Source organism: Hydra viridissima, unplaced genomic scaffold (assembly GCF_058129835.1).
Source record: "Hydra viridissima isolate aposymbiotic clone 2 unplaced genomic scaffold, HvirCarnegie_v1 scaffold_15, whole genome shotgun sequence".
Taxonomy (NCBI): domain Eukaryota; kingdom Metazoa; phylum Cnidaria; class Hydrozoa; order Anthoathecata; family Hydridae; genus Hydra; species Hydra viridissima.
The window spans coordinates 10,069,373-10,213,551 of NW_028324314.1; the positions used below are offsets into that span (position 1 = coordinate 10,069,373).

The following is a 144,179-nucleotide window of genomic DNA, read 5'->3' on the forward strand; positions in this document are numbered from 1 at the left end:
AAATTTAATGAAGATAATTATAGGTATTTTTTGTTAATATATTATATTTTTTTGTTATTATATATTTTTATATAATAGTATATTTTTACATTAATATAAAATATTTTTATTATTATATAAAATTTTCTTATGCTTATAATTTCTGAAGGGCTTTATACAGATTGTTCTTTCAATTCATACTGCATACGCACAAAAATCATCTGAGTTATACATTAACAGATTAAAAAGAGTTTGTTGCATAAATTCAATTTTACTAATATTATAACTCATTTCTTAGGCTGTGCCCCGAATGCTTTAACAGAGAATGAAGTTCATTCGATTGTTGGAAACATTCTAAAACGTGCTCCAGATCGAAAAAAATGGTGGCGGAAGAAATTGTTCTTCCGTCTTATCTGCTAACAAGGATGATGTTAATGATTTTTGTGGAAGTGATGATTCACAGCATTCGTAGCATCAAACCATTTTTTGTAAATAGTTTTCTGTAAATAAATTTTACTTTACTAATTTGTGTGTTGAATTCGAATTTTTCTGCTTCTATTCAAAATGAATATGGTAGTTAAATTAAATTTGTTTAATATATATAATTAAGAAAAAATGTTTTTAGAAAAAATAATTTAGAGTTAATATTTAAACTAAAAATTAAATTAAAAAAAAACGAATAAGACGTCTTTTCGGCGTTCCATCTATAACGTTTTTCCGTATTTCCAAACTGAACCAATTTTGTACGTCCGATCGGGACGTCTTTTTTACGTTTCTCTAAGGATGTCTTTAAGACGTTCCACGCAGGACGTCTTTCTGTATTTCCGAACCAAACAAAATAAAGACGATGGGACGTCTTTAAGACGTCTTAAAGTCGTCCGTGTGCCCACTGGGGAGTATGGTTTCAACCAAATAACTATTTGTACTTTAGTTCTGCATTAAACGGTTTGATTGACGGTGCTTCTATAAAGGTTTGATTGACGGTGCTGCCAGTGAGAGCTCAATTAATGAAGTGGATCAAAGTTAAAATATCGCAACTTCTTATTGATGAAAAATATATTTTCACTATTCAGGTTGCCGAGACCGAAGTGTACACAATTCAAAACACACTTCCAAAAGAATTTGACAATGTTAAGGTGTATTTGAGTGATCCCTGGTATATCGCGCAACCAGGATTTATCAGAAATTTAGTTATCGTAAACTAATGTGTAGGTAAAATACTGTAATAACGATGTGACGTTTGTTTTGTCTGCCGGGGGTAACCGTTTTCTACTCTTTTTTTTCGGTTGATTTGTATACATTGTACAGAGTACTTATTACTTAATTTCTTAAATGCATAAATACTTAGATGCGTAAATACTTAAATACTTAGGTAGTATCGTAAAAATTAAGCCCTTATAATTAATCAATTACCATTTTGATTATTAGATAAACGGTAAGGGGGAGTTACAGAACATGTGACATTTTTGAAAAGTTACTTTGAAAAAAAAAAGTTGCCGAACCTAAAAAAAATATGTATAATAAAAACATATAACAAAATTTTTAAATCTTTACAGAGATTGTCTTTTTATTTATACCGCTCTATTTCTAAGCACACCAGTACACTAAAAGATGTTGATTTTCCAATCCTATTTTTTTTAATAGAATATTTTAGCATGATTGAAGAAATTGAGATAAAGAAAAACCAAATTGTTAAACTTCTAAATATCCTTTTAAAAGAATATGAACTTTCGTTTGAAGTAAAACTTCCTTCGTACAACTCTGCAGCATGGAAAAATATAATTCATTTAACTGAAGGAGATAACGAGGGTACTTATGGAGATAGAACCCCTGGTGTTTGGATTCATTCGGAAAATAATGTTTATTTTGCTTCTGCATTAAATGGATATCCTAATTCAGATTTTGAACCTAACTTAGTTATGCAATTGATGGATTGGACAAAGATTAAAATTTCTCAGCTTCTTATAGATGGAAATTATAATTTTACAATACAGGTAGAAGAAACCACTATTTACAACGTGATAAATAATGACACTAGGGTATTTCATGACGTTAACATTTACGTTGGTGATCCGTGGTTTGACGCACAACCAGGATATGTTCGAAATCTTGTTATAAAAAATGTGGCTAAGAATTGATATTAAATGTTAATAAGTTGACAGCTTGAAAACTATTTCTTCAAAATATCCATCTAACTTTAACAAACTCCGTTTAAATATTAAAATAAATAAGAAATTATTTAGAAATATTTTAAATTCAATTACCAAAGCTTTTAGGATTTGAAGAAATTCATAAAGCAAGATTGTTTGTTCTTAGTAAGAAATAGAAATTTTTGTTGACACCAATAGACCAATTAGTCGATAAAACTGTAATACGGACAGAGTAATTTAACTAAACACAACTTTCGACTTGTTTGAAAGTTGTTTTTGTTGGCATTCAAAACGTAATTCGGTGGAAAACTTTTTGAAAACGGTATTGCAAAAAGTAATTAAAAAACTCAAGCTTACATTTATAATAACAACACTTGCCAGGTTTAAAGAAGAATGATTTTAGATTTCACGACAATTAATCAGATTGCCTATTTATTTCAAAATGCTATAATCATAAAACTAATTTTTTTCTATTCCTTTCTCTTTTCCAAGTTAGCATTTTTTTCATCCATTTTACATTAAATGCACTTTTTTTTTTGTATTTTACATACAGCGGTGGCCAATAATTAAAGACCACTCATTTTTTAGTTGGTTTCTTAATCTTTAAATTAGAATTAAGAAGATTCTAATTGACATATTAAACTTTTTTTTTAATATCTTGTTAATTAAAACATACGGATTAAAGTGGTATAATTTTTTAAATCTAATTCTAATAAAATAGCGTTTAACTTATTAAAAAACTGATGAGTACTTATAAATCTTCTTTAAATAAGTTGGACGAAATTTAACGACCACTTTCAAATCTTTAATTTGCACTTATTAAAAATAATAATCCATTATTTTTTTAAACTGTCTTAACTGCTTATTACGTTGGCTATAAAATAAAATGTCGAAACCTGAGTTTCGATATCAAATAAACATTTATTTTTTGAATTGCAATAGGGATATAAAAATATTGCAAAAATGCGTGCAAAGATCGAAGAAAAAGACAGATACGCGGCTCTTGTATTAAAAGAAGAAGGCTATAGCATCAGAAAAATAGCAGAAAATCTCACTCTTGCATTATTAACATAATTCAACGATACAAAGAGACCCGGTCAATTAACGATCGTTGATGGACTGACGCAATAAAATTTCAAATGACCGTGATGTTCGCTCGTTAGTGAGATTAATGAAAGAAAACAGACAAGCATCATCTACAGACTTGTCTACGAAATGGACACTGTCAAATAATCTGAAAGCAAGCCCTAGAACTGTGCGAAGGGTCCTCCACAATTTAAATTATTTATGGCGTGCTGATGCAAAAAAACCACGCTTGAATAAAAAACAAAAATTTGCCAGGAAAGAGTGGTGCAAACTACATAAAAATTGGTCAACAGATCAGTGGAGCCGTGTGGTCTTTAGTGATGAAATGAAAGTTGAGGTAGACAACAGAAAAGGTTGCGTAATGTTGCGTAGACTTCCAAGCGAACGGTTCGATGAATCATGCATTTTGAAACAAACAAAACAAGGCAGTGGTTCAATAGGCATTTGGGCCTGTATGAGTGCCTGTAGAGTTGGCGTTTTTCATTTATTCGATGGTAGACTCAACAAAGAAAGGTACATCGAAACTTTGGAAAACTCGCTTATTCCTAGCATTGATTTATGGCAGTTGCAAGATAGATTTATTTTCCAGCAAGATAATGCGTTGTGACATAAAGCGCATGTTGTTAGCGATTGGCTCAATTCTAGTAAAATTTAAGTGCTTCCATGGCCTGCCAATAGTCCAGACTTGAATCCAATAGAGAATTCATGGTCGTGTCTTGATCAAAAGCTTGGTAAAGAGCAACTTTAAAATTTGGAAGATTTGAAATCTTCTATCTCACATCATTTGAAAAATATGCCTGATGAAGTAATCAAAACTTTAATGAATTCAATGCCAGAACGAGTACAAGAGTGCTTGAAAACAAATGGAGGAACAACACGTTTCTAAATTATTTTTTTATTGCTTTTTGAAATATTTTTGAAACTGTTCTTAAAATTTTGTCCAACTTTTTTTCCCATTTATATTTTTTACTAGTCAGTTTTTTAATTTTTTAACATTATTTTGTAAAAAAATTATAAATTTTTTTATAATAAATATAAAATACAATAAAAATTCTTTCTAAAAATGTTTTTCTTTTTTTGATACCTTTTTCCAAAATAAAATTATACTAAGGTTAAAAATAAATTTTGAAAAAAAAAGAGTAGTCTTTAATTTTTGGCCACCGCTGTATAAGCACTTCACATTCAGGACAATTAAAGTTAATAAACCAAATATGAAAACCCATTTATCATATATATCTTGATGATGAATCAGCGGACAATAACCACATTAAAGTCGCTATATTTTGTTGTAGGGGAAAATCTCAATGAATGGGACAGTTTTTGCAAAATGCTTTTTAAACGTAGATAAAATTGTTTAACATATATATTTAAATATGTTTGATAACCACCGACTCTTGATCAATAATATAGTAAAACAAAAAAATTGGATTTGCATTTGGCTACTGGAAAAAAGAGAGTTTTATTGGAGCATGACATTTGTCCAATTCATTAAGTATGTCTCATTGAATGGGACAAACATAAAAGAATTAAAAACAAACGTATTTAATTCAATCATTTTTCAAATTAGTTTATTAATTTTAAATGCAGTTAAATACATAGATACATACATAAAGAGCACACAAAAAATATTTTTAACTTTAAACATTTTAACTCTAATTAAATTTCAATCAAAGCAGAACTTTCTCATTTTAGAATATTACCCAGTAAACAAAAGGAAGTCTTTTAGTCACATAAGGCGTCTTTTAGTTGTCTTAAAGACGTCTTTTCAAGATCGAAAAAGACGTCTTAAAGATGTCTTAAAAAGCTCTACATTGTCCGTCGCAAAGACATCTTGCTCAAGGTTGTTTAAAGACGTCTTACTGAAGACAACCTAAAGATTTATTTAATCATATTTTAAGAAAACTGTGTAGTATTAATGGTATATTTAGGTTGCTACTACCGATTATAATGGGTATTAACAACATTAAAAACACTATTAAGCAGGTTCAAGTTCTTACTTTGTTTTTTGGAAACATTATTAAAGAAGAAAAAGAAAATTATTAAAAAAAAAAAAAACAACGCAAATAATTTAAAAAGGCACATATAATACAGTTAGTTGGATTGTTACCAAGTATTTTTCTATTTAACAATTTATACAACATATAATAATATATACAATATATAACAATAAAAAAGAATATTTTTTTATTTTGTTTTTTGCCGTGAAGGAGCACTTTTACAATACCGTCCAATTTGCTGTTTAATTTCATCATTTGAAACCTTTTCAAATCTTCTTTTTACAACTTCTAAAAATCAAATTAATCATGTAGGATATATTTATCAAATATATTGGAAATAAATTTAACTTAACATAGATTTTTAACTAAATTAAAAGTTGAATAATTTTAACCTATTTTAGATAACCTTCTATTAAGTCATACAGTTTAGTTGATAATAAACCAATCTTTCCACCAGAACCTTTTAAGTTGAACTGTGTCAACAGGTTATTTGTAAATAATCTAAGAAACATATCGAATAAATGATAAAATTTATGAAAAATATTAAACAATTTATAATTATTGATTTCCATAATTACTATACATAAAAAATATATTTACCACAAATACGAAAAATGATTGCTATGCAAAATGTAATAAAAAAACCTATTCATGACCAATCTTGTCAGTTGTTTAAAATCTTCTGCACCTAAAAAACTGAGCTGTTTAACCTAAATAAAAGTTTGGCAAAATAATTATAAAAAAATAACTATTTTCACTTTTAATTTATATGGATTATAAAGTTTTACATATGAATAAAGATTTACCAAATCAAGTCGAACACAATCATCCTCTAAACTTTTGATAAACTCTTCATACTCTGCAATAGTGTCTAATTTCTTGATTGCAAAATTACTATTGGGTTGTTTGTTTATAGCTAAAATAAGCTCCTGGTTCTCAAGAACCTTTGAAACCATCTTGAACATCATGTGTTGGTATTCTAAATTATATGAAGAAAATGAAAAAAGAAATATACAGAATGCAAAACATTTATTAATACATTTTCAAAATTGTTTACAACTATTATTCTTATACCTAAAAAAAAATCCAAATGTGAGTACAAATATTCTCCACATTTTACTTACTCCAAATAAAAAAAATCAAGTAAATGTTAAAGAGCTTACTTCCAACTTCCATAGGAAACTTATTTTTAAGTAACTTCTTGGGTCCAAGTGCTTCAATCATGGTTTTTTCTTGTATGTCTGTTCTCTGAAGCTTTTTGTTTGGTTCTGATGTATGAGGTATAAATAAAGCAAAAAAAAAATTATATATATAAATAATAAAAAGTTACTTTTTTAATCTGCAACAAATTTTTTTAAAAATTTTTGGTACTTTGTTATTATTAATACATTTTTTTCTTATTTTAGGCTTTAGCTCCTCGAGACCACAAAAGTTTAATGGTAAGAGGAGGGGGAACATACAATTTTTTAGTTTAGAGTCTATAAAAAAAAATTATATATAAAAAAAAATTATATATAAAAAAAAAATTTGATTGTTCCATTTCAGTTGATTGTGAAGGTAAAAATAAGTGAGGCAAAGATAAAGTTAACGATAAAAGAATATTCCAACTTTAATGAACAAAAAATATAGTAGAAAATTCAAAAGTAATACATACATAGTGGACCAGAATATGAAGGTGATCGCTCCTCTGTAGTTGAATGTAGAGGTAAAAAAATTTCAGCTTAAAATAAGAGTTTAGTAATAGTGTAAATTAAAAATATGTAAACTCTAATTTTGAAAAAATTGAAAATTAAGAGACAAAATGTACCAGAACACAGATTAGATTGTTTGAAAGTAGATACAGATGACAAATTAGAGTCAAAAGATCTTTTTAATGGATTTTTCAACACAGATTTAAAAACTGGCGGAGGCAAAGGAAAGTCAGGTTACTCTAAAACATAATAGTTTTATTTATTTTTCATTTAGTATTTATACAAACATATTAATTTACAATATAGATTTGACATTAAACAAGTAAAAATAAATAATTGACATAAAAACAATTAAATGTAATTATACCATTAACATTACTTTCCCCTTTAAAGGTATCTTTGGAAACACAAATATCTATTTCATCTTCTTCCTCTGTTGTTGTGGTGTAACAATATTCTTTTAGTTCCTCCATATTATCTAAAAGAATCAAAACTCTTATAAATCCAATATAAAAATCAGATATTTTGCCAGCACATACATGGTGGCAAAATATTTGATGTTTATATTGGATTTATAAGAGCTATAATATATATATATATATATATATATATATATATATATATATATATATATATATATATATATATATATATATATATATGTATATATTTATTTCATACCACTCTCAAATTTGATTTTAACAAGTTTATATTTGTCCCATGTCTCATCCATATCCAATTCTTCTTTAACAGCTCTATGATAAGATATACCTGCAGGCCAGAATAATATTTTTTTATCAGTATCTATCCACCTTCTAGGAACAACATCTTCTATTTCCTCAAAGTTCTCTATCAAAACAGTTCTTGCCCAAATCATGGTGCAAAACTAAATCATGAAAAAAAAAAAAAAAATTTAAGATATCAACAAAAGCCTTATATTAAGTTGGAATAGCAGAAATAAGTAGCAATAACAAAAGACAACTGTCTTTCAATTTAAAAAACTTATAAAGGAATGAAATGGAAAAAAAAAAAACAATTAGGCTAATAATTATGGTGATAATGACAAGGAAGAGCACTAATTTGTCTGAAAAAAAAGACAAAACGAAAAAAGGAATTAAAAACAGCGTTAAAATAACTGTGCGGGCAGTTTAAATAAACCTGTTTAATATTTTAAATATTTAAGATATTTTACTTCATCACTAACTATTAAAAAGGTAGTTTTAAATGAGGGAAGAAGGTAAATAAAAATTAAATAAAAACCAATTAACTTTTTTGTTATTGACGTTGCTAATCTGTTCCTAAAATATTAATCCTGCTGCTACTCGTCTTTTATATACAAAAGATAAAAAGGAAGTTTAACTTGCTATTGTGTATCTTTATACTTAGTTTATTGCTAAATATTTGCTTACTTTTTTTTTTGAATTCATTTATTATTAGTATTTTCATGATACGATATAATGGTATAACACATAGTACTACTTATTGTACAATATAATATATCAATTTCAATATATTTTACTAATATACCATGATATATAAATAAATTTAAATTGATACATATTGTTTGGTATTATGTCATTTGATACTGTTTATTGGTATTATTTAACAATATTTTAAATGGTTTATTGTTATTATTTAATATTATTTTTATATTAAATATATATACTGTATTATTCACTACAGTTCATTTTTATACAACCATAACGTTTATAAGCATATGCAGGCTCAGATTTTGTTTTTAAAATAAGCATATTTAAGCATATTCTTGAACCATTTAAATGATTAACAAAAAATAAATTTAAATTTGAAAAATATGTTTTTTTAAATTTAACCATTTAAATCAACAAAATAAAACTTGTACATTTTTATGTTTTACAAAGCAACGACTTCATGAATTTCTAATTTAAATATAGCTTAAGTTTGGTTTGACTTTTTTTTTCCTTTTGAGAGTTAGAAGATATTAATAACAGGAATTTTTTATAGCTAAAAGAAAAAGTCATATATTTTTTTATGAAGATGAAAATGAGGCCTTGTGTTACATAAAACAACACGAACTAGAACACACTGTTCGCTTGGTAGCATGGTTTACACTTAAGGGATTTGGTAACACAGGTTTGAACCTTTTTTTGATTTATTTAATATCAACTTTATGATGCAAATGTTTGAGTTGTCAAAAAATTCTTTAACGCAAACTTTTGAAAATAAGTGAAAATAGTTGGAAAGGTAAATGAAATACATTATAAATTGAAAGTTTATAATGTATTTCATTAAGAAGATCAAACGCAGTGATGAATTAAAAACTTTAAATGCCTTTTTCTCAGCTTTAAAATAATGTCTCTATCGATTACAATTAAGTTACAATTATTTTGCAGTTATTAATCTTGCTTCTCCTTAGGTAAGAAATTTTTGTATTTAATTTTTATCCAATTTAACAGGTTGTTTTTTAAAACTAAATAGTTCATGGCAGACTTCAGACTTCAACCTCAGATTTCAAACATCTTTTTTAAATTTTCTATAAACCAGAATTACTTTCTTTGATGTAAAAAATTTGATGTAAATGAAAAAAGTGGCTTCAAAATATAATATTCCAATACATGTTAGTAAAGGTTATACCATAAGCTACTGCTCTAAATCGAACATTTAGAGCAGTAGCTTATAGTAGCAACAATGCAATGACATTTAAATATTGTTAATATTTAAATGTCATTGTATTGTCATACTTTATTTTAATTTCTTTGTATATGGTTCTTTACTAGAATTTACGAAGTGAATGTTTGAGTTATTAAGTGTTTAATGTAAATCCAATGTTTCTCATTGAAGTTTGGTTAACTTATTGTATCATTTTTTGTATAAACGCTTTCAGTGTAAAGCAGACCGTATCACATTTAAATGTACATAGTGAAAATCACAAAGTTTTATGGGAAAATGAAGGATTTTATGCAGACGTGTCTTTCATGGTTTTAGTTTTTTTCTAAATTTTGAATTTAAAAAAAAATGAGTCTCTATAAAACCAAAGATTCAAATGCAGGAACTTCATAAAGTTACCCCGGAGTTTCCCAAACATAATGTAGAAATTAAAATAAATTAGACGCAACAAGAGTGGACGTATTAATTTTTAATGACAATATTTTTTTTACTAGAGTATGACAGTTGATGCTACTGTTGATATTCTAAATCACGTTTTGGAATTGATTTTTATGCTTGGATTAGCAATCTATAGAAAAGTGGATTTAAATGGTTTATGGGTTGAAGATGCTGGTTTCAGAGGTGGTATTACTGTTTTTGGTAACGTTTTACTTTTTTGATCTGCAGTATCCAGACGAATTGCGAGTAGTGTTTTCGTTACTTGAAAAAGTTTGTGGCATTCCAGAAACAATTAATACTTCAATCGCAAATGATGAAAAACTATATTGCATCTTGATTATTTGTAAATTTAACTAAATGTTCAGACAACTGAACATTTAGTTAAATTTGTAAATAATCAAGATGCAATATAGTTTTTTTTTGATAACATTTTTAGTTTTCTATGGGGTTTTTATTTGATTTTGACTTATTTTTATTTTGATAATTTATCTGGGTTATGTAATAAAAAATAAAAAAGTTAAATATTTTTAGTAAAAAGTATAATCATTCGTTTTATAAAATTTGTGTTTTTTTTTTATTTTAGTTTGTTTCTTTTTTTTAGGATAACAACTAAAAAAATATAAAGTTCCATTTTTCAAGTTTTAACTGATCACTCTTTATGTTATGCATCTTTTGTTGTGGTGGTTTATATTTTATTGATAGTTATAACATGCATTTTCTTGATGCTATATATCTATATTTTGATTGCGTTTGCACCTGTACTTTATACGAGAATTAAAATATATATTAGTACATTAAGTAAACATACGATAGTAGTTATATAATACAGTAAGGAAGTTTTACTCAATCCGCTGTCTTAAAATAAAGAAATACTCTCTATTATTCTTACAGGCATTTAACATTTTATTTCTTTATTAGAGGTAAGAGTCAGACATTCTTATTTTCTCAAGTAAAATTATAAAAAATTAATAATTGTATGTTTGATGTTAGCTATAGGCGTCAACACCTCTGGACCAATCAATACCAAACTTGGCACAGGCACTAAGTAGGCCTGAGCGGTGCTTTTGACCAGGTTTGGGCTACCAGCGGCCCCTCCTAACCCTAACCCTGAGAAACCTGCGCGAAGCGCCGGGTAATCCAGCTTGATTATATTAAGAAAATTATTACCTAATAATTTCCTTGTTTTAAGGCAAGAATTTTGCTTAAAAATTCGTTCCTTATTTCAAAGGATACTTTTCTAATGTCATATTTCAACTGGGCAAATAACCAACAAATTTTAAAACAACACATGTTAACTTTTTTTTTCTTAATTCAAACACTTAATACTATGCTGATTATAAAAAATAATAATGTTAGATGGTAGCTTGTTGCTATAGTAACCGATGAAAATAGCTGAAAAATACCAAAAAAAACTGGGTTTACGCTGTAAAAAAGGAAGGAAGAATTAGAAAAGAAGTGATAATGTAACTTAGCAAAACTATTCTAAATGTGTAAATTTTTAAAAAAAATATATATGATGAGTCTTAAAAGATGAAACACAGTGCATAGTTCTCATTAAAAATGATGAGTCTTTATAGATTAAACACAGTGTAAAGTGAAAAAAATTTGTTAAATGATTTTCTACTAATTTAGCAATAATTTTTTATTAATAATATTTTTGTTTTATTAAAATTTATTTTTATTTAAAAAAATATTTTTTTAATATAGTTGTTTACGCGTTTTGTTGTTTCATTTATATAAACGCAATTTAACGTTCATTTAACCACCACCCATATTTTAGGTACATATGTTGTTGTTGTTATTAAGTAATAACAACAATAATCAAGGCGCAATAATCAAGGCGCAAACAAGAAACAAGTTTCTTGTTTGCGCCTTGATTGTCCAAAAATTCACGCAACGTTAATTAATATTAGCAAGACGTAACAACAAAGTTCGCATAATTAAAACATATTTTAATTTCCTCATCGTGGGTCATAGTATCTTTTGCTAACCAATAAAAATCTCTATATTATGAGAGGTCATAAATCTTCAATTAAATTTTTTAGTTCTCATAACTTGGCTGCTTGTTCATTTGCTGAACAATTCTATTTAAAAAAAGCTGTATAAAATGTTAAAAATTTCTTTAAACAATTATTTGTCAAAAAAAAAAAGAAAAAATATATTTGAAGCATTAAAAAAGTAACTGTTAACACAAAATGATATTCATTTTTATCAATCGTCGGGCTTTTTATTAGGAATTAAAATCTTGGATTTTTGTTATTGGAATTGTAAAAAATGTTAATTAAATTCTTTTCCATTCTTTAAAAGAAGGGAAAGAAACTACTCGGACCGAATTAAGTACATTTTGCTTTCATTACTTACAAAAACACATTTTATTAGTTTAGAAACTAATAAAAAAAAGCACTGCATTCGCAAATCTAATATGTATTTAAAAAACATATTCACTTTTTAAGCTGGAAGCGGACTTAGCAAACCACTTCTCAAAGTAAACTTCGATGGATTGCTTTTAAACAGGTAAAACCAAACATTTTAAGTCTTTTTTTTTTCAGGTAAAAATAAACTTTCTGTTACTTTAAATATTTGAAATAACTTATCGCATATTTTTAGAAATTTCTTGATTTTGACCAACTCGATCACTTACGCAATTGAGCTGGGTGCGATTGCTTATGACTTCTAATGGGAATACACCTTACCGTTGTTTGCCAAAATAATTTCTTTGAGTGAAGCAAATGATTTTCAGAAAAGTGGTTTAAGGTTTATGTTTTAATTTAAAATTATACTTTTTAATAATAAGTGTTGAATAGAAAATGAATATTTTTTAAAGCATATTTGTTATTATATAAGACACCTAGTGCAAAGCTGTATATCATAATTGAAGGGTTTCAAGGGTTGCAATTGAAATATAAAATCTATGATCTCAAATTTATCTTTGAGCAATTACCTCCTACACTACTTCAAACTGCGTGTATTTTGTTTTCTATGAAGCTTTCTCAAATATTTATAAAATAATTGTTCTCAAATACATACTTGCGGTGTACGACATTAGCAATTGGTGGCCTCATTACAGCTTATTATCATATCATAATTATTATGTTATTATCATTACATAACTATTATTATAAAGTGGTTATCATATAGTTATGGCTTTAGCTGAACTTTTTCTCGCCAATGGAATAAATTTCTTTAAATTTCTCTGACTTTAAATAGTTAGAAACATTTTTATATCTTTTCTATTTGATACCTGGTACTTTTAGATTTGTTGGCGTAAACCATCGCCTCAATCTCACTTTAGATACAACCAGTTGTTCAACGTGAGATCATTTTTCTGTTGAAATACTCTTAAAGTTTTCGTTTCGAAACAGTGCAGGAAACTTTTGGTTTCAATACGAATCGTTCAGACAATCAATAAACACATGTAGCAATACAAAGCTAAAAATTGAGAGAGATGAAAACAATCTTCCGGGTTTGTCATTTGCTCAAGTTTCATTTTTTTTCATTGCTTTTAAACAAAACTGAATGTAAGTATAATCTCTTCATTACTAGAAAGCTATGCTCGAGGTGTATGGTGGGATGCAGTTGAATCTCTCTTTTATGTTTGTATGAATCATTATGTCAATAGGTAATGCTATACAAATGTCGCTTTTAAGACAATTTCCTGAGCAACTTGTAAAAAAAAAGCGAGCAGTTTATAATAAACGCAACCCTTCAACTCTGCGCAAAACACTCTTTAGACCAAGTTCTTAAATTTTGTCATTTCTTTTTAGTGATAATATAGCATGCTTTTATTCAAAAAGCGACGGCGTATATTGGTCAAGTAAATTATCTCTTAGTTAAATGATTATTTCATAGATGGTCTTGCTTTTTATTTGTGAGACTACATGCTACAGTTTAAGAGTTTCACTGTTCACTACTAGGTAGTTCGCATGAATTTCTTTTGTTTTCTACGGCACATACGATTAAAACCATGGCATTTATGTTCTTTGAATTACTTAATAAAGCTAATAAAAAATCATTTAGATTAAACTAATTACTCGTAATTATATCTTTTGCAGTTTTAAATTAGAATTAGTCTATAAAAAGTAATTGGCGGGGTGACCAAATTTTGAAAATGACGCACGACAGCGAACGTTTCTAATCATTTTGACTATTCGTGAATACCCTCGTCTTATAGTGTTAGATGTTCAGGTAGGTTTCGTTATTGGCCATCATAATTCTTCCAGGGAGTTATATGCAATACATAGAAACCGAAAAAGGTATTTGAAGTTTCATAGCACTAACAAGAAATGGTTAACGGTGAGCAATAAAGATTTTAAGAAAAATGTACGTAGCAAAATACGAGACGCATGCAAAATATTAGAAGGAAACGATGAACAAATTTTCACCTTAGAAAACCAACAGCTAATCGGTAAATGTTTATTAAATCAGCTCTAGCATAAGAAAACAAATTGATATTTTCTAATAGATTTGAAAATACCTTTTCTTTTTAAGGAAAGGACGAAGGATTATTTTTTCGAAAATCAATTAACTCTCCCTGGATTTTAAGGGTTAAATAGAATAACTGATACCCACCAAAAATATCTTCATTTTTATTTTTCAATACTTTATGTTATAAAATAAATTTTATTAGTTATTTATTGTTAATTATCATACATTAACGTATCGTGCATTTGCGTTTATATAATTTTTGAATTGCTTTTACGTTATTTCGTTTTCTTAGAATTTCAAACATTTTATTAACAGAATGACGAAACTAAATGGATTTATTATTTGTTTTTTCTAACTTAATTCCCTTATGACAAAAACGACGAACTTGTAAACTTACGAGGAGTTATTCAAGAAAAAGTTCATAATCTTGCTTTGTCCACCCAAGGTGCTCAGTCAAAGTACATTGATGAGATTTCCATATATCAAGGTGTTCCGGAGTATTAGTTTATTTTCTTTTATCTGTTAAATACGGTTCAACTTTAGAGACATAGCAAAAATGTCACCACTCCGGCTAAAACGAATAACTGTTCTCTTGTATTTTACATTTGTAGCTTTTTATAAATGGTTTAGTGATTTTCTTGTTTGCACAAACAAATAATAATTAGTTTCTCACCTTTTTTAATGATTTCATTTTTGAACTTATCCTCACAAGTTCAAAATTAATAACAAAACCAATATTAAATAAACTATTGAATAAGCTAAAGCCACTTAACACTCTTACAGCTTTAGAGCTGCTTTTAAGATCAATTTTTAAGTTACTTTGTTTTTAAAACAAACAGCACCATAAAAGGGTTTTTTTCAGTTTTTTTTGTTATGGGTTAAATAACGGTTATTCTACTTAGAAAAGATCTGCGCTTATACAAAGATTCATCTGCTATTGCTATATTGTTAAAAAAAAAAACATCTCTCCCAACAGATTATTCGAGAAATATTTAAAATATTCTGAAGACGATTTAAAGTTAACTCAGTTTTTCTACTGTTTTTTCAACCAGAGCTTCACAAATTATTCACCCACCCAAAAAAAGAGGACTTTAAGACGTATGTAACTTATCTTTAACTCGTCTAGACGTCTACAACAAGTTAAAGACCTGTTTAAGACGGCTTTTCAACACCTCATTAAGACATCTTCCGACAACCAGTTTAAGACATCCTAAAGATATCTTAACAAGATGTCTTTTAGAATAACCAGTTTATGACATCTGAAAGACATCTTAACAAGAAGTCTTTTGGAATAAGCAGCTTAAAATGTCTTTAATCGTGGAAGTATTAGAGATGGACGTGCAACGTTATTGTTTATTTGCAAACCATGCTAGTTGCATATTGTTAAAAACTTGTTGTTTTAAACAATAGAAATTCAATTTTCTTAAAGTCTGTCGTATTTGTCGAAAGTTTTTGGGCTTGCATAATCAATCTCATTAACTTCCTTTTACTTACTAAAGATAACAGCAATAGAACCAAGTTTTAAGCTTAACTTTATACAGCAAAGCATTCTTAATATTTTAAGAAATAATGCGGATGATGAAAAGAAATTGAGACCATTTACTTGAATACTTTAGTACATGTATAACTTGAGAGGTAATAGATAATACGAAATATCAAGAAGTTTTGTAGCTACCTTGAGCACAATGGTTCCATGTTTAGTGAACTACCCCAGCAAGCACATGACGTTGAAACAACGTTAAAACAACGTTGAAATAACGTTGATCAACGTTGTTTCAACGTCGTGTGCTCGCTGGGGCTCCATCTACTATATTGTTGCAGTCTTCCGGTTTATGAATATTATAGAATTTTTTATTTGGGCTTGCTCCATCAGAAACTATAACCCTTAGTTTAAGTCCAATGGTACTTTTGCTTCCCCCCCCCCCGCTTTTATTACAGATTATGAAAGATCCTCGTTTAATAATTTTTTTTTTTTAAATACAATAAGAATTAAGAGCTTTGATTTCAATATAACAATTTCAAAAGTAGTTTTTTGCATTCAATACTGAAAGTATTCCATCTCCTCTTCTCTTGTTTTATGTTCTTGCACACCGTGCAACTCCAGTTTTTTGTTTTCGAAGGGTAAAGGACGATAAACTGTTAGATGAATAAAACTGTCATCACCAGTGCGAACCTTAATGAAATAGTTCAGACCAGAGACAACTTGAGTTTTATACGAGACAGCTTCATATTTTTCTTAGGTATGGTTAACTTTACTCAAGACCTGATCTTTTATCTTTTCAATAATTTGCTGAACTTCAGCAGTGGCTTCTTTTACCGGGCTTTTGCCACCTGCTCTTGCCATACTATTTTTGTAGCTATTAAATTTATAGTAAAAAACTGAAGGTTGAACATTTTTATTGATAAATCCGAACTTCATGATTTTCAGGATAAATAACTTATACATAAAATGAATATAAATACAAGAAAGAAAAAATAGTTTGTCAATGTTTTAAAAAATTTAGCAAAGCCAATTTATGACAAACCACAAGAATAATTTAGTATTTAATATTAACATAATATGATTTACCAGCTATATGTAAACTAAATTTTCTTTGACAAAAACTAATGGGTTATTATTTACTTTATGATAAATGAAATATTATATGATATTTGAAAAACGAAAACATGAAATATCTGGCCGCATTTTGCAAGATAATTATAAACTTGAATAACTTTTTAAAAGGTTTTGAATTATCAAATAAGTTAAAAAAAGCCCATTAGAAAATGAACCTACTAATAAACAACTGACAGTGAAATATATATTGTGGAGCTTATAGAGTAGTCGACGCAAAAAATGGTGGCATATGGGAAAAAATACTTAAAAGATACATAAATTTAAGGCTGGTGAATGAAGGACCGAGGAATTTAATGAAACCAGATCTTGACAACAAATTATATTCAAGCTTTTTTATGTTTTGCTATACTTTTTTAGTCATTTTAAAATTGTTCTTACAGGTCTATTTTATCATTGACAGGCTTTGTTTAAACAAAAAAGTTCTCAAATTTACAAATGTTTATCTTGAAAAAATGATAAAATCTGTTCGTGCCGACAACTAATTTCCTTTACCTTGGTTTATTTGTTTAGTAATTTGTCAACTCATGCAGTTGTTACTTTATCCTGACCAGTCTTATTAAACAAATGCTACAAAAGTTTAAACTAATACAAAATTTTAAACCATAATAATAAGTTGCACGTCTACTCTTATACGTCCATGCTTTAAATCCTTCCTTAACTGCGTCTTTAATTCTGTACCTCGGAGGGATACAACACTATGTCCATTTTTTTCTATATTGACTTTATTACAGAGTTAAAATCAGCTTTTCTTATATTTCTTAGAGGAATAGAGCACTATGTCCAAAACCAGTTAGAACCGGATATAGCATGTTTTAAAACAACACCAAGTCCTGTGCCAATAACACTTTTTGTTGAAAAAAAGTTTAAAACTCCTCTCCTGTAAAGTTGTGAAAATGGACATAGTGCTGTATCCCTCCGAGGTACAGAATTACATGTTTAATTCCAATTGCGGAAGAATGACGAGAATTGTATGGTTTAAAGTTATGCGGACAATTTTATCTGACAATAAAATCAGTTGTACACACTGTTAAAGTTAGAGCATTTCTCTATGATGCTCCAACAAGATCATTTTTAAAATGAACTGTTGCTCATACTGGATATTATTCTTATGGAAGAGACATTATCAAAGGTTTTTGGGAAGAAACGATAGTGTTTAATGAAAAAAAGGAGTTTTGCAAGCGGACATATTACGAGATTAGCTACCAGTGGAAATATGTCTCCCCTTATAGCTGCCGGTTTTAAATATGTTTCCGGATTTCTGCCTTGAAAATATGCAAAAAACCAATTAGTAATTCAAAAAAATTTTGAATTATTTCTATAAAGGTCCTATGGCTAGTTTATTACAAGCACATATTTTAAAGATTTGCGAGTAACTAATCGAATTTAGAAAATTAGATTGTTCGCTAATGATTAAATTCAACATGGATGGACAGAGAGGCGGAAAGAGAAGTTTCAAAGAAACCCGCCTTTACAAATGTGTAATTGGTAAGTGTCTTCAAATGCTGCTTTTCAAAAAAGCAATTATTTTCTTGAACTATTATTGTTTAACTAATTTTCTCTTTTTAGCGGCTGTCCGAGAGACATATCCAAAGGAATCGGAGAAGACTATCCATAAATTTATTCAGAACATGTCCAAAACGCACCAACATAACGAAAATTTTATCAAAAATATAATCATGTGCTCTTTTTTGTGGATACTGTGAAATATTTCTATAGTAAATCATGTCTCTTTTTTTCATTTATTGCATTTGGGTAGTTCATATTTTTCACACCTTCCTATATTCTGTAACCACCTTCCAGTCTCTTTCCAATACAATATAAATATATATATTTAATCGTATTTGAAGGAGACTGGAAGGTAATATATATATATATATATATATATATATATATATACACACACACATAAATATACACTTTTAGAAGTGCATACACAAAAAAGAAGTGGGTCGTTATAAAATAATTGGACTATCATAGCACTTCTCATGTTTAAATAATCTTTGAAACTCTCTTTACCATCAACACCATTGACTGATGTTTTTTGCACCTCCAACAAGACAAAATGTAAGAATGTATAATATATGTATTCTAGTAATTTTCCTCTGATTCATCTTCAGAAAAGGCTTCCAATATTCCTTCTTGGAGCAAGACAGTATCAGCTTTCGCATTTAAAGAGGCAGCATTTGTATCTATGATTGTATTCCTTGGAAGCAGCAGTGCCGAAAGTAGGCAAATAGATTAAGCGCTGATTCGGAAACAACTTTAAGTTGGTGCAGCGGTGCCCTGCAGCGGTGCCCTGCAGCGGTGCCCTGCAGCGGTGCCCTGCAGCGGTGCCCTGCAGCATTGAAGCCATTTGTTTGCTCTTTAAACTGAGTATTGATAAATCTAGTAACAGTCACGAATTTTTCCATCTTGCTCGAAGCGTCGCCGATCATAATTAAAAGACCAAGGTTAATAACTACCTTCAGCGCCAAGGACAAACTTGTCAAATTTATTTTAAAGCTGCGCTATCTTCTATGAACTTTTGCCTGCCATAGATCCAAAGTTTATTCTGCTGGTAATAACATTCCGAGTCTCCACAAAATTCGTCTGTGACAAAGATAGCCATGTTTTACAATTATTTAGAGCACATAATTCTAACTTGTCATTGTTGTTTTGGTTGAATCTATTAACAACGATATTTATGTGTGGGGCTGGCGAAGTTGGCGGAATAACTGCCAAGGACACAACAGCAGGTTTTGCATCTTCAATAATTACTCTAAATATAGAGCAAAACGCTGTGACAACAGCATTAAGCATGAACTCCTTTTCGCAGAAGATGGCAGCAACTTTTCTCGCAATAGATTACAAATACATTTGAAATTGCTTTTGGCGCTATTCTAAAAAACTGACTCGCTTATTTGTTCCGAAGAACTTTTCAGGCTGTTTCTCTCTACAACTTCACAATTTTCTTTAAAGTCATTTAGTGTATCAATCTTTTCATCTAGGACTGTTTCCTACAGATCCATTTCTTCTATCTTTCCTTCTACTAAAGGTATATCTTCCTTCAGTTTCTGCATTTCCATTGTTATTCCAGCCAAGTCTTCAGAATATTTTAATTGTCACTTTTAAAAAATTTAGTAATTGCCGAAGTATACTAAATTTTCCGGACAAGGAAAAAGGTGCTGTCATTGTGGTTTTAGTATTACGTTTTGAGACTTTCGAACTACGCACTTGAAATACCCTATGTGTTTCTACTACCTTACCCAAACCTCTACACAAATCAATGTGAATTTTGTTGAAAGTTCTAAAACTTTGACCTTTTCTTTTTTATCATCAGAGTTGTTACGAGCATCTTTCTTCTCAAACTTTGTTTGTAATTTTCAATTCTCCATTTATAATAATTCAAGACGAAATATATACGAAAGTTTGTTTAAGGATCATAACCTGGACTAGTTTTATCTATTGAAAATTTAGATTGTATTTTGAAGTTCTTGTAAAGTTTATCTAAAGTCTCACGAGCTCGCGCTTCGTCTGCATTCTATATTTTTATCTCTTGAGCTGCCATCTGGAATGTATTCTTGATTTTATTTTTTTAATACCGTCAGTCATGATAGATGTAACTACCAACACAGTTTAGAATATTAAACTTGTGCTCTTATATACATTAATAAAATCCCTTCAAGTTCATCTTCAACATATAGTACTAAATTAAACCAATCGCAATCAGTTGTGACTCGACAGAGCTATACTGGTGAGTCTTAAGTGACCACTGTCTCTCAGAACTTGAGCAGCATTGCTAAATTATCTGGCCAGACATTCGTAATCTGCTTTTTAACGAGAGACGAGGATCATGTTGTAATGTCTTATACATTGTAGCTCCTTTATAATATAACTCACAAACGTGGAACTGATGTGAACTTTAAATTTGTCCACAATCTAGGGTCGGGGATCACATAAAAGCTGAGTATACGCAACCAAGAGCAAAATATTCAGTTTCAAAGGTAAATATTGAGGGCTTCTAGAAATGTACCTAACTACAATGTATACGTTCCAGCAAGGATGTGACGACCAGGCAGAGCCGAGAAATTTAGCTATACTCCAGAGCAACTCAAGGCAGTTTCTGCTACTGACCAAAAGTGTCTCTCGCCATCGTTTTAGGCAAAAATCCATCCTAATCTTGCTTACCACATAATTTTGAGCTCTTAACGAGTCGAAGACTCTTTCTTACTAGCTCATTCGATGACCACATCAGAGAGCAAGGACGCAGGCGGATACATGCGGAACAGAAGGAGAATTTATTAACATCACTGCAAAAACTTTGAGTTCCTAGCTTAAAATTCGATGCCACATGTTACAATATTCTCGTAAACCAGAACAAAGAAGATTGCTGTAAATCTCCGATGAAAAAACACTGGGTTGAAGCAGAGTTATGAGAATGAGTTAAGAACTGAAACAATCAACTTGTAAGGACCAACTGACCAACTATTCAGAACCTTCCGATTATTTGTTTAATAATCGAGCAGCGATTTGCTCTGAACCGCAAAACTGATTTATCTGTTCTGGCGTTGAATCCAGAAAGAAAGTATAAACGTTTGACAAAGAAGCACAATGCAGACTATATGATTTTTTTTGCGTGTGTACTTGTGTAATACAACTATTTTCGGTAATTTAATTAAAAACTGGTTAGTTTAACGGATAAATGTTAGAAACTTACAAAGTTGTTAAAAGCTATTGATATTTTAAAAGTATTGGGGTACCTCAAAACCAAATTGTTTATGTTCTACTTTTTTGATTTCTCTAACGCTGCCGTAGAGCAACTATTTAACCTCCTGCCTATTGTAGATTTCCAAACTTATTTTTTAAGCATACCTTCAACGGGTCTCAATTGTGAGTTACCTGAAATTAAAGAGTCCTTTAAAATGTAAAAAAAATTAAAAAAAAAAAAAACCGTAACAGTTAAAAATGCTATTTCTCCCTTCATTGTTGTTCCCATGATCGCGTTTTTATGTTTAATGCAGAAACAGCAAAGCTCCCATATCAATGAATTGGTTCTGAAGTTCTAAACGAGTCTTTTAGTTTTCAAAGATCTCCAGACACAAAAGATGCGGAATGAGATTTTGGCTCGCAATGCAGTTACTGTATATTAGAAAAAGTTGATTAGAAAAAAACAGTTGAGGGATTAAAGTAATATTCAATTTATCCCATTTATCACTTTCAGATACCGTTTTAAGAAAATCTTCAAAGCAACAAATCACTGTTTTCATTGAGTCCAAACAAATTTTTCATTAATATTTACAAGCCGAGAACTCTGCAAGACTTAAGGCACGAAATAACAGGTGATCTTAAATGTAGTTTTGTCATCATTTTTAAAGCCATTATTGTTTCATTCGTTTTTTTTCACCTCTAATAATTTAATTTTAATGCGTCCTCATTATCTTTTGCACTCTCACTCTTAACCATCGTGCACTCATTTTTACCCTCTGGTTTTATGGTTCGAATAGGTAGTGTAGTTATAGACTTAGTAAAAAACACAGTTAGCGAAATGCGGCAATTTGCTTTCCATGCTTGAGTTTTTATACGACTGGCTATTGTTTGATCGAGTGAAAAGCTTAAGTAAAAGTTTACAGCTGCTTAGACTTAGGAGGTGTGGAAGGCACCTAATACCCTTTGATTCTAACCAGGGTTTTTAAAGAACAGTCAGCCAGTGCGTTACACTTATTTAAATTTTCTGATGTTCTTTTATTGAAGAATAAATACATTTTTTTCTGCTTTTGCGGTAGGCGAGGCGAATTTTTGATTGCAGTTTTTATGCTTCATTTTCAAATATCTTTTGAAAAACGGTCATTTTCGTTATACAAATACTATTTGACTAATACTATGTAACAAATAGAATATCCTATGCCGGTTAAAAAAATCAATACCGGTATTTTGTTATTATAAAAATAAAATACAGGAGTACCGATATTAAAACCGGTATTAAATATTTAAAATTTTTAAAGCAAAGTAAGTAAATTTAAGAATCATGAAAACATGAAGAATTCATCTTCGAAGAGACTCATTACTTTTTTTAGACATTTGATTTTATCACCAGCGCGTTGTGGTTGTTTCCCGACAACCTTATTATTTATTTTTTTACAAATGGCCTTGTACAGGTCTTTTTTAATTGATTTCCCAGAATTCTTTCATTCGTCGATCAAAACTTCGCTAACCTCAAAGCGAAGAATTTCTCGGGCTCGTTTTTCAACAGCAGTGTCCCTCTTGATTTAAAATGCCCAAAAGTGAATTGAGATTACTCGCTTTTGAGACATGTGGATAATTAAAACTTTATAAGTTTGAGTTTCTAATACCATCTTCTAGACCTTTATGAAAATAAGAAGTTAAGTTAGACAACTTCTTGCAATAATACGTTGTTTTAAAGGACTTATAAATTCTAGGCTTAATGATGCCATAATTTCACATAGCCTATTAAACATGTCAATGCTGCAACTGCAGAAATTAAGTTTGCATTTTTGCAACAAAGTGATTCAACGGCTAATTTTACCAGAAAAAGTGCCAAGATAATAGCTGAAACTGTTTCAAAATCAGTTTCTGTAAAGTTTATATTAAGTTTTAAATCTTTATTTGATTTTTGAATGTATGACTTTAATTTGTAAAAACGTTCGAAGATTTCTAATTGGCTATTCCATCTGGTTTTGGAATCTACAGTTAAGAAGTCTTCTTTAAGAAATTCGAGCTTTACATAACTCTGTAGTACCTCATTTTTTAATGGTTAACGTTTGAATATTTGCACAATTTTCCTTACTTTTTGGATAAGGGGACCAATTTGACTATGTGCTATTTCTGTCTCTTGTTCTTGTATATCTTAATCCATCACTAATCCTTCCTCGAATGTATTTTAAATATTTTCAAAGGCACTATAGTTTTTGTACTCTTCGGCATCTGAATATGAGTCGAAGTCTATAGATTCATTTGAGCAAAAGGTTCTTTCTTCGGTTGTTTCTTTTTTACATAAAACATCTACAATTGCAAGATGAATTGCATGGGCCAAACAGAACTGCTGAGCAGCCGATATTAATTTGCCTACTTTTTGCATAACTACTGCACCATCATTTGTTAAACAAACAATATTCTTTTCTGATGACAAACCATACCGATTCAATTTTTCACCTAAAAGTAAGACACATTGAACATTGTAAAGTGACACCTAAAAGTAAGACACATTGACACAGTCATAAAACAATCAGTTTTTGAGCTAATTTAATGGACAGGATACCTTAGCTAATTGACACAGTTCTCGCTTAATTTATTTGTTTATTAATAATTATAACAATGCCTCTCTGTAGTCACCCTCTCTGGCATACAAACACTTTCTCCATAAATTCCAAGGAATAATGCTACAAAACTGTTTTCAAATCCAAGACAAATATAACATTCATTAATTAACTTTTTTACTTCCTTGAAGACGCTGATATGCATAGTTCAGCAAAAAAATCAAAGTTAAACTGCAAATTGAATAGACAAAGTTTCATTGTTTTTTTATGTATTGTGATAAAAAATATAGTATACACAACCTCATATAAAAGTACAAGACGTAAGTAAATTGAGAAGGGAGATGAGAAAATTTATAATCATTATCCTTATGTTTTACCCATTTATTTTTATCATTATCTTTTACTCATTAAGTTTTATCATTATCTTCAAGTTTTACCCATTAAGTTTTATCTTTAAGTTTTACCCATTAAGTTTTATCTTTAAGTTTTACCCATTAAGTTTTATCTTTAAGTTTTACCCATTAAGTTTTATCTTTAAGTTTTACCCATTAAGTTTTATCATTTTCTTTAAGTTTTTAAAATTTGTAAACACCTTTTAAGATATTCGGGAAAACCTGTTTTAGAGAACCATGACTCAGAGGTTAAAAAAAAAGAAAAAGTTTTAAACGAACTTCAAGATAAAAATCAATTGTTTATATTAGAGGTCAGGAAACATCCGCCGACAAACGACAATTGAGAAATTCTTACGAGTTTTATGGTTTTTCTGTTAAATGGATTTTAGAGAAGGTTTTGAGGTTTTTAATGGGGATAACGTAATTGTAAGAAATTTTTAGGAAATTCTCCTTTTTTATGGAGAATTTTGTATAAACTTTTTACTTCGAAAACATACCATTAACGGTATTTAATATATAATTATTTTTTTATCAGATAATCATCGCCATTAAAAAATTAACTCACACGCATTCTCATCTCTCTCAATTGCCACACTTAGAAAACCCTGACTTCATAATTATATTATATTTGAGGAAACTACCATTATGCTTTGGAACGGGCAAAAAAGACGCCATTAGTGGAAAATTAGGAATGCAAAGAAATTACACTTGAAAGCTCAGGAAATAAGATTTATCAGACCTTCCAAGTCTATAAGAATTCTATATAAATCCAAAAGAAGTTCTTTAAGGTTCCAATAGATTGAAAAAAAGTTAAACTTCAATCATATGCAATTTACAACACCCAAAAGTGACTTTGATTTACATAATTATATTCAAAGTAATTATCTCGTTATGCTACAACTGTTCTCATAGGGTCTAACAGAACTCCATCAAGAGATGACATTACCATAAAAATTTTCTTTGGTGACCATGAAAGTTTTCAACATAATCAAAATACATGCCTTACTACCTTACAATTGCTGCTAGAAGATCTAACAAAAAACCACTACCAAGATATGAGATTAACGTAAAAATTATGATTAGTAACAATGGTGGCTTTCAAGATGTTCAACATGTTTATCTTATTACCTTATTAAAGATGTTGGAGGGTCAAGAAAATCACCCACACCAAGAAATTATATTACAGAAAAATTTATCTCTGTTAAAAATTATAGCTTTCAAGTTGTTTTTACGTCAGTAAAATTTGATTTTACTACGCAGGGCTCGGAATCGTTCTATCACGAATAAAACTTGGTTTAGGAAGAGAATGTATATGTTTATTGTACTCATTAAAAAGGATGAAAAATTTATATGTATTTTCATTAAAAGAAAAAGATAATAATAAAAATTGAGCCGATTCACCATCCTAAATTTGTTTGTGGCTTTGGTTTGCTGAGAACGATACGGTGAAGTTTCAGAGATTGTTACAGAGACATGATGATATTTCGAGAAACAAATCCAAGTAAGGTTTATTTTTATGTATTTAGCATGCTCACTTATATAAAGCCACTTAAAACATGGCTTGTTACTGAAATATGGGTTGAGTTAACATTATAGTTAACAAATTAAGTAAACATAATCTACAGAGCCCATCAATCTGAAAAAAGAAGATAGCTGAATTTTTAAACCATCACAAGTTTCTTCTGACTATTTACTTGATTTGATGGGAAGGTAGTGCAAAGTCTTATCTTATTTGGATAAAGTAACGTAATTGTACCATTAATTTTTTTAGACATTTAAAATACATTAAAAATACATTCGCCATGAAAAACTGATTCTAGTTGGATTACTTCAATCTTTTTAGATGATTATATTAGATTTAAAAAATAATGTTTCAAATAAGATGATATTTTATATTCTTATATATATACTTTATAAATCCAAAACTTTCAGGAGAGGTTTAAAGCGAAGGGTTACTCAAACGGGATTTCGATATCCCACTTCGAAGAATAAAAACACCCTTTAGTAAAGGTAACCATAACTGTTATGCATTTATATGTTCATTAAAGTATTGTCAGTTTAAATACCTTGGCGATAACTTTAAAAAAAAATTCACAAAACTGGTGTTCTAATAATAAGCATCGAGCAATCGAAGTCATTAATGAAAGAGGAATGCTGCTGAAAACCGAAAGTAAATAGAATGAGTTTGCAAGGGTAGTATTAAAGGGTAGAATTTTTGGAGTAACATTATTGCTACTTCGAATATCAAAATACTTCTACAAGAGCAAGAACAGAAACTTTGGAAAAAGCTTGTATAACTTCGGGTGAACGTTGTAAATCTACCACAGCAATGATTTGTAAGTCAGCGGGAGAGAATATCAATCCTTCATTACTAATTTTTGAAAGGAAACAAACAACACCATGACAAAAATGTTTCTTCAAACACACTAAAAGTATATCTTTAAAAAAAAATTTGAAGTTTACGCGGCCGTTAAAAAAACCGACGACATTTGCAGATTTCGGAGACTCAAAATAAAATCAACTTTAACAGACTAAGATTATGTAAATTAACACATATACCAATGAAATTAATCATCGTACCTACATAAAGGCACTAGAGAGTAGCACTTTTTTCAGACGTTTTTCAGTTTGTGATGTGTTTCTTTATTACAATTTTAATTTCTTTTTACAAGTAAAAATAAAAAAATTAACATGAATCTTTTCGACATAATATTTAAAACTTATCAAAAAACTAAAATTTGGTCAAAAAAAATCAATCCATTTAATCCTCTGAATCCAAGAATCGTTAATAGATTTTCGAAAATATAATCCTTCGTCGTTTCCTAAGATTAAAAGTAATTTATTTTGAACATCAGTTTGAAGCATTTATTTATACTTCTATATAATTGAAGTATTTAAAAAAAAATTACCCATCCATTGTTGATTTTCTAATGAGTAAACTTGCTCATCATTCTCTTCTAATTTCTTGCATCCGGTTTGGTTTGTTTGATAAGACGCACTTTTCAGGTATTCTTGGTTGGATATGGTTAACCATTTTTTTAAAGAGCTGTGGTACATCAGATAACTTTTTTGGTTTCTGTGTATTGCATACAAGTCTCCAGTATAAAAATGATGGCCCAGTATAGAACCTACTCGCATATCTAAACCTTTAAACCGAGGTAAACGATGAATTAAAATAATCTTGCATATAGCTTTTTAAATCTGGTACACAACGTATTAGTAATCATATTTAAATAACATTAATGCTACAAATATATGGGGAGAATAGGCTAACAAGTTCAAAAACAACTGTTTTATACCTGTCCAAAATTCACCGTCGCTTTTTGAATAAAAGCATGCCACATCCTGACTAAAAAGTCAAATTATGTAAAAAACAGTTGATAATCTTATAAGAAATTCTTTCCTAACATTTTTAAATTATATTAAAGGTATACCCTTAAAGTTGTTTATGAAATTTTAAAGTTTATTTTATTGTAATGTTTAAAAAAAAATTAAGTTTCAATTCAGCAAGTTAATTATTGGTAAAAGTTAATGTAAAGCCGTTGTATCAAAAACAACCTCAGCTTATGTATTATAATGCATAAAATTTTGAAAAAAGTACCAAAAAAAATATGCAAAATGCGATAAAAACAGTTAAAAATGTGAAGAGGTTCGCACCTTTGCGCACCTCTCTGCACCACCACTAAATCAGTTTACAACAATGTAAAAGATTGTATGACAGCTTCAAAAGATTTAGAAATTGACGACTTGGTAAACTAATTAGTTGCTTAGTAAATCTTTTAAAGCTAAGAAATAATCAAGTTTAAAACAAAAATTCAATGAACAACTTAATTGTTAGTTTATCAGTTGCCAAATAAACTGCAGTTTCAAAAGAATCTTAAAATCAAGCTACTGAATTAAGTAATACTGCTTGGATTTTTTTAAATGTACTGAAAAACTTCATTTTGCCACAAAATTGATTGTTAAGAATTGTCAATTACCTAATGACATATTGATTCATACAAACATAAACAAGACCTTCAGCTGCATCCCAGCATACACCTCGACCATAGCTTTCTATTCGTGAAATACTAAATTTATTCAATATTCGTTCAAGACCAAAGAGTTTGATATAATTCCAACAAGAATATTTTACGAACCTGGAAGAGCGTTTTTATTTCTGGAAATTTTCTGATTTGCATCGTTAGTTGAATTAATTTTGAAGCTTTTATACTCATACCATAAAATTCCTGCACTGTTTTGGAAAATCAGTTTTAACAGAATCTCAACAGGAAAATGCTCTTGTACTAAAATGCTCGTCATATCTGAACTTAGATTGAGGTAATGATTTACGCCAGTGGTATTGAAAGCACCAGGAATCTAATGGAGTGTATTTATGTGGCATAATAAAAAATTACAATTTATAAAATTTAAGATTTACATACTCTTTAGCCTAGGTTCAAAGAAAAAGCTTAAACTGAATTAAAATTTATAACAAAGAAACATTAGTTGAACCATAAGCATAAAATCGCTGAATGCTGTATCTATGCACCAACAAAGAAAGTTCACATTTTAAAATTAATGAGCAAAGATAGAAAAGTTAAATAACATTTTAAAAAACAACATACTTTAAATGTGGAGCCATTTTTATGAAAGTTAACTGCTTCGCTTGCAGAAGAGATCTTCATGAAAACGGGTAAAAAGTATTCCCATGCAATATTGTAAGCAATAACACCCGGCTCATAAGTGTAAACAATTGAACTGGACAAACTCATATGATTTCTGAAAACATATGGTTTTAAATGTTCAAATATTAAAAAAAGAATTCAGTATAACATAGAAACGAATATGTTTTCAAATAATTTACTTGTTTGTAAACAGCCCTTTGATGTTTACTTTGATGAGTGGTTTGCAACTTCTGCTTCCAACTTAAATAAAATATTATTATTTAGTCTTAAAATTAAAAAAAAAATCAATCTTTTAATAGGATGATATAATAGTGTGGTTTAACAATAAAGTTTAATAGTAATAAGATGCGTTTGGATAATTTATTATAGAGTAATATTTGAAGATAAAAAAATAAGATAAAGTGATTGCAAAAACCCTTTTTTACTACTCTTGTTTAAAACAAATTTGCACAATTTTGTTCAACGAAACTTTTTTTGTAGTTTTAAAACATATTGATCTTCTATAAGTTTTAAAAGATCTTTACTTTGTCTCACAGTAATTCTATTTCTTCTCATAATAAATTCAGTTTGTAATAAAATTTTCTTTTTTTACAGGTTTTCCATTATAAAACTTCAGTAATAACAATTCAAGAATTCTGAACTTAGATGAAAACGTCTGCTCCGCTAAAGTTGACAGCATAACTATAAAATAGGTATAGATAAGATCCCAAACTCATCAAAGAACTAATCAAATCAGAATTCAAGCCTCTATCAAAAAATAAAATTATACGATAGCACTCATACAACGAAAAGTTCAATGAGCCCTATCATTAATTAGATAAAAGTATACTTGAATCCTTTAATAGCTTTATAGATTAGGTTGGCATAAACTGATAAATGACCAAATTGTCGCAGGACATTCCAACTCTACTTATGTAACACCATCAATTGTATGTTAAGCATTCGAAAGTGTTTGCATATTGAATATTACATTTCGCCATATCTAAACAAACATCTTTTCTTATAATCAAAATATATATCCAATTAAAAAACATCTTTCGTCAACCGCAACTGACCAAGAGTTCCAAGCATATCCACGTTTTTTTATTATCGCGCAATAAACCATTTTTATAGAAATAACATAAAATTCCTTTTGTACCCTCGTAATGTTTTGGCCCTCACCCGTCACTCGTATTAAAGTCAGAATTTTCTGTGGGTTTCGCACATAGATCTGCATTGTTTCTAATAAGCAGTTATTACGTGTTTGAAGAAAAAAAATAACATGTTGCTAGTTTGCATTATCCAACACACTTTTTCGTAAAACATGGGCAATCAAAAATTAATAAAATTTGGTTGTCATTTCTGCTTCTTACCATCCTTTTAATGTTTTGCGAAGTTCAACAATCATTAAAAATACAGCACTATTCGCACAAATGTTTAATGCTTATTGTTACTTCTAAATGTTACTTCTCAGAGGTCATTTAATGCATAGGATTTTTACTTTATAAAAAGTAACGATATACATTTCCTAGTTGATATCGCTTAAAAAACGCTTAAAACCTCTAAATCATTATATTGCTTTAGAAAATTGGAATTTGTTAATCTGCTTTCTTATGTCGGCGGAACAAATTTGGCTTCTACATAAGGCCATTTTCAGCCACTTGCAGTACACTCTAATAAAATTCCTGTAAGTTTATAGCTGCTATAAAATCTGAAATCAGCTTAACTCCTATTTTAGTACAGCCATCATTAACTTTCCGAGTACAAAAGTTCAGCAAATATGATGATATGAAAACCTTCATGGTCAATTTTCAACGACGTCAATCAAAAATTGTAAATCCATGTTTTGGATGTAGAAATAGATATAGACCTCTTGTCTATTCCAGTTATGTCGGCTAAGCTTGTTAAAAGTATATTTATTTAAAAAGTTTTTGGCTTTCCAAAGTCAGTTCCAATTCTTATTATCGAATAATAAAAACTTTTGGTCCTCTGCAATCCTTTATGGCGATCACCACGCAAACGTTGATTGATAATTGGTATAATATATGAAATGAATAGTTCAAGAGGCATCATGTCTGCAAACGGCTGTCGTAGATGATTTTTAAACGCCCTAGCAGCAATTGCAGAATTGAAAGGATTTGTTTTGCACTTGAGCGCATTGTAAAAGTTCTTTAAATCATTTATTGGTGCATCCTCGGCTCATTTATATATCATCAATCATTAGCTATTGTAAGCTTCAAGATGTTTGCAAAGTCTCAGTGCTTTGAAACTTGCTGCTTCTTGGATACTGCGTTGTACCACCAGTGTTCCCTGCTCAAACAGACAACTTTAATTGTTGCATATCAAATACTTTTTAGCTGACAGACCAGATGAGAAATGTTGTTTTCATTTCATTCGAGTTTTCATTGAATACAGTAAACGTTTTAAGCTTCAATTGAAAAACTAACAAGATTTCACATTTAGTTGATTTATGATGAAACATTCATATACATAAATACTGTATAAACTGCATTTATAGTTAAATACCCTTTATTAATGATTGAAGAGACATTTTTTAAAAAATATCTAAGTTTAATTGAAAAGTTTCTGAGAGAAATTAAGTTAACAAAGATGGGAGATAAATGTTGCAAACGAGGAATATTCAATCAAGATTAAAAACCAGAGCAAGCAACTAAACAATTTACATCGAATAGAGAGGTCATGTTTAGAAAACTTAATTGAACACCTACGTTTTGATTTTCATAAAATTTTGAAAAACTTCCGTGAGTTTTTCAGATAATGAGTAGATGACACATCTTACCGTTGATATACACAGATAATTCTTACCCACATAGACATTTTTTATGATTAAGTTTCGAACATATCCTGGTTGTGCTTCATCCCACGGATTACCGATGTAAACTTTAACTTCATGAAATTCTCTCGCATCATTATTGACCACGTAATAATAATTGTTTTCTGCCACCCATATTGCAAAAATATACTTTCCTTCAACAAGCAGTTGCGAAACTCTAATTTTAGTCCATTCCATCATACTCTTGTCTATGTTTGGCTCAAAATGACTATTGAGATCTCCATTTAATGCAGATGAAATATAAAAACGACTATTCCAATGAATCCAAACACCAGGAGCCCTATCGCCGTAAGTGTTAAGGTTGCCTCCTTGAGTTAAGTGAATGATATTTGTCCATTGAACGTTCACATTTGCAGTAGGTTTCACTTCAAATGATAGCTCGTACTCTTTTGGAAGGTTTTTTAGAATTTTAACCATTTGATTTTTCTTTATCTCTTTCTCTTCGATCATACTGAAGAACTCTATAACAAAACATTTAATTGCTTTTACGGTGTTTCTCTATTGCATATAGTTGAATCGAGAAGAAAAAAACTGTTTGTTCGGAAATCTCCATTAAATTGTAGTTTACTAAATAGTTACCTTCACAAGTGTTTAAAATCACAAGATTTCTAATGAATCCTGGTTGTGCATAGTACCACGGATCGCTCAAATATACTTTAACGTTCTGAAATTCTTTTGGAGAAGTGTTTTGTGTAGTGAAAACCTCAGTTCCCGCAATTTGAATCGAGAATATGTATTTCATATCAATAAAGAGTTGTGATATATTGACTTTGGTCCACTCCATTAACTGAACTCTCACTGCCGATATAGAAATAATATCATTTAGATTGTTTATTGCTGAATTAAAATACAAATAGTTGTCTGGTTGAAACCATACTCCTGGGGTTCTGTTACTATAATTTCTGTTATCACCATCAACAGTTAAGTGAATCACATTTGTCCAATTATTTAAAAATGAAGTTGGCATAAATTCAAATGATAACTCGTATTCCTTTGGAAGACTAGTCAGAATAGAAGCAAGTTGATCTTTTTTTAATGAAACATTTTGAGCAACGGTAAACGATTCTGTAACAGCTTTAACTAAAATAAAAACATTTTATGTAATAAAACTTTCAACAGCAAAAATATTTTTCAAAGAGTTAAAAAAGTGTTACATTATAAGTGTTTTAAATGAGAAACAATTCTTTTTAAGCCGGCCTAAACGGAATGTTTGTGAGAGCCAAGCTTATGAAACAACACTCGTGCATATTTTTTCTTGTAATGCTACATTTTGAAAAACGACCTGAAATGCGAGATTGTTATATAAATGGTTTTTGTGCATACATTTAAACTTTATAAAGGGTGAATTTTGATATTTCAATCAACTTTGACCTCATAATGTACAAATGAAACTAAAGTTAAAGGTGAAAAGCTTACATTTTGGTGGCTTAAAAGTTCTGATGTCGCCAATTTTCGGATCTAACATTTCCTCTTTACTGGTTTTTTCTAATGTTTCTGCAAATTATTTATTGTTTTTCTTTTGTTATTTAATTCTAGCAAAGTCGTTTCGGTATTTTGATTATATTTACAGTGTCGATATTGTGGCTCCCAAAACCTGTCTTATAAAAATCCGCATTTTTTCGGTTGAAATTTTCATAACTTAATTAAGGTCAAAATGCATGTGGTAAGAGTCGATAACGAAGCTAAATCTTTCTTCTACACATTGAAGCACAATGTTCTAACAACTTTTATAAAGAACGTCCGGCAAAAGCATCATTAATTTTTCGTATGCTTTTCCAAAAGCAGTAAACATTTTCTTATTTACACTTTTAAAACGAACTGAGTAGTTCTTCTTTTAAAAAAAAGTTGGAAATATTAAATTAATAGTTGGTAAACCGATTGATAGTGTACAAAACAACTTTAAGCTTTAAAGTCAAATTTGTTTATAAGTATAGCACCGATATTTTTTCCTTTTTTTTTCCTCTTCATCAAAAGTTCTCTCCCCAACACATTTTTTTGTTCCACCTCATATGTTATGCTGTTTCATAGTTCTAATGTCATATAGTCGTTCTCTACCGATGTTGATGCTTCAATCACCACGATTTCTGTGACCGATTGAGTTGTTAGAATTGAATATAAAAATTAAAAGATTGAAAGTTTTATTGATACATGTCTCTTGAAGTATCTTCAAATTCGTTTGACACTGCTAAAAGTTTCACAAATAATTCGTTTTCATGCAAATGCGTAAAGAGTACATTTTGTTAAATTTACATCAATGAATAAAAAAATAAAAAACTCTTTTGCTTACTCTAAACCAAATTTACAAAGAAAAAAGTAAAATAATTTTATCAAAATCTCGTAAAAACTAAGGTAATCAATGGATTTTTTTAATACTGGTTTTCATTTTAATTAATCCCATCAATCTTGTGAACAAATGAAATTTTTTCAGTTATTATTTTTATTATCAATTAACATTCTAAAGCATTACCATAAGATTTATTAAATGGGTTAATGTATGATATTCTTGCTTACATTTTTTGGTGCACCCCCAATATCAGGGGTTTTCACCAAAAACATTAGCTGCTATTTTGATTCGCAAAAAAGATACTCCAAATGCCAGACTCTTCTGTGTTTACAATTCTGCTGTACCACTAATCCTTTAATAGCTTTTTTCTAGGTTTCTCTCTTAGATAAAGAGACAAAAGTATGCTGTAAACCAGTTACAAACTTATGAAACATCTTGATTTTTTAAGCGTTTTTTTTTCGGTAAATAGTCAGATAATTGATTATATACTGATTTATTCCATCATTGCAATATTCATGACATTTAATACAGGAAGTATTGAATGTCATGAATATTACATGAAAAAAAAAATTGAGGATTTTGTCTAAAGTAAGTAGAAGAAAAATGTGATTTTGTTCTAAATACTTTCAAGGGCATAAAAAAGTAAAGTTTCATAGAAAAGTAGTTTCTAAAAATCAGGAGAATTTACTTTCAATTTTAAATTCTCATTTCAGGCTTTCAACAAATAACAACTGATAATTGCATTGGGAATCCCAGACTGACTTGAAAATAAAGCTGCCTGCAAAACGAAGATTCCCAATAAAATAAGTAAATAATTCTTGAATAATCTTATAGGAAAAATAAGATTGAAAAAATGAAAAGAGTTAAGGTTGGTAATAATTTAAAAGCGCATCAGCAATTCCTAAAATATTGACAACAAATTCCAAGTATTCACTTACAATATGTCCCTTCATGAAATAAGAAGAGCAGGAAGATGAATGCAATCTACAAAAAAAATATTTTTCTTTATTTAATAAATAGTTATTGCAAATAGCTTCATCCAAGTTGTTAACAGATTTAATTATAAAATGGTTGATTTAACTTTGAAAATCTGCAAATACCGCACCATTGAATTTGATTCCTGGTACCAACTTCGAAATGTTATTTCTTTTTGAAAAACCATTACTTTAGTTAATAATTGAATGAGCTTTTTGATATTTACTTTATCGTTTTTCACTTGTTTTTTCAGTGTTATTTTTTCTGCAGCCCAAAAGTTTTAATTCCTAATATGAGGCGATTTATTCACAAAAAAAAAATCATACTGAAAAAATGAAGATAGTTCAAATTTTTAATAAGACTTTAGTAAATATTTTAACAATCCGTTGGCTGTGGAATTATAACTAGTATTACAAAGTTTTGAATAGAAGTGTATTATTTATAACTTTTTCTAAATTAAACCGTCAGTAAGTGCCAGAAACTTTTTCCTTAAAAATCTATCATAAAACAACATTTTGATAGACTGACAAATATTCATTGTATAAGTGAACTTTTTTGTTAGTTACTTATGGAATAAGTCGGTAGTACAAAAAATAAAAGTGAAATTATATTGTTATCAACATAAAATAAATATTGAAGATTCTAATTTTCTTGTTAGATTCTTTTTAAAAAAAACCCCCGCATTCATACATTCGTTTTAAAAGTATTCATGCTAATTTTTATCCTTAACAATCGCTCATTAAGTCAGTTACAGTCCGCTTTTAAAATAAATAATAGTTGAAAATGAATAAAAAACTGCTTAATACTAACTTTACAAAGTGAAAGTTGCTTATCTTAATACTACTTCATGTTATTTGTATTGACAAAGCGCATTTGTAAACCCAAAACTATGGTAAAATAAAAACTGCTAAATACAGTTAACGCCCGGTTATTCGAAACTCCTTGGGGGAAAAAGAACTCACTTTAAATAACCGAAGTTTTGAATAACTAAAAATCCTCTTTTAAGTCACCTATGTTAAGATACTATCAAACTTTAACATAGGTAGAGAGTAAATTAGAAGACTTTAGGAACAAGATGCTGCTTAAGTCTATTCCTTGTAAACTAACAGCCTTTACATATTTTTTGAAAAATCTTTTTAATTTTTATTACTTTTTTATTTTTAAAATTATAAAATCTTTGCTACTTTTGAAAAAGCTATCTATTTTTAATTATATTTTTGTTTTTAAAGAGTAGTTGTCATATTTCGATATGAGACCTAGAGCTTAGCCATTTTTATCAGAAAGAGACCAGCATTCATGTAACTCGATTGGACGTTTAACCTGTGATAATTTAGCTTTTCGGGATGCAAACCGTTTGAGTCTTAAACTAACTCCTCTTCAACCTCAGCACAACCGCTGATTAAAATGGAATACAGAATTTCTCGGTCTGTGATAGCAATTGTCTCAGTTGTTCAAATCTCAAATTCTATGTTTACGTAATCGTCAATAGCGAAGTCTTATTTATCTAATCTGGTTGACGTTCTCTTCAAGCAACTTGAAAGGATTATTTTTAGCATAGATAATTGCAATATGTATTACCGGCGAGATAAATGTTTTCCTAAAACAATTCTTAACAGTATCTGCCGATACAGCGACCCACTACCTGACCAACATGCTCGTAACTTTAAGAATGCTATTCTTTAGAGTTGTTTTACGAGTGTCAATGTATTAGTTCTGACGCCTCACAAGATGCGTGCGATAAAGAGCCTTCATGACACCCCTTAGGACTTCAGGTCCATTGGCTATGTTTTGAAGGCTGTGCTGGGTGGTAAAATTAGTGATTCAATTGCTTTCAGGTTGTTAATATTAGGATGAGCAGGCGAGCTTTCTATGAAAAGAGCAGCTTTTCTACCGTCAGCATTAAACTTCGCGTTAAGCCTTGTTACTTAATCAGTTTAAATTTTAGTGTACATCCAGAATTTATTTTGGGACTTGTGCTGACAAGGTATGCTTTCGACTCCTTTGAAGCATCGTGGTTTTTCTATCTTTCAAATTATCAGCATAGGAAGCTTTTCACATACCCCATTTCCTACTACTAAACCTGTTAAACGAACTTTGCTAAACTTTCCTCTTGCACATCGTTCGCCTTTTAGATGAAGGGTTTTTGGTCGGATGCTTTTGATAAAATAAACCAAACTCTTCAGCGTCGTAAATATCCTAAATCCATACCTTAAGAGGATCATGGGCAAACGAGTCTGCTGCCAACTTGCTGTTATTTTCTCTGTATACAAGCTCTCCTTCTCAGAAGAAAAATTATGCCTATACATCCACCGATGAAGCCCCCCTTCTAAAGCCTTAAAACCCGTTATGTTGAGTTCTTTTGAAAAATCTAACGCTTAATTCCTATAGATGTTTCCACCAATTGGTACATTTCGTTCACTTGCGCTCATAAGCCATTTATATACAGCTTTATCTTCTTTATGCTTAATCCAGTAAGTTAAAGTGTCTTGAGGAAGACTAAACATTTTCACAACATTCTTTTTAGTTAGATAATTTTCAAAATTTTTAAGAGCTAAATTTTTAAGATTTTTAAAATCTTTAAGAGCAAGATATTTTTCTTTGATTGTCAGGATTTTCTTCTTTCGTGGAGAGGCCATGTTGAAGTTTCAAATGAACAACGCTGAAGTAAGTTAAATTTTTTTTTATATCTTGATCACGTTATTTTTTTTTCTTTATAAGTTTTTTTATTTTGTTATATCTTTTTGTTACATTTTTTTTTTTGTGTGTGTTTTGACTACGTTTTATCTTATATTTTGTTATGAAATCTAATGGTATATGCCATCGAAGAAAAGCATCGAATAACCGACGCGGTCTTCGTAAAGTAGAGCAAAAGGTTTCGAGTAACTGCAGGTTCGAACACTGATTTATAATTACATGAGTTTTTTAACAAAAACTCTCAGGGAAGGAAATTTGCTTCGAATAAGCGGGAAACCAAGATAAGTGCCAGTTCGAATAGCCAAGAATTTACTGTAATAATTTTACTAAGGGAAAATCATTAATCTTATTACGATTTCTTTTTTCATTGGCTTGATTTTAGCGCATTTATAATGCCAAAACTAATCTAATTTAAAGCTACTTAATGATAACTTTACAAAGTTTTTTTGCTTCTCTTTCTGCACAGTGTAGCTTAGCATAATCCACGACAATAAGAATCTCACTTGTTACCTTCGGTTTGTTGGCTTTCCATTGGTTTGATATTGCAGTCCAATTAACTGCTTTTAAGCTTCCTGTCATATTAAATGTGAAAGCTTGTATTGTCATATTAATCTTTTATTTAAGGACTCGAGCTAGAATTCAACTGGTATAGTTTCAAAAGAATCAACCAGACAATTTTTTATGTTGATAATTACTTTTTTTGTTAAGCATTGAAGTAACAAATCAGCTGCTGCGTTCGGTTATGTCTAGCTGCTACCATCATCAAGTAATATGTTGACCACTACTTTTTTATATCCGTTCCCAAGGACGAATGACACAGTTCGGAGAGATATGTAGCTCACGGATTCTTTTAATATTGCTTCGATGTAAGAGTCTTCTATAGCCTCTTTCTCTTATTATGATTTTGATTCTTAAGAATTTGTACAAGCTACGCTTTCATACTAATTTCTTATGAAGCCCTGATTTCATGCTCATATTCACTTTGTTTGTTCAATTATTTTCTCCGAAAAAAGAGCTCCTACCGAATTGCTTCTGTTTATTCCCAGTGCTCTTTTTAGACTTTGAAGCTTTTTTGTTGTTGCTTCTTGAAATTTGTTCAATAGGCTTGTGGTGGATATACTTTTAAAACCAATAATGGAAATGATCTTGTTGTATCCTGCCTGAACAATTATATTTGCGTAGACTTTCTTAAGGGCGGCCTGAATTTACGGCTTCTTGTTGTTGTGTGTAAATAAACTGTTCACCATTTTTACTAGATTTTGCATCCCCAATCATCCCAAAGAACTCCTAATTGAATAAAGTGCGTGTATTTTGGGATTTTTAAAACGTACTTTAAATCTTTTAGTACACCATAAAACCATGTTAGTAAAAAGTCATCAACTAAAGTATTTATCAAAAATATACATTGGTTGTTAAAAAATATCTACCGCCCTGTAAGCATCTACGTCTTGAAACAAAAAGCATTGTTATAGACACTTTTTTTTAATAATACCGATATGAGAAGCTATTATTTATATAATCAAGACAAATTTGTCCCTGATATTGTGTGAGACAAACAGAATATTGTGATGAGAGAAACAGATATTGTGATGAGACAAACAAATTTGTCCCTGATATTGGGTAAGATAAACAGAATCTTTTTGAAATTATTTTAGGTTAATTTTGTTTCAAAAATTAATCAAACACAATGCCACGACATCGTGGGGCCTTTTGGGAGCACTCTATCCTTAAAATTAATGTCGAAAAAGTAGTAAACTTTTGCAAAATGTAACCTTTAAAAAAAAATGTTACTTATGAAAGACCATAGCACGACTGAGTTGGGAAAATATCTCAAAAATCCCCATCCAAGAGATTTTCAAAACATTTAAAAGAAAAAAGAACTACGAAACATTATTAAAAAACATAGGTACTTTTAACCCGAGAAAAAAATGGTTGTTTAGTTTCAACTATTTAAAAGTCGTGAAAAACTATTAGTTAAGTACCGCCTAATCTCGTTTAAAAACTGGGGAAAAAGTATCGTTATTTCTTTTTTCATCTCGTATCGTTTTAAGGAGTTAAAGTCTCATTTTGTCTCAATATAAACAATGCCAATAAATGTCTAGTATCGGTATTGGTATAAGTGTAAGAGTATCAAAATTTTGTGTTTCAAATGTTAAGCGCCCTGTACCTAATTATTGAGCTTTTAGTCGTCATTGAGTTAAAAAAAATTTTTTCGCATCAGAATGATATATTATGTAGTCATCGTTAAAAAATATTTGGATGTTGCAAATAAACTTTTTTTCTTATTAACTTTTAAAGCCTTTAAGAAAATGGAAACAACTACAATACACGTATAAGACGGAACAATCCGTTAAATCGGTCTGTTTGTACAAACGAAACTCCAAAATCTGCCATAATAAATTATTTTAAAATCAAATTCTACCATATAAAATAATAACAAAAAAGTAATTTAAAAAGCTCTGAATAACTAACAAACGGAATAAGTTGAAAGGCAAAAAATAGTAAAAATAATAATAAAAACGATTTTTAAAATTAATTTTGCTGTTTTTTTAATTTATTTCTTATTGCAATTTTTTTTAGTATCTCAACTATGGTGAGGGTAACTATGGTGAGGGTAACTATGGTGAGGGTAATATCGTGAGGGTTAAGAGAGAAAAGGCAAGTGCATCGTTGTTGTTATTTGCACAAAAACATTTTGTTTTTAAAAATTTATTTAAAAAAATCAGAGGGAGGTAATGCAGTAATATAGAGAAGCAATTGCATACTGTTGGTGCAAGTTCTTGCGATGTTTTCTGAACAGTATACGGTAGGGTCTTAGATATTATTTGTAAAACTTGCTTAGATGGTTGTTGCAAGATAACGCAGAATAGAAAAATAACTTCAGAAACTGTAGTTTTTATTCATTTTGAAACTCTGGAATGCTACAACTCTTTTACACATTGCTAAAAGAATGACTACTTGCAATAGTTCTTCTTTAAATACATTTTAAATCAAGCTCCTTATCTTCATACTATTTTTTTAATAATTAAAGTAAATGAGTAATTAAAAGTTGTAAGCTGCTATTATATGTTATTTAAACACAAAAGTGTTCAATAATTATTTCTACCATTTTACATTTGTTTTAGTATATATATATATATATATATATATATATATATATATATATATATATATATATATATATATATATATATATATATATATATATATATATATATATATATATATATATATATGTATATATATATATGTCATTAGGAAAAGATGAATATTTTGCTTATACTAACATAAAAAAACAATAAACTTGATTGTAAAAAATATTAGTTCAACATGCAAATAACAATCCAAATTCAACATTAACAAAACATATACTAATACAGTTTGTAAATCTTAAAAAAACGGTCTTTAGGAAAAAAAAAAAGCTTTTTTAACAAGTATAATAGCATAAAACCATAACAACAGTTCTTAATACAATTGTCTCTGAGTTTGAATGCAAAATATGAATAATTTGATTTTCTCAAGGTTAACCCAAAAATTTTAGATCTGATAATTGGCAAAGGTTTCCCCTATACATATATGTGTGTGTGTGTGTGTGTGTGTGTGTTTGTGTTTGTGTGTGTCTTTACAAGAAGAAAAAGTTGAGTGCTAAGATCTAATAAAAGTGTTAAGTACAGTAAAAAATCATTTAAATTAAAAAAAAAAAGAAAAACTTAATTTCCACTCTCAGATTATTAGTTATTGTGTTTTTAAAAGTATAAACGAATCAGCCTATTCTAGAATGGTAATTTACTTTGAAAATTACGACTTTAAACTTTTTGATACAATATTTACCTTATTTGAATCATTTTCTCATGCCACTTAGATAAGCTTATTATCATTTCAGTTATAGAAAAAGTTTAAAATGTTTATATGGAAGCGTATATAAATAATCATTCAACAAACTAAAAAAAATTTCATTAAACAAAATTGTAAGGGCAACCGCAACGTTTTTAATTAATCACTGCCTCGCATAATTTAATGGTTAAAATAATTATTTAAATTTCTTACGATTCTTATCTAAAGTAACTGTACTTTTTTTCTTTGAAAAAAAAAAAAAAAAAACTCATAAAACTGGTGTTCTAATAATAGGGGAGACCTGGGCTAGTTGGCTACAGGGGTAAGTTGACACACTGCATTTAACTTTTGAGTTTTCCACCAGAAATTTTCAAAGTTCACATGGTACCTTTCTTCTTAACTAATTCATCTCCAGTGTAGTATCAGAGCTATATGCGTATGCGCATAAAAATTAAAGCGATTTTTGTGTTTTTTTACTAATTTTGTAACTTTTGTAACTATAGTACTTTTTCAATTTAAAAATGCAACTGCATTAGCTGCAAGTAAACTCGAATAGATGTAGGTATAGTATGTTTCACTCTAACCACTATTATTTTTTGTTTCTCAATGTTTCGCGTTTTTGGAGATTTATAAGACGTTTAGTGAGCAAAAAGCTTTTTGGGTTAGTTGGCCAAATGATCGAGGAGCTAGTTAGCAACATTTGCCAACTTACAACTCTTTGCATTAGCCTTAAAATCACTAAAGTTATATTACACTACAGATCTACAGACATGAGAAGTTATAAAAGAAAAGTAGATGTTTAGGCCTGTAAATTCTAAAACTGATGCAAAAAATGCTATTGATGCTAATTTATAGAGAAAAGTCTATTCAATCGACTTGAGGGCAATAAAAGTTAATGTCAAAAAATATTGTTGGGTAAAAGTTATCAAGAGTTTTCATAAAAAACATGCGCTTGAAAAATATGCTTAATGTTGCTGAACTTGTCTCTTTTTGTATGATTTGCCACTTACCCTGAGAGTATAGGCAACTTACCCCTCGCCGGAGTAAGTTGGCACATTTTATTTTCTTTTTTGGAAGCCCTTTTTGGCCACCAATTATCTTTTTTTTTTTAATGTTTGACACTTGAACAATCTTGCCAAATTCATATTCGTTTGAACTGCAATTTGATATCCTCAAGAAAGTTCACCCAGAAATGCACAGAGCTCAAAAACTAAAACCGTTGCCAACTAACCCTGGTTTCCTCTTTGCATCAAGCAATTGAAAAAACTAATGAACGAGGAATGCCACTGAAAACTGAAAGTAAATTGAATGAGTTGCAAAGATGGCATTAAAGAGATGAAAAAAAAGTTGTTAGTTCGTATATCAAAATACTTTTGCAAGAGCAAGAATATAAACTTTAAAAAAAGCTTTTATAACTTTGGGCGAACGTTGCAAATCTCTCACAGCCGTGGTTTGAATGTTAGTGGGACAGAATTCAATCATTCATTACTAAATTTTGAAAGAAAATTGACGAAACTCTAAAAAACATGTTTCTTTAAATACACTTAGAAACATTTCATTAAAAAAAATATTGAAGTTTATACAGCCTTTAGAAAAACCGATAACATTTGCAGATTGTAGAGACACAAAAGATTAATATGAGTTAAAATCAACTTTAGTAGACTAAGGTAATGTAAATTAATACATATGCAAATGAAATTAATTAACACATCTGTGTAAAGACACTAGACAACAACACTGTTCCATCACAAATATGTTGACAACTCAGTATGTGATTTGTTTCTTTCATCATAATCTTAATTAATTTCATTTTAAAAGCAAAAAATTAAAAAATTAACACGATTCTTTTCAATATGATATCTAAAACTCGTCAAAATTGGTCAAAAAAATTACTCCATTTTATCCTTTGAATCCAAGAATCGTTAATAGCTTTTCGATAAAACAATCCTTCCTCGTTTCCTAGAATAAAAAAAAAAAAAGTTTGTAAGTCTGAAGCATTAATTTGTATTCCTACATAAGAATTAAAAAAGAATTTACCCATCCATTGCTGATTTTCTAATGAGTAAACTTGTTCGCCATTTTCTTCTAGCTTCTTGCATACGATTTGATTTATTTGATAAGACACACTTTTCAGATATTCGTGATTTGATATCGTTAACCATTTTTTTAAAGTGCTTTGGTACATTAAATAACTTTTTTGGTTTCTGTGTATTGCATACAAGTCACTAGTATAAAAATGACGTCCCAGAACAGAACCTATTCGCTTATCTAAACCTTTAAATCGAGGTAATTAAAGAGTTAAAATAACTTTTTTACAAAGCACTTTAAATCTGGCACAGAACGTTTTAATAATCATGTTTAACTAATATTAACGCTATAAATATATGGCTAAAACTTTCTTTCATGAAAAACCTGTTTAATACCTGTCCAAAATTCACCGTCGCTTTTAGAATAAAAGCATGCCACATTCTGACTAAAAAATCAAAGTGTGTAAGAAACAATTGTGAACATTGTGTTAAAAGTTCTTTACAAAAAACTTTAAATTGTAGTAGAAGTGTAAACTTAAATAATTCAATGAATTAGGTTTCAGTTCAGCCAGTAGTTTATGACAAAACTTAAATTCAGATCGTTGTTTAAAAAATAAACTAAGCTTATCAATTGTAAAACATCTAATTTTGCAAAAACTACCAAAAAAATTAAGAAAATTGCAATACTTAGAGGTGATTGAAGATGTGGAGAGGTTCGCACCTTTCCACACCTCTTAACAGCAATATAAATATCAATAACAACAATGTAAAATATTATTTGAAAGTTTTAAAATATTTACAAATTGACTGCATGGCGAAAAAAGAAGTTAATTAGTAAATCTTTTTTTAAGCTGTGAAATCTACTTAAAACAAAAATCTCATTAATGGCTTAATGGCTAGTTTATCAATTTCCAAACAAAATCCTGTTTTATAAGAATCTTAAAATCAAGCTAGAGAAATAATTACTTTTACTTGGTTTTGTTTAAATGTACAGACAAATTTCATTTCGCCACAAAGTTGGTAGAAAAGAATTGTCAATTACCTAGTGACATATTGATTCATACAAACATATACTAGAACTTCAACTGTATCCCAGCATATACCTCGACCATAGCTTTCTATTCGGGAAATAATAAATTTATAAAACATTCATTCAAGAACAAAAAGGCACATATTATTCCAACCAGAACATTTAACATACCTGAAAGAGCATTTTCATACTTTGGAGTTTTTAGGTTTGCTTCGCAAGTTGAATTAGTTTTGAAAGTTTTATACTCATACCATAAGACTCCTGCACTGTTTTGGAAAATCAGTTTTAACAGAATCTCGACAGGAAATTGCTCTTGCACCAAAATGCTTGTCATATCTAAGCTTAAATTCAGGTTATGATTTACGCCAGTGGTATTGAAAGCACCAGGAACCTAATAGAGTGTATTTATGTGGCATAGTAAAAAGTTCATTACAATTTGTAAAATTCAAGATATACATACTCTGTCGCCTATGTTTCAAGAAAAAGCTTAAACTGAATTAAAATCTAAAACAAAAAAGCATTAGTTGAACCATAAGCATAAACCCCCTAATGCAGAATATTAGCACTAACAAAGAAAGTTCATACTTTAGAATTAAAGAAGTAAACATATAATAGTTAAAAATCTCTTAAAATGACATACTTTAAATTTAGAGCCATTTTTATGAAAGTTAACTGCATCGCTTTCAGAAGAGATCTCCATGAAAATGGGTAAAAAGTATTCCCATGCAATGTTGTAAGCAATAACACCCGGCTCATAGGTATAAACAATTGAACTGGACAAACTCATATGATCTCTGAAGATATATGGTTTTAAATGTACAAATATTAAAAAAAGAAGTCAGTCTTACATGGAAACGAATATGATTTTAAATAGTTTACTTGTTTGTAATCAGGCCTTCAAAGTTTACTTTGATGAGTGGTTTGCAATTCCTGCTTCCAACTTGAATAAAAACAAACAATTAATCTTATAACAAAATAAAATAGTAGTAATATAATATAATATAATTTAATAGGATTATGTAATAGGGTTTGTTTGGATAATATATAAAAAATTATTTTTGTAAATAATAGGATAATATTGGAAGATAATAAAAGAAGATAATGTGATTGCAAAAACACTCTTTAAATACTTTTGTTTAAAACAGTTTTGCATGACATTGTTGAACAAAACTTTTTTTCTAAGTTTTAAAACATATATTGATCTTCTATAAGTTTTAAAAGATCTTTACTTCTTCTCTAAGTAATTCTATTTAATCTCATAATAACTTCAGTTTGTAATAAATTTTTTTTTTTACAGGTTTTCCACCATAAAATTTTAGTAATAACTATTCAAGAATTCTGAACTTAGATGAAAACGTCTACTCCACTAAAGTTGGCAGCATAACTGTAAAACAGGTAAAGATAAGATCCCAAACTCATCAAAGAACTAATCAAAGCAGAATTCAAGCTAGAATCAAGAAATAAACTTATTCGATAGCGCTCATACAAAGGAAATTTCAATGAGCCCCATCATTAATTAGATAAAAGTATACTTGAATCTTTTAGTAGCTTTATAGATCAGGCTTGGCATTAACTTAATGGATGACCTAATTAATGCAAGACATTCCAACTCTATTTATGCAACACCACCAATTGTATGGTAAGCATCTCTAAAGTGCTTGCTACCAGAATATTACATTTCGCCATATGTATACAAACATCTATCCTTTTAATCAAAATACATATCCACTTAAAATACTTCTTTCGTCAACCGCAACTGACCAACAGCTTCAAACATCTCTATGTTTTTTACTTTCGAGCACTATACCATTTCTGTACAGTTAGTATAAAAATCGTGTTGTACCCTCGCAATCTTTTGCCCCTCACCCGTCACTTGCATTAAAGTTAGAATTTTCTGTGAGTTTCGCGCATAGATCTGCATTGTTTCTAATAAGCAGTTATTACGTTTTTGAAGAAAAAAAAGTAACATGTTGCTAGTTTGCATCATCCACCACACTACTTCGTAATATATGGCCAATCAAAAATTAATATAGTTTGGTTGTCATTTCTTCTTCTAACCATCCTTTTAATGTTTTGCAATATTTAACAATCATTAAAAATAAATCACTATTCGAACTAACGTTCAATATTTATTGCTTCTTCACGATGTTACTTCTTAGAGGTCATTTAATGCATAAGATTTTTACTTAATAAAATATAACAATAAATTCTTCCTCGTTAACAAAGCTTAAAAACGCTTAATATCTCTAAATCATTATATTGCTTTAGTACGATGGTATTTGTGTATCTGGTTTCTTATGCCTGCGTTACAAATTTGGCTTCTACATATGGCCATTTTCAGCCACTGGCAGTACACTCTGATAAACGACATGTATCTTTATTGTTACTATAAAATCTGAAATCAACTTAACTCCTATTTTAGTACAGCCATCATTAACTTTCCAAGTACAAAAGTTCAGCAATTATGATGAACTTTTGTGACCTTCTTGGTCAATTTTCAACGACGTCAATTAAAAACGGTAAATCCAAGTTTCGGATGTAGAGCATAAAACTCTAGTCTATTCCAGTTATGTCGACTAAATTTGTTAAAAGTATAACTATTTTTAAAATTTCTGGCTTTCCAAAGTCAGTTCCAATTCTTATCATCGCATAATAAAAAATTTCGGTCGTCTGCAATCCTTTTAGGTGATATCTGTAATGAATAGTTCAAAAGGCACCATCATTGCAAATGCTTGTCATAGATGATTTTTAAACGCACTAGCAGCAATTGCAGAATTGAAAGGATTTTTTTTGCACTTGAGCGCATTGTAAAAGTTCTCAAAATTCTTTAATGGTGCATCCTTGGCTCATTTATATATCATCATTCATAAGCAATTGATATGCTTGAAGATGTTTGCAAAGTCTCAGAAATTTGAAACTTGCTGCTGCTTGGATACTGCGTGGTACCACCAGTATTTTCTGCTCTAACACAAATTTTATTGGCACATATCAAGTATTTTTTAGTTGACACACCAGATGAGAAATGTTGCGAAACGTTTTTGAGAAAAAAAGGAAGTTAGAGTTGTATAAATGTATTTAGGGAAACTAACAAAATGTATAAAATCCCACGTATTAATAAAAAAATTTAAAAATAAATATAAATTAAAAATAAAACAGTTTTTAGATTAAGATTTCAACTTTATAAAAAAATTTTTTAAAGAAAATTTTCCATAATTGTGGGAACTCTAAAAAACCAGTTTATTCAGTACTACTGTATAATCCACATTGAACAAGTTTTTGCTCATAAAGCTAACTCAATTCAATCCATGTTACATTTTTTACTCTTTACAAATTTAAGTGAACAAAAAAATGTTTCAAAAGAGGATATGAAAACAGCCATCATGTTTAGAAATAAAAATTATCAGGAGCTCAAAACTTGAAAAGAAAACATGAAAAAGATGTTCCCCTGTCAAAGTATAAGGAAAGTTTGGAAAAGTATTTAAAAACTTACTCAGAAGTTGTGTCAGTACCATCTATTAATTCCAAAAGTATTCAAAACATTTAGGTAAGAAAATCAAACATTAATTTTGACTAGAATATCATTAAAAATTTGAGTAATATTTAAAAATTTGATTACAGTGTGAATCATCAACTAGCCAAAATGATCTCAACTGTAATCATTCTGAATCAAGCCACCAAATGGACTCCGTCATTGAGTCTATAACATGCACAGTTGAACCAGAAATCTCCGATAATTACTTGGATGTTAGAAGTTGGCCTAAAAAAATTGTCTGTTGTGCAAGATATTGAGCCCGAATTTGAAAAAAGCGTGGTCGTACCAAAAAAAGAATGTTTGCTTATGAAAGTCAAGAGGAATCAATGACTGAAGAAGACAATTTCAAGAGTAACTTCTTCAACAGCATTTTAGATAACGCTATTGGATCTTTGCAGGATCGGTTTGATATACTTATGCAGCATAATAATCAGTCAAACTTTCTTTACAGTTTAAATGCCAAGGACATTACTGAAGATGAGTTACTAAAAAGATGCATGGATTTAGAAAAATTATTATCTTGCAATGAGTTGAAAGATGTTTCTGGAACTGACTTATTTGAAGAGATGAAATATTTGCGAAATCATTATTAGGCAAATATTCCATCTCTTCAAATAAGTTTCAAATAACTCCATGAAATATTTCAGGCTTCATTTTTTCAAACAATTTGAATGCAGCTTTGGGAAACTTATTTGTCTCTCTCAGAATACTTTTAACTCTACCTGTATCTGTATCTGTTGCAATAGCAGAGAAAAGCTTTTCCAACATGAAGTTAATCAAAACGTATATTCGCTCAACAATGACACAGGATAGAATGGATGGTCTGGCAATGTAATCAATAGAACAAGAATTGGACTTAGAAGATATGATTAAATCATTTGCTATTGTAAAAGCAAAAAAGGTTAAATTGTAAATAAATATTGAAAGTTCACCACGAATGTCCATAATACGATTCATTTTTTTTATACAAGGTAGGGGGGGGGGGAGGGCGGCGCAAATTTAAAAAAGGCCACAGGCGCCATATACCCTTGAGCCGGCCCTGTAAAGAACACTAAACTATTTTAAGCAATCGAACATTGAGAAAGAATCAATTTTCAATACGAGTTTTCATTGAATATAGTAAGCGTTTTGAACTCTAATTGAAAATTTAAGAAGACGTCACATTTAGTTGATTAATGATGAAACATTTCATATATATAAATACTGTATAAAATGCATTTACATTAAAATACCCTTTACTAAAGATTTAAGTGACTTTTTTTAAAAATATCTACGTTTAATTGAAAAGTTTCTGAGAGAAATAAAGTTAATAAAGATGGGAGAAAAATGTTGCAAACGAAGAATGTTCAATCAAGATTAAAAACCTTAGCAAGCATTTAAACAATTTACATAGAAAAGAAAGAGTAAGTTTAGAAAACTTTGTTGAACACTTATGTTTCAATTTTTATAAAATTTTGAAAAACTTGCATGAGTTTTTCAGATATTGAGTAGATGACGCATGTTAATGTAGACATACACAAATAACTCTTACCCACATAAACATTTTTTATGATTAAGTTTCGAACATATCCTGGTTGTGCGTCATCCCACGGGTTACCGATGTAAACTTTAACGTCATGAAATTCTCTTGCATCATTATTTACTGCGTAATAAACTTTGTTTTCTCCTAGCCACACTGAAAAAACATACTTTCCTTCGATAAGTAGTTGCGAAACTCTAATTTTAGTCCATTTCATCCAATTCATGTTTATACTTGAATCGAAATGACTATTGAGATCTCCATTTAATGCAAATGCAAAATGAAAACTATTACTCCAATGTATCCAAATAGCAGGGGTCCTATCGCCGTAAGTGTTACCGTTGCTTCCTAAAGTTAAGTGAATAATATTACTCCATTCAACGTGCGCGTCTGAAGTATTATTCACTTCAAATGATAGCTCATACTCTTTTGGAAGGTTTTTTAGAATTTTAATTGTTTGATTTTTCTTTATTTCTTTCTCTTCGATCATGCTGAAGAACTCTATAACAAAACATTTCATATTGCTTTCATTATTATTTTTTTTTTTATCATATATAGTTATATGGATAAAAATAAAAATGTTTGTTGGGAAAGCTCCGTGAAAATGTAGTTTACTAAATGTAGCTTACCTTCACAAGTGTTTAAAATCACAAGATTTCTAATAAATCCTGGTTGCGCATGGTACCACGGATCGCTCAAATATACTTTTACATTCTGAAATTCTTGTGGAGATGTGTTATTTGTAATGAAAACCTCAGTTCCCGCAATTTGAATTGAGAAAACATAACTTTTATCCACAAAGAGTTGTGATATATTGACTTTGGTCCACTCCATTAACTGAACTCTCACTGCCGATATAGAAATAATATCATTTAGATTGTTTATTGCTGAATTAAAATACAAATAGTTGTCTGGTTGAAACCATACTCCTGGGGTTCTGTTGCTATAGTTTCTGTTATCACCGTCAACAGTTAAGTGAATCACATTCGTCCAATTGCTTAAAAAAGAAGTTGGCATTAGTTCAAATGATAATTCGTATTCCATTGGAAGACTAGTCAGAATTGAAGCAAGTTGACTTTTTTTCAATGAAATATTCTCATCAACTTTAATCGATTCAGTAACAGCTTTAACTAAAATAAAAACATTTTATGTAATAAAACTTTCAACAGCAAAAATATTTTTTAAAGAGTTAAAAAAATGTTATATTACTGAAATAGGTTTCATTATTTTTTATGCATTAAGTAATCAAATGTTTTTAACAAAACATAAACTGCAGTTTAAAATTTAGCTTAATAATTGAAAAGAAGTTTAGGTAAATTTGGGTCCATTAATTATTTGGACCTTAGATCTCTTTCAAAGTCTCTTAAATGAGAAACACTTTTTCTTAAGCCGGTCGAAACGGAATGTTTGTGAGAGCCAAGTTCTATCAAACAATCCCCGTGCATATTTTTTTTTTGTAATACCACATTTACCAAGCTTGTTGCATAAATGGTTTTTGTGCATACAATTAAACTTTATAAAGGGTGAATTTTGATATTTTAATCTTCTTCGACCTCATCATTTACGAATGACACTAAAGTTAAAGTTGAAAAGTTTACATTTTGATGGCTTAAAAGTTCTGATGCCACCAACTTTCGGATCTAACATTTTCTGTTAACTTTTTCTAAAGTTTCTGCAAACTATTTGTTTCTAGGGTTCTTTCATTCAAAATCTTATTCTTGCACAGCCGTTCCGGTATTTTGATATTATCTATAGGGCCATTGTTGTGCCTCCCAAAACCTTGATCAAAAAAATCCGAAATTTTTTGATTAAAATAACAAGATCTTTACTCATAAAATGTTCATAACTTTATCATGGTTAAATATGCATGTGGTAAGAGTTGATAATCAAGCGAGGACTTTCTTCTACTCCTTGAAGATAAATATTCTAACAACTTTTATAAACAATTTACGGTATGAGCATCATTAATTTTTCGTGTGCTTCTCCGAAAGCAGCAAGCATTTTCTTACTTTCTCTTATAAAACAAACTGGTTATTTCTTCTTTAAAAAAAAACGTTTAGAATGTAAATCAATAGTTGGTAAACCGATTTATAGGGTAAAAAACAACTTAAAATTTCAAAGTCTAATTCGTTTATTAGTATAACACCGATAATTAGAAGGAATTCTTAATTACCTAATAAGTACAACTTCTCTCCCCTACATATTTTTCTGCCCTACCTCATGTGTTTTGCTGTTTCATAGTTCGAATGTCATATTGTCGCTTTCTACGGTAGTTGATATTGCAATCACCACGATTTCTGTGCCCGATTGAATATTTAGAATTACTTGTAAAAATTACAGATTGGAAGTTTTACTGATAAACGTAAAAACGTAATAAAGAAATATCTTCAAATTCAATTGACACTGTTAAAAGTTTCACAAAAAACTCGTTTTACAGCAAATGCTCAGAGGATACATTTTCTTAACTTTAAATCAATAAATAAAAAAAATAAAAAACACTTTTGCTTGCTCTAAAACTAATTCACAAAAAAAAAATCAACTTATTTTACCATAATCTAGCAGAAACTAAGGTAACCTTTTGAATTTTTTAAATATTTGTTTTCATTTTTTCTTTATCTTAGAGTTTCTCTCTTAGATAAAGAGACAAAAGTAAGATGTTAACCAGTTTCAAAATTATATCCTGTTTTTTTAAGCGTTTTTGTTAGTGAAAAATCTGAAGATTAATCATATATAAACTAATCCATCAGCTTTTGCACTGGAAATTTTTTGGCAAAACAAGAAAAGGAAGTATTGAATATCATGTATGGTACAAGAAAAAAAAATCGAAAAGTTTGTCTAAAGTGTGTAGAAGATAAATGTGACTTTGTTCTAAATACTTTCAAGGGCATAAAAAAGTAAAGTTTCAAAAAAACAGGAGAATTTACTCTCAATTTTAAATTCTCATTTTAGGCTTTCAACAAATAACAACTGATAATTGCATTAGGAATCCCAGACTGACTTGAAAATAAAGCTGCCTGCAAAACGGAGATTCCCAATAAAATAAGTGAATAATTCTTTAATAACCTTATAGTAAACGTAAGGTTGAAAAAATGAAAAGAGTTAAGGTTGGTAATAATTTAAAAGCGCATCAGCAATTCCTAAAATATTGACAACAAATTCCAAGTATTCACTTACAATATGTCCCTTCATGAAATAAAAAGAGCAGAAAGAAGAATGCAACCTACAAAAAAAAATACTTTTCTTTATTTAACAAATTGTGATAGCAAATAGTTTCAACCAAGAAGTTAACAGGTTTAATTATAAAATGGTTTATTTAACTTTGAAAATCTGCAAGTACTACACCGTTGAATTTGATTCCTGATACCAACTGATAACAAATGATTTTTGTGTTTGAAAAACCATTACTTTAGTTTATAATCGAATGAGCCTTTTGATATTTCAACTTCATCGTTTTTCACTTTTTTTTAAATAATTTTTTTTCTGCCGCACAAAACTTTAAATTCCTTTTGTTAGGCATTTACTTATGTAAGGCATTTATGAAACATTAATTTCCTTATATGAGGCAATTTATTTACAAAAAAATGACGATAAAAAAATAAAGATGGTCTAAATTTTTAATACATCTTTAGTAAATATTTTAGCAACTTGTTAGCTTCGGAATTACTATTAGTATTACAAAACTTTGAATAGAAGTAAATTATTTATAATTTTTTCTACATTAAAACATCAGCAAGTACCAGGAACTTTTTCCTTAAGGATCTATCATAAAACAACACTTTTTGCGAGAATAACAATTATTTATTGTATAAGTGAATTTAACTGTATTAATTATGGAATAAGTCGGTAGCACAAAAAATGAAAGTGAAATTAAATTGTTATTATAGTAAAGTAAATATTGAAGTTTCTAATTTCCTTGTTAGATTTTTTTTTAAAAAACCTCCACATTCGTACGTTCGTTCGAAAAGTATTCGCGGTAATTTTTATCCTGAATAATCGCTCTATGATTCAGTTGCAATGCGCTTTTAAATGAAGAAAAAGATTATTTTTTGTGCTACCGACTTATGGAATAAAAAAATGTTTAACGATAAGTTTAAAAAGTGAAAATTGCTCATCTTAATAATATTTTATGCTATTAGACAGGTTTAGCGCATTTGTAAACCAAATGCTACTATAAAATAAAAACTGCTAAATACAGTAAATACCCGGTTATTCGAAACTCCTTTGGGAATAAGAATTTACTTCAAATCACTGAAGCTTTGAATAACTAAAAATCCTCTTAAAATCACCTTTTTCAAGATGCTATGGTCTTTCAAGTGAAATGGTCTTTCAAGATGCTATGGTCTTTCAAGTGAAATGGTTCAAGTGAAATGGTCTTCAAGTGAAATGGTCTTTCTTGAGTAAATTATAAATACAGATTTTCAAAATATCTTAAAAAGCAGGCGATAATAAAGGTAAGGTGAATTGGGTTATATAATACATAAGGTCAATTATAAATTGTTGTGGTCATCTAGGTCAATTGAAAGGTTTTATGGCCTTTAAATATTGCAGAATTAACATTTGCGAAACAACTATTTTTCTTCGAAATTGAAAAGTTCATATTTGTGAGTACAAATTTAGCAGCTATTTACATTATATGTTTAAAAGATTATATATTTATAGCAGCTATTTCTACTCACTTGATAACTGTGATCTGTTTTCTGTTATGTAGCGCGTTATGAACGACAACTTTTTAGTTTATGTAGCATTTTAAAATTTCCAATGGCTTAAAGCTGAATTGAATTATAGTAGTAAATTTTGAAAAGGTAACGCATCCTTAATTAAGTCTTTCAAGTAGCGTAATGCGAACGTCATCTTTTGAAAATAAGTTGTATAATATGAACGTTATAATTTAAAAATAAGTCGCGTAATGCTTGTCACATTTGGAAAACAAGTTGCGTATTTCGACCGTATTCTTTTGAAAATAAAGTGCTTCTATGTGAGTATAATTGTTGGTAATAAAAGATTTAAATTATTCTGCATTCCTACAAAACCTGTTGACTTTTAAAATTATAAAAAGTTTAATTTAACGAAGAAGCGGCGCTATTTTACAAAACAAGCAAAATTTCTTTTTAAGATGCACAAAATTATAACAAATATATTTCAAATTTTGTTTTTAGTCAGAATGTGGCATGTTTTTATTCAAAGAGTGACGGCGAATATTGGTCAGGTTAGTTTTCAATAAACTTGTATTTATATAGAAATGATTATTTCAAACATTATATTTGGATTTTTCTCGAGCTATTACTACGATAAATGGCAATATTTATAGTAAAGGTTTTTTTAAGATGCTTTTAAGTAAGACTTTCTTTATTCATTTTTGAGCACGTTTATGTTATAGATTTGGATGTAAAGGTAGGATCCGTTCTTGGGCATCACAACTCTACCAGAGACTTATATGCAATACACAGAAACCAAAAAAGTTACTTAAAGTATCATAGCAATTACAGGAAATGGTTAACGGTATCTAATGACGAGTTTAAGAAAAATATTTCTAACAAACTTCAATACGCATGCAAACTGTTGGAAGGAAATGATGAACAGGTCTTTACATTAGCCAATCAACAATCGATGGGTAAATGTTTCTAAAATTCTACTCTAGCGTAAGAATAGAAATCAATACTCTTTACAACACTTTATCAATATTATTTCTTTATAAGGAAATGGCGAAGGATTATATTTTCGAAAACCTACTAACGGTCTCTGGATACAAAGAGTGAAATGGGAAACTTGACTTTTACCTATGTGATATTTAAGCTATGAACAGATTTGAAAGAAATTATACATTACTTGTTTTAAAAAGCTACATATTTATAAGAAAACAAGTTTTTCCATTTTTTTGGGTTTTTTTTTTTTTTTGCATCCCGTGGATTTTATAGGTAAATGTTTGAAATCGCTGTAAAAACGATCCTTTGTGAGAGGAGGCTGAACTAAATTAAAAACAACGATTGGAAAAAGGCGCACACCAGATGACTCATAAACCCTTGATATAAATAAACGATAAAGCGGAAAGAAGGAAAGTTAAAAAAAGACGTAAATCGATGGAAAAAGACGTAAACACGATGACTCAACAACCTGGCACACAATTAAATGATAAGTATCGCAACCAAAAGTAATCAAAAGATATACAGGCTTAAAAAAATAGTCTTACAAATAGAAGCAGAAGGTAAGAAAGAGAGGAAGACGGAGTTTTAAAGAGAAGGTAAAGAGAGTTTTTGAAAAAATTTTTTAAGTAGAATTTTAAAGAGAAAATTTTTGTAATTGAAAAGTATTTGGATTAAAAAAATGTTTTATAAGTTGACAAAAACGTTATTGATCACTGCAAATAGAGTAAGAGAGTATTATTTAAATAACACAATGAATAAAAGATTGCTAACCATTACACACTAATGGTTGGCACTCTTTTATTCATTCACTAACAACCTTCCATATACCTTTAACCACATAACCCTAGTACCCATATCAACTTAACCAAATAATAGCTTTATACAAACAATAAAATATTTTTTTTATTAAAAATGCCGTCCTCATACTTGTAATAGTTTAATATAAGATAGTTGAGAGAATCGTATAGTAGAGAATCATTTAGAATTTCAGTTTAGTAACTCACTCTCGCTAATATTTTAGAAATAACAACCAAGGATCAAATCTGAGGATCTATCCGATTGCGTCTTTTTCACTCGTCATACAACATTTGTTGCTTCAGTTTATTTTACAAAAGGCAACAATTTTTTATAAAAGATATTTGTTTAGTAATTTTTCTTTGACCATTGAATTATGTTTCTTTACTCATATTTAACCTCTTATCTTTTGATAATAACTTTTGTCTCTGTTATCGACTTGTTAGTAAATACCATTAAACAGTTAAAGAACTTTCGTATATCGACAATTCGATACACGACAATTTAAAAAATTTCAAGATATGCGAACCTTACTTATTGAATTATTATCATTTTATCATTGTAGATGTAGCTGAGATTCGAGCTACATTTGTGAAAACAGTTTTAACTTTTAATTGCTTTATTGGAGTTTTACTATTTATGCTATTGAAAATTAGTTTCTATCTCTAAACTAGCCAAGAATGAACATGGCTTGTTTAATTCCACACTTCTTGATTAAAGTTAATATAGCTTTGTCCCATATTTATTTATGAAATAGGTATCCGTGATATCTGGGATTTTAAGATCAAAATTAACTTTAGTTTGTTCGAATTGAACATATTCGAGCTCAAACACCATGCTTTTTAAAAGATATCACAAGAAAGTGCATTTGTAATAAACGTCACAAGAAGATGTACGAGCTCGGATTTTGAACTTAAAAGTACTTTAGTTACCAGATTTGCAAACTTATTCAACATTTTATCAAAATGATACATCAGTTCTGATATTATGATTTGAATAGACTTCCTTATGTAAATAAATAGTATTTTATGTTCTTCAAATCTCTAGAAAGTTTTAATGAGCCTAGGAAATCATTTTTCCAAATGCTTTTTACATTTTTAAAAGCTTTTACAATTATTGAGAAGTCAAGTATGAATATGCTGGCATTTTGTGTTGAGGTAAAGTATCTCATTTAATATTTAAAAATGCTTTGCTTTCTTTAAATCACTCTTGTCATTGAAACTATCAACTTTCGGTCTCCATAATGTGATATTTTCAAAAAGCAAAAAGCTTGTTATATTATTTACTGTTAGTCGCAAATTCAACTTTGTTTAGGCATTTAAAACATTCCGCATGACTGAAACATCTTTTACTTTTCTGAAACTGATCACTATAAAATCAATTGGTTAATCAGTGGTTTTTTGAAATCTCCTTGATTTTTCAAAAAACGATGACTTGTTTTTTTTGGTTTTTTAAAAACTAAATAATTATGTTATTGTTTTTTGGCTATATATGTGTGTGTGTGTGTGTGTGTGTGTGTGTGTGTGTGTGTGTGTGTGTGTGCGTGTGTGTATGTAGTTTTAAAATGCTTCCCAGTTTTCAATAACATATAAAGCGCATCTAACTAATAATGAACTATAAATTACAATTAGCATATGATTGTTAATGGAAGATTTAGAACAATTTTAAGAAACTTCAGTTCAATAAACATGTTTTCCAAGTCTACTTCTACTGATAATATCATATTTGAAAAGTTCTTATTTCAATATTTGGTAATATATTCTCAATCATATCTTAAGTAAATAGGCAGTTAAACGGTATATGATTCGAGTGCTTTTTAAATATATAGTGAAGGCACGTTAACTGTTCAAAAACTCTTCATTATTGATTAGGAACTTAATTTTTATTTTTTAACATAGCAGTATTGACAAAAAAAACTTTAAGAGGTTATGGATTTGTTTAGACTCATTTTAGGGCTGTAAGTTGATTTATGGTGCAATCCAATGGATTATTAAAAAGACAATATCTTGACAATGCTTATTTTTTGATTGAATACAATTGAAGACTCCACGGGAAGAAACGGCAGGGTCACATTTTTTCATTTTGAGATAAATCATTATTAAACTTTTAAACCTTTATAAGTTTCGAAGTTTTAGGAAAATTTAGAAAAACTTTAAATATGCATCAAATCGTTTATTTGATTTGAATTCAAATACAAAATATGCTATCATGGTTAGTAAAGCTAGAAAGTGTAAAAAGTAGAAACTTTCAAAATCTGACCCTGCCGTTTCTTCCCGTGGAGTCTTCAATTATGAATAAAAAGGAAAATCGTTTTTATGTATAATGTGCTTTAAATATAAAAATTGCAAAGTGTGTTTCGTAAAAAACAAATGCTGTTCAGAGGTAATCTTAACAAAAAACTAAAGAATTAATGTTTAATTTTTTTTAGATAAATAGCTTATAAATATAAGTAAAAATATACTTAATCGATAAAACCAAATGTAAATGAAAAGGCACTAAGTGTCTTAGAGATATTTAATAATACATTATCGGTACTATTCTGTGATCATCATCGGATCATAATTGAGTAGCAGAGGGTAATGCTTCAAAGGAAGAATGTCAAAAGGAAAAAGAAATCAAAAAGCTACAAAGCAGCAAGTTGAAAATGAAAAAACTTGTTTCAAAATCTTGATTTATTCTAACAAGGCATCAGCTCACTCATCTACTTGGTGATGATAAACCTCCGATAAAAAACGAAATTAAACTTTTAAGTAAAAAAACTAACTGCGACACAAGAAAAAGTTATTGAGGTATTGATTGAGCTGTCACACAATTACGAGTTCATATACGATAAAAAACACAAAGAAAGTCTTAACAAGGAAATCGAGAAGAAAAATAATGACTTTGCAGATGCTTTGGAGCGAGTGAATAAATGGATGTTAAACAACTGTGTTGATAAATCAATAAATAGAGAAAAACTATTTAGTTGAACAAAATGTTTTCCTAATGAGGTTAAAAGCAATACCATAAAGTTGAGGTTAAAAGCAATGCCAGAAAGAAAAAACAAAGGCTCAGAAAAGCTTTACAACAATTAGAAGAAAAATATCGGCTAATAAAGCTGACTCAAGTGGTCAAGGTTGAAGCGAAAAAGTAACTTTAATTTAGATAATACTAACAAAGAAGACATTATCGAATTTTGGTGGATAGAACGTTTAAACGGGCAATAAAGTCTACAAGCAACCTTAGTAAAAGCATTAATTTAATAAATAATCTAGATGATAAATTTATCAAAATTGGACAATACCTATGAAAACAAGTAAATTGTGTCTCCATACCAACATTTAATGACTTTAAAAAGACTTACAAAAATTGGAAAGCAACTTTCAACGCCTGCATTAATGAAGCTCCAGTAATACCGGAATATAAGTTACTACAGTTACGCCAATATCTATCTGGCGATGCATTAAAAGCCATTGAAGGAGTAAGACATATGTCAATTGCCTATGAAGCTGCTAATGAGAGACTTGAAAGAAATTATGGGGGATCTAGAAGAAAAGTCCTCATATACCTGAATAAAATAAACAACATCAAGCATATATAAGAGAACCATCCGAGGGATATCAAAAGATTTGCTGACTTGCTCAACATTGCCATGAAAAATCTGAATGAAGCTAAAAGAGTTGAAGAGCTTGGCGACGGAACATTATATCACAGACTCCAAAAGAAGATTCCTGAGATAATTTAATACAATACAAACTTTGGATACATCAAGTTGGAATAAACAATAATGTTGAAATGTTGAAATACTTCGAAAGTTCATTATAGAAGAGGCAGAGTTTCAAGTAACAGCAGCAACGAACCACGGTTTACAAAAGAACACCGATAACAAACAAAAGCATTCCGGGGGAGTTCGTTCTTTGAAGAAAATAGCCGAATAAAAAAAATGAACTGGAGCAAAAAATGTGTCGTTTGTAGAATTAGTCATAAAGTTTAGTAATGCCAAACGTGAAAAGCCCACGATGATTTACAACGCTAGAGATTGTTTAGGAGGAAAGATTAAGCTTTAGCTGCTTGAACTTTAATTATTCGTCAAAAAAATGTAATTTGTGGAATCCGTGGTTGTACAGAAACTCATAATCCTTTGCTTCAAAAGAAAAAAACACGAAAGCCAAACTGATACGAGCTCTCAACAATTAAAAATAACGCACGAGAAAGGGGTATTTGAAAACTCACTCCCGTCAAACCTGCATTCAAAAAATGCCATGAGCTACATATCTCTGCAAACAGTGCCAGGTAACTAACGGAATTGTATTAAAAAGGTCGTGGTCAACACTTTCCTTTATGATGGTAGTACCAAGACGTACCTGATGTGGCAGCTGAGTTGTTACTTCAAGGTAAAATGAAAAAAAAATAACTGTCAGCATGATATATAGTCTGATTAATTCTTTAAAAGCTCCCAGTTAAATTCTAGCTTAAATTATTGGATAAAAAGACAGCTATGAAAATATGAGCCTTGATTGTTACTAAGGTAATAGGAATCATAAAGGCAGTTATTTGGACTGCAATATCGAAAAAATGAAAACATCTAAAGAATATTGTATCTCTAAGAGTAAGACCGAAGCGAACAAATGACATTCTTTTTAGCATAAATTATGCTGAGTTACACTGTGCAGAAAAAGAAGTAAAACGAACCAGTTGTACGTCTCATACCACTCAGATTGACATGAATTGAAGGTGTTAATGGGTACTTATTAATCCACTTGATAAAATTAGCGTCAAGCAACAACGACATGGAAGATATCAATAACACCTTACAAGTTTTATGGGAAATTTTAGGTAATGAAGATTCATGGAGAGGATATACAATGAGCCCAAACAATATTAAAGCACTTATTATAAATCAGAATTCTCTAATAATGGAAGTGGTAGATACGAAGTCAAAATATCTTCGAAAGAAGATAGACATTTGGATAATAATTATACAATGGCATTTAATTGTTTGGCAAATGAAAAACAAAAATCTCGGATGTGACTGTAATACCATTTCAAGCAATATGTAAGAAGAGTATACTTAGTCAATAACAAAACATGTTAGCCAAGTCAATAACAAAAATATAAGCAATAATTGGTTACTAACGCATTTTCAAGTTATTCGTCTCGATAAATTATACCCCATTCACATCAAAAATAAATCTTGTTTTAATCGTGGTTATTTAAACTTGTGACGCATTTTTCCGTTCACACTGCTTTTTAAAACAATGTTTCAAATAAATGAGTTTAAAAAAACGGCCGCTAAATAAAACATCATTTTAAAAGCGAGTGTTATTTAAACTCGGTTTTGTTGGTGTGAATGGGGTATTAATTACTAAAGTTAAAACTGTTTTTGATTGTTCTGCAAAATATATTGGTAAAATTTTCTTTACGATTTGCAAAAAATTTATTATGCAAATGCTGTGGATTGATGTACAAGTATTGAATGATAAAATCCCAGACAAACATATTAATCAAGTGAAAACATGGTTTCAGATATTAAAAGATCTTCTAATTATAAAAATTCCTAGATAATTGTAAACGAAGTCAATTGTTAAAAATAAATCCATTCACATTTTTACAGATGCATCTAGCGAGGCGTATTGGGCTTTAAACTTACCAACAATATTTATGTAACAGAGGAGAATTCGCATGTAAAATTACACTGTTAAATACTTGAGTAAGTTGTTTGTAATCTATCAGCTTCACAAGACTTCACAAGAGATACTTGTAGCTGTCCTTGGTTTAAAACTTGAGAATGTAACAGAAGCTTTAAAAGTCGAGAAAAAGATAAAACTTTATTATGTGATAGCTTGAATATTCCATGATGGATTAGAAAGCATAGTTGAAAATTAAAGCCATTCTTAACAAATTGTTTTGGATTAGTTCAATGTTAAACCAAGCCAAAACAATTGACGTACATACCAACAAAAATTAATGTAGATTTCTGAACTTGAAGAACAAAATTGAAAGATCTGGAAAATAACAAAATATGTAGGCATGGGCCGAGTTTCTTCAACTCTATGGAAATAGAATGACCACCAGCTGATCGTATTGAAATTGCAATCGAAGTAACTAGTAAAATAAAGAAAAAGGCTCCATTGACAACTTCAGTTTTCCACCCAAAACAAAAATCAACTGGTTGATATAGATAAATTTTTAAGTTGGAAAAAGTTAGTCAGAGTGAACGGAGGTATACATCGATACCTAAGAATTTTCAATGTGAAATTAATTTAAGTAAAAAAGGTAAAATACCAACAGATGGTCATCAAGAAAGGGAAAACAAAATAATCTCCAATTCCCAAATAGAAAGTTTTGAAGAAGAATGCAAGAGTCTGTTAAAGATTACCAGTGGAAACACAGATAATGGGCCATACTCTGTTGGTGGAAAGAGTGAAGTAAAAGAACTTCTTAACAAGATAAAGATAAAATTAACAGTTCAACAGTCAACAAAGGAATGGAGTGGTACTTCAACGCTTGCTTAGGATCACCTTAGTAGTGTATTTGAAACATTGATAAAAGCTGCAAAAAGAGCAATTACTGCAGTACGCAGAGAAGCTTATGTAACAGAAAAAGAATTTCATACAGCCTTAATAGGTGTTGAAAATTTGTTAAACTCTAAACCACTAACTAATGAAAATGCTGATATTAGAAATGATTTACCACTGACTCCAAATCATTTTTTGATCGGAGAGATTGGAGGACAATTTGTTCCTGATTCAGTTGATACTGAAGTTCACCATCCCAAGAAACGTTGGCATCAAAATTAAGAGTTGGTTCGTCAGTTTTTGAAACGGTAGATGCAAGAGCAGATTCCATCCCTTTCAAAGCGGTAAAAATGGAATTGTGAAAAGTCAGAGATTAAAAAAAGATCAAATTGTATTTGTAAATTTCTAGATATGCCCAGAGGAATATGGACCTATCTTTTATGTTAGCACAGCTTTTATTAGATATTGGTTCGTGAAATGATATTAATTAATTTGAGTTCATTATTTTCATGTTTAATAGGTCTCCATAAATCATGATAGGGAGCTTCATTTTCAATTTTTTTCATTCTCTAAATATCATAAGCTTAATCAAGTACTAGCCACTCGCATTGCCTCATTCGTTAAAACTATTTGAGTATAATTTCGGTGGTTTCAACATATAATGAGCAAGGCTCTTTATATGTTAAAACAACCAAAACATTTTTATGCTCTGATTTGGAACATATATGACTGTAAGAGATTTAGCAGTATTTTGTTGACCGTTCAAATAAATGATATTGATAATCCATGGTTTTCTAAGAATTTACCCATTAAATATGTTTTCAGTACTTACCTCTATAAAAATAGTTGATTCCGCTGAAAATCGAAAAGTTATGCTACAAAACAACAAAAGATGTAAGTAAAAAAAAAGAGCAGTATCTGATATTGTTAAGACCTCACATATCTACCAACATATTTACAAAAAAGGTTGTGTGCTTTACCCTTTTACAAAGTAATCTTTTACTAGAGCAGATTCATGTAGGATTTTTTACTTGGTGAGAAAAGTCACCTTTAAACAAATACACTTTTAGTCATTTCATATATCTTTCTAACTTTCTAAGGTCTCCGACCAACATACACAATCTCTTCGGAAAAAAAGATACTTAACTAATGCTTATTTATTTCTGTCATTGCTGCTGTTACACAATTGTTTACAGTTGTTGAAGATTTTTTAAAGAAAAAATATTAATTTCTTACAAATCTGATGTTTTCCAAAGGAATACGAATTATCATTTGAATAAATGTCGACTTCGTTTTTAAATGTTTTGAAAAATGTTATTTATTTAATCGTTTACAGAGTTTAAAGGAAATATGGTGGCAATACTCCAGGAGTGTGGTATTTTAGTTTAGGATTAAACGCTTTAAGTAACCAGGTTTTTACATCAGCAGTGAGAGCTCAGTTAATGGAAAGGACAAAATTTAAAATATCACAACTGCTTATAAACGATTAATATATATATTTTTAATTCTAGTTCAGGAAACCAAAGTTTTTCATACAATAAACAAACCAAGTTTGTTTATTGTATGAAAAACCAAAATTTTTCATACAATAGGAAACCAAAGTTTTTCATACAATAAACAAACCAAGTTTGTTTATTGTATGAAAAATTTTCGTTATGCCTTCTCCCCTCTTCAGTTCAAAATTTTTTAATGAGGAGTAGTAACATAAGAGTATAACAGTTTTTTTGTTTCAGTCGCAACTTGCTGATAAAATCGTCGACGTTCAGCTCTTTTAGTTAAATTGCTGGCTTTGAATATGTTGGTCTTAAACTTGTTTGTCTTGAATTTTTTTATTGTAAATCTTTTGATTGTAAATATATCAATAGTGCAATATATATATATATATATATATATATATATATATATATATATATATATATATATATATATATATATATATATATATATATATATATATATATATATATGTATAAATGTATATATATATATATATATATATATATATATATATATATATATATATATATATATATAGAGAGAGAGAGAGAGAGAGAGAGAGAGAGAGAGAGAGAGAGAGAGAGAGAAAGAAAGAATTTAGTTCACTGATTTGATTTCTTTTTACTTTTTCAAAAGTATCTCTTGAGTAAGTTTCAGCACCATATAACTGATTGCCATTTCAAATTTAATTGTATTCCAGATGATCATATTGTAGAAGTGCATATGGAACTTCAGCAATTTTGTTCCCAATAAAATATAAAGGCGACAAAATCATTCTTTATAATACCAAAACAATATCCAATTAACGTATGTGCACTTCTCAATCGTATATTGTAACTGGTTTCACATTCATTTTTTTCGTTAGAAAGAAGAGGTCATTAAATAATGTTTGTAAGGATAGCAATGACTGCCTTCATCATGAATGTGTTAATTAGCATACCAAACTTATTTAATAGTTGAGTCAGGAAAACTTAGGTGCTTAACAAGTATTTTAAAAAATCATGAGTTTTAAACACATTTGGGTCATTAAATTGAAATATAAATTTCTTAAGAAGGACCTGAAAAGACCTGGCAGTTAAAAGAATAAGAAGTCTGCATGTTCTCCGGCAGATTATATATTAGGAATGTTCCGTCACTTGCTCCCAGGAAAATCTTTGATTTCGGTTATTATTAAATAGTGGATTTACATGTGGTTAATATTTTGTGATGGATTTATGTGATTGATATTAAACAGTAAATTATATGTGGTTGATATTTTTTTTTTTAAAGAAAACTTTAAGGTTTGCAGAAAATAGCGAAAGTTAATATTAAATCTTAAAATCATCTTGCAGAATTAATAAAGTAGCAGCTTCTGTTGGAAACTTTAAGCTCTGATGTCTTCTTTAAACAATTTAGGTTTAAAGGTTCTATACAAATTGACAAACTGTTACAAATTAACTTTCAGCTCCTTTAAATATTACTTCTATAAAGAGTATTTTTTATTAAACTATATTAGTTTATATATAAAGTATTTCATTTTTTAAATTCTATATTGTAGAAGACTTCTTAGGGATTGGCTTTGTCAATAATAAACGCTGGTTTACGAGAATGGCACTAAAGAGAAATCTTTTGAAAGAAAACAAATGAAACCTTGAATAACATGTTTCTTCATATACACCATAGCAGCCGAGAGAAATTTCGGGCCCCGGGGAAGTTTTCTTAAGGGACCATCATTATGAATAATTTTATACCCAGGACCAAAAGAAGTGTGCTCTGTTCATTAAAAATTAAAAACAAAAGTTAATTAAATCTTTTAAAAGTCAAAACTATTGAAATCTTTTAAAAATTACTTTAAAAAATTATTTGCACCACCACGGGGCTCCGGGAATCTTCCCCGTCCACCCCCAACCCCCTCTCGGCGGCCATGATATACACTTAAAAACAGTTATCTTAAGAAAAATATAATCGCAAATCCAACCATTAGAAAACCAATGACAGAGAAAGATTCACAAGATTAATATGAAGTAAAATAGTTTGTCTAAGGAAAGTTGAGAAAAGTTCAGTGATGAAAACAAAATTTATTGATTAAAGTATGTTAAAAGTAATAAGCAGGAAAGCATATTGCTAATTAAAAGATTTAAAATGAAAAACAATGATAACTAATTTGTCGTAACAAGGTTACCGGTGGGAGTATGTGTGTACGCCACCCACCTCTCTTGGCGGTGGAAGTATGATTGGTATTTAGGAGTGCATTAAATTTTACAAACTAAGATTACGTAATTTATATATACAATAAATATAAATCTACTCACCTCCATAGAGACGCTGGAGAACAGCATAACAAAGCATGTTGACAATATAAACTGATCATAAACAATCCATTTCATTTACTATAACTTCTATTTATGAATTTCTTTTTTACAATTTAAGAATTAAAAAATGATTTTTTTTTCACATTATGTCAAAATAGTCAAAATAAACATTCCATTTTATCCTCTGGATCCAAGAATCGTTAATAGATTTTCGAAAATATAATCCTTTGTCGTTTCCTGAGATTAAAAGTAATTTTGTTAGAGTGTCAGTCTAAAGCACAAATTTATTCGTACATAAATGAAGTCTTAAAAAGAATTTACCCATCCATTGCTGATTTTCTAAAGAGTAAACTTGCTCATTTTTCCCGTCTAGTTTCTTGCAACCATTTTGGTTTATTTGATAAAATACATTTTTCAAGTATTCGGCATTGGTTATTGTTAACCATTTTTTAAATGTGCTGTGGTACATCAGATAACTTTTTTGGTTTCTATGTATTGCATACAAGTCTCTAGTATAAAAATGATGGCCCAGAACAGAACCTATTCGCATATCTAAACCTTTAAATTGGGGTAAATGACGAATTAAAACAATCTTGCATAAAGCATTTTAAATCTGATAAAAAACGTTTTAGCAATCACGCTTTACTAACATTTGTGCAATAAAATATTTGGGGAGACTTTGTTAGCAAGTTATTTCTTGAAAAAGTTGTTTATTACCTGTCCAAAGTTCACCATCAGTTTTTGAAAAAAAACATGCTACACTTTGACTAAAAAAATCAAATTATGTAAGAAACAGTTATATTGTATATATACAGTTATATTGTATAAACAGTTATATTGTATATAAACAGTATATATTGTAAGAAGTTCTTAAACAAAAGCTTTAAACAAAATTAGAAAAGTATTATTTTATGAATTAGGTTTCAATTCAGCAAGTAAATCATAGTAAAACTAAAAGCCAAACTGTTGTTCTAAAAACTAAACTAAGCTTGTTTAGATTACCGCATGTAAATTTACAAAAGTTAACCGGTTTTTTCAGGGCTACTAAAAATAAAAACAGATCATCGCTCAGCAGAGTTAAAATTTTTAACGGAATCAACTTTTATCAAGCTTTAGATTTTAAGCTTTAGATTTTAAGCTTTAGATTTTAAGCTTTAGATTTTAAGCTTTAGATTTTAAGCTTTAGATTTTAAGCTTTAGATTTTAAGCTTTAGATTTTAAGCTTTAGATTTTAAGCTTTAGATTTTAAGCTTTAGATTTTAAGCTTTAGATTTTAAGCTTTAGATTTTAAGCTTTAGATTTTGAGCTTTAGATTTTAAGCTTTAGATTTTAAGCTTTAGATTTTTTTTTTCAATATTTGAGGCCTTTATCAAAATAAACTGCATCTTATTTAGTGATTACTAGAATGATGGTGCTTTACATTTTGCTGAGAATAATTAAACAACTATTTAAAAATCTTACAGAGTTATGACTTCGTGCAAATGGTTCGCCGGTACTATATCAAATGTAGCTTCAACTTTTCCATGGAGAAAATTTGTTGGAAATGGCGGCCACAATCTCATCTAAAAGATTGATATTTTGAAAAGAACTGCAGAAAAAGATGGTGTATTTAAGGATATAGATTTATTGACACCCTGGAATATTCAAAATAAATGTTACTTCTTTATGGATAGCGGCAAAACTTCGCTTCAGTATGACGTAAAGGAGATAGAAATAAAAATGACGTCGAAGAGATAGAAATTGAAAAATTTATAATTCCAAAACTTCTTGAATTTTGAAGGTACATGTTGAGTCTCACCAATTAATGAGCGGGAAAAAAGCCCACGAGGATTTTTAAGCAAACTAGCGACAGAACTAATAAAAGTGGTGTTTTCCACATCTAGAATATGGAATGCAAAACTATTTTATGTAACTGAAATATTAAACAAATAGCCAACTTCTAATTTAAGATGTTTTTATACAGTTCCAGGTCTCATTTTATATTTCTTGAAACTACCCACTCCATATAATCAAAGAACTTAAAGCTTAACCTTTTTTTGTATACAATTATATAAAAGTTATGGCTAAAAATATTTTTTTTTACATTTTTCACAAAAACAAATTTTCTTAAATATTGAAGAGGGTATTGATTAAAATGCAACAGGAAATAAAAAGTTGTATCACTTTTGGATTGCATGATTTCTTTTTCCTTAAACGTTTTTTTCTCTATAACTACTGATAAGTGGATCTGAGGAAAAAGGAACCCTTCTTAAAATATACATGTCGGTTTTTTTTTGGAACATCTGCGTGAGAATCATTAATCATTTTCATTAATCATAAATCAAATCCAATAATGCTAAATACTATTTGAGCATTCTCAAAAAACCTTCTCTCAGTATTTCCATCACTTGATGTACCTGAACCACGAAAGTACCTGAAAGACTTAGGGACATCAATAACAATAATCCAAGTTGTTCTTCCCAGTCCAACCCCAACCCCTCCCAGGGTAGGGGTTGGACGGGGAAGATTTCCGGGGCCCCATGTGTGTACAAATAATTTTTTAAAATAATTTTTAAAAGATTTAAATAGTTTTAACTTTTAAGAGATTTAATTATTTTCATCTTTAATTTTCAATTACCAGTGACTTACAGTGGTCCTGGATATATAATTGATCATAATGAGGGCCCGTTAAGAAAACTTCCCCAGAGCCCGAAATTTCTCTTGGCTGCAATGGCTACCTTTTTCGAAGATGCTTCATGAAAGTAGATAAGTTATCATTTGCAGTTAAATTTATGCCATTTAAAACTGCATCTAAAATATTAGGATCAGCTAACTTCAAGTTTTCTTGTGTTACATATTAACAAATATCAACAAATTTCATATTTTAACTACACTATCTAAAAATATAAACGACATGTACACATTTACAAAATATTAGAAACAGGGATTTTAAGATGTTAATTAATAAAATGAGTCTTTAATACTAATCTAGTCTCACTGAAACCTAATTATTACATAACCACTTTGAATAAAATGCATATAATATTTTTGCCACATAAAATTGGATGCAATAAAAAGAGAGGTTTTAAAATTATTTACTTTTTATGCTTAAAAGTAATACAAAAAACCTCATTAAATTTGAAAAAATATTTTGAAAAAATAAAAATATGAAAAAAAAACTTTTTTATCAACAGCTTAAAATACAAACGACTTAACAATTATATAAAAATATACGCATTTTATAAAAGCTTGATGTGTAAGCTATAAAATGTCTTTTTATTTACATTTGTCCACTTACTGACCCACTATGCACTACTTTAACTTACACACTTTAAATTATAAAATTTTTTCACATGTTATACTTTTAATTAAATTATGTCACATTTTGATCGTTTAATTGCCCTATATCCAAATTATATATTCAAATTGTCAGATTAAAATCAAAGCTATTTTATTATTTTAGATATTTATACATTCAAGCAAATTTGAATGCCAAATAAATGTCATATTAATGGGGTTTTTTAATATTATTGTTATTATAGTTAAATATATTATCAAACTATCTGTTTCTATATCTCTATTTATGTCTATATCTATCTATCAATCTATCTATCTATATATATATATACATATATATATATATATATATATATATATATATATATATATATATATATATATATATATATATATATATATATATGTATGTATGTATGTATGTATATATATGTTTATTTGTAAATATGTATAAATAAAAAAGTGCATTTGTCAGTAATTTTTTTACAGTTAATTAGGTTTTTAAAAAAATTATTTTTCAGGAAAAAGTTAAAAAGTATTGTAATGAATTGATAAGTATCGTTATCCTATTTACGATATAAGTTACGATATTTATAGTAACTGAACGATAAACATCGTAATTAAACGATAAATATCGAAACTTTGTCGTGCAAACTTTTTGGGTACGATATTATCATAATATAAAAAAACTTAAAATGCACACATTCTGATATCTTATCGTATCGTATTGCAATAAGAAAAGTTTCTATACGCAGATGCTTATTATTTTAAAGTCTAAATTTTAAGTTTGAAACTAAGCACTGAAAAACCGCCAAAATCGAGTGCCAATTAAACTTCAATTTTGATCGAGCTTGAACGATTTTTTTAAAAAGCAAATAAGTAATCATTTTAGACCACGATTGATTAAAATTTAAGCATTAAAAAGTCGTTTTTATTCAATTATTTAAAGAACAATCAATTTTTAAAATATATTATTGCAATTTGAATCATAATATGGAAAAAATAACGTAGACAAGAATGTGTAAAAACTAAAATAAATGTTTTTAAATTATGAGAAATGATCATTTCTTTAATGTAATTTTCATGATATTGTTAGCAACTTGTTTTTCCATCTGAGAAATTAATATTAATAAGATTATCAAAGTGTAAACAATTACAGAAAGTAAATAAAAACGTATTAACTTTGAAATAAAAAATAAGCTTCCTCTGACCATATTCGTAAAATAAACTTCATGTCAAAAACAACATTTTTTTCTCTTTAAAGAAGTTAAATGATTATACATATAAAACCAACATTTTTTGTAAATAAACTCCAGACAAAAGTGGGCATTGTTGCATTATTAAGATGCATGTATCAACAGAACCACCGAAACTTTAAAGCTGAAGCATTAAAATGTTATTCTTAAATTTTTGAAAGCGTCCTTTTTATTTAACTGTTGTATATCACACCGAATATTAAAAACGTTATTGACTTTTAAATGCCAGACTTTAAAAAACCGAATAAAAGAAATTAAGTTATTTAAACTTGCTTAGAAGGCGCTCATTTCATAATTGTTTTTTTTTATTTTTAGCTGACAATTACGTTTGCCTTTTCTATGGAACAAATAAAAACCCGTTTTCATTGTCTTGAGCGGTTTTCTCATTTATATTGGACGTTTTTTCAATGGATACTTGGAACTCTTACCTATTTGGTCTTTTACTAGTTAAAATTTTAAAATCTAAAAGAGTTCCTTTGGAAGCCTCCTTTAGTGTTAAGGTCAGTATTTTACACAGCATGCAGAAAAACGCCTGTGAAAAAATTGAAACGTAGGTATACAGCGAATGACTCATTGAGGCAGACACTCTTGGCACTTTGCACTCTTTATTTAAAGGTTTAATAACCTGAAACTAGCTAGAAGTTTCTAGAATGAGTATTTTAGCAATTTCAGACAAAAGACATTTAAAGACAAACTTTCATTAGCATACATTTTACTATATTGTTGGAAACTACTTTTCTGACCATCTCGATTGCGCTTACAATAGAGCTAATATATATTCCAGTTATGAGCAGAAATGTTTAGGAATCCGTTAAATCTTTTTTGAAAAAAAAGCAGATTAATATTTTATTCATCGTATGCTGCTCCGTAATACTTTCTAATAGTTTGATGGTTTTTAAGGTCTGCTTAAACCGTTCTTGATAATTTCATTCATCCGTTTGTTGTGGAAATGTCCAAACTTTGACCTTTTTGAATGAAAATTGACCAAAAAAATAGTTTTGTAGCCAATTTGTGTAGTTGCAAGTGCTTCTGTTAAATATCTTTGTCATTTTTGCTTAACTTGATAGATACAATAAACAATGACCGAAAGTTTCTTTTTTTGCTAAGCATTAGAAGCGAAGTAAACTAAATATACTCTATCATCAAAATTTTTATCATAAAGATCTTTTAAATTCAGCTTCCGAATTTAACAGCCCAGGTATTAAACAAAAGATCACCATTATCAAGTTTTTATTTCAAGAATTCAGTAAATTCAATTGTTCTAGAGATAATCAATCGTTCATTCACTAAAAACTTGCTTTTTTTTATCCAAACAGTTTTGTATCAAGCGTAGAATATTGTAAGTATGTTTTTTCTGGAAACCATGAATTATTATTATTACTAATTGCTTAAACTTGATCAAGAATTACCAAATACGGTCGAATAGTAACAGCCTATTCATATTACTGATTACTATCTACTTACTTTCTTTTTAACATGTACTTGTGAGAATGGCGGGATATCTGTTTTAAAAAGACTTCTTGTCTTTGGTCTTGGTTTAATATAAATATGAACTAAAAATGGTTCATCGGCTTCAAAACAAAAAACCTACCCCTAATTTGCTCCCTATGTCTTAAAAAAGAAACTTTTAAGCAATATGTTCTTTTAGCTGATTGAATCATTCTCAGCCATTTTAACAGCCAATTTTCATTCTCAAATGGTTATTTAGTATTTGAAGACAAAATGAAAATTATTTCAAAACGCTTCTCAAATCATTAATTGAATTAAATGTGATGAAAAAAAAAAAATCAATAAATTAAAAGCCTCATTTTTTCAAAATTTAAAAATCTTTTTCTTTCGTCATGCGAACATTAGTTAATTACAAAACCTTATACTTCATTTGAGTCAATCAAAATATTATTTTCTTATACATGTCATTTTTCGAGGTGCCCCTTGTTAAATTTCTGAGTAGAAAATAAGCTTTAAAAACAAGATTTTTAAGTTATTCTTCTTTTATTGTTTTATTGAGGTGTTATCCGGATCCAATAAAAAAACAAGTATTCTGGTTTAGTTTTAGTTAACTATCATTGTTAACTTATAAAAATATTCTAGTTTGCTTTTTAACTTATCTATTATAAGAATCTAGATAACCAGTCATACATTTAAAGGGCTTAGGGAATATTATACGTTCACTCGAAAAAACTGGTTGAGCTAATTTTTATTGAGTCTATTCTTTCTCTTTATTATCACGCCAAGAAGTACTTGAGGTATGTAAAACTAACTTTTTACAAAAATGAAAAACAAATATTCTTCATACTAATGGTTTTTGCTTCCCTAAATGCGTATTGACCGACAGAAAAAAGAAGTTGTCTAATTCAGAGGAAGCGAAAAATATTTGGAAGTTCATAAAAGATAAAGAGCTGGCAACTCCTAGTTAATTGCAAACAAATTTGTTTAAACCTTACCTAGATGTTAAGTCATTGTTAATAATATAATGTAGAGAACTCTCATGAAAACAGCTACAAATAATCAAAGTTTTTTTCCAGAGCCCTGGCTGATTTTCAAAACAAAAAGAAATCAATAATTTGTAAGTTAAGCTTTACCTAGTGACATATTGATTCATACAAACATAAACTAGAGCTTCTACTGCATCCCAACATATACCTCGGCCATAACTTTCTAATGATGAAATAATAAACTTATACAACTTTCATTCAAGAGCAAAATGCTAAATATATTTGCAACAAGAATGTTTTACGAACCTGGAAGAGAATTTTTATTTCTCGAAGTTATTAGGCTTGCATCGCTAGTTGAATTAACTTTTACGGTTTTATACTCATACCATAAGTCTCCTGCGCTGTTTCGAAAAGTCAGTTTGAAAGGAATCTCGACAGGAAAATGTTCTTTTATCAAAATGCTTGTCATATCTAAACTTAGATTGAGGTAATGATTTACGCCAGTGGTATTGAAAGCACCAGGAATCTAATGGAGTGAATATATCTGTTTTAATAGTTCTTCATAGTTAGTGAAATATAAGATATACATATTCTGTAGGTTATGTTTCAAGAAAAAGGCTTAAACTAAATTAAAATTGAAAACAAAAAACATTACTTGAACCATTAGTATAAAATCGCTTACGCGAAATCTAAACGTCGACATAGAAAGTTCACCTTTTAAAATTAGAGAACAAAGATAAAACAATTAAAAAACATCTTAAAAACAGCATACATTAAATTTTGAACCATTTTTATGACAGTTAACTACTTCGTTTGCAGAAGTGATCTTCAAGAAAATAGGTAAAAGGTATTCCCATGTAATGTTGTAAGCAAATGCACCCGGCTCATAGGCGTAAGCGATTGAACTGGACAAACTCATATGGTCTCTGAAATTATATGGTTTAAAATATCACAAATATTAAAAAAGAATCATGGTATTACCTGGAAGCAATTATGATTTCAAATAATTTACTTGTTTGTAAACTGCCCTTCGAAGTTTACTTTGATGAGTGGTTTGCAACTTCTGCTTCCGACTTAAACAAAAATTTATCATTTAGCCTCAATTTTAAAACATGAAAAATGAATAATAGAATAATATAAAAGTATGATTTAAAGAGATAATTCAGTAGGGTTATGTATTATGGTAGTTTATCAAGATAATGCAATATGAATATGTGACCGGCTCGGGGAATAAGTTCTATAGGTGCGGTCACTAAATAACGAGAAAATCAATATAATAGAAGTTGAGGTCAAATTATAGTTATTTTCATTCTTGATCTTTTTACTTAGTATGAACTCTGAAGTACAGAAATGTGCAAAAGAAAGTAGCACTTAAGAGAAAATTAATATATTCAGGATAAATTGTCAAGCAAAATGAAATTAAAACTAAAATATAGGTACACAAATATTTTCTTATTAAGTTCTGTAATATAATACAACTTTTATTGATAATATTTAAATTTGTAACTATACATAGAGATTAAACTAATATTTAGTGTGACCACCTTTATTTACAATAATATCCTGGAGCCTTTTATTTATACTTACTTGCAGATTTTCAAAAAATGTTATGGAGATATTGTACCATTCTTATTTTAGAACATTCCAAAGCTCATTTACATTCTTTGGCAATTATTCTATCTTCTTTCTGACTAAGTAGTCCTAAACAGTTTCAGTTATGTTCAAATCAGGGCTCTGAAGATGCCAAGACATTGTTTGAAGCACTCCTTCAACTTCCAGACTTGGCAAATAATTTTTAACTAATTTGCATGTATAATTAGGATCGTTATCCTGTTGTAGAATAAAATAGTCCCCCATTAGTAGTCGCCCAGAAGGTCAAGTATTGTTATGAAAAATACTTTTATATTTTTCTTCTGTAAACTTTTCTGTTATTCTAACAACATCCCCTACCTCTTTTATTGAAATACACCCCCAAACTTATATTCCCTCCACCATGTTTGATTGTTGATTGTTGACACAGCTCCTTCAATGCCTGTCTCTTTCTTCGCCTAACGTACTGACTTTTATTCGTCCCAAATGTATGAAACTTAGATTCGTCTGTAAACAATACCTTGTCCTTGTGCTCTCTGGCGAACTTTAATCTTTTTTCTTTATTACCATGGCGTAGTTAAGGTTTTTTCATAGCTACACAGCCTTTTAATCCAGATTTAATAAAGATTGTCGCACAGTAAATGCATGTACTAAAGTTCTACTTGCTTATTTAAGATCTTGAACGAGTTCTGCGCTTACTTTCTCGCAACTTCCTAGCGCTGTTATTTTTAAAAACTGTTCATCTCAAGGGCTTTACTTCTTGGGATGACCAGACTTTTTATCCACTACATCACCAGTTTCATTATATTTTTTTAACTGCTTTTTGAACTGACGCTTGCGAACAATTCACACGTAAGACTATTTTAACTTGACTCTAACTCTCTTCATGCAAGACAATGATGCGATTTCTGTCATTTATTGATATTTTTGGCATTTTATTTGTACTGAAAACTAATTTAATTACAAAACAATACTTTTGAAAAAAAAAAAAAATTTTTGACGAAAAAATCTCTAATTAACACGAGAACTCAACAGTAACCAAAAGTTCTTTTCAAAACTCTTATTTATCAAAACACATTGAACTATAATAAATTTAAACAAAATAAATAAATAATACAGTAGTTGATTTAATCAATATCATGTCCGTAATAAATAAACAAACATAAATGCGTGAAAAATGATACGAGTTGAAACTATCTAATAATTGTTAAAAAAAAAATTAAATTGTTAACATAATTAGTAACCCTATTGAAAAACATAGTTGTCTTGATTTTACAATTTATTAACAAAACATCATAGTATGGCAAAGGCTCCATAAATAAATGTTTAAATAGTATTATTTGTAGACTTAAAATGTCCGGAATTTTTAGGAATATTGTGAATTTTTTTATTAATGCCAATGACTGCAGTCAACTTATTGGCACTTTTAAATCCATCCCGCACTTTTGGTACCTTTTCCCCAGCCGGTCGCATATATGTAAGGATGTTGTAATAGGATACCAAAATAGGATAATAAAATTGCATAAACAATATTCAAACACTTTTACTTAAAACAATTTTGCGCAACTTCTAAGTGGCTTCCTTTAAAAAGTTGGTCAAATTCAATCTGCATATCTTTTTCATTGTAATTTATTTTGCAAAACAATTTAAAGTTTTCATAACCAGTTTTATAAAAAGTTAAACCAATATCAATATATTTTTAAACAGATGCCTATCTAATGAAAATTTGAAAATAATTTTATCTGATCTTTTAGCAATTCTTTTTTGTCACAAGTTACTTTCAGTTTGTAATAATGTCACAAATATTCCATCACAAACTTCAGTAATAACAATGCAAAAACTCTAAAGTTAAATTAAGAAAAAGAGTTTCCTCCAATTAAATTTACAACATTAACATAAAATAGAGATAGAAAAGAACCCAAATTAATGAAGAGCTAGTATAAACTAGAATCAAGAACTAAACCAATATGATGTTAGCTCATAAATAAAAGTTCTATGAGCGCTATTATTTTAGTCGTATCACTTTTATGAATTTAAACAATTAGATAAAAGACCTTTCCATAGCTTTACATACCAGACTTGGGATGAGCTGTATGAAAGATTCAATTAGTGCAGGATATTCGATGTCTATTCATGTAAAACTATCAACTGTTAGTTATACTTTTCCGAAGTATTTACAATCAGTAACATTAAATTTAGCTTTAAATCATTATTTAGGTTGCATCATCCGCCCCACAACTTTGTAAAATATTTGCAAAATCTTAGTCCCTATTACATTTCTTTTCCAATCACCTTCTGCAAAACAAACTGCAGTGATTGGTTGGGACTGGAATTCATTTTTGTATTTTCTCACGCTTGTAATGGTTTGCAAAGTTCTTAAATACAAGAGTTGAATAATAGAATTAATTGCATAAACAGTTTTGTGCTTGAGCAGATTGGAAATAAACTTTAAATCATTCAATAGTTCATCCACAACTTATTTTTTTGTCTTCTACCATTAGCTAAAGAGTAGAGTCAAGAATTTTTTGAATTTCAAAACATACTGCTGCTTGAATATAGTACTGCGTGGTAGCTCTGTGATTCGCTGCTTAAACAGACATATAGCCCAAATCAACCGTGTTTAGATTAAGACAAGAAATGATGCAGAATGTTTTTAACAAATAAATGATATATGCAATTTTTAAATATCTTTAGGGGATCTAACAAAATATATTGAACCCCATGCATTATATGAGATATGGCTGACTTACACTAAAAAGCACTAAACACATTGCCAGAGAAACAATGTTCAAATCAAGTTCTTATCAAATACAACGAAATGTTGTAAATGTTATTTTAAATTTCAATATAATTATAATCAGTTGGTTAATAATGAAATACTTATTAATTAAAAGTATTAAAAACAATGTTGTTATAGTAAAACACAGCTTCTTACGCATCTAAGACACTTTGTATTAAACATTTACATTTTAATTCAAATTTAGAAACAATTGATATTGGCAAGCACGAATAATTCTTACCTTGATTGGCATTTTTTATGAAAAGGTTTTGAACATATCCTGGTTGTGCGTCATACCAAGGGTCACCGATGTAAACTTTAACGTCATGAAATTCTCTTGCATCATTATTGACGGCGTAATAAACTTTTTTTTCTGCCACCCATATTGTAAAAACATAGTTTCCTTCAATAAATAGTTGCGAAACTCTAACTTTAGTCCATTCCATCAAGTTCATGTTTATATTTGAATCAAAAACGCTATTAGAATTTCCATTTAATGCAAATGCAAAATAAATACTTTTACTCCAACGAATCCAAATACCAGGGATTCTATCACCATACGTATTTACGTTACCTCCTACACTTAAGTGAACAACATTACTCCATTGAACGTTTACATTTGAAGTAGGTTTCACTTCAAATGATAGCTCGTACTCTTTTGGAAGTTTATTTAGAATTTTAACCATTTGATTTCTCTTTATCTCTTTCTCTTCAATCATGCTGAAGAACTCTATAACAAAACATTTCTTTACTTTTAAAGTATTTCTTTATTGCTTACAGATGCATCGATGAGTATAAAACTGTTTGTTCGGAAACCTGCAGGAAAATTTAGTTTACTAAATAATTACCTTCACAGGCGTTTAAAATTACAAGATTTCTAATGAATCCTGGTTGTGCATAGCACCATGGATCGCTCAAATAAACTTTAACGTTCTGAAATTCTTTTGGAAATGTAATTTCTGTAGTGAAGATTACGGTTCCCGCAATTTGAATGGAGAAAATATATTTCTTATCAACAAAGAATTGTGATATATTGACTTTGGTCCACTCCATTAATGGAACTCTCAGAGTCGATATAGAAATACTTCTATTTCCATCGTTTAATGCTGCATTAAAGTACAAATAGTTGTCTGGTTGAAACCATACTCCTGGGGTTTTGTTACTATAATTTCTGTTATCACCGTCAACAGTTAAGTGAATCACATTCGTCCAATTGTTTAAAAAAGAAGTTGGCATTAATTCAAACGATAACTCGTATTCCTTTGGAAGACTAGTCAGAATTGAAGCAAGTTGGTCTTTTTTCAATGAGTAATTTTGAGCAATCATAAACGATTCTGTAACAGCTTTAATTAAAATAAAAATATCTTTTAAAGAGTTTTAAAAATGTTGTATTCATCAAATAGATTTAACTGCTATTTACAGATCATAGTAACCAAAATTTTATCACAAAACTTGAACTACATTTATAGTTATTACTTTACAATTGAAAAGAAAAAGATTTCGATAAATTATCTGGGTTTAAACCAATAATTTACGAATGTAACAAAACTTACAGCTGAAAGTTTTACTTTTTGGTAACTTATTATTTCTGATGGCATCAACTTTCTCATCTAGCGTTTCCTTTTTATATGCTTTTTTTGAAGTTTCTGCTAATTTTTTTTTTTTTTTCTAGTGCACTTTCTTTTTTATCTTATTTTTGAATAGCCTTTCCGCTATTTTTAAATGAATACCAGCTTCAACGTTGTTTCTCTCGGAGTCAATACTTGAATATGCACATTGTTTCGTTTTAAAATGACAAATTCTTATCTCTTAAAATATTCATTATTTCATTATGGCGAAAAATCCATGTGGAAGGGGTCCATAATCTGGCCAGGCGTAGGAAAAAAACTTACATTTGTTTCAGGCATCCGATAGAAAATTACAAATAACTGCATAGAGAATCTAATACTGATTTATTTAAAATAAAGCTATCCGCAAAACGGAAACTTCCAATTATTCAGAGTATATTTCCATAACTTAAAAGAATAAACAAAACTAATGATTAATTTTTGAGTAACTTTAGAAAGAATAAGATAAAAATGAAAAAATATTAAGCTTAGTGATAATTTCAAACTGCATCAGCTATTTGCGTTAAATATTTACAACAGATTCGAAGTATTCACTTACAATATGTCCTTTCTTGAATTAAAAGTAGCAGAAAGAAGAATGTAACCTACAATAAAATCAATATTCAGTTTTCGTTACTTATTAAACTGTGATGGGAAATAGTTTAAGCCAAGAAGTTAACAAACTATATAAAATCTGCCGATTTAAATTTGAAAATCTGCAGCTGCATCAGCATTGAAGTTAAATCCTGATATCAACTTTGAAATAATTTTTGATTTTAAAAAAATCATTGCTATAGAAGCTAATAGTAAAATATTTATTGTAATCAAAATATCCTTTTGATATTTTACATTTTTGGTTTTTCACTCGATTTTCAAATGTTATACCTCTGCAGAACAAAATTTTACATTACTTAAGAGGCTGAAATAAATTATATCTTCTTGAACTATTCACATTCAAAGTAGTATTTTCTTACAAAAAAAAAATCTTTTTTACAAGTTTAGTAACATTAATTTACAGCAACAGTTCTTAGAAGAGTTGTCTCTGAGTGTGAATGCAATATATCAACAACTGGATTTACACACAAGTTTGATCTGGAAATTATTTACTTATGTGCATTTTATGATGCAAAATTTTGAAAATACTGCCAAGATAATGTATAAAATACCTTCTGTTATCTTAAAAGGTAGAACTGTCGGAGAAGGAAGATCAACACCAGCTACCGGTGGGAAATACACACAAAAAAAAAAACGTATGAAAAAAAAAACCTGAAAGATGATTTATTTTGTTGAAAATTGGTAACTATTGAAAAAACATGAAATATGCTATATAAATGTCAGAACTTGAAAAGAAAAGCTTTATTACAATTATTTACAAATAATTTAATAGTGAGTGCACTCGCCTTTTTTCTTAAACATTCAATCAGACGATTATTCATGGATAAAACTAAATTCCAAATTGTTTTTAGTAGCATATCTTGCGAAGAAGTATTTATTTGATACCATAATTCATTACATGTACTTGCTGGATTAGTGTTTCTTAATAAACGGTGTCCAATCATATACCAGCGATTCTTAACTGGTGATAAATCTAGAGAACGCGCTGGTAAAGGTTTACACAATTGTTTAGATAGTGTCAAGGTTACTTTGAGCTTTCCCAAAGATTTTATTTGTTGTAATTGGCAGTATATGTATGCCTGATTAAAAAAAAAATTTAGAAAAAGAAATCCAATTATTTTGTCTGAGAAGAAAATAGCGTCATCCTTTTCTTTATTTTTGCATCAAAAAAACGAAAATAAAAGAAACTTGAAAAACAATTTAAAACAGATATTAGTTATACATTATAAATACTCATGAAGGTTATACATTTAAAGTTATTCAAACATTAAATAATAATATCTCAGCGAATTACATATTGAAACAAAGTCATCGAATATTAATATTTTAAGCAGTCTATTTATTTGACTATAAGTTTTATTTTTGTCATGTAACCGTACAATTTATCTTTAAAAGCCGAAATTCAAAAGAATATGAAAACTTATTTAAATGTTAAAATTCTTTAAATGATTTAGCAATGGTAATTGACAATGTTAACTTAAAATTATAACAAGTCCATTTTCCATATATAAAAATATTAGGCTGCTAGTTTTTTTAAGTATTATTTTTTTTAATAGGAAAAATCAACGGCAGAGCGGAGCTTGTATCAAGTATAATGGCAATTAAAGGAATCAAGTATAACGGTATTTAAAGGAATCATGTATAATGGTGTTAACATCTTTTCAAAAGTTAACTTTTAAATTTTATCATAATTTTGAACGTTTTTTCGTTTTCTTGAAATGTTTTTTCTGTTTTCCTTTTTTTTGCTTTCATGTTTTTTTTTCTAAAGAATCTTTTGTTTGTACTACTTCTATTACATATTGTTATTTATTGGAAGTAGATTTTACTTTGGAATTTTTTACGATACATATGCATAATTTTAGGAATTGCTGGCGCTCTTCGATATTAATTACAAACCGAGCACCGTACCTTTATTTTTATTGCAGTCTTAAATTAATTTTTAACAAGAATTTCTCACTTACTTTCTATTTTCTATTAATAGTTAAAGATGGATCAGTTAATGATAATCAATTACCTTGCATTTTAACGGTAAAATTTTTATTTTGCAAAAGTTGTTTTGAAGAGTTTTTTAATTAAGTTAAATGATTTATACTGTGATTATGGAAAAATTTTATAGCTTTAAAGTTGAAGAATAATCAATTGTTGCTATGCTTTGAAAAAATAAGAAGTAGAAGGTTGTGCTTCAAAAATATAAGAAGTATAAAGTTGTGCTTTGAAAATATAAGAAGTATAAAGTTCCGAAAAAACCTTATTAGTTTATGCTGCCTCTAAAACGCGTGTCATACCAGAGCAAACGATAAGGTGACATTTAAAGAAGCAATGGAGGTCTGAAGAAAACTTCTCCTGAAAATCCATAAACTGAATTTGAAAAAGAACAATTGGTTGAATTGCATGGTGCGTCATCTGATTTTTTGGGTGATTCTTAAACGAAAGATAATTTAATTAAGGCTGCTTCAGACATAGGAAAACTTTGTAAATCTTCAAATACTCCTTCGTTTAAAATTGGACTTTCAACTGAATATTGGATAATTCATTCCTTGAAATAATTCCTAGGTTGGTTATTTATACCCTTGACTTTATTAGCAGTGCAATATCAATGAAAATTCAGATGATTTTGATTTTGAAAACAAAATCAAAATCATCTGAATTTGTAATTAAAAAAGAAGCGTGGAAGGCCAGCCATTTATTAGGAATATCATTATATCTTTTTAACGAACTTTTGAATATTTTGAAAACCTAAATTAGTGTCTTTCCTTCCTATATGCTAAAATGCAATAAAAGCAATTTAATCTTAATGTTTCTTAAAAAAATGTTCTTATGGTCATTTTTTAAAATAACGCAAAAAATATATCGACAGAAAAAAAAGATTTTTTAGTTAACTTCGTTTTTATGTAGAACTGTTAAGGTACAAATAAAATGAGATTGTAATGTGTATAATACTTAATTTACTGCACATTTTGGTGCATGTCTTATTAAAAAAAAGCATTACTTAACAGTTAAAGTGCTCAAAGTTTCTAAAATGGAAATACAGTAAAAAACATTACTTTTACCATATTAAGTTTCTTCGGCCACAACAAATTCTGAGCTATTAATAAGTTAGTTTTCAAAGATATAAATTAAAATTTGAACAGCTTAGAAAAAGAAATAGAACAGCTTAGAAAAAGGAGCTTTGATTAAAATTTGAACAGCTTAGAAAAAGAAGCTTTGATTATTTACGTGTTGAAGTCGTGCTTGTTATGCATCGGTTGGAAAAGAATCCCTTCATTTACCACCAGCAGTTTGTTAACAATGTTCCTACTGCCCATCCCGCTAACTTTTCTATCATTGGGCACTTCTTTTTTGTGCTGTGCTTCATTGCTTCTTTTCCAAGTAAAGCGAAGTTCTAGATACTTTTTAAATCCTTACCATCGTCCAAACAAAAAGTTCAGTTTCTTAAATAGATACAAATAAACCACACGTGCTAATATAACATAACCGTGTCATACTTCTTTTTGAGTGTTGATTGTGCGATTGGCTTATATTCTTGCGCTATTAAATTTAATTTAATGTATAAAAAACTGATAAGAGCACTTAACGGAACTTTAACATACTTAAACTGACACTTACAATTTTTTAATATCTTCTTCAGAATAAATCCAAATTCGGGAACAGTATCATATATTCACATTGTTTGAAAGAATAAAAAAGGAAAATAGAGTGCTATTTAAAATGCTGGATAAAAAAATAATCTGATTGAAACCAAAATAACTTTTGAATGCGGCACATACTTTTTTCTTCTTGAATAGTTATAAAAACTTTATAACTTATATTTTTAAAATATTTTTCTATTGCTCATTTTTTTAATTAAGTTTGTTTGTATATAAATTAAAGTTGTTGCTGCACAACTGTTTGAAATGGTTAAAGATATTTCATTGAAAAGATATCAGCTTGTTGCAATTCTAGATAGTCTTCCTAAAGAATATGAGTTATCATTTGAGTTGATGCCAACGTTATTTTTAAACAACTGGACAAGTTTTATTCACTTAACTATTCACGATGATAACAGATATTATGTGGGCCAAAGTTAAAATATCACAACTAGGGAAAAACCTCAATGAATGGGACAGTTTTTGCAAAATACTTTTTAAACGTAGATAAAATTGTTTAATATATATATTTAAATATGTTTGATAACCACCGACTCTTGCTCAATGATATAGTAAAACAAAAAAATTGGATTTGCATTTGGTTGTTGGTAAAAAGAGAGTTTTATTGGAGCATGACATTTGTCCCATTCATTAAGTATGTCTCATTGAATGGGATAAACATAAAAGAATTAAAAATAAATGTATTTAATTCAATCATTTTTCAAGTTAGTTTATTAAATGTAAATGTAGTTAAATATATAGATACATAAATAAAGACCACAGAAAAAATATTTTTAACTTTAAACGTTTTAATTCTAATTTAATTTCAATCAAAGTAGAACTTTCTTATTTTAGAATACTATATTTAGTTATTTTTATTTAAGTAAAATATTGCAGTATAAAAGTGTGTAAATAATACCCATTATCCATGGGGATAAAAGTAAGGGACAGCAGCATCCCTCTGCTGAGTTGTAAATAATACTTTATTAAATTCATTCAATAGGTAGTACTTTGTCCCAATCAATATGCGCATCACTTTATCCAAAAATGATTAGTCACACCAAAAATACCATTAATTAAGCTTGAATGTTTTACTCACTGTAGTACTAGAGACTGCTATCTATTTAAGCATGGAATTTTATTTCTCATAACTTCAAAAATTGCTGCAAAATCAGAAAAAAAAAACATTTTTAAAAGTTACTTTTTACATTCGAAAACACATTAACATCCATTGTCATTACGGTCATAGAGCAATAGGACGGATGAGTCGGTCAGTTGAGTTCTTGTTTCTATCACTCTTTGTTACAGGAATTTAAATATCCTTACATCGATGCTTGTGTAAGAATCTAAGTTTGTCCCATTCATTAATCGTCCCATTCATTAATGTTCTCCCCTACTTAAGGCTGAAGAATATATTTTATATATTTTAAGAATATATTTTCACAGTTCAAGTAGCAGAGACTGACAATTATACTGTGCTGAACTCGTTTCTACAGGAGTTTCAGAATGTTAAAGTGTATTTGGGCGATCCGTGGTATTTGACACAACCGGGGTTCATTTAAAATCTTGCAATTTCAAATACTTGTGAAATAATTATAAATTAACAATTTTTTGTGCAACGAGACGTTGACAAGACGTCGTTTGCTTGCTGGGGTTGTTATAGAACTCTTCAACGTTATTGGAGAGATTAAGATAAAGAAAAACCAGAAAATTAAAACTTTAAATAACCTGCCAAACGATTACAAAGTATCGTTTTAGGTGAAACCTATTTCAAAAGCGAACACCACTTATAGTAATGCTATTCATTTAGCTGTTGGGAGTGATAATGGTGTTTATGGCGAAAGGACTCCTGCTCTTTAGTTTCATTTTAGCAATTTTCATTTTTCAACTGTGTTAAACGGACATGCTGATGGAGTGTTTGAATCAAATATTATGATGAAGTAATGGAGTGGACCGAGATTAAAATTTTGAAGCTTTTCATCAAAGGAAGATACGTTTTTTCAATATGAGTTGAAGAAACTATTACTTATAGTGTAAAGAATTCTAATTCGAGAGAAGTTAAAGACGTTCAGGTTTATGTTGGTGATTCATGGTATGCCGCAGAACCGGGTTATATTCGAGACCTTGTAATAAAAAATGGTTATGTTGGTGAGAAATAAGTTTGTTACTTAAAAAGTATTCTTTTTTAAAACTAAAAGCGGCATTAATATATAAAATAAAAGGAAAGTAACATGAAATTTTTAAGCAAACTATTAACAATTACACTTGGCCGCAAAATTAACGCACCTCATACATTTCGATTTATTTTAATTGTCTTCAGTGTAATCACATGTTTTGAAGAACATGCTGAGAATCGACTTTGAGGATGGTGAAAAAAATAACTTAAACCAAAAATATGGTTCGTTTAACGAAATTTAAATTAAAATGACTATTATTGTTATGTACACAAATTCAGCTTAAGTTGAAACATTTTGTACTTATCAATAAATAGCGTTACCGCCTCTTGATTTTATTACACCCTGACAGTGTCGTGGCATTCTTAAATTAGAGATCTAATTTTTTCTTGAGGGATATCTTCCCACACGCGGATAAAACTTTGTCTCAGCTTATCTAGGCTGTTTAAACTTCATTTTTTCATGACTAGAAACCTATGACTGAGCTATAAGTTGGGATGGATTTTAATCTGTTATTTACATTTGTATAAAACAATATGCCACCAGGTAATGCTAAACACATTTCTGTTATTCCCTATTTTCTAATAAAAAAATCGTTGGTACTATCTATAAAATGCATTGAGTATTTTCAGAAGTCGGGTTTGTACGTTTTTTCAATATTTTTGTTGAGTATTTAAAATAGGCTTCTATTCTCAGTTATAAGTAGGCTACTTTCATTATACTAACAGCAAAACAAGTTTTTTATTTTTTAAGCAAGTTTTAAGCCTATTTAAATGACAAGCTAATTCTAAAGACGTTCATTGAAATTATTACTTACAGGAAGACCATTACTCTATTGTTACATGCAAAAGTGCATGTTTCATTCAATCTTTATTTTTTTACCAAACAGTTTGAAAGAAGGTGTAGCTAAAGTCTTTGCTCCATATTAGTCAGAAATGAGGTTTATTGATGATATTAGCAACTTGCTCACTTGCGTGCAATTCAAAAAAGAATTGAACGCAATTAAGGCAGTTAAAAGAATAAAGAAAGTGTGACCTCATGCCTCCTTTAGCATAACTCCTTGCCAGCACAACCTTACGGGACCCAAACGGGAGCTATCTGGGATGTCAAACGGGCCCCGTCCCAGCCAGCACAATCCGTACGGGCCCCGTCCAGCGGCCTGACCGGGACCTTCCCCGGTACCTTATGGGCTGGCTAGTTAGGAAGCCATGATCTTTGCGCAACATTTTTTTTTTTTGCTTTTTTCAAAGTTCTAGTCAATAATCCCATTCCAAATTTCATGTTTGTTCCAATAAACTTTTAACCTGTCTAATAACTTGTCAAATTTTTCTCTAAGCAAATGATTATCAAGACTATCGATTTTTTCCAACATTTGTTTTTCACATTTATTATTGCGAGTGGATGTGTCTTTATTCAATAGAAAGCATACTTCATGGTGATATAAATATTAATAACTTTATTTATGGATTTGCTCTATTCTTTGAGTGTAAGATCCTCCTTCAATCTTTCATCTAGTTTTGTATCAGGAACATTAAAATTATGACTTGGTAATTGCATTTCAAACGGTAGTTTGTTAACAATATAATTAAATGTTAATCCATCTTCAGGCTTCCAGTCATTTATAATAGCTTTAACTAAAGTAGAGTCATTTTGTAAAGCTTTCACAAATCGAGTTTTTGTTTTTCCACATATTTTACATCTTTCTCTTTTCATATTACAACCACTTTTGGAAATTGTAAACTATTCACTATTAAATTCAGTAACTTTTTACATTTCATTTAATACATTTTTTTTTATATAGAAAAAAATATTAAAGCTCCGAAGGAGCAATTGTGCAGTACGCTATCTCTGAAAGAGTCTGTAGTGCTCATATGTTAGTGGATGCATACCATCATCCTTAACTTTTCTTTTATCATTGAAACTCAAAGCCAACTTATTTACTTCTTCAGTATATGCTTTAAGGTTACGACTACGAATCATATTCATAGATCTAATTATATTTTTCTTCTTAAACAAGAAACTTTCATAGTCTTTAAATGTAATTCTATTTTTAAAAACCGGCTCTTTTATAGATTTACATTTCTTGCCTACTCTTCATCCAACATTTGTACTGAATATACTTTAGGTTTTAAACAAATAATCTTTTAATAATCTCAACTTCTTCTGCAGGTTTGAACATACCTTTAACCTTTTAATTACTTCAGTCTTAATTCAACTAGGATGATTTGATTTAAACTAACTCGAATCAAATCTAGCTTCAGTATCTAGAGTGATGTCAACACCTTAAGCGATCTTGAAAGATCTGTAAAAATCGTCAGTTTCTATTTTGTTGATTAAACTGTTCGTATGTATACAATAATTCTACTTTATATGCAAATTTATTGTTTGTAAAACTATAAAGAAAGTCAAGCAGTACTTTTTGTTATAATCAAGAATAAGATTACTGGTTTGTTTAATACCAGCTTTGTATACTTATTAGATTTTTATCAATAATATTACAATGTTTGAAGGTTGGTTTAAAAGTTGGCTTCCTTGCTTTAACATCATCGCTAGCAAATCTCACATCAACTCTAGTTCGTGTATTTTTTATATCTTTTCCAAAAACAGAATTGTTTATTAACTTGAAAAAGTCTTTCTCAAACTCGATTTTTAACCGTTACGCTCATGTCTGCATTTAATTCCATGTATTGCTTTAACCATGAACTTTTATTAAATTTTATTTGTTAATGAATATGTGTATTTATCATACATTTTTTACCCATATAATTTTAGTCTAATGGTGAACAAGATTTATTTTCATTTTTTACTAGGCACTAGCTTATCAACCTATTCTCATTCTTTCAGGAGCTAGACGGTAGTTATATAAATCCTTAAATTTTTTTTGGATATTCTAAATCTACTTCTAAGACGCAAGCATGCTTTTTCCCTGAAATAAGTTCATTTTCTTTCATCAACTCAAAATGATCTTTACCTTTTTATCTTTTTTTTGGAGAAATTACAATGACTAATTCAACATTTTGTTACGCTTTTTAAGTATCTCTTATCATCTGCACCAATTATTATTCACTTTTGTTTAATGTTACATATGACACATGCTTATGTGCAATGTTTTCATCATCAGTCGTTGCAGTATAAGTAACAGGTTTACTGGAATAGACACAAACATCAAAATACTTTATGTAATAACAAAATCTGAAAAGTATATGCTTTTGATACTGTTTAGTGAAACTTTAGTGTGGATTTGTTTGACACGTCAATAGGTTTAATAATGGATTCGTTGAAGCAGGTACATCAACTGAATATACTTTCTCATTCTATAAGCAATTGGTAAGGTTACTTTAGACTGTATTGATTTTAAATGTTTATACTTTTCTTCCAATAAAGGTGTTACTTTAGCCATCCACTAATTAACTCTCTCTCTCTCTTGTTCCTTTACCAGCAGCTGAAGTAATATCTCTTACTACTGCTTCATGATCAGACTTTCTTATACAGTAATGTGCAAATTAATTGCATTAAAATTAAAACAATAAAAATTGATGAAATTTTTAGTGTCCTTACTCTAATAAACTTAAAACTCGTGCACTGATATTTTACGTATCCTCCTAGTGCTGCTATGACTTTCCCCACACAATTTCGCATGGAATCCACCATATATTTTGGATTTCATATGTTTAGGATTTCTGTTTCTTGAATCCAAATCTGAAGGATAGTATTAGTTGTGCAGCCATGCTTTCGCAGTCTTTTTTTTATAATTGTCCAGAGATTCTCCATTAGAATAAGATCTGAGGAGTTGCCAGGCCATTTAAGTGTTTTAATATTATTTTTTAGCATGAATTTCTTGACTGTTTTGGATATTTGGCAAGTGGCTAAATCCTGCTGTAGAATTCCGTTTTCATTTGGAAACACTTTTAACATCTCTGTAATTAAATGTGTTTGCAAAACCTTATTGTAAGTGTCAGAGTTCATCATTGCCAGTAATTGTGTAGAGCATTTCTGGTCCAAAAGCAGAGAAGCAACCCCAAAACATCTTCTTTTCTGGATGCTTGGAATATTGTTCAATGTGTCTGGGTTGTATAGGCTCACCATTAGAACAACGAACAAACTGTGACCGCTGCCCTTGCACTTCAAAATGTGGTTCATCCTAAAATAAAACCTGCAACAATAAATAAACAAGTAAAACTGTTATCAAGTCTCTTCAATTCAATAGCTTCAATTTTTAAAATTGGTATGATTATATAGATATAATAAATAAAATAGCTGTAAATTTTATAAACACATTTTGTCTTACCCTTTCCTATTGTTCTTTAGTCCATTTTTTTTATTCCTTTGCCCACAAGAGACGCTTCTTCTTCATGATATCTGTAAGTAATGGTTTATTACAAGGTTTTCTGGCAAACCTTCTAATAACTATCAACCTCCTCTGCACAGTACTCAAGCAGGCATGGATGTCATAAGTTGCTAAATCATTCATTAATTGGTCACTTGTCTTTTTTGGATTTTTGATACTCTTCAGCATCAGATATCGGTCATCTCTTTCTGAGGTTTTTTGTCTTCGACCACATTCCTTGTCTTAATGGTGATAAGCTGCCTGTTACAATGTAATGCTTCTTAACCCGGCTAACTGTAGATTGGTTTACTGAACATAATGTGGCTATCTCCCGTTGAGATTTTTCAGAATATTGAAGTAAAGTTAATATTTTAGATCTTTTTCTTGGTGTAGTGTCCATCTTTGTTTATTTACTTTTTTTAAATTTACTTATCCTTCTAATTACAAAAAAAATTAAATAAAAAACAGAAAATAAAAAAAAAAAAGAAAAAGAAAAAAATGTTTAATCCAATTAATTTGCACAATGCTGTTAGTGTAAAGCACAATTTTATTATAATCATCACAAAATCCAAGGATGTAGTTTCAAACTAAATGTCCGTTTATGAACAGGATATTGAAATCGGTACTTTTGAACTAAATGTACACATTGGAACAGGACCTGGAAAAAGCTACTTTCAAATAAAATATTCACTTAGAAAAAGGACCTTGATTAAGATGGGCTTATCTTGTAGCAAAACAAGTATAAACTGCAATAGTTAATGTTGTTGATGTATGTTATTTAGCTGATTTAATCCATTTAATCCATCTTATTTAGCTGATTTTATCAAATCTTAGCTAATTTAATCCATAAGCCCTTAAAAAGTCATCAGTATATATTAGAAAACTTTATTGTTGTACATTTAACAGGATGTTGTATAGATTCAATCATTTGATCTCCATGTTAATACTTGATATTGCTATGAAGATACATTAGACCATTATTATAAGAGCATTTTCTGCATTAGCATTAGCAGTACCATCAGCTATTGATAATCGACCTTCAAATATAAGATAACTCTCACTTGGATGAGTGTACACATTTTGTAAATCAATGTTTGTATATATATATATATCATTAGGGTATTTAGTTTTTACCATTTTCTGTTTGATACAATTAAAATTCATACGAGCCAATACTTTCGTCTTTTAAAGGTATTTCAGTGAAGTTTAAAATTGACATTTTATTATGTAAAATTTTTTTTTTTTTTTTCTACATGTTTAGAAAAATATTCAGAAATTATATTCGGAAAAATTTTATAAAGTTTTTTAATTATAAATATTTCAGAGCTACATCACCCAAATCTGAGCAAACGATTTTTCTTCATCATTAATGTATATGCTACTATATTTAATGGATTCTACGGCTTCTGTTCTTTAGTCTTTACATAAACCTTATCACCATACAATAAAGCAATATCTGTAATTTCTAATATATCACATTCTTTAAAGCTAATTTCAGCACTCTTAATTACTAGTGAAGATGAATCAAATTTTTTAAAAAAGTCTCAGCGGAATTCTATGTTTTTTATAAATGCAAAAGAAATTTTTTATTTTATTAGCAACCTAATAGTCGCATATAAGCGCAATGAACCTAAATCAAAACTTTTATTCCAAATGGCTTTGGTCCCTCATACTTATTCGATGTTGAAAATAATTACTCTTAAGAGAACTATAAAAATCCTTTTGAGGAACATTTTACCCACTTTCCTAATTAGAAAAATGAAAACATTAAAATTTTTCATAATCATTCCAGACAAAAAAACTGATTTGAAGTTTATAGTATTAAGCAAATTTGTAAAAGTTGTCAAATTTTCTGGCTGATCAGACCCAAAAAATATTACATAGTTAATCATTATTGAATTCCTTGAGACCACTAGTTATAGTAATTTAACAAAATTTTCATAAATTTTTTTCTAAAAAAGTTCAAGTGAAAATTTTATAAAACAATCGAAATTCTTAACACATTTCACATAAAACTTCTAATGTATAAATACTGATTATTCAATCAAACATAAAAAATAAGGAGTTTTTCATGTTGGGTTCTAAAAGTTTTGAAGATGAATCAAAAATTTTTGCTGCTATAATCAAGACATGGATGCAGATTTGTTCAATTACAGAACTTGTCAGTCCTCGTGAACATTTCTCAAACAAAGAATACAAACAGTTTTCTACAGTCTTCATATTTTTTGAATAGTTAGTCATTTTTATTTTGAACATGAAAAAATTTTGTGAGAATCATAAAAAGCCACAAAAAAACTGCCTTTTCCCGGAATATGAAAAATTTTTCTGTTTTGTTAAATATAATACTATTATGGTTGTACAAATGTTGTTTGATTAAATTGCTATTTAAAATCTAATAATGTTATATGTTAGTTTTTAAACAATTTTTTTTTCAAGATCAAGTTTAAAATTTGTCTTTCTTACTTGATTTAAAAATTGAAACTTTCATATCAATTATTTTTTCTCTGACGCCAAAAACTTTACAATAACTTGAATATATGTTAAAAACTTTACAATAGCTGTTTTACTTTATATAATAACTCTATCTGGTTTTTTTTTTTATTCTGTTCTTAACCATATCTGAAAAAAAAAATTAAATAAAAACATTTGTTTTTAAGAAGTACCCTAGATAATATTAGTTTATAACAAAAGTAGATTTTAAAAATGGAATTCTAAAACCTTTTGCTTTTATATATATAAATTTTTGATTGTCATAAATACATGAAATTTGTTTAACTGTATGGCTTTTAGATATATATATATATATATATATATATATATATATATATATATATATATATATATATATATATATATATAATCGATGCAATAAAACTAATTGAAGAGTATATTTCTGAACTGAAAAATATTAAAGATGCATATGTTAAGAAAACAACATTTGTGAATATAGGATTGATATATCTAAAACGAATCATATATCTAAAATAAAAAAAAGAATGTGAAATTTTTTTATATTCTCTATTAAACAACACCTGGTTGATACTCATTTACTTGGACTTTTATAATATGCTTATGATTTTACACTTTAGCATTTCTTATTCTTTTCTATAAAAACATTATAATATATAACAAATTCTATTGCAAAATCATTCTTCTAATAATACATAAGAGTAATAAGAGATACTACTTACAATTCAATTGAACTAGTTTTCAAGGTTTTTTATCTACAATATATCTAGACCCAGCTTCTGGTGAAGATGATGTAGTTAATACAGTTTATCAATTAAAGAGCTATTGTGCAAATACTTATGCTTTAAATAATGGTTTGTTTGGTCACGATCCTTTGGATGGAATGATGATTCATTTTTGAATGATTACTACTTGGTGGTGAAGAAACAAAACGTAAGTAATATATATTTCATGAGAACTTCAAATTAAACGAGAGTTTTTAAATACTTTTGTGGTGTGTTTTGACAATGTGACAATATTGTAATCAAAGTTAAATGATAATAAATTTTAATAATAAATTAACTGATTTTTATGATTTAATACCATAAGTATATATAGTCGCGATTTATTTTAAATGTTTTTTAGTTAAAGCAAGCAAAAAGAAATACATTCTTTCACCACCAAGTAGTAATCATTCAAAAATGAATCATCAATACAAAGATTCCTTTAAGAACAGAGTCACAATGTTTAATATTTAATATCTGTTTCTTCAATGTTTTGCATATAAAGGTTGCACACAAATTTTCTAACTGCTTGTCTTTTAGAGACGCCATCCTTGTGGTCAAACATGGTCTTCAGCTTGGTTATGTTCTTTTTCGTCATTTTTTTTTGCGATTCGACCACTTCCTTTAACTCTTTGAGTTCCGAATTCATTTTCTGCGCGACAACAAGTGTAATATTTACTATTTTGCTTAATAAATGACAACAAGTGTAATATTTACTGTTTTGCTTATTGTCCATGTAAAATCCATACACACGTTCATGGAGAAGCTCTTGCTTAGATTTGTTTATTTTTATATTAAATCGTTGAATTTTAACTACTTTTTTTATTTATTTAATACTAGAATAAATTTACAATACATACAAAATATATATACAGCTAATGGTATTAGTACATGCAAATTTAAATTGAACGCAGTCTCATTTTTTTGTCATCACCCGTTAGTAAAATTAAAGATTTTTTTGACTTTCAGCTCAGTTCTGTATGTTAAAGATTGGCTAGAAGCAACAAAAGACACTGCTGCACCAGTCAATGATATTCAGCTATACAAAGATCTAGGAGCTCTCTGACAGATCTCAGGCTTCTCTGTCAAAGCTCATAAAGCTCAAGATGTTCTTAACATGCACTCTTGATATCCAACTGAGGAGGTGTCGGTCTTTAATCTCTTTTCTAATAAACTTTCTGCAAATGAACAAACTAAAATTGAGCTAAAGTTGAAAGATGTGGGAAAGCTACTTGCTATCAATTCTGGAAAACCTACTCTTTCATCCATTCAAATGAAATCAGAGCTTTTGTCATATATTGGGAAACGATCTTGGTTGCTCTTTCATAATTTGAACAATAATGGGAAATAGCTCAAACTTCTTCCTTCAGAATGGGAGGAAGATGAAAACTATTTGAAGATGAAATTTTTCATTAAAACAGTCAAGGATATCAACGATGCTGCTGAGCGAGGAATCAAGTTATGCTCGGATTATCTTCAGATCCTTACAAAGGTAAAACAAAGATATTTATAAAACATATTGAAAAATCCTGCTACATTTATATTTAAAATGTTAGGTTAATTTTAGAATTTTGCAGTACGAAATTAAATTTTTGAAGTGGTTGAAACTCATAAAAAACTTGTTGGTTATTTGAATAAGACTATTCTCTGACATGGCTCAGTACAAAGATTAACTTTTTTTTCCATTTTTACAACACCGCAACTGAAGGAAACTGTATTATATGAAATAATTCATTTATATTATAAAAGTAAAATATATTTTTCATTATAGAAAATGCATTTTGAACATTTGGAATTGATTCAAAATGTTGCTCACCCATCCCCCCCACCCCACCCCTTCTCATTTCTTTATCTTCGCCTTTGAAACCTTTTTTGGGGGATGTTTTAGCATAAAAACGCGACTCTTTAAAGCAAATTCGGCAGTATTCAGAACCATCCTACGAAATGTTTTTTTTTTAAATAAAAATTTTTATATGTTAAGAAATAATTTTTCATGCAGCCAGGGGAAATTTTCAAACATTTTTGATTTTGGCCAGCCCTTTCTTTCCGATTAGTGCTGACAACCTGCTACTGCTTTTGCTTTTCGTCTTTCGTTATCGAAGAGTTGATGTTTTGGATTAAAGCAACCCCCCTCTCCGCACATTCATTAACTACTTTCATTAGCCTGGCAGTTTCCTTGAACTGAATATAAGTTGGATCCATTTGCCAAAGGTCGGGTGGTTTTGAGAGAAAAACTTGAGCCTTCTCTGCACCGTTGTTGATGAGAAGGTCGAAAAGATGCGATGTTCAGCTTGTAACGTATGATTCCAATGGGTTTTCTAACTTGAATGTTTTGCCTTCAATTATCTTTGGTGATGTTTTCTTTTTGGCACGTTTAAGATTCTGGCGGCTTTTGTATGAACATCAACGCAGGGGTCGAAAAAAACCAAGCCAATCAAATGTTCTGAAAAATGTCATAGGTGTCTTTTGAACTCTGTCATTGCTGCATCTCTAACAACATTGTTGCAGGTATAATATTCAAAAGTCTCAACAGCCTCAATTCATTATGTGGGGTTCTTTCTGCTAAGCAAGCTTCATGCCAAAATTTTCCACAGACTAGAGCAACAAACAGGCTTATGTCGGTCAAAGCTTTTCTTTCATGAGCAGTGAGAGTCACTGGATTCTTGAAAAGAAAGATTTTGATGGAATAAATCCCCTTTGCCATCCACCTGGTGTGGTGCATGGCTCCAGGTGCTCGAAATCGCACTTCTTCTTTTGGGCAACCACCAAGAAAGATGAGGCACAATTGTAGAAGATCGCCATAGTCTTGGCGAGTTATTATTTTTTTCTTGGTTTTGGTGATGGCCTTTTTGTAGTATGCAACCATTTCATCGCGGAGATCAGTCATGAATCCACTAAAGAGCGTTTTGTCAGCAGCATCATATTTGCTTTGGTCAACTGTTGGCCATTCTTTTTGAAATCGTTTGTATAAAGCTACATTAGGTCCAGTGGTAGCTCCAAGATATGTGGATGCAAGTACGCTGGAAAGATATGCTATCCACACAAGGTCTTTCTTGAGAGTTTTTTAAATAATTATGCAGGTTCCAGATTTTAAGCCAATATTTGAGGTTGTTGTATCGAACACAAGCCCACGTATTTTGTCTTTGAGATGCCAATTATCCAATTGTTCAAGGCAGGAACTAGCTTGCTCTTCACCTGTTTTCCTCATGATTTTGGACCAAAAGTAACTTTTCTTCTCCAGCTCCAAAAACTAGGTTTGCAATTCTGTTTACCTTTACATTTGTGTGGACAATATCTGGTAAGAGTTTTCCATCCCAGTGCAACAAATGTGGTGCCTGGGTCGAATTAGATTTTTGGTCCTCGAATGCCTTGGACTTGCGTGTATCCATTCTAGAACGACAGATAGTGCTGCGAGAAACTGAAATACTATCCAGATTATGTCCAAGGTCATGAGTAGCTGAAGCAATAACCTAAGTAGCTTGCCGATCACTAACTTTAACGCGGTCTAGTGTGAGGTTCAAACCTGGAGTCAGAATGTTATTCTTTGCCCTTTTTCAGCTGAGTGAGGTAGCCTTGTGGAAACGCTGAATAGTTCATTGTTAGATACAAACTCAGTTTCAGAAACGGATGACCTGGAAGAATGTTCTGACAGTAGAGTTGAAACGACTACTTCTTGGTAATTCCTGGCATCTTCAGCATCCCTTTCTTTTTGTTTGAAATGTTTTCTGCTTGTTTAATTTCTCAAGATTTTTGTTGGGCCAAATGCTTATCCATACCTCCAAAACTGGAGAGATCTTCTAGCTGGGATACCAGAAACGCTTTGTCTTCTTCATTGTGCATAATCTGCGATCCACCTAATCTTGCAACATCAAAAAGTTCATGTAATTCATTTTTGAAAATTTCCTTTTTCATTCTGTATCCCTCGAAATTTTTTGTGCGACTTTTTTTTAATGACTTGTAGACATTATGTAACTTTTTGGCAGCATATCTAACTGGCGTAGTCGGTATCCTGGCCTTTTCCCAGTAACTAAAGACGGATAATATGGTAATATTGGTCCTTGAGTTTAATGATTTCTTTTCTTTCATGAGATAGAAGAGGATGTTTGCCTGTACTTGTTGATTCCAAGGAAGTCTGGAGCATTCCAACACTTTGGTTGATTTTCCCATTAACCACACACTGGCAGAACTTCTCGTTGTTGGAGCTTATGTCATTTTTACCTAAACAATGAGCTAAAAACCATTGCCTAGAGTTTACCAGTTCTGTTTATGTAGAAAACTTCTGTTTCATCCAAACATTAAAAAAAAATTAATGAATGATTGAAAAAACCTAGTATTACTACTACTAGTCTACTACAGAATGAAAACTTTTAGTTTAACAATAACAATTTTCAGTTTGAACAATGAATATATAAATATTTAATTTAGTTTTAAAAATATAATTTACCTTAGAATCTTTTAAGAATTCAAATTAGAGACAACTGCGTGTGATATAATAATTAATTACTAAATTATAATTGACTTAATCAATAATCATATTAATAATAGAGGAGACTCTTGCATGAAATACAAACATGAGAAGAAGTGAAAGCAGCTAAAAGTTGACTTAAATTAAAATTAAGTAAGAAAGCAAAAATGGTTGCTATACAAATAATGTATAATTTTTTAAAATCTCATTTTATAGACTACTACTTTTAGTTTATTATAAAATTATTATACATTTACTATATTTATTATATTTCACATGAACTAAAACTACCATTACTTTGTACTTACTCTCACACTTAGAGATTAAAACATATAAAATGAAACTACTGAAGTTCAGTGGTTTCATTTTATATGTTTTAACCTCTTTCAGTGACTAAACAAAAAATGAAATAACATTAGATAAGCCAAAAAAAAATTGAAAAATTACATAATATTTTTAGCGTCCGCTAAAGTTGTTCAACTTTGCATCACCTCTAAATATTTCTGAATCTGTCTCATTTTTGGCTTAAGGACTTCTCTCATGTATAGAAATAAGAGTAATTATTACCCAAATTGATATTAATAAAAAAATTTTAACGCAGTAACTTGGACCACTCTAATATAAGGTAAGTATGGGTATTAAGGCCCACCTTTGTCGAATGCGCGGTAAAGAAATGCTGATTTTTTTTTGCTGCCAGTGATAAAACCAGATAACTCTAATATTTTAATGTCGAAAAAAAGTTTCACAATTTATTTTTTCCCTAACTTTGGATTAGTGGGCCTTATTTTCGCCGGGCCTTAATACCCATACTTACCTTATATAATAAAATACACGTTTTGTAAATATCAAGCAATAGTTTTATTTCATTTTTGGTATTAAAACGTAAGTCTACAAAGTAAATCTATTAGTTAAAAAAAACTTTCCTTTCAACTTATTAAAAAGATAAATTTTGATAGAGAACTCAAGTCTAAAATACTAAGTTTACTAAAGTCTAAAGTTTACTTCAGCTGAAAGTTTCAAAATATTGGTAATAAAAATTTTAAGACAATTGTCGCAAATTGACGCTAGGTATCATTATGCCTGCGCATTGTAAACGTTCACAGAACAATTCATTTTATGGGGAGTTCACAGACATCAAGCCGATTATGTTTTCCGATGGAACATAAGTTAATTTATTTTATTTGTCGGACCGATATCGGGCCGATGAAGTAAAACGATGCCAATCTAATTCTGATATAAAATATTTCGGCAAGACATTGGCCCGAGGTCCATGTGTTATCTGGGATATGCCTAATGTAAACTCAACATTTTTGCGGTATAATTCGAAAATCATAAGCTTATATTGCCTACCGATAGCTATTGCTGGGTTGGGCATCATTAGCGATAGTTTTTAACAAAGTCGAATTGATTGAATTCAGATTAATTGCTCATCAACAATACTGTTTACGAGAAATTTATAGATGAACTAAATATTTTTTAGCTCAGTTTAAAAATGTTAATACCTATTGTTTCACTTAAATAAGTTACATATAAATCATATATATAAAAATTATAAATATTTAAATAAATGTTAATAAATTTTCCAAAGTTGACAAGATAACTGGAAAACGCATAAAAACAAGTTGAATTTCTGAGGGAGTGCTGGACCTCAATCTTATTTTTCTTTAATATTTCCTCCAGTTTGCCTAAAAATTAAACAATTGATTCCGTTTCATAGAAGATCACTTTCCCTGCGCTGATTTCTAGCATTTCTTTCCCCCAAGTTAAGTAAATTCTGGCAGTATTAGGCCGATATTAATTAGTAATTTTTTTTGCTATTTGTGACAACCAAACGGTGACATATAATAACCGCATTAAATTTATTTTCCAACAATTTAAAAATACTTTTAAGAAAAAAATTTATTAAAAAAATCATTTTATCATACTATAACATACTTTTAAAGTTGTAAGGGTTACATGAGCATTTTTTGACGTTTACATATAGTCATGTTGTGAAGAGTTGAAAAAAGATTCAGTGCTGCTTTATTAAATAACTATTACTTCTAAGTTTGACTAAATGGCAAAATTAAACATTATGCATAATATTTTTTATAAAAACGAACTCTAACTAGGTCTATAAGAAGAGCATATTAATGAAAACAAGACGTTACGACCGTCACAAAAAAAAGTCGGAAAGTTTTTTCTATGCTTCGTATCAAACTTTTTAAAACTGCAACCATGGTAAAAGTAAAGATACTTATACATACTTTATCATCGTTTAAAAAAAAAACATTAAAGTGCTTTAGATCCCCATTTCAACATGTTACTAAGTACGTTACGACCATCACGATATGCTGGTTTTCCCATCACGGCTTCTTTACTTAAAAAAAAAAAGTTTAAGTGCGAACGATTTAATTCATTTCAAAAGATTTTAATCATTTAAACCAAGTTATAATAGGAATCAGTTTTGTTTATTGTTTAATTTGCAGTTTGTTTATTCATTTTACTACTAAACTTGTTAAGGTTTTTTTTGAAACTATGAGTAACTAATGAAACTATGATAGTAAACTATTGAAAGCTTCTTTGCTCGAAAACGGAGACATGGATACCTTAATCACCTATAGTTGATGGATTAAAGAAGGTCATCGCTTTGTACTCAGTCAACATAAAAAAAAAACATAAAAGGCATTTTTAAATATTTCCGCGACAATTTACTATAGTTTACTGAGCATCATCTCACTAAAAAGCATCAGTCTGAGCAATATTGCAGTCAAAAAGAAAATCGCGAACCAGACCAAATTTGGATACACTTTGATTATTCACAAAACTACACATGTGGTTATCAGGATGCTGTTCAAGCTGCTTATTGGTCGCAGTCAGCTATTACCTTATTTACAGTTGTAATCTATTGTTACCAATTAGAGCCAAAATCAGTTGTAATAATATCCGACGATAATGATGAAATAAAACGCGCCACTACTACATATTTAAGTAACATATTTGACCTCTATTGCATTGATTATATAAAAAGTTATACTATGGAGTGATGGTCCATGCACTGAATTCAAAAATAGATACATGGCCAAATTCATACAACATTGCTCTGTGAAATATCATTTTCAAAGTATAGAATGGAACTTCTTTGCTACCTCTCACGGTAAAGGAGCAGTTGATGGAGTAGGAGGGTCATTAAAGCGATTTGTTTGGAACAGCGTAAAACCTCGTGCAAAACTTATGTTAGACTTATCAACACAGACGATATTAATCTAAGGTGGGCCTTAATTGCTGATAAAATAGAAGAAGCGAAAGCCGTTACAAATATTACCAAAATGCATTTCTGGCAAGTAAAAAATGGAAAGTTTTTGGTTTCAAAATTCTCGAATATTTTGTTATGGGGTTGCGGAACAATTTTAAAATTAGTAAAAAAAATTTACTATTCTAAGATATTTTTTTCCTGTATTGGATTCCGGGCTCCTTAAAACATTTGCGAGGCATATGAAAGTAAATACTCCGAGATATTGAGTTGTATTAAATAGAGTTAATAAAACAAAAAAAACGGGGAGCATAAATAGCATTAAGCGTTTGTTGCCTACTCCAAACAAAACGATCCCAGTATTGACGTAACATCATGGATAACCTAGATAATGTTATGAAATTCATATTTTTTAACATAATTTAATTGGCTTTTATAATCATTCAGCTTTTATTATGTCATTCATTGCGTTATTTGTTGTTTTTCATTTTTGGCTCTTTCGTTACGACCGTCACAGTTACGACTGTCACAGTTACGACCGTCACGACAAAAAACTTAATAAAATTCTCGGAAAACTTCAAGCAAAATCTATGAAACTCGCCATATAGTAAGTTCAATGTGTAGTTAAAGAACACAGCAAAGGATTTTTTCTTTCACTGTGTAGATGGCTGCATAAAGTTTGACAAAGTATATTTGTTTAGATTTGTCAAAAAGTAAGCGTTACGACCGTCACGCTACGTTAAGTTGATTTATCAAATAAGTTGAACACTTGAATGATTTAACTTTTGCATACTAAATTATACAATAGTATTTAACATTTCTGAAAATTTTCATGTAAATACCATTCTTGGTTAATTTTTAATGGCTAAAAAAGCGTCAAATATTACGACCGTCACTTGCGTGGAATTGCCCATATATATATATATATATATATATATATATATATATATATATATATATATATATATATATATATATATACATATATATATATATATACATATGTATATATATATATATATATGTATATATATATATACATATATATATATATATATATATATATATATATATATATATATATATATGTATATATATATATATATGTATATATATATATATACGTATATATATATATATGTATATATATATATATATGTATATATATATGTATATGTATATATATGTATATATATATATATATATATATATATATATATATATATATATATATATATATATATATATATATATATATATATATATATATATATATGTATAGTTCAGAAAATAGATAAGTACACAACTTGATTTCTTTTTGTTGCTCCAAAATGTTCTTTTGTGAAACTTTCATCATCATTTTCCCAATTGCATTATCCTTGATTTTGTTGTTGTTTCTTTTACAGCTTTTTAATCAGGTAAATAATTGCCAATCCTTTAATTGGTTAAGTGATAGATTCTCTTTAGCAAAGTGGATCTACTCTTTAAAAATTATTCATATTTGCTATTTTAAAGTCACATTTAGAACACTAAAGTGTCAGAAAAGTAATAAATTAGAAGTAAATTAATTGCAATTGAAAATGACCTACTATTAATTATGAAGATACTTAAATATTAATAACAGTGATAATACTACTATACTACTGACATCTGAAAATAAACAAAACTTAAAATGAAAGTCAAATGAACTTTTTTATAAACTTTTTTCACTCCTTTTATAGTCTTAGGCAGATTTCTGGCATGTCACTATCAACCAATTTTATGCTAAAAAAGTATTGTTTTTTTGCTGATATTCTTGTTTGGAGTGGAAAAATCTCGTAATTTTTAAAAGTATTTTTGGTTGATGAAAATATTTGCAAAAATCTGTCCATGCACCAACTACTTTTTTAGACACCTAGAAGTATCAGAAGTATATGTTTTTCCCATATTAACAGTCCATCCTAGATTTTGTCTGAGATTTTTTTGGCATTGGTCTTGGAAGAACTGATTTTTACCATCTCAATTTCAAGGTATCATTGACGGTAGTATCGTGCACCCAAGACATCCGAGTACTATAAATCCGAGTAATAAAAGATCCGAGTAAAATAAATTATTTGTTGTTATAAGATCTTATTTAAAAACACACTGTAAAATCTTCATAGAAAAAAAAAAACCATTGTCTTGCACTATCTTTTTGAATATTTAATCACTAGGAATGAACCAGTAGCATATAACTAAAATGCTAATTTGCAAGTTGTTGCCACATGCACGTCTCAAACACTAATTGTGTCTAATTTCATATGCATTTCCTGGGTTAGAAAAATGATGTCATTAAATACTGTTTGCAAGGATAGTTAGAACTGCATTTGACTGCATGTGTTAATGAATGTCTAAAGTTTGTTAAATACCTGGTCAAGAAAACTCAGCTATTGAATAAGTTTTTAAAAAACAAATGACTTTTAAATACATTTAGGTCATTAAATCCGAGCTGATAAATTTCTTTAGAAGAATCTGCAATGACCGGGCAGATTAAAGAAAAAAGATCCTTTCTATTTTATTACAATTCAGCATGTACTTCACCAGACGTTTTTATAGGAATGGTCCGTCAATTGCTCCATTGAAAATCTTCGAATTTGTATAAAACTAAATAGTGTTTAATAATAATACATTTTTTCCTTCAAAAGATAATTTTAAAGTTTGCAGAAAATAGCAAAATGTAAGTTAACATTAAAGCTTAAAATCATCTTCGCAGAATTAATAAAGTAGCAACTTCTGTTGGAAACTTTATGCACTGATGTCTTCTTTAAACAATTTAGATTTAAAGGTTCTATACAAATCGACAAACTGTTACAGATTAACTTTCAGCTCCTTTAAATATTACTTCTATAAAGAGTATTTTTTATTAAATTATATTATTTTATAGATATAGTATTTCATTTATCGTTATTTGAGCATCTATTATTTTATTTGTTGTTATAAGATCTTATTTAAAAACATACTGTAAAATCTTCATAGGAAAAAAAAACCATTGTCTTACACTATCTTTTTGAATATTTAGTCACTAGGAATGAACCAGTAGCATATAACTAAAATGCTAATTGCAAGTTGTTGTACAGTTGATAGAGGATGCCTCAACTATTTTTAGTGTCGCTGACAATATCATTAGCTTGTATTAAAAGTTTCTTGTGAAAATCTGTATCACCTTCTAATTTCTATATTGTTTCTAAAGGAATAGCTTGTCAATAACAAGCGTTGATTTGTGATTTGGTTTATTTCTTCTTCTTCCTCCAAAATGAAGCTCATACTATAGTATGAACTTATAATTCATATTTGAATGCTTTAAAATAACAAAATCTTAACTAGTTGTCAGGATTTTATAATGCTAAATTGTTCAACATTTTAAAGTGTTCATAATTATCTTATATTAGCATCATAACTTATGAACAATGGATTATAGCATTTGGCATAAAGGATGCTTAAATAAGATTTTTATTTAAAAAAAGTACAACTTTACAATTGTTATAAAAACACACGTTTTGACAATGGTACAAAAGAGTTTTCTGCAATTAACTTGACAATCATACTTTCACAATGTAAAATCCCAAACTAATTACGTCAATATACCTAACTAACTAAATTTGATTGGTAAAAACTCGTTTTTATATACGGTTTGCTTTCTACTGTGACAATTTTTCCAGCTTGCATCCTGCAGTATCGCGAACAGCTGTGCACACGCAGTGTAGATGGAATAGTTTGGAAATACGTAGTCAGAAAATGAAAAGACTGTAAACATTTGTAAAAGCAGAATACTTGAGAAATCAAAACTAAGGTTGTGGATGATTACTTAAATGACGTACATATGAATTAGTAGCGCTGGCAAAAGTTGTTTAGTGTCGCAAGAAGATATACAAAAATAGTTGGATATTAGAACTCATGGAGACATGGTTCCCAAATATCTCAGCGAAATCATTTGGATGCAGAGGTTAAGAGAGCATGTATCTTTTCACTTTTTGGATCAAGTTGTAACTAACTAACCAATAAATTAGATGTTCATAAAACTATTTCCCTTTTTTCAAATCATTCCTACTTAATTTGGCATCACAACTCATTATTTATTGGTTAATATTTGTCTCCATATTTTAATGAATAAATTTAGTGGCTTTTCTGTTTGTTATATTTTAATTCATTTTTTACATCCTTGTATTTTTTTACGATTGTAAAAACTAGGTATATATATTTAGTGGGTTGAACTAATGCTTTTAAAACTTTCACTAAGAAGTTTCAAAATTGAATTAAAAGTAGCGTCGTTTTTGTACAAAAAATGGAATATTCAAACATGAATTAGAGGAATGATTCGTTAAGAAATAGATACCATTTTTTTCCGTTTCAGACATGGATCTTAATTGCTACTGTAAAAAAGATAGGAGGTTGCGAAGCAAGACAAGCGCCATCTTAGCAACCTGAATATTGTAGGTGAACTCAGTTGTTTTACACTTGCCACTTTTTGCAGTTTAGAATTATTACCATCGTTAGCTATGACTTTCAACCGAGCAATAATTTTACATTTATAATTTCAATTTTTTTTGAATTTCATAGTATATATATTTTTTGATTTCTTCTTAAAATTTATTAATAGTTAATAGAAAAAAATAAACTATACTATGAGTTGAAAATATAAATAATTCTTTTTTATACCAATCAAGACACCCCAAACTTTTTCTGGTTTTTTCCAGAAGCTAAAGAATTAAATGTTAAACAAGATGCACTTCTTCTAATGGTTGTTAAATGAACTCAAGTTTAAAGACGCAGGCTAAAAATTGAAAATTATTAACGAAAATATTCAATACACAACAGTATTACATACAGGAGTTATAAAATAGTTTTAGTATGTAAAAAAACATTTCTTTCCATTACACTTTTTGGAATAAAAGACTGAATAGCATGGTAAAACACTTCTTCTAAAATGGGGGCCTAAAACCTGAAAAACTGCTATGTTAATTAATTAATAAAAAAAAAGCTAACACTTTTCAAAAACCGCTGAAGCAATACCAAGATAATTAGAATACAAAGTCAAAAAGAAAACGAAAGCCGGTGTAAAACATTTAATAGCTTTCTTTGAGGAACAGATGGTGCGAAGGACTTCTATGCCTGTGTTCTTGTATGATGAAGATGATGAGTTTGACGAAAATGAATTGGTTCTTTAAATGAGATAAAAATATTCAACTAAACTTTTGTCTTTGGTATTGTAAAATGTAAATTTATGTGCTAAAAAAATTTTAATAATTAGTCTATTTAAATAAACTTTTGTCCTAAAAATTTAGGGGATAAACTTTTATCCAAACTTTTGTGAAACTTTAGATGTTTTGAAAAAAGCTAAAGAATATTTTGTTTTGCTTACAAATAGTTTGTTGGCAAAGAAATAATGAACTTTGCTTTTATATACTCCTGAATGTAGAAATGGTGAAAAAAAAAAGGAATTTAAAAATTTTAAATGGCTTTACTGAAAAGTTAGGTATTTGAACTTGTACTGTTAAGGCCCTGGATCTCTAGAGTTTCGGCCTAAAAAAATACATTTTAAGAAAAAATATTTTTTCAAAATCCGTTCTAATTAGGATCAGTGACGTTCGATGGTCGTTTGTTATTAGAAACCGAGTATTCAAAAATACAAGTTTAAACTACACTTTAAAATTAAAACTATTTGGCAGTTAAATGATCAAGAATTAAAAGAAATAAAGAAAAAAGAAAATAACATAAATTAAAAATGAATGTGTTGCTAGAATAAATTTAAATTTTTACAAAACAATTTGTAAAAATTTAAATTTATTCTAGCAACACATTCTATTTTTATTGAGCGCGATATTACTGACATGCTTACAGTGAAAATTGCAGTTATCAAAAACCTCTCCTGTTTTAAATACAATTATGATATGAGATTAAATAATAATATAACAAATGATTCTATCGACTTTTTTAAACATATACCTCCACTTCACCAATGTTTATTTCAACGTCACCTGGTGTTTTAGTAATGTAAACGTAATTTCCATAACCTGAATAGTCGAAGGTTTGTTGCATGCTGCTTGACATCAAGCCAACTTGAGTGGATTCCTCTATCTTACTATTTACGCCAACTAATAACACACAACCATTTAATCTATCTTGGCAGCAATCGTTTCTATTGTAAACGGTAATATGTTTGAGTTGATACACAAACCTTAAGTCAAGTAATAGCCAGTTTACATTGCCATATCCTGTACTAAAGAAGCTGTTATAATCTCCATCAACGGCATTAAAAGGGTGGTACAATGTCAAGGAATAAAATGAAGATGCCGAACCTATAGCGCTCCTCGCCACATTTAACAAATCTAATTTAAAAAGATTATATACTAAAAGTATATAATCTTTTTAAATTAGTATACTTAAATGAATTACAAGAATTACAACAAGAAAGACTTATGTACCTTTTTTTTTTTTTTGAAAATATAGAAACTTTAATTACACCCCTTTTTTGAATGGATAATAAACCTTACTTACACATAATGTTAGTAATTGGATATTCGGGAGCGTGAATGAAATATAGACTTACTCAAACAAACATAAGTGTGTTCCATGCTATTTGTGCAAACATCTCTGCAATTTTCCTTTATTTGGCATGGGTTGTTATTTTTACAAACCTCTCCAACCTATTCAAAGTAATTGGTAAGTAAGCTTTCAGTGTTTGTAAATAAAGTTGACGTTTGGTTTTTGATGATTTGTAAAAACTCAACATATAAACATATACAGGCAGCATTAATAATAATGGTTTTATGTTCTTAACCAGTCATTCTTTGAATTAGAAAATCTGTCAGTTTTACATAAGACTTTTTGTGATTTTATCAGAAATATTGCCGTACTTTTAAACGCCTATAAGTTTTTCTATGTAATTAAAAATATTTATGCAGATGAGTAAATTATGATTCAAATAAAGATGCTTTTTTTTTTTTCTTTTTTTTTTATAAATCTGTATTTTTTGAGTAGTTAGAGGATAAAAAAAGGAAAGAAAAAATTTCTTCAAAACTAAAGTTACGTTTTGATTGTATCCAGAATTTGAATCTAACAAGTCCCATTCATCGTCAGCTGTTTTATTATTGTTGTTTGATGACATCAGCTCGCATAAACCGTCAGCTCTTTTATGGTTAGCAAAAGTGCACGCAATATTTTTTAAACAATGGTTTCCACATTCAGTTCTGCTGATTGAAGTAATCTTTTTAATAACATTCCCGCTGAAGTAGTTTTTTTCAAGCAAACGAAATTGTGCAAAGTAAAGGCACGGCAGACGACGAGTAAGAAAACAATTGACACGAGATATGCATAAAATGTGGATTAAGATGCTATTTTGAAGAAAAAAAATTGCATGAAAATTTAATTTTAAAGTTTTAAACAAAATACTTCAAGCTATGTCCCAGAAACTTGATATTAAGAAGTTATTCTTTCATAGAAAAGACAACTTACAGATGAATCTTCATTTCAATTCGCAGATTAGTATTTTTCCTTTTTAAATTGAGACTACGAAAAAAATTCTTTTCCTATAGTAAATAGTTGTAAATGATAAATGGATATATCATAAATATGCAATATATATTCAAAAAGCCATATCAAAATCTCATTAAACGTTCTTCCAAAGTTTATTTGGCATTTTGAAAAAAAAGCTCAAAGGATTTATAGTCAATATTCCTTACTTTAAAACATCAATAAATGTGGTTATTGATGACGAAGATTTTCGCCTATTTAAAAATTATTACTAGTGTCTCTGGCCTTTTTCGAACAATCCCAAACTTTTTTTTACATGCCCGTCTTTTTTGTACCATGCGTGACTTCATAAAATTCTTATACCTCCTATTCAATAAATACATTGCTATTCTTAAATGAATTGTTTACTGAGGAAACAAATTATACTTGTGGAGCGCTGTTTTCACGTGGTCAAACACTGATTTATACATTTTTGTTAAAACTGGTTGATGACAGTACTGGACACGATATAGACTTTAATCAAACTTCTATTGTAATATCAAAACTTATTGTGCTAAAAGAAGCGTTTATTAACAGATAAAATTATTGCCTACTTAATATTAGCAACATATTCAGCAATAGCAATCCAATCATTGGATATTTTTAGCTTTAAGTCTCAATTTTTGACGAGCTTTTGTTTTGACAAGCTCAGTTTGAATAAAATTTCAATATGCTTACACTGATAGTCGATTGCTCCCTCTCATTCAATATTGTTGAGTCAAAAGGTTTTAAAAGGTTCATGGCTAAAAGGGAGCCAAGTATGACGATTAAGTTAGCACGATTATGACATTTTGATGATGTATTAGAGTGGATATATTATAAAGTCTTGACATCATAATTGAGTCTTGACGTCATTAATTTTTGTATTTTTTTTTTGTGAAAGGAAAGAACATATTTTAACTTTGGGTTCACTTGCTGTTGAGCGACATTTTCAAAAACTGGTCAATTACGTTAACTAATTTTTATAAATTGTTTTTTATGTAAAACCACAAAATATAACATTGATGAAAGATATTTAACATAGATGATTTCAATTGTTTTAATAACAAACTTAAAGAACATAAATATAGTACGGTTTTAATCATGTGGCGTACGTAACAAAAAATGTTCACGCGAATTTACACTTACTCGGTAACGAACTTATTAATTTGTTATAGCTACTCCATTGAATTTTTAATCAATCTTTTCTTGTGTTTTGCAAACGTCTATAAAAATCAATGGTAGAAAACAATTATGATTACTTAAAAAGTATATTTAGTTAAAAGAAAGTAGCTATATTTTAAAACATTGCTAAAGCGGTTAATAACTCGTTAATAACTGATTAGTTACTGGTTAGCAAATGAAGGCAACAGGGGCCAATGCTATAAACATTTCTAAGTTTTTTTCGAGAAAAAAAATCTTTCGTAAAAACGCAATTTTTTTAGTAAATTATTTTTTCGTAAAAAAATGCGTAAACTCGAAGAATTTATCGCGGTTTGTATTTTTTTCGGCCATTGCTATAAAGCATAAAACGTATACGTCACTAAAATTCACGGACTTTTTTTATCCGTAACACTCCATTTATAGCAATTTTTATTTTAACTTTTATTTAGTAGGCCTACTTAATAAACTTTATTAGTTATTAAGTAGGCTGTGCTGTCTATTCTATTTTTATAAGTATTTTTACATTCTAGTATTTGGTGTTTAAAAAAACTGTGTAAAATTAAAATAGGAACATGGATTTAATTTTTTCGAATAAACACTTAGATTTCGAAGTTTATATCATCTGTTGTACAAAAAGAGATATTAAAATCAGGAACATCGATTCCATATACATTTATTGACTTCCTGTCAACAATGTCTAAAACAACATTATCTAATTCTGTGGGTTGTCTCCCTGCAGCACCTTTATATATATATATATATATATATATATATATATATATATATATATATATATATATATATATATATATATATATATATATATATATATATATATATATATAAAGGTGCTGCAGGGAGACAACCCACAGAATTAGATAATGTTGTTTTAGACATTGTTGACAGGAAGTCAATAAATGTATATGGAATCGATGTTCCTGATTTTAATATCTCTTTTTGTACAACAGATGATATAAACTTCGAAATCTAAGTGTTTATTCGAAAAAATTAAATCCATGTTCCTATTTTAATTTTACACAGTTTTTTTAAACACCAAATACTAGAATGTAAAAATACTTATAAAAATAGAATAGACAGCACAGCCTACTTAATAACTAATAAAGTTTATTAAGTAGGCCTACTAAATAAAAGTTAAAATAAAAATTGCTATAAATGGAGTGTTACGGATAAAAAAAGTCCGTGAATTTTAGTGACGTATACGTTTTATGCTTTATAGCAATGGCCGAAAAAAATACAAACCGCGATAAATTCTTCGAGTTTACGCATTTTTTTACGAAAAAATAATTTACTAAAAAAATTGCGTTTTTACGAAAGATTTTTTTTCTCGAAAAAAACTTAGAAATGTTTATAGCATTGGCCCCTGTTGCCTTCATTTGCTAACCAGTAACTAATCAGTTATTAACGAGTTATTAACCGCTTTAGCAATGTTTTAAAATATAGCTACTTTCTTTTAACTAAATATACTTTTTAAGTAATCATAATTGTTTTCTACCATTGATTTTTATAGACGTTTGCAAAACACAAGAAAAGATTGATTAAAAATTCAATGGAGTAGCTATAACAAATTAATAAGTTCGTTACCGAGTAAGTGTAAATTCGCGTGAACATTTTTTGTTACGTACGCCACATGATTAAAACCGTACTATATTTATGTTCTTTAAGTTTGTTATTAAAACAATTGAAATCATCTATGTTAAATATCTTTCATCAATGTTATATTTTGTGGTTTTACATAAAAAACAATTTATAAAAATTAGTTAACGTAATTGACCAGTTTTTGAAAATGTCGCTCAACAGCAAGTGAACCCAAAGTTAAAATATGTTCTTTCCTTTCACAAAAAAAAAATACAAAAATTAATGACGTCAAGACTCAATTATGATGTCAAGACTTTATAATATATCCACTCTAATACATCATCAAAATGTCATAATCGTGCTAACTTAATCGTCATACTTGGCTCCCTTTTAGCCATGAACCTTTTAAAACCTTTTGACTCAACAATATTGAATGAGAGGGAGCAATCGACTATCAGTGTAAGCATATTGAAATTTTATTCAAACTGAGCTTGTCAAAACAAAAGCTCGTCAAAAATTGAGACTTAAAGCTAAAAATATCCAATGATTGGATTGCTATTGCTGAATATGTTGCTAATATTAAGTAGGCAATAATTTTATCTGTTAATAAACGCTTCTTTTAGCACAATAAGTTTTGATATTACAATAGAAGTTTGATTAAAGTCTATATCGTGTCCAGTACTGTCATCAACCAGTTTTAACAAAAATGTATAAATCAGTGTTTGACCACGTGAAAACAGCGCTCCACAAGTATAATTTGTTTCCTCAGTAAACAATTCATTTAAGAATAGCAATGTATTTATTGAATAGGAGGTATAAGAATTTTATGAAGTCACGCATGGTACAAAAAAGACGGGCATGTAAAAAAAAGTTTGGGATTGTTCGAAAAAGGCCAGAGACACTAGTAATAATTTTTAAATAGGCGAAAATCTTCGTCATCAATAACCACATTTATTGATGTTTTAAAGTAAGGAATATTGACTATAAATCCTTTGAGCTTTTTTTTCAAAATGCCAAATAAACTTTGGAAGAACGTTTAATGAGATTTTGATATGGCTTTTTGAATATATATTGCATATTTATGATATATCCATTTATCATTTACAACTATTTACTATAGGAAAAGAATTTTTTTTGTAGTCTCAATTTAAAAAGGAAAAATACTAATCTGCAAATTGAAATGAAGATTCATCTGTAAGTTGTCTTTTCTATGAAAGAATAACTTCTTAATATCAAGTTTCTGGGACATAGCTTGAAGTATTTTGTTTAAAACTTTAAAATTAAATTTTCATGCAATTTTTTTTCTTCAAAATAGCATCTTAATCCACATTTTATGCATATGTCGTGTCAGTTGTTTTCTTACTCGTCGTCTGCCGTGCCTTTACTTTGCACAATTTCGTTTGCTTGAAAAAAACTACTTCAGCGGGAATGTTATTAAAAAGATTACTTCAACCAGCAGAACTGAATGTGGAAACCATTGTTTAAAAAATATTGCGTGCACTTTTGCTAACCATAAAAGAGCTGACGGTTTATGCGAGCTGATGTCATCAAACAACAATAATAAAACAGCTGACGATGAATGGGACTTGTTAGATTCAAATTCTGGATACAATCAAAACGTAACTTTAGTTTTGAAGAAATTTTTTCTTTCCTTTTTTTATCCTCTAACTACTCAAAAAATACAGATTTATAAAAAAAAAAGAAAAAAAAAAAAGCATCTTTATTTGAATCATAATTTACTCATCTGCATAAATATTTTTAATTACATAGAAAAACTTATAGGCGTTTAAAAGTACGGCAATATTTCTGATAAAATCACAAAAAGTCTTATGTAAAACTGACAGATTTTCTAATTCAAAGAATGACTGGTTAAGAACATAAAACCATTATTATTAATGCTGCCTGTATATGTTTATATGTTGAGTTTTTACAAATCATCAAAAACCAAACGTCAACTTTATTTACAAACACTGAAAGCTTACTTACCAATTACTTTGAATAGGTTGGAGAGGTTTGTAAAAATAACAACCCATGCCAAATAAAGGAAAATTGCAGAGATGTTTGCACAAATAGCATGGAACACACTTATGTTTGTTTGAGTAAGTCTATATTTCATTCACGCTCCCGAATGTCCAATTACTAACATTATGTGTAAGTAAGGTTTATTATCCATTCAAAAAAGGGGTGTAATTAAAGTTTCTATATTTTCAAAAAAAAAAAAAAGGTACATAAGTCTTTCTTGTTGTAATTCTTGTAATTCATTTAAGTATACTAATTTAAAAAGATTATATACTTTTAATATATAATCTTTTTAAATTAGATTTGTTAAATGTGGCGAGGAGCGCTATAGGTTCGGCATCTTCATTTTTTTCCTTGACATTGTACCACCCTTTTAATGCCGTTGATGGAGATTATAACAGCTTCTTTAGTACAGGATATGGCAATGTAAACTGGCTATTACTTGACTTAAGGTTTGTGTATCAACTCAAACATATTACCGTTTACAATAGAAACGATTGCTGCCAAGATAGATTAAATGGTTGTGTGTTATTAGTTGGCGTAAATAGTAAGATAGAGGAATCCACTCAAGTTGGCTTGATGTCAAGCAGCATGCAACAAACCTTCGACTATTCAGGTTATGGAAATTACGTTTACATTACTAAAACACCAGGTGACGTTGAAATAAACATTGGTGAAGTGGAGGTATATGTTTAAAAAAGTCGATAGAATCATTTGTTATATTATTATTTAATCTCATATCATAATTGTATTTAAAACAGGAGAGGTTTTTGATAACTGCAATTTTCACTGTAAGCATGTCAGTAATATCGCGCTCAATAAAAATAGAATGTGTTGCTAGAATAAATTTAAATTTTTACAACTTGTTTTGTAAAAATTTAAATTTATTCTAGCAACACATTCATTTTTAATTTATGTTATTTTCTTTTTTCTTTATTTCTTTTAATTCTTGATCATTTAACTGCCAAATAGTTTTAATTTTAAAGTGTAGTTTAAACTTGTATTTTTGAATACTCGGTTTCTAATAACAAACGACCATCGAACGTCACTGATCCTAATTAGAACGGATTTTGAAAAAATATTTTTTCTTAAAATGTATTTTTTTAGGCCGAAACTCTAGAGATCCAGGGCCTTAACAGTACAAGTTCAAATACCTAACTTTTCAGTAAAGCCATTTAAAATTTTTAAATTCCTTTTTTTTTCACCATTTCTACATTCAGGAGTATATAAAAGCAAAGTTCATTATTTCTTTGCCAACAAACTATTTGTAAGCAAAACAAAATATTCTTTAGCTTTTTTCAAAACATCTAAAGTTTCACAAAAGTTTGGATAAAAGTTTATCCCCTAAATTTTTTGGACAAAAGTTTATTTAAATAGACTAATTATTAAAATTTTTTTAGCACATAAATTTACATTTTACAATACCAAAGACAAAAGTTTAGTTGAATATTTTTATCTAATTTAAAGAACCAATTCATTTTCGTCAAACTCATCATCTTCATCATACAAGAACACAGGCATAGAAGTCCTTCGCACCATCTGTTCCTCAAAGAAAGCTATTAAATGTTTTACACCGGCTTTCGTTTTCTTTTTGACTTTGTATTCTAATTATCTTGGTATTGCTTCAGCGGTTTTTGAAAAGTGTTACCTTTTTTTTATTAATTAACTAACATAGCAGTTTTTCAGGTTTTAGGCCCCCATTTTAGAAGAAGTGTTTTACCATGCTATTCAGTCTTTTATTCCAAAAAGTGTAATGGAAAGAAATGTTTTTTTACATACTAAAACTATTTTATAACTCCTGTATGTAATACTGTTGTGTATTGAATATTTTCGTTAATAATTTTCAATTTTTAGCCTGCGTCTTTAAACTTGAGTTCATTTAACAACCATTAGAAGAAGTGCATCTTGTTTAACATTTAATTCTTTAGCTTCTGGAAAAAACCAGAAAAAGTTTGGGGTGTCTTGATTGGTATAAAAAAGAATTATTTATATTTTCAACTCATAGTATAGTTTATTTTTTTCTATTAACTATTAATAAATTTTAAGAAGAAATCAAAAAATATATATACTATGAAATTCAAAAAAAATTGAAATTATAAATGTAAAATTATTGCTCGGTTGAAAGTCATAGCTAACGATGGTAATAATTCTAAACTGCAAAAAGTGGCAAGTGTAAAACAACTGAGTTCACCTACAATATTCAGGTTGCTAAGATGGCGCTTGTCTTGCTTTGCAACCTCCTATCTTTTTTAAAGTAGCAATTAAGATCCATGTCTGAAACGGAAAAAAATGGTATCTATTTCTTAACGAATCATTCCTCTAATTCATGTTTGAATATTCCATTTTTTGTACAAAAACGACGCTACTTTTAATTCAATTTTGAAACTTCTTAGTGAAAGTTTTAAAAGCATTAGTTCAACCCACTAAATATATATACCTAGTTTTTACAATCGTAAAAAAATACAAGGATGTAAAAAATGAATTAAAATATAACAAACAGAAAAGCCACTAAATTTATTCATTAAAATATGGAGACAAATATTAACCAATAAATAATGAGTTGTGATGCCAAATTAAGTAGGAATGATTTGAAAAAAGGGAAATAGTTTTATGAACATCTAATTTATTGGTTAGTTAGTTGCAACTTGATCCAAAAAGTGAAAAGATACATGCTCTCTTAACCTCTGCATCCAAATGATTTCGCTGAGATATTTGGGAACCATGTCTCCATGAGTTCTAATATCCAACTATTTTTGTATATCTTCTTGCGACACTAAACAACTTTTGCCAGCGCTACTAATTCATATGTACGTCATTTAAGTAATCATCCACAACCTTAGTTTTGATTTCTCAAGTATTCTGCTTTTACAAATGTTTACAGTCTTTTCATTTTCTGACTACGTATTTCCAAACTATTCCATCTACACTGCGTGTGCACAGCTGTTCGCGATACTGCAGGATGCAAGCTGGAAAAATTGTCACAGTAGAAAGCAAACCGTATATAAAAACGAGTTTTTACCAATCAAATTTAGTTAGTTAGGTATATTGACGTAATTAGTTTGGGATTTTACATTGTGAAAGTATGATTGTCAAGTTAATTGCAGAAAACTCTTTTGTACCATTGTCAAAACGTGTGTTTTTATAACAATTGTAAAGTTGTACTTTTTTTAAATAAAAATCTTATTTAAGCATCCTTTATGCCAAATGCTATAATCCATTGTTCATAAGTTATGATGCTAATATAAGATAATTATGAACACTTTAAAATGTTGAACAATTTAGCATTATAAAATCCTGACAACTAGTTAAGATTTTGTTATTTTAAAGCATTCAAATATGAATTATAAGTTCATACTATAGTATGAGCTTCATTTTGGAGGAAGAAGAAGAAATAAACCAAATCACAAATCAACGCTTGTTATTGACAAGCTATTCCTTTAGAAACAATATAGAAATTAGAAGGTGATACAGATTTTCACAAGAAACTTTTAATACAAGCTAATGATATTGTCAGCGACACTAAAAATAGTTGAGGCATCCTCTATCAACTGTACAACAACTTGCAATTAGCATTTTAGTTATATGCTACTGGTTCATTCCTAGTGACTAAATATTCAAAAAGATAGTGTAAGACAATGGTTTTTTTTTCCTATGAAGATTTTACAGTATGTTTTTAAATAAGATCTTATAACAACAAATAAAATAATAGATGCTCAAATAACGATAAATGAAATACTATATCTATAAAATAATATAATTTAATAAAAAATACTCTTTATAGAAGTAATATTTAAAGGAGCTGAAAGTTAATCTGTAACAGTTTGTCGATTTGTATAGAACCTTTAAATCTAAATTGTTTAAAGAAGACATCAGTGCATAAAGTTTCCAACAGAAGTTGCTACTTTATTAATTCTGCGAAGATGATTTTAAGCTTTAATGTTAACTTACATTTTGCTATTTTCTGCAAACTTTAAAATTATCTTTTGAAGGAAAAAATGTATTATTATTAAACACTATTTAGTTTTATACAAATTCGAAGATTTTCAATGGAGCAATTGACGGACCATTCCTATAAAAACGTCTGGTGAAGTACATGCTAAATTGTAATAAAATAGAAAGGATCTTTTTTCTTTAATCTGCCCGGTCATTGCAGATTCTTCTAAAGAAATTTATCAGCTCGGATTTAATGACCTAAATGTATTTAAAAGTCATTTGTTTTTTAAAAATTTATTCAATAGCTGAGTTTTCTTGACCAGGTATTTAACAAACTTTAGACATTCATTAACACATGCAGTCAAATGCAGTTCTAACTATCCTTGCAAACAGTATTTAATGACACCATTTTTCTAACCCAGGAAATGCATATGAAATTAGACACAATTAGTGTTTGAGACGTGCATGTGGCAACAACTTGCAAATTAGCATTTTAGTTATATGCTACTGGTTCATTCCTAGTGATTAAATATTCAAAAAGATAGTGTAAGACAATGGTTTTTTTTTTTTCTATGAAGATTTTACAGTGTGTTTTTAAATAAGATCTTATAACAACAAATAATTTATTTTACTCGGATCTTTTATTACTCGGATTTATAGTACTCGGATGTCTTGGGTGCACGATACTACCGTCAATGATACCTTGAAATTGAGATGGTAAAAATCAGTTCTTCCAAGACCAATGCCAAAAAAATCTCAGACAAAATCTAGGATGGACTGTTAATATGGGAAAAACATATACTTCTGATACTTCTAGGTGTCTAAAAAAGTAGTTGGTGCATGGACAGATTTTTGCAAATATTTTCATCAACCAAAAATACTTTTAAAAATTACGAGATTTTTCCACTCCAAACAAGAATATCAGCAAAAAAACAATACTTTTTTAGCATAAAATTGGTTGATAGTGACATGCCAGAAATCTGGCTAAGACTATAAAAGGAGTGAAAAAAGTTTATAAAAAAGTTCATTTGACTTTCATTTTAAGTTTTGTTTATTTTCAGATGTCAGTAGTATAGTAGTATTATCACTGTTATTAATATTTAAGTATCTTCATAATTAATAGTAGGTCATTTTCAATTGCAATTAATTTACTTCTAATTTATTACTTTTCTGACACTTTAGTGTTCTAAATGTGACTTTAAAATAGCAAATATGAATAATTTTTAAAGAGTAGATCCACTTTGCTAAAGAGAATCTATCACTTAACCAATTAAAGGATTGGCAATTATTTACCTGATTAAAAAGCTGTAAAAGAAACAACAACAAAATCAAGGATAATGCAATTGGGAAAATGATGATGAAAGTTTCACAAAAGAACATTTTGGAGCAACAAAAAGAAATCAAGTTGTGTACTTATCTATTTTCTGAACTATACATATATATATATATATATATATATATATATATATATATATATATATATATATATATATATATATATATATATATATATATATATATATACATATATATACATATACATATATATATACATATATATATATATATACATATATATATATATACGTATATATATATATATACATATATATATATATATACATATATATATATATATATATATATATATATATATATATATATATATATGTATATATATATATACATATATATATATATATATACATATGTATATATATATATATATATATATATGTATATATATATATATATATATATATATATATATATATATATATATATATATATATATATATATATATATATATGGGCAATTCCACGCAAGTGACGGTCGTAATATTTGACGCTTTTTTAGCCATTAAAAATTAACCAAGAATGGTATTTACATGAAAATTTTCAGAAATGTTAAATACTATTGTATAATTTAGTATGCAAAAGTTAAATCATTCAAGTGTTCAACTTATTTGATAAATCAACTTAACGTAGCGTGACGGTCGTAACGCTTACTTTTTGACAAATCTAAACAAATATACTTTGTCAAACTTTATGCAGCCATCTACACAGTGAAAGAAAAAATCCTTTGCTGTGTTCTTTAACTACACATTGAACTTACTATATGGCGAGTTTCATAGATTTTGCTTGAAGTTTTCCGAGAATTTTATTAAGTTTTTTGTCGTGACGGTCGTAACTGTGACAGTCGTAACTGTGACGGTCGTAACGAAAGAGCCAAAAATGAAAAACAACAAATAACGCAATGAATGACATAATAAAAGCTGAATGATTATAAAAGTCAATTAAATTATGTTAAAAAATATGAATTTCATAACATTATCTAGGTTATCCATGATGTTACGTCAATACTGGGATCGTTTTGTTTGGAGTAGGCAACAAACGCTTAATGGTATTTATGCTCCCCGTTTTTTTTGTTTTATTAACTCTATTTAATACAACTCAATATCTCGGAGTATTTACTTTCATATGCCTCGCAAATGTTTTAAGGAGCCCGGAATCCAATACAGGAAAAAAATATCTTAGAATAGTAAATTTTTTTTACTAATTTTAAAATTGTTCCGCAACCCCATAACAAAATATTCGAGAATTTTGAAACCAAAAACTTTCCATTTTTTACTTGCCAGAAATGCATTTTGGTAATATTTGTAAGGGCTTTCGCTTCTTCTATTTTATCAGCAATTAAGGCCCACCTTAGATTAATATCGTCTGTGTTGATAAGTCTAACATAAGTTTTGCACGAGGTTTTACGCTGTTCCAAATGTCTCCGTTTTCGAGAAAAGAAGCTTTCAATAGTTTACTATCATAGTTTCATTAGTTACTCATAGTTTCAAAAAAAACCTTAACAAGTTTAGTAATCAAATGAATAAACAAACTGCAAATTAAACAATAAACAAAACTGATTCCTATTATAACTTGGTTTAAATGATTAAAATCTTTTGAAATGAATTAAATCGTTCGCACTTAAACTTTTTTTTTTTAAGTAAAGAAGCCGTGATGGGAAAACCAGCATATCGTGATGGTCGTAACGTACTTAGTAACATGTTGAAATGGGGATCTAAAGCACTTTAATGTTTTTTTTTTAAACGATGATAAAGTATGTATAAGTATCTTTACTTTTACCATGGTTGCAGTTTTAAAAAGTTTGATACGAAGCATAGAAAAAACTTTCCGACTTTTTTTTGTGACGGTCGTAACGTCTTGTTTTCATTAATATGCTCTTCTTATAGACCTACCCAGCAAGCACGTAACGTTATTTCAACGTTGCGATTTGGTTGAAATATGGTTGAAAAATAACGATCTAAGTTTCAACGTTATTTCAACGTAAGTTCAACATTAAAAACAAACGTTGAAAATTTCCACGTTTTTTCTACGTTAATTTTCAGTTATTTTCTAACATCGACGCGTGTTGTAATAATTATTGCTATTAATAGCAATAAAAAATTTACCGACGCAAATGTATTTCCCCTATAGGCATTTGCTGATTTAAAATGGATTTAGATCGCGTTAAATGACATTTAAATCAATCTGAACGTTTAGGAATAAATTCTAAACGGATTCCGAAAAGCGATTATTGCTTTTTTTTAAATAGATGTGTTAAAAATGCCTTATGACTTAAGGCACAAAACAACACATTTAGAAGACATTCACAATTACTATTTTTTTTTGCAATAAAAAAAAAATTTTTTCAAATAAATGTGTTGATAACGTGGAGTTTTTATACAACACATTTTAATTAAACAATATTTTATAAAGTATCTTTTTTAACCCAACATAATAATGCAAAAAAATGTGATAAGTATATATTCTAATGACATTTATAAATTTTTTGCATGCTTTCATTTGAATAATTGTCAATTTCTTTGGTTTCCTTATTTCTGACTTCAATAAAAAGAAAATATTTTCAAATGAAATATCTACCTATAAGAACCTAGAAAAGAATAAACCTAAGGTATGTTTACTTTTTATACTTTTGAATTTTCTTTTTGATTCTTATGTATTTTGTTTATTATTTTGAATTTCGTTTTATAACCTATGAATATTATAGCATAACATTATAAGATCAAAAGTATGAAACAAAAATGAAAAATTAGTTCTATAGTTTCCAAAAAGATTTTTTTAAAAGAGGACCTTTAAAGCTAAGGTCACCTTAGCTTAGCTATTTTTAAAGCTAAGGTCATCTTAGCTACACTTTAAAGGTGTAGCAATACTTTCATAATTGTTTTATTAAATTATCAGAATGAAAACTTTATAACATTAAACTTAAGTTAATTTTTTTTTGTTTTTATAATCACTAGTTTCTCAGCACTGCATATTTCTTTCTTAATAAAGTCAACTGTAAAAAAATTCTACATTTTCAAAATAATGACTCACATTTTGTTTTTTATTTAAAATAATATCACTGGTTTACCTGTTTAGTTTTATTACAGTTGTAGTATAACTAATTTTATTTTTCAGGTGATGAAGAAGTTGATGTTAATGTTAATGGAAAAAGTAAGAAGAGTGACAAATTAGATTTTAGTGATAACTAGCAATTTGTAATAAGAAAAAACAAAGGAATGATTACAATCAGGGTTTGATTATAATCAGGGCATCAGTACTTTCACAATCACTTTGTCTGCAAACTAGAAAATTCAATTCCAGGATTCCATTATTGAGGCAGAGAGCGCCTATTACAAAAGACAATATTGTGGATCAACCAAGTAATACTTATTTTTTTAGCTTGAGTTGGTGTTTGTATATATGTATATGCTTTTTATATATTATTTATGTTATTTAAAAATGAATTTTTATTTAAAATACTTTTTGCATATTTAATGTAATGTAATGGTTTTTTATATTGTAGTTAAACCATCTGTATTTCCACAACCACCTCTAAAAGTAAACTGAAACTTTCAAACAAACAGCAGTTGTATGTCAAATGCACCCCAAATCAATGAAATGGATCAAGCGAGTAAGTTATCAAACTTTAAAAGTTTTTTAATTTTGTCTGATGTGACCAATGCAGTTGCTTAAGCTATAATCTTTCTTTTACCATTATCTCTGGATCTTATAACTGTGAAATATGGACCTTGATTAAATATTGCATAAAATTTTTTAAGCCTATTTTTTACAACATACATTTTAAAATAGATTCAAAAAAAAAACTTAAGGTTTAAAAAAATTAAGTTAGTGTACCAAAATTTTAGTAGTTTTTTTAAAAATCTTTTTCTTATATGAATAATTTAATGTATTTTCCAGAGTTCCAGGGAAAAGTTCTCTATCAGCTAGCAAATTTGGCAAATGAATGTATGATGTGCAGTATTTTTTTTTTTTTTTTGTTTTTTTTTGAAGAGTAAACCTGAAACAGTTCACAATAAAATATGATGTGCAAACTATATTTTTTTTTATTGTATTGAAAATTAGTCAAAAAAATTTTATTTTCTGACATTAAACAATTAATAAGTATGTTTGATGCTTGAAAATATTCATATTTCTTTTAGTTATACTTCGCAAAATGTTTCCTAAGATAAAAAATATAACTATTTAAAAAATAAGCACTGTTAAGAAAATTAAACACTTTGAATATACTAGAATAAATTCTCTCCTCAAAATTTCTTGCTAAGGGTTTTACAGGTTTTTTCAATTTATTATCAGCTAATAACATCCAACTTACAGTCAAAATCTTTGAACTATGGTGTGGGCCAGAGCAGTTTGGTTTGAGTATTCAAAAGAAGGTGTTTGTGAGTACGAAAATACAATTCCGTCAAATTGGATAAAGAATGGCTTTGTTTATTGGCCAAATTGAAAGGTGGAATCAGCAATTAAAAAAAGATATGACCCAACAGATGATTGGCTTAAGTTTAAACTAAAATATGTCAAAATTACAGGTATTTTAAAATATTGTGTTAACATAAGGAAAAATGATTACAATAACACTTTTTATTTGTTAATTTTTTTAATTTACTAATATTGAACACCATTTGTCCCCTTTTTTTTTTTTTTTTTTTTTCTTTTTAATATTTTCATTTGCTTTATTGAAATCTTTAGATAATGATAAAAGTGTATGTGATGAGTATGGTGACAATGTTACTGCTGGAGAGACCAGTGGAGTAATGGATGTAATAAGTAAAAAATGTAATAAGCCTCCTATATCAGGTAAACCTTTTTACATTTCAGTAAATATCTTTTTAAAGGGTTCCTAAAGTTACAAATGTAAGGAGGATTTAGATTGCATAACTAGACATGAGACCTGTTGATTGTTAGTATTTTTTGATTGTTTTTAATTGTAAAGACAAACAAAAAAAATTTCTTACAAACTAGCCACAAACTTTGATTTTTCATAACTTTTGAATTGTTGGTTAAGTTTTCCTATTTTTTAAAGCTCTACAAAGCTATATTTTAAAATTAAAAATTAAAACAACTAGGTGAAAAATGGCAAGATAAATTCTCCTTTGTTTTTAAAGACTTGTAAAAAACTGTAATGTTTGTTTTGTAAAATTTTATAAGTGCGCAAACGAAGTTCTCCTGATAAGAAACAAATCACATTCCCACTTCCTGTTCCTCCTAATAAGAAAATCGAGCGAACAAAGAAATCTACTTTGGGTGAGCACTTGCATAATTTTGTGATTGCACCATTATTTTTTTTATTGCAGCTTTTTATGAATTTTAAAAAAATATATTAATTTTTTTGTTAATGTTTATCAAGTATTTAAAGATATATTGTAAACAAGTCAGTTGTCCTTTTGGTAAAATTGATTGTTAGTTCTTGTTAGGATTTGGTTAAATTTTTATTGTTTAGATGTTAAAAAGTTCTTAAATGACAAAGTTGAAAGTGAAAGTAGTGCAGGAGAGATGTCTCTTAAAAAGAAAAAGAAAGGTAAATGTATATTCTATATTTAAAATCAACATTAGTATAAAGAAAATGTAATGTTAAAAAAAAAGTTCATAAAAATTATAAGGTTTGTCCTTGTGAGTTTATTTTTTGTAATAGCATCTATTTTTGCTAAAATTATATTAGGTTGTTTACCACTTAAATCATTTTCAGGCAGTTCATGTGTTAGCATGCCAATAAATAGCCAAAGAAGTGATTCTGTGGTTGAGCCAGAAAATGATTGTATGATATCTTCAGTGATCCCATTGATTTTGCCACTAAGGAAAGACTCTGCAAGTGTACGTGATGAAGTCTTTTTAAACAACAATGATGATAAAGGTAATATAGTTTCTGAGCTTACTTTTTTTGCCAGTTTTTTTGTTGTTTTATTGTATTGTTATTTATTATCAGCAATCTAGAATGACACTGTTGTGTCATTCTAGAATGCTGATAACTTGAAAAAGTCTGATGCTTTGATATGCAGGCTGGAACATTAGTTTGATAAAGATTTTTAACACAAAAATCAATTTATTCTTTTCATATTTAGCATTTCAATTGATGGGAATTCAAAAGTTGGAACAGATCAATACAAGGCTTGACGATCTGTTTAGATTAGTTCCTACTTTTAAAGAAAATAAAGATGATGTTTATCATCTTCCCCAACCATTTACTGAGCATGCAGATTTAATTAACTTTGATGCAGGGTTAACAAACCCTAAAGAGTTTAAATCATTTGTAAGGTTTTAATTGTTTTAAACTAATTATATGAACTGGGTATGAAAAATAAGGCAGCGTGAGCTATTCTAAATTTTATATAAGAAACATTCAAAACATTTTCATGTTTTGAATTTTTTTTTTACTAGAGGTCTGCCATTTTTATAAATTTGAATGATTTGCGTGTTTTCAAGTTATTAGAAGAATTTATATACATACACACACACATATATATATGCACAGGTTTCAATATATATTATAACCTGTAAAATTACTTTTCAATTACAGGTGAAAGAACTTTCTAGACTTTGTGGGGGCAGAGCTAAAAAATGTGTGACAAATGTATTAAACAGGTATATTTCAATATACCTGTTCAAATCAAATATAAACAGACATGTCTAGACATGTCTGTCTACTAACAACTCAGTTGTATTCATGTGTGCTTTTTCAAATCTTAATTGAGATATCGATTGTTGTTTTATTGCATAATTTTATCATGATTTAGTTAATATAGTTTTTACTGTATTTTTTAAGTTAAATTTATTTTGCCTTTACAGGTTAATGGCAAATAAACTGCAAGCAAAGTTTAATTTGACTGGATCTAACGCAAAACAAATAAAAAAGACAGGATTTCAAACTTTAAATATTTACAGAGGAGTTATTGGTATGTGTGTGTGTGTGAGTATATATATATACATATATATATATATATATATATATATATATATATATATATATATATATATATATATATATATATATATATATATATATATATATATATATATATATATATATATATATATATATATATATATATATATATATATATATATATATATATATATATATATATATATATATATATATATATATATATTATATATATATATTATATATATATATATATATTATATATATATATATATTATATATTTAATATATGAACTTCAATAAATACGAATTCTCTCAATACTAATTTTTTGTTTTATCTAAGAAATTTTCGCTAGATTATTGATACTTGCATCTTCAGCTTTAATTACAAATATTATTAAATTAAATTACAAACAAACATTAACGGTAATGTCACTTTTTAATGGCTTCTTTAAACTTCGCTTTAGTTTGGCTTCTTTAATATTTCGTAGGTATAAAAAGTATGGCGTCCAGAATTGCGTTTTTACATATTGACCGTCATCTAAATTCATACCTCCATTTTTAGGCCCGCATTTGTTGAACTGAATTTCGATTGCCTCTCGAACTTTTCTTTCAAATTTTTTGGGTTCTACTTTTAGCGTCTTTACTTGATCCCATTTTATATTACCTGAACATTTAATTTTATGATGGCCAATTGCATATTGTTCTAATTTTTCTTCAAAAACATTTTTTTATTAAAAAATATTTTTTACAATCTTTACTAACTTCGCGCAACAAAACAAAACTACCATCAAATAGCCATCCCGGTGTATACCTAATAGAATGCGAGTGTAAACAAAAATACATCGGTGAAACAAAAATGAAAATAGCAACAAGAACAAAACAACACCAAAAAAATGTTTTTGAAGAAAAATTAGAACAATATGCAATTGGCCATCATAAAATTAAATGTTCAGGTAATATAAAATGGGATCAAGTAAAGACGCTAAAAGTAGAACCCAAAAAATTTGAAAGAAAAGTTCGAGAGGCAATCGAAATTCAGTTCAACAAATGCGGGCCTAAAAATGGAGGTATGAATTTAGATGACGGTCAATATGTAAAAACGCAATTCTGGACGCCATACTTTTTATACCTACGAAATATAAAAGAAGCCAAACTAAAGCGAAGTTTAAAGAAGCCATTAAAAAGTGACATTACCGTTAATGTTTGTTTGTAATTTAATTTAATAATATTTGTAATTAAAGCTGAAGATGCAAGTATCAATAATCTAGCGAAAATTTCTTAGATAAAACAAAAAATTAGTATTGAGAGAATTCGTATTTATTGAAGTTCATATATTAAATTTATTCAACTCTCATACAAGATGTCGTCATTTAAAATATATTTTATATATATATATATATATATATATATATATATATATATATATATATATATATATATATATATATATATATATATATATATATATGTATATGTATATATATATGTATATATATGTTTTATTTGTGTGATGTATGCTTTATCCAAAAGAGTTGCTATCTTGGACAATAACGAAATAAATTTGATCGATATTAAGTTGTTTTTTCCCCACTATTGATCGTTAAATGTTTACACTCGCTTGTAAACAATGTGAAGGTTAATATTAATGCTTGTAAAATGCACGAATATTTGACTGTAATGTTTTGAGATCTCTGCCTGACGGATTCATCCATGTTTATCTTTATTCTTATGTCATGTTTCACACAACTTATACAGGTTGTTTTGGAAAACTTAGGCGATCAAGTCAGAAAAAAGTTTTTTGTTGAAATTTTTGTTCAATTTAGAACACCGTTTATAGTTGTTAAAAGCTAATAAGTTGTTTTCATTTAGATGCAGTTACCCGATGTTTTAAGATAAAAAAAGACGATGTACGACGGTATATTACAGATTGTTTGAAGTTTGCACCATATCATTTGGATGGTGGAAAGCAAGCATCAAATCAAGAGGAGAGTGTGATGACAGAAGGTGATACAGAAGATGTTGATATTTATGATCAAGAATGATTTTATCAAGATCGTTTTCCAAATAATTTTTATTTTGTATAATTTTTTGTTTTAAAAATGTTTAAATTATCTTTGTGGTTTTATTTGCTTTCATTTACAGTTTAGTTATCTGCATTTGCAAAATGACGAATGGGCAGATCATTTGTGAAACTGTAATAAGATATATAAAATCAACTATTGCAGTCTTTATATTGTATTGAAATTTGATAGGATTTGTTAATGGTCACAATTTAGCTTGAATTAGTAAAGACTTGGATAAACTTTGAAAAAATAGCACATACAATGATTCTTATCACCCGCACATTATTTCTTATCAATGCAATATTGTTATTGTGAGTAGAATATTCTACTCACAATAACATTATTGTACATATAAGAAATGTTCGTTGAACCAACGCTAAATCAACGTTAATATAACGTTGATCTGTGGTTTGTTTTCAACGTTTAACTAACGTTTGGTTTCAACGTAGATTTGCGTTTCCATTTTAACCAAAAATTAACGGCGTTTCAACCATAAATTTCAACATTTTTTCAACGTTTTTTCAACGTTGATATGCTTGCTGGGTAGAGTTCGTTTTTATAAAAAATATTCCCAGTCGGCAAACAGCGTTGAAATAACGTTGAATTAACGTTGAAACCTAACGTTGAATTTACGTTTATGCAACGTTTAGAATGAATGTTTTTTTCAACGTTGATTCATCAACGTTAAATCAACGTTAGATTCAAACGTTAAATCAACGTTCAACCGACGCAAAATACGTTATAAGAACGTTTAATTTACGTTGAAACAACGTTTAGAATGACAGTTTTTTTCAACGTTGATTTATCAACGTTAAATCAACGTTAGATCCAAACGTTAAATCAATCTTCAATTGACTCAATTAATTGTGTCTATTTGACTATCAATCTAACTAAACTTAACTAAAAATAGTCTAACTGTAGACTCATAGTCTACAGTTAGACTATTTTTAGTTAAGTTTAGTTAGATGTATATTAGTAAAGAAAAAGATAACATTTTTGTATGATATATATATATTTAAATATTACATATATTTACATATATTTGAATAAAATCTACACAAATTTCTTTTCTTTACTGCCACCTTTTTGAAATGGAGCGTATTTTAGGAAGTCAAACAATATTCCATTAATCAAAGTTTCTGTCGCTCCATCGTATTTAATAGTAGAAGCTGTAAAAAAAAAGAAAATATAAAGTAAAAATCAAAAAAGGAAGAATTGAAATAATATAATGAATGAAAAAGTTTCACATAACTTTTAAAGATATACCTTTAACAATCCTTTATAAATTAGTGTTCTTAAAACATATTTTTCCACCTTTGCATTTCATATTCATGGAGGCCATAAAACTGTTTGAAAATATTCTAAATTTTTAAAAGATAATGTAACTGTGAAGTGATTATAAATAAATAATAATTTTTCAAATATTTAAATTGAATTCATTATGAAATAACTTTTTTCTAAAATTATTAAACAAATATTTTTTGTAAAAAGTAATTATGAATGAGATAAAAGCTATCAGTTAATTACCTCAGCATAATTTTGTGTATTCTATCTTTTGAAGATATTCCACCAATTAATTGTAGCTGATTTACCTACAAAAAACATAAAGTAAATCTAACATTATGGTTTGGGTCAAATATGATATCAAAACATTGAATTATTTCAGATCTCCAAAACAAATTTTAATAAAGTGATCCAGGATTTTTCTAGGACAAATTCCAAATTCCAAGAATTTTCCAGGACAATTTTTTACTTATAAAATTCCAGAATTTTTTAATGTTTCAAGGACCGTTGTCCATTTTAATAATGTTTTTTTATCTAAAGGGTAATGTTCAATAACTAAATAATTATTTAATAAAATACTTATTATAACTCACCTGCGATGAGTGGACTTTTTCATCATCTAATGCTTTATCCACTTCAGTGAAGTCCACTTTTGATGAAATAACCTTTATTTGGCTTACAAATTCACTATTAGATGCAGGCTCAGTCACTCTGTTTTGATTTCACATCTCATTTCTTATATAGGTAAGTAGATGCGACACTCTCTTTTGAAACTCTACAAATTTTATTAAGTTTTACAAAAGAATTTTAGTATTTGAATAGTAAGGAAATTCCTCAGTTTTTAAAACTTTTAAATCTTATATAAATTTTATATTTCTAAAAAAAAAATGAATTTAAATAAAAATTTACTTTAAAATATAAAATATCATACTGCATTCAGACATTGGAAACTTATCAACGTTATCTAATTTCTGTAGTTTATTTCCATTTTTCTAAACTCCATTGTGTGGTAAATTGTTTTTAAGTAATTTCTTTATACAAATTGAACTTAAAACACATAGATTAAAAAAGCTCTTTGTCAACACTTTGTATCATTATCAGTTGAATATTACACTTTATATTATAATTGTATCATTTTTTTTTTAAATAACACAATCTTATTTTAAATAAATTAAATAAATTTCATGAGACAATAACCTATATCTTGAGAAAACAAAGAAGAACTGATATCTTCCTGGGAAAACTTTTGGCAAGGTGAGTTTAGGTTCTTTCCATACACATCAACTTTTGGCTCTAAAATTATAAATTGAAAGTAAAATTAAGTTATGCAAACCATTAAAATATATATTTCATAAATACAATGATATAATAACATGTCATTGTATTTATGAAATCATATATACAATGTATATATGATTTCTTAATAAAGTTAATGTATGTATGTATGTATGTATGTATGTATGTATGTATGTATGTATGTATGTATGTATGTATGTATGTATGTATGTATGTATGTATGTATGTATGTATGTATGTATGTATGTGTATATACATTTACCTCTAGATTTAATTGATGAACTACTGGAGGTCAGGTGCATTGACACTTTATCCAAATCTTTGATAACTGAACCTATAAAATACAGTTAGTGTTTTATAGTATAAATTATGATAACTCAGGTATTTTTATTTTCAGGTATAAAAACTGAAATTTATATATTTCCAACATATAAACCAATGCCTACTTGGAAAATAATCAGGAAATTCTCTTTCTTTATATTTTCTTTTTCGAAGAAAATCAACATTCTCATTGTCACTTTTTTCTTCTGTGGTTGTGAACTCAAAATTTTCACAATCCTGTTTGCTTTTTGTGGAAATGAAAAAGTTACAATAGCTCTTCTTTTTAGCCCATTATTTAAAAAATAATAACTTTAAGAAATAGATGTAATACCTGAAGAGAATTTAACTTTTATTAATGGAAACTTTTCTGATTCCGTGTCATACTAAAAGATTATTTCACTTACTTTTTGGCCTTTACTTATTTTACTTTAAACACCAACTAACGCATAGTTATTTTAAAACGTTGAAATAAGTTGGAGTTTTTTTGTCAACGTTGAAATAACGTTTACTGAACAACGTTTAAATAGTAACGTTATTTTAACGTTGCGATTTGGTTACCCAACGTTGAAACAACGCTTCAACCTAATATCAACGTTGAAACAACGTAAAGATGCCGGCTGGGTTATGCATAATGTTTAATTTTGCCTTTTAGTCAAACTTAGAAGTAATAGTTATTTAATAAAGCAGCACTGAATCTTTTTTCAACGCTTCACAACATGACTATATGTAAACGTCAAAAAATGCTCATGTAACCCTTACAACTTTAAAAGTATGTTATAGTATGATAAAATGATTTTTTTAATAAATTTTTTCTTAAAAGTATTTTTAAATTGTTGGAAAATAAATTTAATGCGGTTATTATATGTCACCGTGAAGTTTTTTTTTTTTTTCCTCTTTTACGTGGAATTGGCCATATATATATATATATATATATATATATATATATATATATATATATATATATATATATATATATATATATATATATATATATATATATATATATATATATATATATATATATATATATACATATATATAAAATATAATGTAATGACATATTTTTATTTAAATAGTTTGCTAATTAAAACATACTAAGCTTCCCAAGAAGCACCTCTTTTTTTTTCTGATCTTTATTGCTAGTAACATTTTAAGTTCTTTAGATAGTATTTTATTTTGTTGTGTATTTGTGCATTATATGGCATATTTGTCGACTATTTATACTTTTCTTTAGTCAAACAGTGTGAAAAATTTGTTTAACCAAAATTACTATCGAAAACCTACATAAATAAGCATGAAATGTTAAATTCATGCCCAGCCAACACACAACGTTGAAACAACGTTGAAATAACGTTGATCAACGTCGATCAACGTTATTTCAACGTTGTTTCAACGTTGTGTGCTTGCTGGGTGCATACATTGTTAACGAAACACAACAAGGAAGTTAATAATCGATTAAATGCAGATTTTAAGTAATTAGTTTATTATGGAGTTACCAAAATCCTTTTCAGTTTTATCTATAAAATATCTACATAAAAACACAAACAAAGAATGTTCAATTATTTTGAAGCGCTAACGTTGTTCCAAGAATGGCCGCTAAAAATCACGAAGAAAATATCTATAAAATAGAGATCAAAAATCTATCTGAAGTTTTTTTTCGAAAAAACGCATTTTTTTATATGAAAAAGCGATTCCCTTCTTCATTTATAGCATTGGATTTAATAGCGAAGTTTTATCTTAAAAACGGAATTTTTTTAATGTTTATACCAGTGGACTTTTTTTTTATTCGCTTTTTACGGTAAAAACTTCGTGTTTTACTTCAAAAACTTCGTTTTTTATGTTTATAGCATTGGCCCCAGGGTAGAAACCAGATAAATCATCTACTTCATTAGTAAAGAGCAGTTATAAATACCATACTTTATTGAAGAATAAAACTCTTTTAAACTTTAAAATCCTTATTACTCAAAAGCTGAGAAATATAATGTCTGTTTTAGGGAATCTCATTGGGTTCCGTTCGGCCCCCGAACGGATAATTTTAAAAACTTTCAGGTCCCTTACTCGTTCGGGTATACACCCCTTAAATACCCGATAATCCAATAACTTAAAACAATGATCAAGCGGGTTAATGAGCACCAATAAGGAAGGAATTGAAGCCAATAAATTATTGGGTACCCGTTTGACTATTGAATTTTTTAATACCCGAGAACCTGAACCCGTTCGGCTTTTGGCTTAATCACCATTCGGGTCCCTAAACTTTGTAAAAGATTTTTAAAAATTGTAAAAAACGCAAAAATCGCTGACAGTTAATAAAACTTGCTGAGAGTAGCTTACCGTAACTTTAGCATCTTTTAAACGGTAATTTTGAGTCTGTGAAATGTGTAAACTAAAATTTATAAAAGGTATTAAATTAAACTTATCTAAGCTAGGAGTTAAGGAAGTATTTAATTACACAGACTGAGTCCACAGTTAGTTAAACAGCATAAAAAAATGAAACAGGTTAAATGATGTGAAAATAAATGCTGTTTAATTATCAAAAGTTAACTTTTTCAATACTTTTGTTGCCTTAGTTATCATAGAAATAAAATACTGGCAAATATACCATTTTTAACTTTGAATTTTTAATGATTTCAAAATAAATTTTTAAAATTTGGAGATGTACTGTTTGTTTTCATGAGTTTCTTAGCATGAAATAAATTGAAAAAAAGTTAAACCAAGGTTAAAAAAATTATTTCCGACAAATTCTTTCACTTCTTCACCCAGTGGGCATGCAACGTCTTCAGGACGTTTTACGGACATCTTACGAACTTATGGACGTCTTATGGACGTCTTATGGACGTCTTACGGACGATGCATGCCCACTGGGTATTGCCATACATGTTCATAACGTTAATTGCATCAACAGGGCTTCTTAGCTGTAATCATCCGGCTCCTCATTAATGAAGAGCTTTTGGTTTCGGAACAGAATTTGAACAGCAGAATCTGACAGCTGCATCTCTATCAGATAGAAAACATCTTTCATTTCTATAATCAAAGCGAAAATTCCATTAATGCTATTGAAAAGGACCCTGTTTTTTTGCAGGATTGTGGTATGTCCAGTGACTTTTCTAGTTTTTTAAACCATGATCAGATGATTTTTGTTTTTCTTTCTTCTTAAATCAACTGTTATCTATAACAACTTTGTTAATTAATGTTAGTTTGTTCATTTTCAATAAAAAGTTGCTTTAATTGCTAGTAATGACCAGTTTAGTCACATATAAGTACTTTTTGAGATAATCAGAAGACCTAGATGTATATAGAAATGGTTTAAAAAGCCATAAGCGAAGAGAAGAAAACAGATAAATAAAAGGGTCTGAAAGAAGGCTCGAGGGTTAAGAGACAGAGAAATAACAAGTAGACAGCAGATTTTATGAGATTTATGTCAGAAATACTCTGAAAACATTATAAATGGGTGTTGGTATTCAGCGTCAGCCAGAATGTAGAAGGTCAAAAAAACCTGCGGAGCGCATAGTTTATTTTGACTGATCCTGATCCTGGATAATATATATCATATCAGTTTTCTAATGGCTGCATAAAAAACCTAAACATTGGTATTTATGCAGCCATTAGAAAATTGATGACGAAGACCAACATATATAACCAAAAGGCGGTTCTAGCTCATTGACATAATTATAGACATAAGCGCGGTTCTAGCTCATTTCCATATTAAAGGTTTCTGGCTCATGAACACTTTTCTATACTTAATGATGCAAACGTTGATGCGATGAGTTAACTTTTCTTCAAAAAAAAATATGTTATCTTGAGGGATGAGACACCCCTAAAGATCTTATCGAAAAATTTCATGTTACCTAAACTTAATGCCTTTTTCAAACCTCAGCGCTAAGTTGTGTTTTATAGTGACCGATGGCTAAGGTGTTGTGAGTGCCATCATTCCTTATCCTCTTATCATCGTTAGCGCTGAGTGCGACTTTGTTAATTTCTTCGGTGTATACGTCATGTTGATGGGATCTGAAAACGTTCATGGTTGCAAGCTTTTCTTCCTTATTGATAAGACAGTCATAGTAGTCTTGATGAGTGAGGTGATTTTTGACCACGTTCTTTTTAACCCCTTTGCATTTTTTATGCTCTTTATCTTCATCTTCTTTTTCTTCAGGGATGTAGTAGGAGTAGAGCTTAGGTCGAAGCCCAACAAATTGCGTGATTTGCTTTCCACCGGTCTCATCTTTGAACATGCCAATAACCTTTTTATTTTTGCCTACTTTGAAGCCAACGTTTTGAATGGCAGGATGGTCTTTAGGAAAGTCGCTCGTGTCAAATTTGCTTTCTACGTCATCAGCAATGTCTTTATAGAAATCATCCGTTTCGATTTCGTAAATGAGCGAGTCAGTGTCAGTCATGAGCAACTTAGCTTTATCACCGTATTTGGGTTTCATGTAGTCATAGTGGTGTTCAAACATGAGAGTCTTGCTGAGGTCGAGGATGCTAAATCCCAAGTAAACGGGTTTGTCGTAAGTGACTTGTGTTTTCTTCATGTGAATGGCAGTGAGGTTTTCATCAAAAATGGTGCATCGACTAAACCTTTCCTTTTTAGATAGTTTCAAGACTTCTTTTTTTGTGGTGACCAGTTTAATATCGACATGTTTTAGAATATTTTCCATGGTTTTTCCAAAGACGGAGTTGTTCATGAGTTTGAAAAATTCCTTCTCAAATTCGTTTTTAGCTCTTGTTCTCTTTTGGGTGTTGCCATCGATGTACGATTTCATGAAGGGTTCTTCTTCAAAGCTGATTCCTCGATGAATTTTGGTGATGACAAGACCAAGTCGTTCATAGAGTTTGAGGTTTTCATGATGAATGACGTATTTTGTTTTATGGTTTAAATTGGGAACGAGCTTTTCTACTTTTCCAATAGTCAATCTTTCAGGAGCTAAAGGATAGTCGTTGTGTAAATCGTGAAGCTCATTAGGATAGCTCAAATCAACTTCTAGAAAGCAAGGCATGTTGCGCCAATTGTTGAGTTCAGTCATCCATCTGAACTTTTTAACGGGAAGAGCTTTGCTCATGGCCCATCCGTATAAATTGTTGGCGTCTAAATACTGAATAAATGTAGATGGTTTTGAAGGATCATAGTTTGGCATGTATTTGTTGTTAGCGTTTCCAAGTCGATTCGAGATCATGCATATTCCACCGTGTATACCTCTTTGGATCATGTGGAGCATATCGATATCGGTGATCAAGTCCAGCTCAATTTTAGTTTCCTTTAACATAGCATCCCAAGCCAAACCAGGAGAGGTGTAATACCAAAGAGGGTCGAGACCGTAATATTCCATGCAAGTGTCTCTAAAATTTTCAAAGACATCGGCAAGATTCATAACGTCGGACTTGTTGTATAGCTCGTGGTAATCTTTAAACGTTTTGCATCCAAATACGTTCCAAACGTTTAGAGCATGCGCATAGTCTTCATTGCTGATGTGTTTATCATCTAGTCTAGAATAAAAGGCTTCTTTAGGTGGCAATTGCGTTTCAGAAAATTTTTCAATCGAGTCCACCCATTCATAGGGGTAAACTCCTTTTCTTAGCAGCAAATTTCTTCGTTCTCCGCTGTAGAATGAATTGAGATGTTTGCACATGATGTCTCCTTTTTTAAATCTTCTATGAGCGCAGTCTTTACAATTGTCTTTGCACTTGCATTTTTTACCTTTCTTATCAAGACAGTCCTTTTTACATGTCTTAGGGTCTAATTTGGAGCACTCCTCACACAAATCTTTAACAAGGTTTCCAGTCAAATCTGCTAACGAGCTTTGCATGAACCTGCAGCTGTCAATGAACCACAAATCTCTATACACTTTTGTTGGCTTTCCTTTCTTATTAACCGAATCTTTTACTTTGATTTTTTTAGAGAAGCTAATGTACTTTTCTTCGCTGTTGGGTATGCAATTGAGTTTTCCGCCTAATCTCTTGATGAATAAATGACAGTCGTAGCCAGACAAGTTATGAAAGGCAACTGGAATAAATTTTGGAATTTTATAATCCAAGTTGCATTTATTATGAGCAGCACCACGGTACTTTCCAGTCAAATGACAGTGGTCCCATACTTTGTCACCGTCAAGATCTCTTTCGCAAATGTGGCATTGGGTTGCATCTTCAAACTTCTTCTTATCCTCATCCGTCTTTATTGGCTTATTCTTCCATTGCTGTTTCAGTGAATCGATGTCGTCATGAATTTTTAAAAAGTCAGCTTCAAGACTGGTAACAAACTTTTGAGCTACGTCATCGTCTTCGCTTTCGGCTGTATACTCAACAGATTTAATTTTTAAGCCATCAGGTCCTATGATGTAATAACTGAACGAGCTTGGAACGTGTTTTTGGTATTGTTTGGTGTATGACTCTTTATTGTCATATTGCTTGTTGTTATCAATGGTCTTGATGAAACTTTCAAAGTCGGCATAGACACAGTACGGAACTCTCATGGTGTTGTTAAAGTTTTTAAACTGAACGGTCGACCCTTCTTTAGGAAGATCGATTCTCATGGGTGCGTTATCGTAGCAGTATTTTCGATGGATTTGAAGCTTTTCTTCAAGGTCGTAACCATGCATGCAATTTCTGCAAAAGTATTGTTTATGTTGATGTTTTGATGCTGAAGAACGAGCAAACCGACTGAAATTGTTAATGAGGAAGTAATGGCTGTTTTCTTCGTTTGAGATAAGAAGCAAATCAATATTATGCATTCGATCATGAAATTTCGATATTTGCAAAGGTTGTGGTTTATTCATTTCATACTCAAAGACGTTCACGCTAATGTTAGGATTGTTCGCTTCAAACTTTTCAACATCAGTCACCTTTACAGGAAATTCCATTCCTTTAAAATTGAGCTCTTCCGCCTTTTCCATCAAGTCTTCATCAATTCTTTCGTTGTTTTTATTTTTCATGTTCAACGCTCTGGTGACACACCACTTGAAACATTCATTGTCGTTGTTTACCATGTTGATGATGGCTTTTTTGTTTTTCAACTTGAGAGGTAGCTCCATGTAAGAAGATCCATTAAAAGGCTCATAATCAGTAAAGCTGATGTCCATTCTTAAAACCTTGGACAAGACGCAATTAGATCCCATCTTGTTGTAATTGACACTATTTTCCAAGACTTTTTCTTCCATTTCGGTCATGAGCGCTCTCACATCTGTACCTTCCAATAATCTTTGCGCATTAGATGAAAAGTTGGCTGTCTGAGTGACTTCTTCACCAGTCAAGATGCTTACGCGAATCATTTCACAGACTAAAATAATCCTCACCTTTGTGTTGATTTCTCCTTGCATGGTTTGAATAGCAGACTCTCTCACCAAGTTTAAGAAAGAAACAAGGTCTTGGTATTGAGAAGACGGCTCGTAAGAAAATACTCTGGTGGAGCGCTCTGCTGAATGCTTAGTCATATCAAACTTTACTGTAAAAGGTCTTGGAGCAATAGGAGGTTTTACAACAGGTCTTGGAGCATCAAATACGATGTCTTTGAGAGAGTTTATTCTTTTTTCCACACCATTTTTTACATTGCTTACTGTTTTCTTCACCGCAGTTGGAACGTATGGGTCAATGACAGTGAGCACTTTGTTAAAACCGTTGGAGACAGTCGTTGCAATTCTTGAAAGCCAACCAGGTCTAGGAGCAGGAACAGGTTTGGGTGCAATGACGTTTGTTGAATCGGCAACAGGTGTGTCAATGATGTATGATTCAGTTCTTGCTACTCGATTTTGCAAATGAGCTGGTTTAGGAGCAATGGCAGGCTTCACAACAACAGGTCTAGGTGGAATGATCAACGGCTTAGGAGCGATGACAGGCTTTTGATGACTTGAAGCAGGTGTTACATCAGGTCCAACAACAAACCGTATTTTTACAGGTTTCACAGGTCGAACAAACCTAACTACGGTAGGTCTTTCATTAACAGGTAAAGGTCTCGCCTCAGTCGTGCGTCTACGAAGAAGAGTAGCAGGAGCAGAGACAACTCTAGGAGGATGCAAAGCCATTATAAGTTCCTCCTTTATCATTTTAGAGTACCCTTTTATTTTTTGCCCTTTAGCCATCTCTCTTAATTCTTTCACAGTTTTTCGATCATTTCGATCATTAATAGCCTTTTTAGCACCAATGACAGGCTTTGTTGTTCGTATAGCTTCAATGAGCTGTTTACTTGTCATTTTGGTATAACCTTTGATATACCTTTCTTTAGCATCTCTTAGTAACGATTTCCTTGAGACTTTTGATTTACTTTCCATTTTTATTAACGGAAAAAAAAAATTTTCGGGGCAGTTTTCTGAAGATTGGCGACTCATTTTATTTCCACCGTGATTTTCCTTAAGTCAATTCAATTTTTTTAATATCTATGCGCACTGTCGGCATGTTTGAAAAGTCTTACACAAAATTACGATGATAACCATGACAACCGTTTTTCGATTCTTAAAAAAGAATTAAAAAATGTCTAAGCTCTATTATCATATTTTGCTATTACGTATTCCTCCAACTTGCCTTCTTTATTTACCCTATATTCCATTTTGACAATACCCATCTTTATCCCTCTTATGATAGAAAATTCATACTTTGAATCACTTGGCTTGTAAAATTCATACCCTCCAAAATTTTCATCTTTACAAAATTTGCTTTGATTGTTACCCATCTTTTTTATTTTTGTTGTAAATTAATTATCTCGAATTCATTTTTTTCAGCAAACTTTTTTTCTTCATGAAAAGCCATCGCTGTAAATCTATTTTTCAACTCTTTTTTGAAGACTTGAAAAAATCAACGAGGGTAAAGAATTTCAAACTTGATTCCATTGTCCACCTTTCCATTTCGATTAGCAAAATATTCACATTTATGTCCAGTTCCTTTCACTGCCTTGTAAATAGACTTGTATTCAGTCACCTCACCCGTTTCAACGTTTGTCAATCTCACAGTAATTGGATTTTTTCTTGCTGAACGAAGCCAGTCCCATTTTTGACTACCAACTGGTCTACACTCTTTCACACTTTCCAAAATATCTTCTTTACTGATCAAGTTATTTTCAACTGCAAGCATCATGAGCGACATTTTATTATCAGACGTTTTGGTGACTCCGTTTTCCCTAAGCAAATTTTTCAAATACGACATTGTATATCTCATTTTATTTACGGAAGAAAAAAATTTTTTAGATCATTTCTGAAGGGTGTAAAAATTCAAACTTGATTCCATTTTCAACCTTTCCATCTCGAAGCTTAAAATATCTCCATCCATGACCAGTTTCTTTCTCCGCTTTATAAAGAGACTTGTATTCAGTCACCTCACCTGTTTCAACATTGGTCATTCTTATAGCAAGCGGATTTTTCTTAATAAAACAAAGCTTTTCATATTTTGGATCAGTAGGTTTCTTTTCTTGCGGTTCACGACGTTTTCTCTTTTCTGTGGCTTTATCCAAAATATCTTCTTTACTGATCAAGTTATTTTCAATCGCAAGCATCAACAACGTTGGCATACTTTTAGATGTTTTAGTAATACCGTTTTCATTCAGCAACTCTTTCAAAAACTTTTTTGTGTAGTACATTTTATTTACGCCGTGATTTTTTTAAGTCAATTCAATTTTTTCATTTGCCTTTTTATCGTTTTGTTATCCACTCAATAAACAGCAGTCATAGCAGTTCCATCTGAAACAAAATTAAGCATCTTGTCAGAAATCACCACGGCAAAGATAACGGTATTTGCAACAGTTGAAGTTCGAAATTTAAGGTTGATCACCAATTCAGCTGTTTCTGAAGCCACTCTTTCTTTTTGCTTGCTGATATCCACAAAGAACAATGGAAAAAGCTTGATATAATGAAACAAGGACAACCCAGATTGGCAAACAAGTTCGTTTGTGCCGTAATATTTTTCATCGAAAGAAAACGTATCTGCATAAGCCATGGTCACTTTCTTTTCGCTAAAATTCAAGTCGTAATTATAATTGGGATACTTTATTCCATTGACGGTCACGTAAAAATTGCTGATATCGCAATGGTCAAATAGCGATGGATTTGCAGTTTGACTAGAGGGTCTGTTCGTCTGAAGTCCAAACAAAATATACGACGGAACGCTTTTGTCGGTGATTCTTCCAAGCGACCAGGTAAATTCGGTTTGACCAGCAGGAATAAGCTGTCTTTCGCATTTGTTTGCTTTGTAAGCTACTTGAATGGGAATCTTTTGAGCTATTAAGCTCATAAATTCAGCATTTCTCGAAACACTCAATTCAGCGCGTGGCATATAAAGCCTGAACTTTTTAAGATCGATCATTCCTGCACTAGCGCTCTCCGCTCTATAAATCGCATCATCGCATTCTTTCTTTGTAAAGGTGATGGTGTGTCTAAACCCATACACCACTTTATCATAGGTTTCACAAAAACCAAAAATGTGCTTTAAAGGGATCCTGAACGAAAAAGCGCCAACAGATGCAGTCTCTGCAAACAAATGGTCACGTCTAACTTTAAATCCTTCATTTTCAACAAGATTTGATGTGTCCATGAACCACATTTGCTTCATACCATCTGTCATCTGAAATCCGTAAGGGTATTTCACCGTTCCAAGAATGGTAGTGGCATGACCTGGATAAATAACTCTTTCCACTTGCTCTCCAGACAAGTCATAAGTCACATCGTTAAACAAATACATTAAAGCATTATTCACCAAGGCGATCTTGTCTGTGGCTTCGTAAAAGGTTCCATCACTCTTTTTCAACACTCCTTCAATAAGAATGTAAGCCTCTGATGGTAGCGTTTTAATGGATTGACAGTCAATTTCAAAAGTGATCGTGCCTGAAGAATTTAAATCAAGATTGGTCGGAAGGTACTCAAAAAAATCCAATTTTTCAATGCCAGTGTCATACTCGGGTTTATCAGTCAGTCTTAATCGATCGGTAGTTATCATTTTTACAGAAAGAAAAACTTTTTTAGATCATTTTCAGATCACTTAAAATTAGGCGATCTTCATACCTCTTCCCATCTTAACCAGATCTTGGATTCGAATCGCATTCTGTTTCGACATTTTACTAATGGATGAACCAGTCTTTAATTTCTCAATGGTCTTTTTACCTTTATCCACAGTCGCATCTCTAGCAGCAGAAATGGCAGAAAGAGCCAACTCTGTACCGGCAGATTTTGCAGCTGTAATCGCTTCTTGACCAATTTTGCTTGATGCAGCATTTTTAAGCATAGTCATTGTTGCTTTTGACATACTTGAAGAAGCTGCTCTTTTGATGAAATTTTTAATCAAGTCTAGAATACCGCCTCCTCCAACAACGTTCTTTTTCACATATCTTCTTTTGTTCACAATGAGCATTTTTCGTTAAGATCCTTTCTTTTTAGATCATCTCATGGTGACTAAATTCTTCGAATTTTTAAATCTTATCAATCGTCTTCATGATCAACTTGTATTCACTTTTATTAATTTCCTTTTGTCTCAACAACTCATCGCAAATGCTTACAGCTACATTTCTAGATCCAGTATTTCCAGCATGCCAGGAAGCGATACTCAGTTCAAGATTTTCCACCAACGCATTCGGATCGCTAGGAAGAATAATCACTCCACGAACTTTTTTCCCTTTTTCAATACGCACCATTTTTTCCCAAATAGGAGCAATAAGTTTCTGATACTTTGGTCTTCTTGAAGCTTTCGGTTTATTCGGCTTCGTATCAGATCGTATAGCATCACTGTCCATTAAAATTTTTTCATAATTCTCCAAATCTTCATGTGTATACTCGCTCGGTACTTGAAAATTAGTCATGAGATCCCAAAGACCTTTTGTTCTTTCATACCTTTCATCACCAACAATAATGTCATCTCCATCCATTTCAACCTCCATTTTACCGATGAACATTTTATCTCCAACTTTATTCACTTCAAAAGGCATTTTTGATACAAACTTTCCTTTAAACATCTTTTCGTTGCTTTCGATGAGCGGTCTAAACAGCTTGCTCGCATTAGCTTGAAAATCAGCATCTAAAATGTTGTCGTTGATGCTGTCCTGATAAATCTTCTTTCTTCTCTCATTAATCTCTCTCACAATTTCATCTCTTTTATTCGAGTCTTGTATTTTAAAGAAAGACATCTTTTTAAAATACGTAGAAAAAAAACATAAGTTGGTTTCTTCATTGATGTTTCTTAAAATCTACGATTTCTTGAACATATTGTTGAACGCTTGAATCGCGTCATTTCGACCTTTTTAGTGTATTTTAAAAAATGTCCTTTTTTTAAAACGCAAGAAAAAACTTTAACGTAAACGTAAACGTATCTGTGTTTTTAAATTAGTTTTTACGAATCCTGGGAAATCTACGATTTCTTAGATCCTTTGGATCCCTGTAAAAATATTAATTTTTCTTAAACATATTGTTGAACGTTTGAATCGCGTCATCTCGACCTTTTTGGATCAAGTTTTCTTTCATCACTTCATCAATACCCTTTTTAGTTTTGGTTCGTATTTCCTCCATCATTTCTTTAAACTTTTGAAGCTCATCAAGAATCAACTGAAACTCTGAATCGCTTATTCTTCCATCTACCAACGCCTTGTAAATGTGCTCGCTGATCGTGTTCAATTTCGACTCTGCCAGCACTTTGATCTTTTCATGCTTCTCCGCTTTCAATGCTATCTTTTTATTCACTTGTCCTCCTACAATGGATAAAAAACCCATTCCAATAGCTGCACCTTCAAACGCAATCGCTACAGGACTAGCAATAATCGTGGATAAAAGACCTATTCCAGTCGCACCCAATGCTATGCATAATCCTTGCATCGTATTGTCCACATTCGAAATGATCCTGAAAACACGATGGTACTTCTTGCTCAAAGCCATTCTTTTCACTTTTTCAGTTTCTATTTCTTTCTGAATCTCACCGATTTTCTGAAGACGATGTCCTTCATCTACATGACTAACAGAACCTAAAGGAGCTGATGGGAGAACTGGATAAAGTTTTTCATTATGAATCTCCATTTTTTCATTAAAAAAATTATTTTAAATCAATGTACGTAATCATGCAAAGCTTTTCACCTTTTTTAACAATCACGTCTTGTTTGCTGTTGCTATTCACGTCCATAATGACTTCATCTAAAGAATCAGAAATAATAACTTCGTTCTTTCTATAATTCAACTGCCCAGTAATTTTATTCATTAATGTCACCACTGCAACACCTTTCTCCAAATTCAGCCCAATGGATAAATCTATCGTTGTATGAGAGAGAGCAGCAAATTTAATATCTTTCTGAGCAAAAATCTCATACTGTCCTTTATCGTTATAGTAGGGTGGATGATCCAACGGTTTCGTAGAAACAATAATGTGACTCGGTCTTCTCTCTTCCAACTCTCTAATCCTCTCTTCTAAAA

At 29.3% G+C, this 144,179-nt stretch overlaps 7 protein-coding genes and 3 pseudogenes across 20 annotated transcripts in view; 4 read left to right on the forward strand and 6 right to left on the reverse strand.

The window, feature by feature from the left end:
• The window catches only part of LOC149878598 (uncharacterized), a 3,113-nt pseudogene extending 2,609 nt beyond the window's left edge, over positions 1 to 504 (forward strand). The window contains exons 6-7 of the transcript XR_016447528.1: positions 1 to 23; positions 278 to 504. The exon at positions 1 to 23 is cut by the window's left edge and continues 69 nt beyond it. The product of XR_016447528.1 is annotated as an uncharacterized LOC149878598 (transcript). The remainder of the gene's footprint in view (positions 24 to 277) is intronic.
• Positions 505 to 5,266: 4,762 nt separating this feature from the next.
• Positions 5,267 to 7,780, reverse strand: LOC149878599 (uncharacterized). The gene is made up of 8 exons (XM_090072915.1): positions 7,585 to 7,780; positions 7,271 to 7,381; positions 6,875 to 6,932; positions 6,376 to 6,506; positions 6,019 to 6,191; positions 5,858 to 5,922; positions 5,619 to 5,713; positions 5,267 to 5,500 (listed from the first exon to the last, which is right to left on the reverse strand). Exons 1-8 carry the CDS (start codon positions 7,778 to 7,780, stop codon positions 5,400 to 5,402), a joined length of 930 nt encoding a protein of 309 aa, XP_089929041.1. The 3' UTR covers positions 5,267 to 5,399.
• Positions 7,781 to 16,450: 8,670 nt separating this feature from the next.
• Positions 16,451 to 16,756, reverse strand: LOC149878600 (cystatin-A1-like; annotated as a pseudogene).
• Positions 16,757 to 27,301: 10,545 nt separating this feature from the next.
• On the reverse strand, positions 27,302 to 51,716 carry LOC149878601 (uncharacterized). The gene is made up of 19 exons (XM_090072563.1): positions 51,668 to 51,716; positions 50,699 to 51,199; positions 50,082 to 50,570; positions 45,898 to 45,958; positions 45,659 to 45,812; positions 45,190 to 45,409; positions 45,031 to 45,106; positions 44,374 to 44,434; positions 35,564 to 35,710; positions 35,397 to 35,442; positions 32,754 to 33,254; positions 32,147 to 32,635; positions 29,521 to 29,581; positions 29,282 to 29,435; positions 28,814 to 29,033; positions 28,655 to 28,730; positions 27,974 to 28,023; positions 27,584 to 27,820; positions 27,302 to 27,496 (listed from the first exon to the last, which is right to left on the reverse strand). Exons 1-19 carry the CDS (start codon positions 51,714 to 51,716, stop codon positions 27,417 to 27,419), a joined length of 3,672 nt encoding a protein of 1,223 aa, XP_089928689.1. The 3' UTR covers positions 27,302 to 27,416.
• Positions 51,717 to 53,626: 1,910 nt separating this feature from the next.
• On the forward strand, positions 53,627 to 55,847 carry LOC149878602 (uncharacterized). The gene is made up of 4 exons (XM_090072564.1): positions 53,627 to 53,631; positions 55,226 to 55,275; positions 55,447 to 55,680; positions 55,766 to 55,847. The coding sequence occupies exons 1-4, from the start codon at positions 53,627 to 53,629 to the stop codon at positions 55,837 to 55,839; spliced, it is 363 nt and encodes a 120-aa protein (XP_089928690.1). The 3' UTR covers positions 55,840 to 55,847.
• Positions 55,848 to 66,865: 11,018 nt separating this feature from the next.
• Positions 66,866 to 79,476, reverse strand: LOC145193098 (uncharacterized). The gene is made up of 9 exons (XM_090072900.1): positions 78,976 to 79,476; positions 78,369 to 78,857; positions 74,771 to 74,831; positions 74,531 to 74,684; positions 74,065 to 74,284; positions 73,906 to 73,981; positions 67,509 to 67,558; positions 67,113 to 67,349; positions 66,866 to 67,028 (listed from the first exon to the last, which is right to left on the reverse strand). Exons 1-9 carry the CDS (start codon positions 79,451 to 79,453, stop codon positions 66,931 to 66,933), a joined length of 1,863 nt encoding a protein of 620 aa, XP_089929026.1. The 5' UTR covers positions 79,454 to 79,476; the 3' UTR covers positions 66,866 to 66,930.
• A 27,765-nt stretch (positions 79,477 to 107,241) lies between these two features.
• On the reverse strand, positions 107,242 to 108,936 carry LOC149878603 (uncharacterized). The gene is made up of 4 exons (XM_090072916.1): positions 108,877 to 108,936; positions 108,452 to 108,755; positions 107,972 to 108,068; positions 107,242 to 107,750 (listed from the first exon to the last, which is right to left on the reverse strand). Exons 1-4 carry the CDS (start codon positions 108,888 to 108,890, stop codon positions 107,356 to 107,358), a joined length of 810 nt encoding a protein of 269 aa, XP_089929042.1. The 5' UTR covers positions 108,891 to 108,936; the 3' UTR covers positions 107,242 to 107,355.
• Positions 108,937 to 112,728: 3,792 nt separating this feature from the next.
• Positions 112,729 to 114,501, forward strand: LOC149878604 (uncharacterized). Its single transcript, XM_090072917.1, has 4 exons — positions 112,729 to 112,866; positions 112,988 to 113,291; positions 113,675 to 113,771; positions 113,993 to 114,501. Exons 1-4 carry the CDS (start codon positions 112,853 to 112,855, stop codon positions 114,385 to 114,387), a joined length of 810 nt encoding a protein of 269 aa, XP_089929043.1. The 5' UTR covers positions 112,729 to 112,852; the 3' UTR covers positions 114,388 to 114,501.
• Positions 114,502 to 120,606: 6,105 nt separating this feature from the next.
• Positions 120,607 to 127,969, forward strand: LOC149878605 (uncharacterized). 12 transcript variants are annotated; one of them, XM_090072907.1, is made up of 14 exons: positions 120,619 to 121,588; positions 122,095 to 122,130; positions 122,227 to 122,339; positions 122,483 to 122,590; positions 122,878 to 122,925; positions 123,274 to 123,506; positions 123,667 to 123,774; positions 124,126 to 124,221; positions 124,418 to 124,495; positions 124,637 to 124,828; positions 125,037 to 125,224; positions 125,492 to 125,556; positions 125,761 to 125,867; positions 127,730 to 127,969. In XM_090072907.1, exons 7-14 carry the CDS (start codon positions 123,732 to 123,734, stop codon positions 127,900 to 127,902), a joined length of 942 nt encoding a protein of 313 aa, XP_089929033.1. In that variant the 5' UTR covers positions 120,619 to 121,588; positions 122,095 to 122,130; positions 122,227 to 122,339; positions 122,483 to 122,590; positions 122,878 to 122,925; positions 123,274 to 123,506; positions 123,667 to 123,731; the 3' UTR covers positions 127,903 to 127,969. The 12 variants fall into 12 exon arrangements, with proteins under 12 accessions (XP_089929029.1, XP_089929035.1, XP_089929033.1 ...); XM_090072906.1 differs by having other exon boundaries at positions 122,281 to 122,339; XM_090072912.1 differs by having other exon boundaries at positions 120,619 to 121,391; positions 121,532 to 121,588; positions 122,095 to 122,339; positions 124,664 to 124,828.
• Positions 127,970 to 128,976: 1,007 nt separating this feature from the next.
• LOC149878606 (uncharacterized) lies at positions 128,977 to 131,433 on the reverse strand (annotated as a pseudogene). Its single transcript, XR_016447607.1, has 7 exons — positions 130,950 to 131,433; positions 130,766 to 130,837; positions 130,405 to 130,500; positions 129,801 to 129,982; positions 129,451 to 129,515; positions 129,190 to 129,284; positions 128,977 to 129,092 (listed from the first exon to the last, which is right to left on the reverse strand). The product of XR_016447607.1 is annotated as an uncharacterized LOC149878606 (transcript).
• Positions 131,434 to 144,179: the final 12,746 nt, after the last annotated feature.

Excerpts from the sequence above, each read along its gene's own strand:
- LOC149878604 (XM_090072917.1), top strand. Across the intron at positions 113,292-113,674 it reads ATTCTGGATACAATCAAAAC|GTTGGAGAGGTTTGTAAAAA; the intron begins GTAACTTTAGTT and ends TACTTTGAATAG. Across the intron at positions 113,772-113,992 it reads ACACACTTATGTTTGTTTGA|ATTTGTTAAATGTGGCGAGG; the intron begins GTAAGTCTATAT and ends TTTTTAAATTAG.
- LOC149878602 (XM_090072564.1), top strand. Across the intron at positions 55,276-55,446 it reads TGACGGCGAATATTGGTCAG|ATTTGGATGTAAAGGTAGGA; the intron begins GTTAGTTTTCAA and ends TTTATGTTATAG. Across the intron at positions 55,681-55,765 it reads AGCCAATCAACAATCGATGG|GAAATGGCGAAGGATTATAT; the intron begins GTAAATGTTTCT and ends TTTCTTTATAAG.
- LOC149878603 (XM_090072916.1), bottom strand. Across the intron at positions 108,069-108,451 it reads ATTCTGGATACAATCAAAAC|GTTGGAGAGGTTTGTAAAAA; the intron begins GTAACTTTAGTT and ends TACTTTGAATAG. Across the intron at positions 107,751-107,971 it reads ACACACTTATGTTTGTTTGA|ATTTGTTAAATGTGGCGAGG; the intron begins GTAAGTCTATAT and ends TTTTTAAATTAG.
- LOC149878599 (XM_090072915.1), bottom strand. The coding sequence starts at position 7,780 with ATGATTTGGGCAAGAACTGTTTTGATAGAGAACTTTGAGGAAATAGAA. Across the intron at positions 6,192-6,375 it reads GTTTCCTATGGAAGTTGGAA|AATACCAACACATGATGTTC; the intron begins GTAAGCTCTTTA and ends CATATAATTTAG. Across the intron at positions 5,501-5,618 it reads ACTGTATGACTTAATAGAAG|AAGTTGTAAAAAGAAGATTT; the intron begins GTTATCTAAAAT and ends TTTGATTTTTAG.
- LOC149878601 (XM_090072563.1), bottom strand. The coding sequence starts at position 51,716 with ATGTTAGATCCGAAAGTTGGTGGCATCAGAACTTTTAAGCCATCAAAA. Across the intron at positions 45,410-45,658 it reads AAAATGGCTCTAAATTTAAA|GTTCCTGGTGCTTTCAATAC; the intron begins GTATGTCATTTT and ends ACACTCTATTAG. Across the intron at positions 28,731-28,813 it reads AAATAAAAACGCTCTTCCAG|AAAGCTATGGTCGAGGTGTA; the intron begins GTTCGTAAAATA and ends TTTCACGAATAG.
- LOC149878605 (XM_090072903.1), top strand. The coding sequence starts at position 123,732 with ATGGATGTAATAAGTAAAAAATGTAATAAGCCTCCTATATCAG. Across the intron at positions 124,829-125,036 it reads AAACAACAATGATGATAAAG|CATTTCAATTGATGGGAATT; the intron begins GTAATATAGTTT and ends TTTCATATTTAG. Across the intron at positions 125,557-125,760 it reads GTGACAAATGTATTAAACAG|GTTAATGGCAAATAAACTGC; the intron begins GTATATTTCAAT and ends TTGCCTTTACAG.
- LOC145193098 (XM_090072900.1), bottom strand. The coding sequence starts at position 79,453 with ATGATTGCTCAAAATTACTCATTGAAAAAAGACCAACTTGCTTCAATT. Across the intron at positions 74,832-78,368 it reads CATAAAAAATGCCAATCAAG|TCGGAAGCAGAAGTTGCAAA; the intron begins GTAAGAATTATT and ends TTTTTGTTTAAG. Across the intron at positions 67,559-73,905 it reads ATGAATCAATATGTCACTAG|TCAAAGTGTAGCATGTTTTT; the intron begins GTAAAGCTTAAC and ends TGATTTTTTTAG.